Raw genomic sequence first — 144,179 nt, 5'->3', positions numbered from 1 at the left:
GTAAATCAACTATATTTCAATTTAAAAAAAGAAGAAAAAAATAAAAGGATATTTACCTTTTTAAGTTGGTCCTGTCGCCACTATCTGAGCTTGCCACAGACGAAGTATCATAGGAGTGAGAATCAATAGTATCAATATTTAACAATGTAGGATCTTCAAGAACAAAAGAATCATCTTCATCATCAGTCTAAATTAGAAGAACATGGATAAATAAATTCAAAATTCCAAATACTCCATAAGTCAAATAGGCGTTAATGGGTTTCTCCAAAACACTCATATGCTTATTCTGTTTTTCACCCATTTTTCACGCATTGCTGTTGACCAGAGAGGCATAGTACAGAATTAAATTACAACTCTAGTTATCTCTCCCTACAAAGAGTTCACTCCAAAAATTTCTTTCTTGTAGCTGGAAGAAGTAGGAGCAGTTATGCATATTATTGTTAGTTGCCAAATATTTCTTAAAATTCTAACGTGTATAGATGCTTTACTAGTTAACTAACAGCCAATGGCTAATTGAAGAAAATAAATACCACCTGACTATAGATAGTTTACCTTAAGAAATACGACAAGCAGACAGAAGAAAGGCATTCTGGGTTGGAAACAGCATGTGCAAACACAGTGATTTCATAATAGGAATTTTGCCCATGAAAAAGGAAGTAGTCTAAAATGAATGGAGTATTTGAGTAGGAGTTGGAGGTGATCCTAGAAAGATAAGCTGGGATCCAAATTGTAAAAGTCTTATATTCCATTAAGCTAGGTGATAGGAGGGCCCTATTTGTCCACCACTGTAACCCTAGTGCCTAGTACGATGCCTAACACATAATCAGTACTCATTTACTTAATAAATTAATGTACTATATATAGTAGGCAGTGGGAAGGCAACTGAGATCTTTAAAAAATGTACACATGATGGGAACCATGCTTTAGAAAGATAAATGGGGCAGTATGAAGATGGATGAGGGTAGAGGGGGAGACAGGCAGGGAGACTAATAAGAACCAGCAAGATGGCTATTGCAATGTCAAGGAAAGACAGGAGAGTTCAGTCTAGGAATGCAGCAGAAGGGGTCAAGAGAAGGAATAAGGAAAGAGACATTACTGAGGTAAAATCCAAAATTCCTGGTTACCATTTAAACAGTGTGTTTTGAGGGGTTGGGGGGGTTAAGAAAGAAGTCAAAGAAGATTCCAAGGTTTCCAGCTTGAGCAACTAGCAAAAGGTGATACTACTAACTGAGATAAGAAAGCAAAAAGAATAGCAGATAAAGCAGAATGAGTTTAGCTTTGAACAAGCTGATTCTGGGCAACAGACATTAAAGAAAAAAGTTCTGATCTTACCTCCTCTTTCAGCTGGACTACCTTCTGCCTTATCATTTCCATTCATATTCTTAAGAGAGCAGAGCAGTCCATACTCATTACCTCCACTTTCTCCACCCATTACCAGCTACTGACTACTACTCTTGCTGAAGTTACTAGTCAAATCCACCAGCCTATTTTCCGTTAGCATGCTCTTGTCCTGTACGCATCACTTAACACTACTGGCCATGCCCCACTTTTTGAAACTTTCTCTTCCCTTGGTTTCCAATACATCTCTTTGCTACTCCTCCAACTTATGTGGCCTCTTCTATCAGTCATGTTCTCTACTTGTCCTCAGCCCAACCTTTAAGTGGTGTTGTTCCCCAGGATTATATTCTTGTCTCCTCCTACTTCACACACTTCCTACATGAACAAGCTAATCCATACTTATAGTTTCAAGTATGATGTCATGCTAATGACTCCATGCTAATGTCATGCTAATGTATCTTTAGTACCAACATTTCTCTCGCAGTTTAGGCCATATTTCTGACGGTTTTTCAGATATCTCCACACACAAGATTGCTAAGAACAGGATGAGGGTTAGCAAGGAGCTACTGTGTTACTTGAGAGCTGTACAAGAATGGAAGGACTGCCATAAGGAAAGGTAACAGAAACAATTCATAAATAAGAACTGCAGCACCAAGGTCTTAAGCAAGAGAATCAATCAGGATCTTATCTGATTTTCTTAAGCAGCCAGAGACATAATTAAGGAAAACAGATTAGCTAAATTAAGCCAGGGTTGAGGCTTACAGGATAAGCGGGGGGGGGGGGGGGGGGGGGGGGGGGGGGTGGCGGGGAATGAGGAAGAGAATTGAGGGTATCAATAAGGCTGAATTTAAAATTACTAGCTACACAGTAGAGCTATCAATTCTCACAAATTGATGTGCAAAATCTACATAAGCCTACCAAACTTCAGCTGGGGTGTATGTGTGTGTGTGTGTAAACTAGTAAAGTGATTCTCAAACTTACGTGGAAATGAAAAAGACCAAGAATAAGCAAGGCAATCTTGAAGAACAACAACAAAGCTGGAAGATTTGAAACTGTTAGATATCAAGACCTATTATAAAGGTTCAGACATCAGAGTGTGCTATTGGGGCAAGTATAGAAAGACCCATGAAATCACACCAACACATATATGATCACCTGATTTAAAACAGAAGTGACACCGCAGAAAAGAATGGTGCTCAGTAAGTGCTGCTGCCTCATACCGCACCCCATCACACACAAAAATTTCAGATTAATTGCAGATCTAATGTGAAAGGCAGAACAATGAAGATTTTAAAACAAAATAAGATAGCATCATCATGACTTTGGAATCTGCAAAATTTTCTTCAACTGGACGCACCAAAAAACTAATCATAATGGAAAAATTTAATAAGCTGAACTACTACTAAGAACTTCTGCTCATCAAAAGAAACCATTGAGAGTGAAAAAGTAACCCACAGAATGGAAGAAGATATTTGCAATACATATATCTATTAAAAACTTATATCCATCAAATATAAAGAACTCTTATAAATAAGTTTTTAAAAAATCAATTGAATAGAAAAGTGGGCGAAAGACATGAAAAAGCAATTCACAAAAGAGATATCCAAATGGCCAGAACATACGAAGGTACCCAAATTTCATCAGTCTTCAGGGAAATTCAGATTAAAACTATGATGTGATATCACTACACACCTACAAGTATGAATGGCTAAAGTGAAAAAGAGAGAAAAATTCAGAAGTTGATGAGGATATGGTAACCAGAACTTCCATATATCGCTGTAGGAAGTATATATTATCACAACCACTTTGAGGAACCTGTGGCAGTATCAACCAAAGCTGAACATGCCCATACCTGGTGACCTAGCAATTCTACTCTTAGGTACATACCCAGCAGAAATGTGTGTGTGAGTGCGTGTGTATGTATGTGTACACATGTGTGTATGTATCTAAAGATATGAATAAGGATATTCACAGCAGCACTCTTCATAGCAGCCAGAAACCAGATATTATAAAACTGCCCATAAACAGTTGAATGAGTAAATAATGGTATATAACAAAGAATTTTATACAACAATGGGAATGGATGAACAATTGCATGCAGCAAAAATATGAATAAATCTAAAAACACAATATCGAGGGAAGTAAGTCAGATACACAAAAGCACATACTGTATAATTCCATTTATATGAAGTTCAAAGCAGCCAAGGCAGTCAATGCCGGTAGAAGTCAGGATAGTGATTATCCTGGTTGGGTACTGAAGGAGCACAAGAGGAGCTTCTGGGGTGCTAGTAATGTTTCATTTCTTCATCTGGACTCTGGTTACACAGAGCATTCTGTTTGTGAAAATTCACCAAGCAGTACACTTACGACCTGTGCACTTTTTCTATATGTATGTTGTACCTCAATTAAAAGTTCAAAAGAAATTTCTGGCTGCACAATCCAACAGTAGAACTGAAGTGAAGCCAGGGCTACTCTCAGACACTGGGAGACTAAGAAGGATCAAGAGACTTGGTCCTGAAGAGGTCAAAGAGCACGTTTAATGGAGGTAAGAGAACGTGGGGGTAGGGGAAGGATTGTTAGGATTAGAGAACAAAATTTCAAAATTAAAAACCTCAGAAGTAGCATAGTTTCAAAGGATGACAAGGCCTAGTAACATTATTTCATGCCCTAAATTCTGAGATTTAGGATGTCTCAGTCATCTCTTTCTGTAAAATATCTTGGATGTACACTTCTTCCCAGCACCTCGTCAGGTTGCTATTAATGAGCTTCATAGAATATATGCACCCACGTATCCTGAAGTAAGTGCTTATTTATTTACACTTTCTACTTCTGTCTTTTTTTTCTTTCTTAAAATCATTTTCTTTCATACTTCTTCCCCCTTTTTCTCTTCATAACATTCTACAACTTAAATTATTTTTACTTTTACTTATTCCCTTGCCTCGCTCCCTGGTGGTATGAAAGCTGGCCAATTTCCAGTCCTATTTCTCTCTCAAAGTCAGAGACTGTCATGCAGCACTTTATAATCCCAGCATCTAACACTATGACCCAAATACACAAGGCACCCAAATTACTGTTGAGGATGATAACAGTATTATCCTCTCAGTAAACCACTAATGACTATACTTGCTGTTACTAGTAGATAAGTAAATATTGCAAAGACAGTTTTCCTTCATTATGAACTACAGTCTCATTCATGAGCATTATTTTCTTTGCCATTATTATATAAAGATGTACAAATAGGGCTTTGTACACAGTCCTCTAAGATTATTTTTATTCTTCACTTAGTAACTGAAATAATATGTGATTAAGACCATGTTATCAAAACTGACTAAAATTAATCTCTTCATTGCTAAATGAAAGATTTCCTCTATATTAGGAAGCAATAAATAACCATCACTGTAACAGGATATTCTTTCATTGACCAAAGACTTCTTTGTCAAAATTAAAAACGCTTAAGTCTTATTAACACAGATCATACATAACATTTCTGAAGTTAAAATACATTCAAAGAAACAGCGACATCAAGCTGATATTTTTAAAAAAAGAAATAAAAGATACAATTCACTGAGAAGGTAGTTTGCAAGTATAGATAAAGAAGTAATAAAGACCAGGGCCCAACCCACTCAGATGTATGGGGTCAGTGGGCATTTCTATTGAGGAAGCTTTGCATCATTATCTTTTGGAAAACACAACTATGTATCTGAAATAGATTTTAAAAATCTTTCTGAGGGCTTCCCTCGTGGCGCAGTGGTTAAGAGTCCGCCTGCCGATGCAGGGGACACGGGTTCGTGACATGGTCTGGGAAGATCCCACATGCCGCGGAGCGGCTAGACCCGTGAGCCATGGCTGCTGAGCCTGCACGTCCGGAGCCTGTGCTCCGCAACGAGAGAGGCCACAACAGTGAGAGGCCCAGTGAGAGGCCCACGTACTGCAAAAAAAAAAAAAATCTTTCTCAAATTAGAAGCTAAAGCCTCCAATGGGAGTCTTAAGCAAGTTTTTAAAGATCAAGAAGACTGAGCTGAAGAACTGTCAGCAGATGCAGGGTACAAAAAAACTGGCACACTTCACCAACATGTACTTCCACAGAGTTCCTTTATAAAGCCTTTATGATCTGCTAATTCAGAAAGGAACATCATTTCATAACTCTACAAACCTTTTTAATAGAGATGGTATTCACAAGATAAACTATGGAGGCTTCGTTTTCTTTATACAGAACAGTGATGAAGTGCATTACAAGGCTGCAGATGCTCTTTTGTATCAGAGGACGAGCTATTTGAATATCACTGGTAGAGATAACATTATCAAAACATAACACAAATCTCAAAAGTGTCATGAATTTAGTATTTCAACTCACTTACTAAAACATTTCTTTAATCTACCAAGTATGAGGCATTGTACTGGGCACAGAGATGAACAAGACATAGCTTCTGCCCTTGAGAAGCTCACAACCTAGATCAGCATGTCCAACAGAACTTTTTGCAATAATGGAAATATTTTGTATCTATGCTGTTCACTACAGTAGCCACTAGCCACATGTGACAACTGAGCACTTGAAGTGTGCCCTGTATAACTGAGTAAATGAAGTTTTAATTTTTATTTAACTGTAATCAATTTAAATTGTCACATGTGACTATTGGCTCCCATATTCGACAATGCAGGTCTAGAGACATACAGTATAACCCAGAAGTATTCAAATCAATGCCATAAAATGATAGCAATCATTAGTATATACTTACTTCATTTAGTATGCTTTCCAGTGTTGGAGGAGTATCAACTTGAGGAATATCAAACTCCTTATCATCAATCTAAACAGAGAAAAGAAATTAATGCTCACATAATAATGCTTTCCCTCTTATAACTGTGAGGGCGTTTTAATTGATTAGAACCATTATCAATTAAGAGACAAACATACCACCAAATTCTTCACACAGACAGCCAACTCAATAATCTATGATACAAAGGGTCAGGTCAAAAGACTACAGACTATCCGCATATTCAGTGATTATCAAGCACAAATATGCACTGATGCCACCATCCTGACAGCCCTTTCCAGAAAGCTTCTGTTGAAGGGCTTTGGCATCTGCTTTCTTAAACAAAACAGCATTTCTTACGACAAGCCCTAATTTTCTAAGTTTAGACATAAGCCATAAGCAATACACAAAGGACTGACACTGCGTTTCTCAGTATTTCATAAATTATGGTGGTGGATGATTAGGTCAAACAACTTGTCATTAAATAGTCTCATGGCCACAAAAACCTATTAATATCAAATCAATGAGGAAAAAAATCACTGCACAAGAATTCTAAACCTACCACTAGCGCTATGATATTGAGACATCATTCAACATAGCTGCACTTCAGTTTCTTCCCCCACAAAATGGAGTATCAGGCTTGTGAAGCTCAAATGAGAAGATGTATTAAAGTGTTTCATAAACTGTAATGAGCTATACAAATGAAGAGTAATATTACTGCATAAAACTGTATAGAGATGCCTATTAATCTATGCAAAATATGATATATTTAGAGTCTTTGGATCATAAAGTACACTCTAACCAACATTTTGGTTAAACCTCAAACCTGACAAAAGCTGAATTTTTACCAGATCATTTTTGAACTCCAGTTCCTTGTCCAGATCTATGTAGGAGAATTTTGAAAGTGAAGCCTCCAGATTGAGAGACTTATTCAGTTCTTCATCAGTAGTCTTGGCACAGAGGCTCTGTTCCACATTTTCATGGTCTGGTTCATTGTCCATGTTTACTTTTAATAACTGTATTCGGTCAATCCAAGCAAGTTTTTGTTTGTTTTGTTCTGTTTTTTGGGCTTAGATCATGATGAACTGAATGATGATCTCTTTTCAAAAAAGAAAAAATATTTATCATTTAGATTTCCTCAACTGGACATTCCAAAGACTTACTGGGTCAGACTTCTGTGGAAACTGATTCTTCACTCAATCATCTGACTACAGGCAAACAGAAATCAATCCTAGGGTATGGGTTATGATATGCAGGGAGGGTTTCTATGGCAGCACAAAGGAGGAACATCTGACTCAGGAGTCTAGGAAGTGGTCCACCACCCGAAATCCTAAGCCTGGTGATAGTGACAGACTTGGGGCAAGCTCAGCCACTAGACCTGGTACCAACTAGATTTATGTACCTAAGAACAAGAGGGTAACTGGTGCCAAAAGCTGCAATTAACCCCTTCTTCACACTCCCAAACCTGAGCATATCTCCAGTTCTCCTTAAAGATAAGCATATAGTCCAGTTTTGTCACTGTCATCCATACAGGGCCATAGACCTCTAAGGGAACTTAGTGCAGACACAGAGGGCACAGAATGGATAGCTAGCCACTTAACAGGACACTAGCAAATCTAAAGGTTCGGATCTATTAGGGGAGACAACAATGATGCCAGGATAAAATAATTCCACAGGGCTTCCCTGGTGGCGCAGTGGTTGAGAGTCCTCCTGCCAATGCAGGGGACACAGGTTCGTGCCCCGGTCCGGGAAGATCCCACATGCCACGAAGCGGCTGGGCCCGTGAGCCATGGCCGCTGAGCCTGCGTGTCCGGAGCCTGTGCTCCGCAACGGAAGAGGCCACGACAGTGAGAGGCCCGCGTACCGCCAAAAAAAAAATTCCACAGCTGACTAGAGAGTTCTAGAAAGAAGGCTAGTTAAAGACAGACATTTTCAGGGAAAACTGAAATACTAAAGAAATGTATGCAATTTTTTGGTATTTTTCACAGCTCTAAATGGTATAATACCATATCAAAAAGAAACAGATAATCTGGTTTACTTTAAAAGCTGTGTAGAAAACAGCTGTCTGCAAAATTTCTAGAAAACTAAAAATATTTTTGGGGAAAAAAATTATAAGTTTAACAATTACATTTGCCCTTAAATGTTTTTAGTTTGTGTTATAATTAGGCTACAAGTAACCAAACTTTAAAAAGTCCATCACTTAGCTCTTCCTGTTTAGAATAAAGAAGCAAACATATGAAAATAGAAACAATGCCATAGTAATGATGATAATAAAAACAAAGGTCATTTTGTTTTCTAGACTAGGTGTTTTCCACAGTACCCAACAACTAGCAGTAATTCTCAGTAGAAAGCTTTTTCAAACTACATACTGCCCACAGAGGGCATAATCACCACCACCACCAAACTTCCCCACCAAACGAACTTCTCTTACTCTTATTCCTTACTGAAGTGAAGGCAGAAAAAAAGGCTGAGAACCTCCGAGCCACAGAATTAATTTTTTTAAAGGGAGCTGAGAATTAGTTGTTGTTATTGTTCTTTTTAAAATAACATGCCCAGGGACTTCCCTGGTGGCGCAGAGGTTAAGAATCCGCCTGCCAATGCAGGGGACACGGGTTCGAGCCCTGGTCCAGGAAGATCCCACATGCTGCAGAGCAACTAAGCCCATGCACCACAACTACTGAGCCTGTGCTCTAGAGCCCACGAGCCACAACTACTGAGCCCGTGCGCCACAACTGCTGAAGCCCATGAGCTCTGGGCCTGTGCTTCACAACAAGAGAAGCCACCACAATGAGAAGCACGTGCACCGCAATGAAGAGTAGCCCCCGCTCGCCACAACTAGAGAAAGCCCACGTGCAACGAAGGCCCAACACAGCCTAAAATAAATAAATTTATTTAAAAAAAAAAACATGCACTCATGATACAATCTGAGTGTGGGAAGAGTGCCTGCTCACATTTGTATGCTGGTGAGTTTAAGGAACATTTAAAAAAAATAATAATAAGTTAAAAAATAAAATAACATGCCCAAAACTCATTAACAATTTTATCTAGTTATGGTCATTTTTTTAGTACACTTAAAATGAATTTCACTTCCTTCAATATTTCTTTTTATCATATTTTAAAAAATGAATATCTACTATGCATAAGAAAGACATGCAGACTCATGAAGACTGATTTTTCAAGAGCTGAAACCAACTTTTCTAGCTAGTACATTTGGTACATTACCAAACAGACTAATTCCTTTCACATGTTGCAGAAGATAGACTCTAACGCTCTGTCCTACAAACACATGCTATCAACTACATTCCTAGAAGACATAACTGAGGGCACTCTGTAACTGGCAACATTTGAAAGCATCTTTCCAATCTCGGGTACTAAATGTACTTCTCCTTTTGCAATGAGCCAAAGGCAGGAGCAATATTAGCGTTTACAAGCCCTTCTTCAAAGAAGACTGAATTGGCTCATGACAAATTACTTCTTAATAAAGTTCACTCTTATTTGTACCACTTAGCAAAAATGATTTCAATTAGTCAAGGAATGTTTGCAAGCATGCACAAATTCACATTCAGTGTTTCCTGAGTACAGTTAAGTTTTATTCTTACACATTTTTTTAAATAGTGGAAAAGACCACATAACAAGAACAAAAACTTTAAATGATTCAATAACCTAAAATGTTTCATTCTTCACATTTGTGTCCCCAAAATAACTCAGAAAGGAAAACAATTTTTTCCTGGTTCTTTTTAAATCTTCTATCTGGAGTTAATGAAAGGTTCTCAGAACAGCTCAGCATCTGTGAACACCAATACTGCACTGAAGAAGTTTCAAGAAATCAAGCATTCTCTGAAAAAATAACATCATCCTGCCACGCTACCCTACTTCATTTCCAACCTTCACTTCACCGAGCTCCTGTTAGTGTGATGTGGCGGCAAACTGGAAAGAACATAAACCAAAGAGTCCATTAAAACCATATTTGAATCGGGGTTTACCAATTCCTATCTATGACCTTGGTCAATTTGTCTACCCTTTCTGAGCCCCTCTATTTCTACATCTGTAAGATGAAATATTGTGGCCATTTGTGCTGTTTGCCCAGAGCATCACCTCTTGTTCTGGGAAAGCCTCCTTCAAACCATGTGGTTCTTGTAGAGGCTGCCAATCAAAAAGCCCCTGGTAACAGAGATTGCACAATATAGCCAGGGTCCTTCACCAGGATTCACTAAAATGGAACTGGTAAGGAAGAGCCATTTCCACTGTTCTTTAAACAATGCATAATAAGGCTGAGCAATATTCCCCACCCTCCACCCCATCCTGTTCTGCAGAAAAGGAGGTCATTTATTCAACACATATCAACTAAACATCTACTATGCATCTGTCACTGGAGATCTGCCTCTATCAACAGAATTTATACTCTAGGTACAAATTCTCTAGCAAGAATGAAAGCAATCTATAAACAGAAGCGGAGACGAGGAGGAACGAGTGTCCTGCCATCATTCAGGCTCCAGGTTCCAGTGTTTTATGATGTTAGCTCCAGCCACAGCTTTCTGGCATTTTGGCTACATAAGCCAACACACTCTCCCAATTTTTCTTTTTTTCGGCGGGGGGGTGGGGAGGGGAGGTGGGGGTCACTTACAATTGCGAGTCCTGACTCTTAGGAATGCAACTACCTATTTGGCAGAGTTACTGTTAAGAATAAATGATATAATGACTGTAAAGCACTTAGAATAATGCCTGGACACAGTTTAGGTTTTCAAGAAATTTAAAAGTTCCTCAAGATTTCCAAATTCTTCTAAAGTTAAAGACCCTGAAACAAGAATGTGTTAGAATGTGACCTATATTAGGCCAGGTAAATGAGGAACTCTTCCACCAGTTTTTTTAACCTTGGCAGACATTCCCAACTGTTCTCAAGTTCCAGGATCCTATTTATTCACTGACAATCTCTTCCTCCCAAAAGTGTTATATGAGACAGTTTTCAAATTACACTGAAATCAAATCAAGTTTGTCTTTTTTTAAATATACTATATCCCCCAAAAGATATCACAAAATCATGATATGAAAGCAATTTTACACATCAACTTTGTTTCTGGTCCTCCCAATCCAAGTATTTCTCTTCTTCCATTTCTTTGTTTTGTTTTATCTTCTCGTGGTTTGTTTTGTGAAGAAAAATATAATACAGAATTAACTTCTATTTGTTTTCTATTATCTTTCTCTGGTAAATGGACTCTTTTTTAACAGCTCCCCAATGCCTACAGGATAAAATTCCAAATTCTAAGCCATTCCAGGCAGAATAACAGCTCCTTTATGACTAAACTTATTATTTGTATTCAGAGTCCTTCAGGAATAACTTCGAGGACTTCCCTGGTGGCTCAGTGGTTGAGAATCCACCTGCCAATGCAAGGGACACACACAACTACTGAGCCTGCGCTCTAGAACCCGCGTGCCGCAACTACTGAAGCCTGTGCACCTAGAGCCCGTGCTCCGCAAGAGAAGCCACCGTGATGAGAAGCCCACGCACCGCAACCAAGAGCAGCCCCCACTCGCGGCAACTAGAGAAAGCCCGCACGCAGCAACGAAGACACAGCACAGCCCAAAAAAAAGAATAGCTACCACTTTCCCTCCATGTCTGCTCACACTAATTCACCTTCCCTTTCCTTTTCCTTCCATTTATCTAAATCCCTTCTTTCCATCCTTCCTTCTGGGAACCTTCCTTCCCTAAACACCCTCTGAATCCAGAATGCATGTCTTCTTTTGAACAGCAGCTTGGCACTTTCCTTATATTGATTCATTAGTTAACTTACCATGTGACTACTTCTTTTCTCCCCAGCTGCACAACAGAAATGGGGCCAGGTGTTTTTGTATACTCCACATCACTGGGCTCACTGACTTGCATAGCTAGGCAGACATTCAATAAATATCTGCTGATCAACACAAGAATTGGAATGTAAGAATAACACCTGTGTTGCAAATTAAATATACCAGTTTTTTGTTTTTTGGGTTTTTTTGTTGTTGCGGTACGTGGGCCTCTCACTGTTGTGGCCTCTCCCGTTGCGGAGCACAGGCTCCAGACGCGCAGGCTCAGCGGCCATGGCTCACGGGCCCAGCCGCTCCGTGGCATGTGGGATCTTCCCAGACTGAGGCACGAACCCGTGTCCCCTGCATCAGCAGGCGGACTCTCAACCACTGTGCCACCAGGGAAGGCCTAAATATACCAGTTTTATTACCTGTAATTGTTAAGCTTCAGATGATATTATTTGACTTATAGCATGCAGGAATCTATGCCATAATAAACCAAGTTATAATTGAGTTCTACCTTTATGTAATGAGGCCTGTCAACTACAGACGATCATCTTCATCCTTCAGATAGCAGCTAAAACTCTGCTTCCTCAAAAAAGCTTCTTTTTGTCCTGCTCAACTAAACTAGGTTCCTGGTTAATAAGCACCTATAACATTGTTCTCCTTTTATCACACTTACCACATTGCAATCATTTTTCCATGTCTGAACCTCCATTCCCTTCCCTCAACTGGAATGTAGGTTCCAGGAAAATGAAGACCATATCTGCCTTTTTTCATCACTGTATTCCCAGTGCCTAATTACATAGTAGCTATTCACCCCACCAATCCATCCACCTAACCACCTCCCCCCCACCCTCCCTCCCTAGGTAAGCGGCCAAGCAACACTGCATCACTGGCTTCCAGAGCCTTAAACAGCAGTTCTGGTCATTCAAAATAAGATATGGCTAGTCATTCTGCCCACAAAAGCCTCCCACCTTGCAAGTTCCCCTCTTTGCATCTAAGTGAGTTTTTTGTTAATCCCTAACATTGATTTTTTTAAATGATCATTTCGCTCATGTATGACATGACACAAACTCCAGAATTTCAAATATTTTGTTTTTTTACATTAATTCAGCCTATAGGCCAAGATGAAAACAGTGAAAATGTATCATAAGTTCATTCAATTTATAGGAATTCAACCATTATCTACGACAAATGGAAAGAGAAGAAAAGAAATGATTCACACAGAGCCAGGGACTCTGCATACCGCTCCACTCAATAACTACAAGCTTCAGAGTATGCATGGGGGGAGGGGGTGGGTATCCACTGGCTTTTTGGTCAGTCTCACTTCTCGCATGCCTCATACACGGCAATCCGTTTCACCTGTTCCAACATCGAGCAAAAACTGGCCGTGCTGAACTTCCTGAGAGATCAGTCTCTAACATGACTCCTTCCCCGGGTACTCAATCTTCAAGGTACTTTTTGAGGGTGCTCAAGTTTCACCCTTACTCATCGACTTCAGAAACAGACCCATCTTTCCTTTGGAAGACCGCTCCTCCTCCACTTCAACCATGTAATTTTGGTGGTGCTGCCAATCAAATACCCTCTCTGCTTGGCCAGAAGAATAAGCACATGACATTCTTGTATCCAATCTGGCCAACCAGTGTCCTTCCCTGAAACTTATAAATATTGGAGGTAGGAGATTTCTCTCTAGGGTGCTTAAGCCTGGATGACATAACACAAAGGCTGTTATACAGAATGAAGATAATTCACACATTAATTCAAAATTCACTTAAGAATAGAACAGTTTGTTCTTACAAATATATACAGATGACACCCGAAGCTGTAGGTTAAGAGAAGATGTTATCTAAACTCTGTGAAAACTATAAACAAAAGTTAAACATACTTAAGTTCAAAAGGCCTTACTTTTCATTCACATACATAACTGACATTTGGTGTCACAATGGTTGATATGTCTATGAAAGGGTGGGAAAGAGTTGAAAAATCACCAAGAGGTCCCAATATTCTGGAAGACAGAAAACATCCATCTGCCGACGCTGGTCCAGGTACAAAGGAAATGTATAAAGGATAATCAACATACTATTCCCTTGACCTCTGGAAAAAATTTCCTCACATACGTCTCTTTGACATACGAAGCCAATAGTTCAACCAGAATTTTTTCTCCCATTTATCGTTATTCTGCATTCTATGGAACACACCAGCTATTGACAGAGATTTCAATAGCTACTCTTCTTAAATTTAACCATGAGCAAACCCATATCTTACACAAACATATGTAGGGCCTCCATCCCCATTTATATTAGAGGTACTTGAAACACACACCTGATACTTAATTTATCTCCTAATCGCAGACATCTGGAGTAAAGTTGGCACCACAAGTTACCGACCACGTTTGGCTTGTTTGCTGTGGGTCGGGGAGTATGGTAGAGGACACAGCCTTCCTGACCATTCTAGTATCAATCTAACATTAGCAGGGTATGAAGGAGGCATGCCTGTTTGGAGAAGGCTCCCCAGCAGTTCCTGACCACCCGTAGCCATGAAACCTTTCTCACGGATACTATTTCATCCCACCTTTCCTCCTTTGAAACACACCCAAACATTTTAGGCAGCTCTGTTTCCATCTGCCCCACCACTCCTTCCCCAAGTACCACACTTGGAGAACTAACCAGGACACAGGAATGGCCTCGAACATCAGAGACCCACGTGTCCCCTGCTGCCCTCACTCTGGGGCACACGTTGCAAGCAGAGAGAAACTGGACCGAGCCTCACAGGGTGCGCACCAATCCTTAGATGGACACCCCATCTAAGCTTCTGCCTCACACTCGGGAAGCACACTTATCCCAGGCCTCGAGGGATGGAGGAGCCTACACCTGCGCCCCAGACCCCAAAGGCGGGCTACACACCTGTTCCGCTGCGGGAGGGAAGTGATTACCGGCCTCCAAGGCTCACAATCTGGAGAAGCGGGTGCACCTGCACCTCAGCTTCACATTCTTTGGAACCAACAAGTGGAAACTGCCTAACCCAAGTTCCAAGCCAAACACAGGACACTCTCCTCCGCCCCAGAGTCAACCCCGCCCGGACGGTGGGCCCTGGTCCTGTTAGCCCATCAGGGGCCGCTCGGTCAGCCACTCCAAGGCCGCCCCGCTGTCGCGCGGGGGAAAGGGCCGAGGCTCAAGGACCCGGCACGCGTTCTCCTCCCGCCCCGGGTACAGCCCCCCCACCACTGCCCCCACCCCGTTGGCCCGCTCTCCGGAGATTCGTTACCTGAGCTCTCAGCCTTTCCAGCCCAGGATCCCAAGCCCGCGTGACCCGCCCCCTGCTCTAGCCCCACGCACGCGCAGTATCTACCCGGTGGCCATGCTTCCGCTTTCCTCTTCTCACCCGGGTCTCTCCTGGGCGGTCCGCCCCTCTACACCACGCCCCCATTTAAAGGGCCAGAGATACACTGTCTCACCCCAGGGACTTCTGGCGTGATTAACATCGTTAGGAACCGGAGAGTGGAAACGTCAGAGGAGGAGAGTAGACCAATAAATAGTAGTCCGTTAGATGAGAAGAGAAACCCTCCTCCAGCCCTATGTCAGTGAATTTATCTAGCATTTAAGAAAGTGAACCTATCTTCAGCCAGCCCAGAAAGGGTAGTTGATTCCCAACCAGTAATTTTTAATTTTAATCTTTTTAAATACGAATATAGAATTACCAGCTTTTTATTTTGCCAAATAAAGACAATTAGCACACACACACTAGAAATCAACTATTATTTTCTAATTTACCGTCAACATTGCTCCATAAAAATACATCTTAACAGCAAAAGTATAGGAGAGATACGCTCTCAAATAAAGGAGAGATCTTTAAAATGGATAGAACTATGTTTATTTCTCTTATTCCTCCTCAAGAAAGATGAACACTTTCAGGACAGACTGGTTTTTAGAGGCACCACTGTAGATAACGTGGGCCCCAGGACACAGATCTTATGCCTACTGGGGCCTATGGTCAAGAAAATAGAAGGAGGAAGCACACCAGAAAATGTTCCTGGAAGGAGATAGAGAAAATATTCAGTTGGGGAGACATTTATTGAGCATCAATCCGGTTCACTATACTTCTGGGTCTTTGAAGGACCCAAAGGTGGGTAAGACACAGCCCTGCCCTCCAGGTACTCTAAGAACTCAGTGTACAGACAAAAGTACAGTGCAAGGCAGGCTGTTTTGAGTGCTATAAGAAAGGTATGAGATCATCATTTCAGGATCACACATGAGGGAAAATGGGGAACACTTCAGGGAGGATGTGCTGTCTTATTAGGACGCTGAAGGATTTCAGTAGGCAGAGAGCAGGGAGAATTCCTAGCTGAGGGAACAGTGGGATTAAAGGCATTACAAAGCAAGATTGGAGACAAGCTGCTGGCCTGATGTGGCTCTGACATGGGCAGTGGCTTTCAAATTTTTTGATCATCACTCACAGTAAGAAATACATTTCAGCTATGACCTTGTAACCTAGTGTGTGTGTGTGTGTGTGTGTGTGCGCGCGCGCGCGCGCGTGCGCGTGCATGTGTGTACACCCTGTGACATTGTCTTTAGTATGTGCAATGCAACTTGGTATTTTCTATTTTTTTTTTTGATGCTGGTTAAAAAATTGATTTCATGACACTAATACATAGCAACCCATAGCTTGAAAGCACTGGTGTAGAGTGTGTTAGAGGTACAAAAGGCTCAAACCAGATCCAGGAGGGCATTAATGGCAAGCTGGTGGGTCTGATCTTCTGGTAAGAGCCTTTGGAAGTTCTTAAACAGAGGAGTGGCATAACTGTAGCTGTACTTTAGAACTCTGAAGACCTGTCTTTAGTTCTGAATATCACATTGTTAGAGGAAACTTATTAAACAGGAGCCTGTCTGGAGCAAGGTAAGCAGGCTGGTGAAATCGGAGACACTGACAGAGAACAGCTGAAAGTGTTAGGCAGAGAGGAAATTGACAGAAGTGGGGGGAGCTGGGTTATGGAGGTGGGAGGTGGGGAAGGTTGCTAACTGACCTTCTTGAAACATCTCTGCTGTAGTTGTAAACTTACTCTGTGTAACTCTAGAAAGTAGACCTGGGACCTGTGGATAGATGTTGTAGGGAAGCAATTCCAACTCACAGTCAGGAGTGTTTTAGCATGGTCCAACTGACATGCTGTCCTTTATAGGGCTGTTTACATTAATTAAAAAAAATGAAACTGTTGTATACTTATTATTGAAAACTTGAAAGAACCAGGAAATATAAAAAGTAAAGCATAAATTACCCACATTTCAGGAAAAAAGCACTCATGGTTTTGACTTATTTTCGTTGGGTCTTTTACTTTGCATATTTATATTTTTTATATAATAGAACTATATAGAAAATATAGTACTGTACCCTGCTTTTTATTTTTTCCTCAATGTTATATCTTTTTGGTTTTTTTCAAATTTTATAGAAATACAGTTGATTTACAATGTTGTGTTAATTTCTGGTGTACAGCAAAGTGATTCAGTTATATATATATTCTTTTTCATACTCTTTTCCATTATGGTTTATCACAGGATATTGAATATAGTTCCCTGTGCTATACAGCAGGACCTTGTTGTTTATCCATTCTGTATATAGTAGTTTGAGTCTGCTAATCCCAAACTCCCAATCCTTCCCTTCCCCACGGCAACTACAAGTCTGTTCTCTGTGTCTGTGAGTTTGTTTTTGTTTCATAGATATGTTCATTTGTGTCATATTTTAGATTATACATATAAATGATATCATATGGTATTTGTCTTTCCCTTTCTGACTTACTTCGCTTAGTATAATAGTCTCTAGGTCCATACGTGTTGCTGCAAATGGCATTATTTCTCAATGTTAGATCTTGAAAATTATATACTGTTATTCAAATTGTTCACAAATATTTGTAATGCCTACATAATTGTTGATAATATAGTTGATGTCATTATTTTTGGACATTAGGAGGGTTCCTATTTTTCACTGTTAACAGGAACAGGGCCATGAATATCTTTATACAGAAATCTTTGCCCACATTTCAAAATTATTCCCCTAGGATAAAAACCTGTAAGTGAAATTACTGATTCAAATGCTTTGAAAACTCTTAAGTCTGTGAATACCTACTGCCAAATTGCTTTCCAGAAAATTCAGGCCAGTTTTCATTCTCGCCAAAAGTGTTCAAGGGTGCCCATCACACATACCCACCAGCATTTATTTTATCCTTTTAAAAAGCTTTGCCAGTTTGGTAGTGGAAGTGGCTCTAATTTTAATTTGTATTGGATTACTAGTGGGGTGGAATCTCTTTATGAATTTATCAACACTTTATAGTTATTCTGGGAATGCAATTTCACTGCCTCTGTTTGGATTTGTGATTGGCAAATAGCACTAAGTGAATTGTTGCAGACGTATGAGAAAAAAAACACAAAGGGACTTAAAAAACAAATGATGTGGTCACACCAAGTTATAGCCAAATTATATTGTGGTGTACCATACAAAGAAAGGTTAGTGGGAGAACTGAGTCATCACAAAGTACGTGGTTAAACAGGTCTGTGCTATTGCAGTCAGTAAAATATTTATGTTGTGAGGGGAAATTTGGTTTCAGCAAAACACCATTCCTTATATTAAGTCAACATTGTAAATTTTAATTTCCCCATTTGGTAGTTCTGTTTGTATTTACTTTATAAATTTGTTTTGGATTTATAGATGCATAAAATTTATAAAAATGAATCTTTTCCTTAGTTTTGTGTTTACATATATACACATATACATATATGTGTATGCAACATCATAAAAAATAATTTAAGCCAACTCTAGAGATCCATGAGACTCTTTTTCCCTTACAAGGAACCTGAACATTATTTAAGTTTGAGAAACATTGGTATTAGAGTTTTCTTAAAATTTCATTTGTCATTATGTAAATATAGGCATTGGGATTTTAAAAAAAGAAGAAAAAGGTAAAAGTGGTGTCAGCTTATATATTGGATTTTTCTACACAGAATATTGTTATGATTTGCTTGCCTTTGGAAAGAGCACCAAAAGCTATACTATGTTTAGGGTTCAGAGAGTATGTTTTGGCTTAAAATGTACCATTCGTCAAAGTTAACTTTGCACAGGTCATTAAGACCTAGACAGAAGAATTTTGGGCTTTATTAAACTTGTCTTTTTAAGTAAGACAAAGCAATTGAGCAGTTAGCAATTAAAATGGAACCTCTGTGAAGTGGTCTTAAGAGAAATTAAACCCATGAGAAAAAGGCCCCACATGCAATGTAGGAGCCTTGGGGCGTGGGAATCAGTGAGGGTGGGCCGACGGCCAGGAGCTAGAAGGGCAGCACCACTGAAGGAATGCTGCAGAAGGATGATGTCCTGATACCCAACACAACTCTTCCAGCTTTCCCCAAGGCAGGAGGGATGGAGAGCATGGTCCAGACATTGCTATTACATTGTATCCAGAGTAAGCCACATTTATCCTGAAGGAAAAAATGTCTGGGGCCTGAGAATGAGAGAAAGAGACTAGGAGGTGAATAGTTGTGCCATTTCTTTCTTTGTTCACAATCACAAAATAAATTGGCCTCTTTTCCTTTTTAAAAAAGGAACCTGATGTACAGGGTTCTTAGTGGGTCAGAGCACCCAAGACAGCTGGAGAGAAGTGAAATTGGTTATCTGTAAGTTACTCAAGCTGGTCCAGATGTCATTCTCAGGTTCCCTCTGCCTGGAATGCTCTTTCCCCAAGGTAACTACATGGCTCACTCCCTCAGCTTCTTTGGGACTTTGTTCAAATGCCACTGTGTCAGTCAGGGCAACAAATGCAAAGCAGATGGGGGTGAAGTACTCTCCTCCATCCAGGACGCAGGGACCAAGGTTCTTCCCATCTGGTGACACTCTTTGTTGAACTCATGGCCTCTAAGTTCTCTGAGGCAGGAAGATGGGAAAGGCTTACTAGCTCTAAACCACCTTGGCCTGAAAATATGCACCACTTCTGCTCTCAGTCCATTGGCCAACAGCAGCCACCTGGCCCTGCTTTACCACAATGGAAGCCAGGAAGTGTAGGGGAATACTCAGGATATCTGGGAAGCACATGTGACTCTCCCACAGACCACCCCTCTTTCCCCCAGGACTCACTCACCACCCTTTCAGACTTTATTGTCTTCCATAGTACTTACCATCCTCCAAAATGCTGTATATTTTATTTATCTCTTAAGTTTCTGCCTTCCCCACTAGTACATAAGCACCATGAGAGTGGAGATTTTCATCTGTTTCATTTATGTTTTTATCCTTAACATCTAGAACAGTACTTGGCATATGGTAAGAGCTCCATAATTTTTTATTAAATAAATGAATGAATTCTGCAATAACAGTTTATATTTGTGTGTGGTGGGGTATCACATACACTGACCTGAGGATGCTTCCCAAGAAATAAAGAGCCCCCCCTTATGCATACACAAGCATGTATTGAGTGCCTACTATGTGCCAGGCACCATGCTTGGTGCCAGAAACACAGGTATGAGCAATACTCCCTGATCCCTAGCTAGGAAGAAACAATTAAAAATGCAATATTTATTAAGACCCATAATAGAAATAAATTATGAGAGCTCAAAAGGCCAAATTCTTCTGAGCTTTAGTGAGAATCAAATTTTATATCCAAGTATTACTAGAATGGCAATGAAAAAAGAATGAGGGTGGGGGACTGGTAGGGGACTCAGGAATCATAAATTGCTCCCCAAAGTCATCAAGGAAATAAGATCTATATTCTCTACCATTTTGTATTCTTGACAAAAGTTTGCCTTTCACTTTTCATTCACCCATTCATCCTAGTGCCTTCGCACATTCTCTTTCCCTTCAGCCCTAGAGTACAGAGCAGCCCATGTGCACTTGGTTGAGAGAAAGATCTCACTATTTAAAAATATCTTTCTGATAAATTCACGATTCCAGAAATGCCATCATTTGAAATCTACTTAGAGTATTTTGTCTTCCAGCCCCACCCCTGCCACTCCTCCTATACTCCTGCAAGCAAATAAGCACGCATTTATCAGTCTTTTGAAGGGAGAAGTGGCATCATGGGAGCCCTGCCGGAACTTAATAGCAAAAAGAGGGTGGAGAGGGAGGTTGGGGGTTGGGATCTGGCGTATAAAGGGGACACTAAGCAGTCCCTGAAGACTTGGACTGGGTATCAGACAAGGGAAAGAGCAAGAAAAGAGCAGATGGGCTCCCCTGGTGGCGCAATGTTTGAGAGTCCGCCTGCCGATTCAGGGGACACGGGTTCGTGCCCCGGTCCGGGAAGATCCCACATGCCGCGGAGCGGCTGGGCCTGGGAGCCATGGCCGCTGAGCCTGCGGGTCCGGAGCCTGTGCTCCCCAATAGGAGAGGCCACAACAGTGAGAGGCCCGTGTACCGCAAAAAAAAAAAAAAAAAAAAAGCAGAGAAGATGCAGAAACAACGAGGGCATCAAATGCAAATTTCACCTATTTCACCATTTTGCCTGGGGATAGCCTTGCTTACACAAAATGACACATACCTCTGTAACACAGAAAGGGAAGCGTTGGGTTCAGCTGAAAATGAAAGAAAATTCAAAACAATAGTAATGTTCCACTGTGTCAGGCCCCAGACTCCTTCTTTCTCATTTTTCCTCTATGGCGGGGTGGGGGCGGGGGGGGCCTCAATTCCCAAGTCTATCTCCTGGTCCAAGTAGTCTGCTCCAACCATCACATCCACCTTCCAACTAGCAAGGAAGAGAAAAGGAAGGAAGAAGGTATGTAAGCTATTTATTGTTTGTGTAACTACTCCAAAAATTAGAGGCCTAAAACAGCAACATATATTATCTAACAGTTTCAGGAATCCAGGCATGGCTTAGCCAGGCCATTTGGCCCAGGGTCTGTCACAAGTCTGCCACCAAGGTGTTGGCTCAGGCTGTGACATCTCAAGCCTCAAATTGGGAAGGATCTGCTTCCAAGCTCACTCACATGGTTATTGGCAGGATTTGCTTCCCTGCAGGCCGTTGGACCAAGGGCCTTAGTTCCTTGTCACATGGGCTTCTCCAAAAGGCCACCCACAACATGGCAACTTGTTTCATCCGAGCAGGCAAGAAGAGACATCAAGAATGTGAGCAAGACAGAAGTCACGGTCTTTTGTAAGCTGATCTTGGAAGTGACTTCCCATCATTTTTTGCTACAGTCTATTTGTTAGAAGCACTAGCTCCAGCCCACACCGAAGGGGAGAGAATTACACAAGAGTGTGACTTCCAGGAAGTGGGATCACTGGCAGCCACTTTAGAAACTGCCAGCAAAGAAGGTTATGCCCACTCCCTTCAGAGACTCTTTCTTAAAATTGACTACATCAGTTCTGCCCACATCTAGCTGCAAGGGAGGCTGGGTAATGTAGTCTCTATTCTGGGTGACTGTCAGCCCAGCTAAAACTTAGGGACTCAGTTCTGAAGAGGAATTACCGGATTCTGGAGAGTAGAAGACTTGGTTGTTCTGTGTGCCAGCCCCAGGCATTGAGGGCAAGGAGGAGAAATATCTTTGGGTAGAGTTGTAGAATCTGAGTTCAAATCCTACCTTTGCTATACCCTATGCTGAGTGAATTATTTAACTTCACGGAGTATCATTGATACTCAGTATCAGACTAAATGAAATGTGAAGCATCTTGCACTTGGTTCGTTCTCAATAATACCTACTGGAACTGTTTCAGAGGTAGCTTAATATCTCAGAAACTTTTAAACCAGGCTCTGACACCCAACCAGCTTGCCATGACTCCATGCCTTTCACCTAACCTCTTCGCACACCAGTTTCTTGTTGGTAAAAGGGAGTACAAACACCTGCCCTACCTATCTTATCAGGTTGTTATAAAGATAACGTGTATGAGTGTATCAGAGTTTTTTGTTTTTTGTGTTTTAATTCAAAATGCCATGCAAACTTATCTTGGCATTAGTGGCCACCGGGTGGCAGTGGGAAGAATGGGCTTGGGTTATGGCCCACGGCCGCCAGATGGTGCTGGCCTTCAGCAGATAATACCCTGGCTTTGCTGGGAAACTGCAAGAGAGCCAAAAGTCTCTTGGAGATGGCCAGTGCAACCCCTCATCTACAGATGAGAGAAATAAGACCAGGGGAGGGTGTGGGGAGGATGTCACACAGCAGTGAGTGCTGAAGCCCTGCTTTCCTGACTTTAGTGCGATCAGGGCTAAGGATGGCTCTTCTTTCTACACAGAATGATGCTCTCACTTTCTCTCCACACTTGCACTGGAGACCAAAGTTGTTCACTGTCTTCTTGTTCATGGAATTACCAAATTTTAAAAGCCTGAAAAATGTCCACAAATAGCATCTGTCTCTCTGGCTCTGTAGCACAGTGGTTAAAAACATGATTTTAGCATCAAACAGACCTCAATTTATATCTGTATAGCAGGCTCCTTACTGCAAAGTTAAGATAATTTCTACCTGCTAGGGTCAGTGTGAAGTTAAGTGAGATAAAGCACATGAAAATAAGAGGTAACATTAATTAGTGCACACTCATTTAAGCAGTTTATGTGTATTTAATTCATCTAATTCTCACCATAACCTTAGGTAACTTTTATTATGTTCATTTTACAGAGGAAGAAACTGAGCATAGATAGGTTGTAACTTGCCCACACTCAGAGCTGTAGGTGGAGGAGTCTGGATTTAAACCTGTTTTCAGAGCCCATGCCCTTAACCATATGTATTACTAATTGTTTGGCAGAGAGTAAATGTCCAATAAATAACAGATCTAGATCCACAGGGGCTGAGCTGAAGATTCCAGCTTGAGGGACAAGGGTTTGGAATGCATGGCATGACCATGATGCACCTACACTTTCAGAGTGGAGAGAATAGCACACAGTTGGATGAAAAGTGTTAAGTATCCAAGTTAATAAAACAAAAGTAACTAACAAAAACTTTTCTAAAAAATAAGTGAAGCACAGCAACTGGGCTTTAGACTTTAGAGGCAGAGAGGATAGGATTTGACTTCTGATCCTGCCTCTGGCTAGACCTTAGGCAAGTTGTTTAACATCTTTGAGCATCAGTTCCCTCACCTAAAAATTGAAGCTAAAACTCTACCTTGCAGAATGACTGTGAGTATTAAAGCCACTGTGGTTAAAATGCACATTTTTTAAATGTACACAGTAGAGCAGACATTTGATTATTACAATTCTTATTATTCCACAAATATATATTGAGCAGATTGAAAGGGATTTAAGATGTTAAGATATTGTTCTTTCCCTCAAGGAACTTATATAGGGGAGGTGATGGACGTACATACCATTTGGTAGAAGGTCTCTTAGGAGAGCTGAAACATGTCGTGGGAATTAGAGGAGGGCAAGGTATTTTTCTAGCAGTGACAATTGGAGAAGGTTTCATGTATATGATATTTAAGATTAGTCTTCAAGGACACAAAGAAGGTGAGAAGAATATTCCATAAACTTTATTAGCAAAGGTAAAGGGGCCAGAAAGAGCCTGTTTGTTTGGGGAATAGTAGGCGGTCCACATTAGAAATGTGAGTCAGGCTTGAGAGTATGGCAGCAGAACAGGAAGGGAATTTCTGGTTAGACTTGGCACGTTAAACATATGCATTTGACCCTGTTCCTAAAATGACAGTAAAGTAATAACATACAAACCCACGAGGACTCCAGGAACAAGAGAAGAGACAATAGCTGATGGAAGATATCCCCCAAAATTTGGAAGATGGAAAGTAGTTAGATGAGTATTAACTGACTAAGTAAAGACAATAAAGCTGCCTGAAAGGCAGGCATGGGGTGAAGAAGCCTTCAAGAAGGAAGCCAGTTTGGTATGAAAACCAAAACAAACAACAAAACAACAACAAAAACCCACCAAACCTAGAAAAGTTTAGAAAATAGAGGCACCAGGTAACTCTGAAGCTAAAAGGATGGAGTTGGGCTGAAAACACAAGGAAGAGGTGAAAGTCTGATTCTTCTCTCCAGTCCTTGTAGCCAGATGACTTTTCCACCCCACCCAGCAAAATACAGGAGGTTCACTCTCTGGAGAGGCCAAAGGAGAGAGACTGTGGACTTGGGGAAGACACCAGGCAAAGCAAATGGAAGAGGTAAGGCACCATACTGAAAACAGGGGGATTAAGTAAAAGTCTCCATTCTTAACTTTTACCTTAAGTAAAAGTCTCCTCCACCTCTTTCCTTGTTAGGCTCCCACAATGCTGGAAGCCTGGCTTACACTCTAGAGGAAAGAGGTTGGGGAAGTGTCTGCTGGGTAAACCGAGATGTGGTCCACCACTCAACCAGCCCAGTGCACACACAAAGATATTTCAATGAGCTCAGGAGAAACAGTCAATTCAAGGAAAAGAAAAAAATTTTAACAGCATTATTTATATCCTCAGAGGGAAAGGAAACTATTGCACCCATGAAACAAGATTGGGTCTATAGAAAAAAGAACCTTCAGAGATAAGAAAGGGCTTTTGGAAATAAAGATAGTTAATTATTTTATTGTATATGTTTGGAAGAAAATATTTTAGAAAATCTCTCAAAAGTAAAACAATAAAAGATTTTTTTAAAATAATAAGAGAAAAAAGACAAGAGCACTAGAGAATTATTCTAAAAGGCTCAATACTAGAACAGGAGTTCCAGAAAGAGGACACTGAGAAAAGTTTGGAACTGATTGCTAAAGAAATCATTTAAAAATTTTCCAGAAGGGTATAAAAAATTATATTAATACACATCATTGTAATATTTCAGACATCAGAAATAAAAAGCAGATCCATAAAGCTTCTAGAGAGAAAAATTGGGCCCCATATAAAGGATTGGGGTTCAGAATGTAGCAGACTTCTCAAAAACAATGCTGAATGGGCAGGAGGGATTTTACTGGGGTGATGAAAATTTTCTAAAACTGGTTTGTGGTGATGATTTTTCAACTTGGTATATTTAGTGAAAAATCATTAAACTGTACATTTGAAATGGGTGAATTTTATAAATCCAATAATATATCTCAATAATGGGAAATTTTTCATAAAATAAAAAACTGTGGAATTAATATATAAAGCATTTCAAATACAAAAATGTATAAGCATATTACAAAACAGCTAATTATAAAATCCATGTATAAATGTTAATCATATCATTCAAATAAATTAGGAAGCAAAACAAGAACAAATAAAAGCACTGCTGAATGGAAGCTAGAAGATCATCAAGCAATTTCTTTTCCAAATTCTGAAAGAAAATTATTTTATATCTACAATTCTCTAGCCAGTCTAACTGTTAATAAAACATGAACGAAGTTACTTGCAGACATGCCAAGTTTCAAAAAATGCATCTCTGTCGTACCCAGTCTCATAAAGCTACTAAAGGATATTATGAGGAATAAACCAAGAAGGAAGACATGGGACCCAAGGAAAGAGGAGAATCTAATATGGGAGAAAGACAAAGGATTTTCCAGAAGGATGATGAAGCAGGCCCCAGGATGACAGTTGTGCAGCAACCCAGGAGAGCAACCAATCCAGACTAGAGCAGGAAAACCCCATGCCTCAGGCGTGAAGTTTTGAAGAAATTAATGGAATATATGTATGGATAACCTGATTTATTTGAGTATTATAGAGAGAGTTCTAGCCTATAAGAGAGTTTAGGGATGAATTAGCAATAAGTACATAGAAAACTAAGCACAGGGGGAAAAAGAAGTAATTATTAACTTTAGGGGGGAAATGTTATTTTAAAAAAGAAATGTACCAGAATCACACCAAAAAATAAAAATAAATAAAAAAGAAATGTAATCATATATAGTTTATTATGTCAGTCAGCTGTGAGCAATATTTACATAGTCATAATCATGTAAATGCTGAATGTTGATTTAACTAAAAACCCCATGCTTCAACAATATTGAGGGAATGTGGGGCTTTGTGTGTGTGTGTGTGTGTGTGTGTGTGTGTGTGTGTGTGTGTGTTCAGGGAAAGGACCTGTAAGAAAGATGTATCCTCATCTTCCTACAGAAGTTGTCTTAGTTTGGATTTCCCCTGAGGCAGACCCTGAGACAAGGATTTGCCAGCAAGTCATTTATTTGGAAGTGCTGGGGACACTCATAGAGAAGTGGGAAAGTGACATAGGGAAGGGAAAACAAACAATAAAGAATGAGTGATTAGAACTTACTCCCACGAAAACTCTGGGAAATGGGGCAAAACACAGTCTCAGAATTATTCTGTCTGAGGGGCAGGGAGCTGAGGTATTCATACACCAGTTCCTGAAAGTCACTGGTTGACGACCGCTGAAGGAAGGGGGGATGGCATAGTCATTTCCTGGAACGTCAGCCTGTACATGTGAGGGCAGAGCCCCAAAGTCTTCAGGTACAGAGATGCAACCCTGGCAGTTAGAAGGGAGGAACGATGCTTCATGGGAAGGTCTAAGGGGCACAGGTGGGACACCAACAGCATCTGAGATAGAAGTCAATAGATAATGTCTAAAATAGAAATAGAAATGTCTAAAATAGAAAACTCTAAAATTACAACATAAGCATTTATTTCCGTTAGAAAATCGAGGTAAACACTTGAAGAAATAGCAAGAAATGTTGAAAGCAATTAACTCTGAGAAGTAGAAATCAGAGGTGGGGAGACATGAAGCAGAGAGCAATTTGTTTTATACCTAGTAGGACTATTTGGCTTTTTAAACACTGTATTATGTATTAGTTTAATGAAAATGAAAATTATATTTACCCAAAAAAATGAACAGGCAGTGCAAAGGAAGATGAGGTCATGATCTCAGGGTGGGACCACGGCTATGGAAGACCAGACCTGGCCTCAGGCTGGACTTCGGAACTGATCTTCTTTAGGGTTTCTGAGAGCATCAGGTGCTGGCGGAAGGCTGGCCGTCTGTCATGGGGCACTTGTGGGTGGTCTGTGGATGACTTCTGTCTGGTCTAGGGACCTGGGAGAATGGTGCTGCCATTTACAGGCACTGCGAGAGCAGGCTGGGAGGAGAAGGTGGTGAGGTCACTTTGGAGCGTGTGGAGGTGGGGTACCTAGGAGCACACCTGAGGGAGAGGCCCAGTGGCAGCTCAGGAGAGGGATGAGGGTCTCAGGGAATTTCTGGAAATTGTTCCCAGACAAATAATAGGAGAAGAGTTGGGACTCAGTGGAGAGTGTTAGTGAGACAGTCAAGTGAGGGAATTCAGGGGCAGAATCATGACACATGTGAGGGGGAGAGAGAGGAGACAATGAGAAGATAAAAAGACTTGGCGATAGAAGTGTGAAGGGAAGTGTGAGGTCGGGGACCGTATTTCAGGAGCAGCAGTCACCAGTGTTCCAGGCTGCGGTGCTGTCATCATGGAGGGTGAGATGCAGACGAAAGCCCTTGCCTTTAGCCTGCACTCTGAGATAGCAGAGAAATCTCTGCCTGAGAAGTCAGGGGACCTAACTTCTGGACTTCTTTTCACCTCCAACCCTGTGCGAATTACTTACCTCCCTGGACCTCAATTCGCACAACAGCGCAATTGGCCTGACAATCAGTCAGTTGTGTGTACTGGTACAGTTATACATGCTTGAGAAACAGAAATGTTTCCAGACTGCTTGGTAAAAAGCCATTTCCCTGAATCCTTCAAATCTGCCCCCCCACTCCCTCCTTCCTGGTCCCCATTCTGGGACCACTCCCTTCCCCAAACCCTCCTCCACTAAGGGAGGACGCCTCTAGCCCTCTCTCAGCTGTATGGCCTGCACCCATTCCAATCGGTGGGCCCCTAGGATATTGGTTGTTAAAGATTTTGACTATCACCCCTGCTAATAATACCTTCCCTGCCTACCTGACAATGACCTGGTAAGGATCAAATGAAATAACAGATGTGAAAGGCCTTTGCAAATGCTCCAAGTGCTGTCATATATTGGGTAAAATATTGTTTAAACATCAAAATGCAAAAGTAGTGCTGCCGAGAGACGCGGTCACAGAGGGCATGGACACAGATCTGTGATGAATTGCAGGGCTGGAGACGGAGTGAGGGGGAGGGAAAGTGAGAGAGCGGCAGGGCAGAGAAGGGAGAGAAGAAAGGACAGGCTGAAACCAGGCTGATTGCGCAGCCTCCCTCCCTAAGTATGGGGATGCTGTAGACAAGACGCAGGAAACCAGACCCAGCTCAGACCACGTGCTGGGTTTTTGCCCTTGCACCAGACTTCGTGTGTGTGTGTGTGTGTGTGTGTGTGTGTGTGTGTGTGTGTGTGCGCGCGCGCTGGGGATTGGAAAGAGGCAGGTGATATAAGTCCTTATGCATATGTTCTTGCTTATGCAGCTTGATGTGGCCTGACATTGGTAAAAGCCCCAGGATGGCAGAAACCTCAGATACTTCGGGGTTTGTGCCACCTCTAGATGTCTGGCATTCCCAGAACCAAGCCCCACAGGTGGGGTCTTCCTATAAAATCAATCCCAGTAATCCTCTACACCCGCTAGGATCTCTACAGTCTACAAACATGCTCAAACACCTTTCTTCATTTAATGTTCACAACTACTCTGCAAATTAGGTAATGTTATTCCTGGTTGATAGCTGAGGAAACTGAGGCTCAGAGAAGTTAACTGACTTGTCAGAAATATGCAGAGAGCAAATGGCAAAGTCGGGACTTTGACCCAGATTTGTGCTTGTTTCCTTCTTCAGACGGGACTCGCTGGAGATCTTGTCTGAAAGGAGAACCTTCTTTTAAATTTCAGGTCCTCTGGGCTTCCCTGGTGGTGCAGTGGTTAAGAATCTGCCTGCCAATGCAGGGGACACGGGTTCGAGTCCTGGTCCAGGAAGATCCCACATGCCGCCCATATGCAGCAACCAAGGCCTAACGCAGCCAAAAATAATAAAATAAATAAATTTTTTTTAAAAATTTAAAATTCAGGTCCTCTGACTCCAAGTCCTGTGCACATGGCAGTGACCCTCCTGGAACAACTACTGCTTCAGCTGGAGGAAGAACTCTCCAGGACGGTCCATGGGTAATTTTGTGCCTAACAATTTCAACATTGCCTTCATCTCTCTCCCATCGTCCTGTCTTTTGTGCTCATATGATCATGTGCTCCTCTGTTTAATAACCTTCATAGACGCCTGACTGCTTTCAGGATAAAATTTAAAGTCCTGCCATGGCCCTTCAAAACTCAGCCTGAGCATCTAGCTCAAAGGCTGCATACTCAAAAGCCCGTAGGAGCCAGGCAGGTTTGTTAAATAAATGGGAGTCGCAGGCAGGTGCTGGGAGCAAGAGGGAGTGCTAGGGAACACGCGTCCACCCAGAGGAGGAAGCAACTTCTCAGCAAAGTCGGCCACACAGGGGCACAAGCCTAGGGTGACTTCAGCTGACCGTATGGTTTTTCAAGAAAAGCGAGAAGTCCAGAATTTTATGTGAAATCACTCAATTTTTAAAAGTTGGGCCCATTAAAAATACGTTTATATTATAGAGTTTACAAGTACATACTTTACTCGTGTCTTCAGGTTGAATTTGGAGGGTGGACTGCCATTTTGTGATCTCTATTTTGAGAAATCTGGTCCACACATTATTCCCCAAACATGCCATATATTGTTCAAGTCTCAGGACCTTTGCCCAAGCTGGTCCCTCCACCATTTCCTCACTCCCTTAATCTTGTGCCTTGGACAAATTCCTTCTTGTCTTTCAAGACCCGTGTCAACTGTCACCTTCTTTCTGTGACTGTTCATGACTCCCTCTGCCCCCCACCCCAACTCCAGGCAAAATTAACGGCTCACTCATCGGGTTCCCAGCACATTTCGTGCTAATGTCTAACAGTGTGTCTAATGCCCTCAACACGTGGGGGCTTCCGCGGCACGGGAAGGGTGTATGTGTCCTCATTCCTTGATCTCACTTTGGGACAAACTGCCTGCTTTAAATCCTGGCTCCACCCTAGGTCAAGTACTTAACCTTTCAAAGTCTCTATTTTCTCATTGGGTAAAATGGAAATAAAAGTAGTGCCTACCTCATTGGATTATAGTGAGGAGGTGTATGCAAAGTGCCTTCTCTAGTCTTTGCAAAATAGTAAGTGCTTGCTTGTATTTTTAGCCATTAAAAAAAAAAAAATCCCCGAAGACTTGCTGAGTACCTACTGTATTGTGCACTAGGTTTGGGGTGGGGGACAGGGCACCCTCATTTCCGTACTCCTGTGGAAGAAGTACTTTATCTGACAGCAATTTTGGGAGAAAGACCTGAGTATGCCAAGCCCACCCCTTCCTCTCTCTTTTTCTCTCTCTCTCTCTTTTTTTTAATAAACTTATATATTTATTCATTTATTTATTTTTGGCTGCATTGAGTCTTCGTCGCTGTGCGCGGGCTTCTCTAGCTGCAGAGAGCGGGGGCTACTCTTTGTTACAGTGCGCGGGCTTCTCATTGCAGTGGTTTCTCTTGTTGCGGAGCACGGGCTCTAGGCGCACGGGCTTCAGTAGTTGTGGCATGCAGGCTCAGTAGTTGTGGCTCGAGGACTCTAGAGCGCAGGCTCATTGGTTGTGGCACACGGGCTTAGTTGCTCCGCAGCATGTGGGATCTTCCCAGACCAGGGTTCGAATCCGTGTCCCCTGCATTGGCAGGCAGATTCTTAACCACCGCACCACCAGGGCAGGACACCTCCTCCAAGAGAAGGTTGCCGGAAGTGGCCCGCGGCAGCGTCCAAGCTCTGGAGGGTGGGGGGCAACATCAAGAAGCCCACTGTGGCCACCCAGTCAAGCCTCATCTTCCATCCCAAACTTGTCAAAGATAAAGCTGGTTTTTCTATCTGCATGACTCGAGTTGCAAGGAGGAGCATTTTTTACTAGGTCCTCCAACCAAATCCTGACGCTAGGGATACAGAGGTGAAAGAGACACAGCCTTGGCTCTCATGCAGCTCATGGTGTAGTCTCTGTCTGGCCGACAGTGGTGAAGGAATTCTGTGAGATAATGTGGTATGGGGCAAAGAGCATGGGTGTTGGAGTCACACACATCTGTTTGAATCCTAGTTCTGTCACTTATTAGCAGGGCAAGAGTCAAACAAGTTATTCTGGCTCTGGGTTTTGTCTTTGGTAATTTGGGGTCATTGCAAGGGTCAGGGCCTATTACAGGAAGGGTGGTTTTGCACATTCGCATGAGTACTCAAATTAAAATGTTGACATTATGCCCAATCAGGTTGCCTCCCGCAGCTTTCTCTTTCTCAATAAATGGCAATCTATTTTTCCATTGCTCAGGTCAGAAATCTTAGAGTCATTCTTTGCTCCCACCCCATATCCTATCCATCAGCAAATTCTGTTGGCTTTACAGAGTATATCTGGAATCTGACCACTTCTCACCTCCCCTGACACCTCTCCCGCCACCTCTCCCGTCTGAGCTGCCATTGCCTCCCATCGTGGTCATAGTGGTAGCTTCCTCAATGCTCCTCTGCTTCCACTCTTCCCTCCTGTACTGTATTTTTAGCCCAGATGGAGCTCATTAAAAAGTAAGTCAAGTCATGCCCCTCCCCTGCTCAAAATCCTTCAAAGTCTTCCCCTGTCACTCAGAGGGAAAGCCAAAGTCCTTCCAGTGTCTGGCCCCCAGCTGCCTTTCTGATCCATCTCCTACTCTTTTCTATCCTGCACTCCCTGCTCCAGCCACCTCCACGTTCCAGCCATACTGGCCCCTTGGCTGTTCCTGAGATATGCCAGGCAGGCTCCTGTCTCAAGTTTTTGCACCGTCCGTTCCCTCTACCTACGCTTCCCCCAGAGAGCCACGCAGCTTGCTTACTCATCCCTTTCGAGTCTTTGTTCAAATGTCATTTTTTTCACTGAGGCTTTCTTATGTTTTTAATTGCAACACCCCTTCCCCTTCACCACCTTCCTCCCTTATCTTGTTTTATTTTTCTCCGTCGTTCAACCGGCATTCTTTCTAAGGCTGCCGTGAAAGTTGTGTGGGTTGGATGCCTGGCCAAAGGACCAAGCGCAGACCCAGGCTCTGCTCGCCAAGCTGTGTCCCCAGCCACCGGGTAGCCTCCGCCCAGGGGAGTGACCTTCTCCTAACTTGCATGAAGATGCTCTATAAGTAACTTGATACCCAAATATTATGTATTTCATTTCTTTTTTGCTTATCATTTGTCTACCTACCCTCCCTCATCAGAAGGGAAGCTCCACGAGGCAGAGATTTTTTTCTGTTTCCTTCACTGCTATATCCCCAGCTCGTACAAAGGTGCATGACACACAGTAGGTATTTAATAAATGTTGACTCAATGACTATGATGACTGTTCAACAAATTTCATTGGACTGAATTAAAAGTTGACACTAAAAATAAAAGACAGCCGTGCCTTTATTGAACTCTGTCTTCAAATCGCTTCAGGATTCCCCCTGCCTAGAGGAGTGAATGTTCTGAGCACCCATTACCACCTTTTATCCCATCCTCTTTGACCACTTTCTGCTGTGTCTAACAGAGCCTGGGTTTGTTGCCATCCAATACTGACTTCATTTCTTCTGCGTTCATCACACTCAGCCTTGCCAACTCCAGATTCCATTGTCTCATGTTTCCTGTCATTTGCTCCCAGGGAAGAACTATCTGAAGGACAGGGCAGAGAAGATGGAACGGTGGCCAACAGCAATCCAGATCCGTGTATCCAACTGCCCGCTGCTTTCTACGTACCTGGAAGTCCCTCAGGCACCCCCAAAGCAGCAAGTCCAAAATTGAACTCATTGGCTCTCTACCTTCACCCTCCCATAAACCTGCTCTTCCCACTTCAACTGGTGGCCACAGCAGTTCCCATGCCAGAAACCTAGGACTCCCCCTCACTACCTCTCACTCTTTTACCCCCACATGCAATCAATCTTCTAAAAATTTTTTCCAAAAGATACCCCCTTTCAGGACTTCCCTGGTGGTCCAATGGTTAAGACTTCACCTTCCAATGCGAGGGGTGTGGGTTCAGTCCCTGGTTGGGGAGCTAAGATCCCACATGCCCCCCGGCCAAAAAACCGAAACACATAAAACAGAAGCAATATTGTAACAAATTCAATAAAGACAAAAAAAAATGGTCCTCATTAAAAAAAAAAAAAAATACCCCCTTTCACTGCTTTAGTTCAGTTCCTCATTGTCTCACTTGTTCTCTATCACAGCAGCCTCCCAACCCTTTCCTCCACTGCCATCACTCCAGTTCACCCTGCAGCCAGAGTGGTCTTTCTTAAAAGTATATCTGACTCTGTGACTCCCTCTGAGAACCCTTCAAGGGTCCCTCGTGACAAGAGGGTGCTATCTAAGCTTTCAGACCCCGCATGGTCCAGCCCCACCTGCCCCTCCAACCTCAAAGTCCACTCCTTCCTGCTCGTATACTTTTTCCTCCTGTAAACATGATCTACATGTTGTTCCCAGGACATGCTGTGTGATCTCACGCCTCCATGCTCTGTAGATGTGCTTCCCTCTGCCTGTAATGCTTTCCTCCACCATCTCTCCCAGGCAAGCGCCTCTTTCATCTACCATCTTAGAAAGTCATTTGTATGTAGTAGCATCAAATCCTGATTTCTTGCTTATTAGTTATGTAAATTTAGGTCACTTTTAAAAACCCTCTGTGCCTCTGTTTTCTCTCCTGTAAAATGAGAATAATGACAGAGCCTACCTCATTGAGTTTTTCTAGTCATTAAGGGAGTTAATTGATGGAAGGCTCTAGCAATGTGTCTGGAACATGGTAAACAATAAATGTTTGCTGGTTTTTAATTATCTAATCAATCCTCAAATAAATCACCTCTTCTCTCTTCGATGCCATTTCTGCACCTTGTTCAAATGTCTGTCATGCACTTACCTCAGTATGAGATGACTGGTTTACTCATCTGTCCCTCAGACTGGACTCACGGGACTGGGGGCTCTTTGAGGGCCAGTCTCTAAATGAGGGCTCAGTAAATATTGATTCCATTTAATTGACCGAATGAAATAAAGACCAGCCTTCAGGAAGATGTTCAGAAGGGCTACGCCGAGAGGGAATGCTGCAAACTCTTTTCTTCCGGTTCGTGGCTCTGGAGCAGTTTGTGTTCCAAGGTGGCCCGGCAGCCCCTCTGCCTTCATGGTCAATGCCCCTGCTCCGGCTTCCACACTGCCGCTGTCTTGCCCAGGGGAGCCTGGACGGGGGCCACCCTTGCATGCTCATGGTGGACAGGCAACATTCCAGACATCCCAGCTCACCGTCTACTGCTCTCTAGCACTAATAGGGGAGCTATGAGGAACCTGCTTAGGAAGCGGAGGCAGGGCTGCGAGAGGGTCCTAGCGGGCAGCACACAGACAGCTACATGCCCCTGCAGCTTGATGTTCCCTTATCTCCGGGCTTGCCTGCCAGCCTCCCCAAAGACTTCCTTCAGTCATTCTCACTCCCGTGGCACACGCCGCCACTGAACACCAGTCAGGTGCCTCCTGCCTCAGTGGTGAAGATCAGAGTGTTTTCAGGTTTTCACAGCCATTGGGAAATGTGGGCTGCATCTCTCTCTGAGTTCTTATATGAACCACTGCCTTCCTCAACCACATCTGGAATTTCCAAAGTCACTGCTGAATATCCGTAAGAAACTCACTCCTAAACATTTGCTGACAGTTCTTCCCTTTGCAAGAGAAGCTCCCAGCACTGTGGCCCAGCCACTCCCATCTATGTCAGTCCCTCCCTCAGAAGCCGTCCTGGTCAGGGCCACTGTCACGTCTCACTGGGTGTGCTGAATGGGCTGCCCAGGGCACCAAAAGCCCATTTTTGAGACACAAAGAACCCACCACTTTGTTAGCATTTGCAGACCCTAATAGGCCCCATCTGTCTCGTATTTCTAATTAAGCATCAAAAACAACCTCTTCGGCCTGGCTGTTGAAGTGAAGGAGAGGGGCATATCCCAAACAACACTGGGTGGGGAAGGAAGTGAGCAGTTTGAGTTTGCCAAGTACTTTACAGACAGTAATGCAATAAAGAAATCAGAAACTACCCATACGTGTGTGTGTGTGTGCATGTCCTGCTTTATACAGAGAGAAGCAGATTTGGGATTAGAAAAGGTGACAACTCAGTTAAATTACCCTTAGCTGGGTTCATTAGAACAGCTCGGGAAGGAGGCTGCTTCCCATCTTCTTCCTGGAGCTCTTTCTCTGGTTGACGTCTTCCCATGTCCCTCCTTTCTGGCTCCTGTTTCTTTCTGAGAGCCCTAATTCTTTCTCGAAAACTTCATCCTCGGCCCTGGCTGTTCCCTGCCCACCTCACCTTCCACCTTAGCCTGCCTTTCCCCAGGGCTCGTTTCTTTCCTCGGGCTTGATTCTTTCATCCACCACCTCCTGGCTAGCTCTCCCCCTCTTCTTTCTGTGCTCTCTCTCCCCCGTCTCTCAGCGATGCCTTAGTTTGCCCTCCTCTTCCTGTGGTTTCTAGCACTACCCCGCCGGCTTTAAGTTCCACAGATAGCAGAATCTACGAGAGAAATGGTCCCTGCTCAAGAACCTTCTACTCACAGAGCTCTGTGCCCTTTTGGGGAGACTGCCTGAGGACGGTAAAGCAAATCCCCCATTGTTCAGGACAATTAGCTGCCATGGACTAGAGCCATTGAACCACTGCCCATGTGTGGGAAGCTCCTGGCTACAAAAGCCCCATTCATGATAATACATTTTACAGACACCCCAGAGGGCTATGAGAACCTCTACCCAGACATCCCACTCCACAGGAGACAGAATCCCTGTCAGCTCGAAAGAAACAGATTTCATTCCCTCAGATGAACCATAAATTGGGAGTATCTCTTATGCAAATGAGCTTTCTGAGGCCTCTCTAGAACAGATCTCCTTCTTCCGTGAGGGCCAGAAGGGGTAACCTTAGGAAAAGTATGTTCCAGCTTCCTCCTGTGCCTAATTACTGAGCTCTTTTCTTTCTAATCATCTTTATTTTAATGTAAGAGTATGGTAAATGTCAGAATGTCATGAGATGAATGAATGATCAAATTTATTTTTGCAGGGGTAAAAAATGGGACCTGAAATACTTATTTCAGTCAGGTGTTCTGAAAATGATTAAATAAGAGCCATAAGAGGAGGATCTAATGTAAAATACAGCTCAAGAGGCCTAGTGCCACAGATTCAACCTGCTTATTACACTGTATGGTATGAATAATTTATCACGTATTACCCTGCATTAAGTACTGTTGAGGATTCATCTGCGGTGTATCTGCAGACCACATTAACCTCTACCTGCCTCAATCTGTGTTTCCTTGTGGAAAATCTCTGCTGCTCTAGTACACACATTAGCAAGGGCTGGACAGCAGTAACTAGCCTAATTAACTAGCCCTCTCTGGGGAATCTGGGAATATAAAGCACCCATGTCACCTGCTTCTGGGGCGTTTTTCTCCTCCTAACTTTCAAGTCCTCCCACTCGTGGGCTGTCCCCCTCCTACTGTCATGTCCTTTCCATTTCACTTATTATGGACCCTTTCATTCCTATGACATACACACTAGTCCAGTTCCTTGATTCTCGTGCTGGAGCCAAAGCCTCCCTACCGACCTCCCTGGCCAGCCCCACCCTCCAGGCTATCCTACATCTGACCAATGTTCCTAAAATCCGATTTTCACCCCAGCTTTTCTGGGCTTAGAAGCCTTCAGTGGAGAGTCCTGCTCAAGGACACAGACCTGCCTCCTTCACCCAGCACCCAAGGCCTTCTTGGGCCTGGCACCACCATCTTTCCAACCTCATCTCCTTCTTCTCCTTTCCAGACACCCACCTTTTTGACAGACCAACCGTTACATCTCTCAGAGCAGCCAGACTCTCTCCCGCCTCCATCTTTGCCCTGCCCTCCTCCCCAGAGGAGATGCACCCCCTGCATCCAGCCCACCTGAAATCTCTACTGGGCCACAAGCTCATCCCTCACGGCTCCAGACCACTCTAGGCTTCTGCTTTCAGCCAGCCCTCATGCAGGTACCTCATCGAGCACCCTTGGAATGGGGACTCTAGGCTTTCTGCCTGGAGAGACTTGGAAACTGCCATCTGCTTGGAAGCAAGAACTGAGGACTTGTCTCCAAGGTGTGGTGGGCATTCAGCTGTTTCTTTACAGATCAATTAACATAGCAACTTTTCTAAAGGGGCTTGAATTAACACTTTGCAGAAGTTGATTTACATCAACGGCCCATGTCAAAACATGTTATTTTTATTTAGTGTTTTTTGGGGGACCGACTGATAAAGAGAAGAGCAAAATATACCTCTCCAAGCCACACTCCTTGACACTGTACTGCCCTTGAGCTATTAAAGGAAGTGTAAGAGGCAAATCCACAAACAAATCTTTTGTATAGAAAAACACAATTTACAAAGTGTACCTAGTAGGTGTCAGAATTACTCACAAAATGGTATGACCCCAACTTTTGGAACCATTTATTTGCCTCATTTTCTGCCATCTTATTTCATTTTCCAGATGTCTTAGAAGTGTTTCCTGCTCGTTCCCAATGCAGGAACCCTCTGGGACAGGAAGGCAAGCTCACAAGGAACGTACAACCTGTCTGCTCCTTCCATGCCCCCTGATGAGCCTGCTCCAGGGCCTCTAGGGCCTCCACCTCTGTATTCTCCCTACTCAGCTGACTTTACAGGGCCACCCTCCTGTTTGCTTCCTTTACTCCCACTGGAGACAATCGCAGACTTATACTTAAGGATCTCAACAGCATTTTTCCTTTCTTCATTTTCCAGCTGGGTCTCTTATCTCAAATCCCTTACAGAAGGAGATAAGCAGTGAACAACCGGGAGAATGAAGTCCCTTACACATCCTTGCCTGTGTAATAATATCAGTAAGGCCCATTATTAGCCCTTCATGAACCTTGTGTCACATCAGCCCTGAGGTTCAGTGGGTGATGTGACCCACCCAGGTTATGCAGCTGTTGGTGTACCACACTTTCTCCAGGACTTTTAGGTCACCTTGGAGGACCCTGTGTTTCTGACTGAGCCAGGCTCAAAGCTGAAGTTTACATACTCCCACTGTAAGTGACTTTCACCAGTACTGACCTACATACCTGCCTGAAGGACAGAACAGGGACAGGTTTGTGAGCCCAAACAGGATGGGTGGCAGCTTTCCAGTAGTTCCTCTCCATGGTGAGTAGCTCACCTTCTATGCAGGGAATGCATTGGAGAACTGCTTTGCAGTCCTCCCCTCGCACGGAGGCCTCATCACCTTCCTAGTCACACGGGTTACTGCCCCATTCACTTCCTGCCCAGACTCATTGCCAGCTGCAGCCTCAGCCCACAGGCCCAGCAGGCGCCTGGGAAACAGCTGCAGGTGACCCAGATAGTTTGTGTCAAGGCCAGCCCAGCCCAGCCTGCAAGGAGCAATTCATGGAACCCAAAGCTCTCACCAGGAGAAACTGTCCCAGGAGCTCTCACCAGCTGGTCAGGGAGGTAGAGGCATGCGGTCAGCTGCCCTAGGGCCACCCTTTGGGTCTAGGAGACAGTCAGTCCCAGGACTGCAGCAACCAGACAGACCCAGAGACGTGCCATCTCCAGAGTGGTGAATCAATCTGCACTTGGATGGGGCCACTAGTTCACATGCGGCACCCTGGCCTCACTGCTCAGCAACTTAATTCAGCATCTGAACAATCAGAATCATACACAGACTAAGAAGAATTATTCAGCATCAAGGAAGCAAATTGGAGTAATCCAGGAATCTTCATGAATTCTCTGCACTGGAAGAAAGGATTAAAATCTAAGCAAGGTAGAGGACTGCAATAGGAAAAAACCCTCAAGTGTGGCAAGAGAAACTATAATTAAAATAGCAAATTGCAATTTTGAGGTGAGGAGAGGTTAGATGAGTGTAAAGACCAAGGGACACCCACTGAAGCAACTGACAGAAATGATTCCCAGGGATGTTTTGGGGAGAAAAATCCATCTGGAAACAGAGAAAAGGAAATGAAACAAGAATTTGCTGCATTATTTAAAGCTTTCCATGGTGGGGGTAGGGTAGGGGACATTCAGGAGAGAGGAGGTTAAGAGAGAAGAGAATGGAATTGCTCTACCAAAGGGGATTAAAAGAATCACAAGGGCTTTTTAAAATGACTCAAGCAAAAAAAAAAAAAAAAAAAAGGATGCAAATAATTCTAGGCTGTGAAATTAATGGCAGCCAAGATTCTTAGTTCATTCTTTTTTTTTTTTTTTTTTTTTGGCTGCGTTGGGTCATTTTTTTGCTGAGCACAGGCTTTCTCTAGTTGCGGAGAGCGGGAGCCACTCTTCATTGCAGTGCAAGGGCCCCTCATTGCAGTGGCTTCTCTTGTTGCAGAGCACGGGCTCTAGGCTGCATGGGCTTCAGTAGTTGTGGCTCGCGGGCTCTAGAGTGCAGGCTCAGTAGCTGTGGTGCACAGGCTTAGTTGCTCTGCGGCATGTGGGATCTTCCCAGACCAGGGATGGAACCCGTGTCCCCTGCATTGGCAGGCAGATTTTTAGCCACTGCGCCACCAGGGAAGTCCCCTTAGTTCATTCTTTAAATCTGCTTAACAGGAAAAATGAAGGAGAGACATTTGTATGCTTGGTGAGTGATGAAGTCCTTGAAAATGCAGTTCTATAGAGCACTGACAAAACCAAACGCATGACAGAGAATATGTGTCCTGGGATAGGAAAGAGCTGGCAGGGAACTCAGACCCTGTGGCGGGGCAATCTGCTTACGTAAAAATACCTGACATTCCCTCCCTTGAATATTTGGCTTCCCAAATATGTGACTCCTTCATGGAAGTCTCCACATCATATCCAGAAATTGGCAAAGTCTAAAGATAATCTTGTAACATATCACATTGGAATTAGGAGGCCTGGGTTTGAATCTTAGTGCCGTCACTTACCAGCTTTGTGACCTTGGGTCAGTCACTTAACCTCTCTGAGTTTCATCACTTTATAGGACTGTGGTGAGGACTAAATGGGATTAAATACGAGCAAGTACCTGTCATAGTGTTGGGTCCATGGTAGGCTATCAGTGAAGGTTCATTGAATCTAAATCCTCCACCTCTTGTCAATTTCTTTGGTCCAAAGGACCTTCTTCATTGAGTCCTGTCCTTGGAACACACTGCTTCCATTTTAGAGCTCATTAGAAAACACATAGGCCTAGAATCCCGGGGGAGGTACAAGTCACTCCGAGCCCCAGCAAAGTCTTCACATCCTCTCTCATCTAAATGTCGACATGCACAGTAGTCCGCCCTGTTGGTCCAGCAGACCACTGCACGCAGCCCCTCACACTCAAGCCCACCTCTGTGCTTTACCACACTGAGGCTCTCTCTTCAGCCCAGCTCTTTCCCCTCAGTCTTTTCCAGCTCCTTCCCAGAGGCAACCCCCCACCCTCGTGAGATGTCTGTACATCCTGGGGCCCAGACTCACCCTGAGGGAGCCCAGCATGTGGGATTGATGCCCTGGTCCTTCCCTGTGAGAGAGGCTGTGGGGAGAAGAGAGAGGGAGAACAGTTGGGAAACAAACCAGATTTCTAAGCAGAGATGATGGGACTTAGGCCCTGGGGCAGCAGTGGGATTGTTGAGACAGTCTGGGGAGGGGGTCAGCAGGACCCCTGGATGAACTAGCTCTGGGTCAGGAGGATGAGAGGGGAGTCTAAATAGACCCACATACCCCCTTGGCCAGGGACACAAGGTCTCTCTCTCCAGGGCTGGCAGTGGTGGATGATTTCCCAGATACTACCTGGGCTGTGCCCTGCAGCTGTTGGCCACATTACCCGGCCTGTTTTTAAATAGCTGCACCGGATTTTTCATTCTTCTTTAACGAGGACCTGAGACCTTCAGCTCGTGCTTGGCTGTGGAAGACGAGGCTCCTCCTGGGGCTGTGCTCCCCACCCTGAGGCTGGCCTACCTTGCCGTGGCTCTAAGGATCACGTCCAGAGGGCCTTTTAGTGCTCACTCTGTGCTCCCGAGCTCGAAGCTAACTACATTCCTGGGGGCAGCAAAGAGGAAATTAAACATCCCCTGTTTTCATCACTTCCCAAAGTGTGATGAGAATGGGATATAGTCACCAGGCCCAGGACTCTCCAGTTTGCATTTGCCCCATGAGGCCCACCCAGCAACACTGTGCAGCTCTGGAAGAAGAGAAGTCTGCTCCCTGGGGGATGGGAGAGAATTGTTCAAACTTGTACCTTACCAACCCTTTGGTGGCAGAGGTGGACACCACCCATCACCGGTAACCCTTGCCTGATATACCCACCTCCCCCTGGCTGTCTGGTCCAGATGGAGTAGTTTGGAAACTGCACAAATCAAATGAGTCAATTACAAGACTGTGACTTGGAGCAAATCACTGATCATCTCTGAGCCTCAGTGTCTTCGTCTGTAAAATAAGGACAATTATACATACCTCATGAGGCTGTCGGTAGGATAAACGAGAATATGCAAGTGCAACCTTTTGGTAAACTGTAAACCCCAAGTAAGAGGACCTTAATAATTGAGTGCTGGTCTGGCTTTCAAAAATGCTTTGTCAAAACCCTTTGGGAAGCCCACGACTTTTTAGGGCATGAGCCACCCACCTCCTTGCAAGGTCGGCAATAAACCTTTTTCTATTCCAAAATAATAATAATAATAATAATTGAGTACTTCCGCATAGCCCAGGAAGCATGTCAGCCCATACCCCTTCTGCAGTCTTTCTTAGGCTCCTTGCCTAAGCCTACTTTGTACCCTAAGCTTACCTCTCCAATAGGCACTAACCAACCTGTATTATAATTCTTGCTTCGCATATCAATCTCCTACAGTCTACTGACCACTCAGTTTCCTGGCCCACAGCAGGGGGCTCAGTACAAATTTGCTGAAGGAATAGGCTGAGGCCCTGGAAAGTGGGGCGTGAAGGTATGGCCAGATACGGCCACCAGGGGGCAATCAAGTCCTTCCCAAGCAGGTCAACTTAAGTCATTGTGGAGGCCCTTCTCAGAGGAAGAGAGAGAGCTCTTTAAGAATTGCTCTCTTACGGGTAAAGGCCAGGGCCTAGCGCCTGGGCTACGAATTCTCTTTGTGTCTGACATCAGCTCTGTACAAAGACAGGACCATATATCTACCATGGTGTTCAGAGTCCCTGTGTCTGTCCAGAGCCTGAGTGTCCAGGATGACCCTGAAGGAACCAGACTCTGCTGCGGGTGCGGGAACTGATGAGCTCTGCTGACAGGGTCCGAGGGCCAGTGTATGCGTTGCGTGCATGCATACATGCTAGTCCCTGAATGATGTGTTTATGAGAGCTCTTGGCCCCTCCGTGGAGATCTGGCCACCCACCTACCCTCATAAGCAGCGTTGCAGAAAAGGACCAGACAGCACCGAGACCTGGGATGTAGGTCTGGTCCACCAACTGACCCACCCTCTGTGTGGCCTGAGCGAGTAGCTTCTCCTCACTGGGCCTCAGTTTCCTCACCTGAGAAATGACAGCACCAGGCTAGGTGGCTAAGGGCCTTTCTAGCTCTGACCTTCATTCCCTGCATCTCTGAGGTGAGGGCTGGTTCAAGTTCAAGGGCTCCAGGTAACCTTGAGGATTCTCAGACTGGTTTAGAACCTGAATCCTCAGGATGGGCCTCTGCTACCTCTGGCTTCCTATCAGGAAAATACCCAGACTCACTTCAGTGGTCACATACTGAATGCTGCCCTGGGCTCAAGAGAGGAAGTCTTTCAAATACCTGTGGGGATGCTGTCACTTGCCTTTCTGTCTGTGGAGGTTTCCCAGGTGGGACACTGGCAGCAGGCAGAGCCTAGGGCCTCAGTCTCTTGGGGCCTCTTCTCTCTGGGACCCCACCCTCGCCCCCTCCTTTCACCTTCAGGCAGAACAGGCCAGACAGATGAGAATCTACCCAAGCACAGGCTGCTGTTGAAATAAAGGCAGAGATGTTTCTTTATAATTTTCCCCTTGAAATAAACCCAGACTTAAGAACAACAGAAACACGCAAAATGTGTTTTTAGTGGAACCCAGATGGAGGGCTGGAAGCCCAGCGGGCTGTCTCCGTTGAGGGTTCTTGCCTCTGGAATTCTATCCTCTCCCCCCATCCCCCCTCAGGAACACCCCCACCCCACCCCCAGCCCTCGTCCTGGGGCTCTCCAGCCTGGGGCCCGCTCCCTCAGGCCATCTCCTTGAGGCTGTTTCCAGGTGGGCAGAGGGCTCCTGCCATCCACCATCACCCTCTGGACAGAAGGCTGAGTCTGGCATCTAGAAAGATCTGTGGTTTTAGAGATTTGGGGGAGGGGAGTGGGGACCAGGACCAACTCAATCCAAACACCTGGATCTGCCGAAATACAACAAAGAGAGTGAGTTAAGACATCTGAAAAAAATACTCTGAGGAATTCCGCTCACCCACATGGCCCACTGCTTCTCATTAACTAGCTCCAGTTCTCCATATTAACATATGCAAATCCAGCCCTGGGCTGGGGGACTGAGGATACAAAGGCAAGTCCTGACAACCCCCTTCCACCCCCAAATTGGTCAAAGAGTCCCCTGTGGGATGAAGAAATCTTACCAGTTCCATGTTGGTTTCGCTGAAGCAACAGTCTTGAGAGTTGTAGCCACAGGATGGTCATTCCTTGAGGGGAAACAGATGAGAGGAGTTACAAGGGAAAATTAGGGAAATTGATCCTGTGGAAGCTGCCTCTTTTATGAAGTGGTACTGGTCATTTTTCAACAAATATTCCTGGATGCCCACCATCTACCATGGACTGTACTGGGCTCTGGGGACATAGATATAAACCTATGTCAGGGGGTGGGAGTGGTCCCTGACCCTCAAAAGTGAAGTTTGGGCGAGAAATACAGACTTCAGAGTTATCCACGTAGATGTGGTAGATGAGTTTCCTGGGGAGAGGAGTGGAGGACTGAGACCCATTTTGTAGGAAGGGGGGAACTTTGGGCTTTCCTGTTTCACTACCTCTTACGGGCACACCTGGCTACACTCTTCCTCGAGCAACCTTCTTTCTCTTACGGCCCCCTCTTTCCCTGTCTGTTTTTTCTGTAGGGTGATTAGAATTGAATAGAAGTAGTGAGGGTGGCATGAGGACTGGGACAGTGACCCCCTAGTGCCCCAGCTCCTAGCTCCCTACCCAGCGCACCGTGGGCCCTCAGTAGGGAGGCCCTCGGTAGAGTTTGTTGCCTGAATAAAGGAAGGAAGGAAGGAGGAAGCAGGCTAGGGTTCCATTTGTCGGCTGGCTTCAGGCCTGTGCTGGGCCTCACTCCTGCTTTGAAAGGGGAGGGAGCGCAGGAGAATGAACGGGGGCCCTGCCAAGGCCCAGGGCCTGCGGGAAGGCTGGAGCCCTGCCTGAGCTTCGCCTCCCATTTCCAGCCGTGACTCTTGGACCGAGTGAGACCGTGTGCTCTCCCTGGGGACCTTCAGACCTGAGCCCTGCTCCATATGCATTGCGGAGCAGGCCAAGAGTGGAAGGAAGTGCCCAGACAGAGGGAGACAGAGTATTAAAATTCCACCGACAATACCACGGGAGGGAGTTTAGAGTTCCTAACTGACCGTAAGCCCTTTCTCCTGGCAGGTCTTGGAATACATCACTCTGGGCTCTCCCAGAGCAGCTGACACATCGCAGTAACGCTCTTCCAGAGGTCAGGGTCTGCTGATTGCAGCGGGGTCGGGAAGGCACGCTGGGAGCAACTGAAATGGCCCCTGTCTCCTCTGACTTTGGAGACCCAGGGCAGGCGGCCGGCTCGGTGGAGGCCCATCGACAGTCTGTCAAGGGCAGCGCTGTGACTCCCAGCCGAGCCCTGAGCCCAGAAGGTGGTTTGTTAACTGTCGGCCTCTGGGTGGAATTCTGTTCACCTGGTGAATAGAATAGACCTCGTTTTCTGTCACCTGAAAGCTCTGAGTGGCATGTTGCATGTGTGTCTTATTAACAAAAAGGAGAAAATGGAGTCATTATTACTGCATAATTGCAGTTCGTTTGCTAGGTCTAATCTTTCATGTCCAGGTATGGGGGGTGGGGCAGGGGGAGAAAATAAAAGGGGACCTTGATCTGAACCTCTCGGGAACCACCTGTGTAGGTGGCACCTCGGGAAAGACCGAACGGTACCTTAGGAGCCCCAGAGCAGCAAGTGTGGGCAGCAAAATGCACACCTCTTTGCCTACCAGACTGCACCACAGCCCTGGCGCCAGCTCCAGAAATCAGGTGACCGTAAGCAAGGCCCTTCCCTCCTGGAGCTCTGTTTCTTTCTTTTTTTTTTTTTTTTTTTTTTTTCAGGAAATCACTGCTCATATTCCTGCCCTGCTTGTCTCATAAGGTTGTCCTGAGAATTAAATGACAAATGACCTCCATCATGGATTCTTCCCTTCATTCACTCAGTCAACAGTCCTCTGCCCAGGTATGTTTTGGGACAGACACTGTGCTGGGTAATGAGATGCAGAAAGGAATAAAATGCACACGCTGCCTTCAAGGAGCCCACAGTCTAGTGGGGGCCACACAGAGAAGAAGATGAGACGTGGTATAATATGGGGGACCCTAGATGCATGTGGTGCTTTGGAAAGCTAGAGGAAGGGCATGCCACTCGCCTGGTATAGAGAAATCTTTGGAACGGTGATGCTTACCTGTAAAAAGGCGAGCAGGGAAATTGGAAATAGATCACACTATTTCCAAAATGGACATGCTCATGGTGTGTGTGACCTTGAAGGCAGACCTTGATGCTCCAGTCTGAATATAATGATTGATGTGCATTTTATGACCACGATTGCCCAGGGAGGCTGTAAAAAAAGGAGGACATGGGGTCACGGGGACTTTTTGCCGGGCTGCTTTACCCCATGTGGAGGACAGCACCCCTAATTGTCTCCTTGAGTCATTTACACGCCCCCCAGGCTGCTACGGATAAAACCCTCTTCTCAGACCAGGACCTCCACATGAGTAGGAGGCCCCAGGTGGGCCGTTAAAATGTGATCTCTTAGGCTTGTCAGAGAGGAGATTAAAAGGGGAGATTGACCAGTTTTAAGATGGCGGACCCCACATGGACACAGGCAGGAAGCCAGGCCAAGTGTATATAAATTGTTTCAGTCCTTAAAGATAAGAGCAGACCTAAGAACAGCACTAAGGCAGAAGACACCCATACTTAGGAAGGATGCCCGTCCTTATGCTATTGACATTTTCTGTAATTATTTTCTTTTTGGTCTCCTTTAATAGTAAATAAGGTTATTTTTTATTTTTATTGAGGTATAATAGACATATAACAATATATTCATTCCAGATGTACAACATAATGATTCAATATTTGTATATACTGTGAAATGATCACAATAAGTCTAGTTAACATCCATCACCTCATGGTTACAATTTTTTTTCTTGTGATGAGAACTTTTAAGGTCTACTCTTAGCAAATTTCAAATATACAATACAGCATTGTTAACTATAGTCACCATGCCGTATATTACATCCCATGACTTATTTATTTTATAACTGAAAGTTTGTACCTTTTGATTCCCTTCACCCAGTTCAGTTTGATTTTGTTTTATTCTTTGTTCACTTGTTTTTAGACTGTACATATATGTGAGATCATATAGTATTTATCTTTCTCTGTCTGACTTCACTTAGCATAATATCCTTACTTTTTCTTTTGGTGGCTGAATAATATTCCACAGTATATACGTACACCACATTTTCTTTTTTTTTTTAACAAATGTATTTATTTATTCATCTTTATTTTTGGCTGTGTTGGGTCTTCGTTGCTGCGCATGGGCTTTCTCTAGTTGAGATGAGCAGGGGCTACTCTTCCTTGTGGTGCGCGGGCTTCTTACTGCGGTGGCTTCTCTTGTTGTGTAGCACGGGCTCTAGGCGCGCTGGCTTCAGTAGTCGTGGCATGCAGGCTCAGTAGTTGTGGCTCACGGGCTTAGTTGTTCAGCGGCATGTGGAATCTTCCTGCACCAGGGCTCGAACCCGTGTCCCCTGCATTGGCAGGTGGATTCTTAACCACTGTGCCACCAGGGAAGTCCCCACCACATTTTCTTTATCCATTCATCTATCAATGGACACTTAGGTTGTTTCTGTGTCTTGGCTATTATAAATAATGTTGCTATGAACATGGGGGTGCATTTATCCTTTTGAGTTAGTGTTTTTGTTTCCTTTGGGTAAATACCCAGAAGTGGAATTGCTGGATCATATGGTAGTTCTATTTTTAATTTTTTGAGAAACCTCCATACCGTTTTCAAAGTAAGGTTATTTTTTTAAGATGCCAGCCTGTCTCAGCTCTAAACTTGAAAGGAGTCATCTTGTGCTCTTGGAAGCCAGAATGGTGGTGATAACAAAAATCAGAGGGAGAAACCCCTCATTCTATGCCAAGAAAGATGGTACTCAGGAGATCCAAGTTCACCCCACATTGTCAGCCACCCTCCCGGCTGGAGTTTCTACTTCCAGGATTCTTCTGGGTCAAACTTTGGGCGGTTTCTGTGTTTCTTTTCACAGAAAAGACATTGCACTTATAACGCCTGTAAGAAAATAGGACAAGACTAAACACTGAGAGCTTCCCTCCTCCAACAGGAGGGAGAAGTCCCAGGAAAATGGGTGAGGACTCATGGCGGTACTTTCATAACTTGCCGCTCTGTGGATGCTGGGTCCTATTTATTGTCTGTCTTCCAGCACTGCCAGGGGTTCCCACACCAGCTGCTTATGCTGCCAGGGGTCTGCTGGAGAGCTGGGTGGGCGGGCAGGAGGAGACTCAGACAAGATGAGATCAGTTTCCCAGCTGAACTGGGGAGAAACGTTTATCCCTCACCTCTGGGCTTCTAATGAATTCCGATTCAAGCCACACAGGCCTAGGAATCGATAGTTTTAATCATTTCAAAAACTAGCCCCACTCTGGGTAAAATTACAATGCACAAGCAGCTCAATGGAGCTTAAAGGCCACAACCTCATTATCATTTCATTAGACTCACATTTCAGCAAGATGGAAGGAAACGTTCTCCCACACCACCCCTCCCGTGGCTCCCCTCACCTCCCCGGGTCCTGTGGAATAGCTCGGGAGGACAGCGATGGTTTACAACAGCTGTCAGCTACGAGGGCCACTGGCCACTCCCATCATGCACTCTGCCCACGGAGGAAGCTCGGCACAGTCGCTGGAGACCTCGGCGCAAATGCCTCCCAAATCAAGTTTGCGATCCTGGGAAGTTTAGTAAAAACAACCCTGCTGTCAGTTTGGCTTCTCACAGCTGGAGGGGTCAAGTCATCAACACAATATAAACCCAGGCCAGCAGAACCTTGTCCTGCCCAGGACCCCAGACACCCTCTGGGAAGCAAAGGATTTGAAAATGTCTTAATGTTTTCCACGTTGTTTATTTTCCAGTGTTTAATGATATTGTCCATGCAAGGAGCAAAAACTCAGTTCCTGCTAACAATTAAAGAGGGTTTCTAATTTAGGAGAAAATGTGATTTTAAGAGAGAGAGAGAAAGAACTTGCACAGGAAGTAAGAGCACATAACTCACATTGTGAACATGCACGCAGAAAAGCCTTGCGTTGAGAAGACCCTGACTGGATGTGAGCACACGGGGGAAAGCTGTTGGGGGGACTGATCCAGCCAGGGGGCCATTTCAGAGCAGGTCACAAACGTCTGCTCCTCTGCTTCACATCTGTCGTACCTTATCACGCTGCCACCACCACCGGACAGTTTCAAGACTGTGGCTTGTATTTGTGACTCGAGGGTCCCCAGACCTCACCATCCCACAAGTCCACGTGGGTTCCCCTCAATGAAATGACCAGATTTCACTGCTGCTTGCTCTTGTCTGCCATAGGCTCACTCTGTGATTGAGGGACCCCTTGGGAGTGTCCCACATGTGCTCGTGAGCAGGACTGTTACGGGGAGTGGACGCCATGTCTCACCAAAGCTTCTCTCTGCCGACCCTGTTTGCTCTCTGATGCCGTGCAGACCACAGTCACCCCAGGGTGGGCCTTGCTGCCACCATGCCTACCTGGTGTCCTCTGTGCCCTGGAGCCTCATAGTGTCCTTTGCCCCTCCCCCATGCTGTCACAACCTGTCACCTAGACCCCAAACAGGACTGATCTCCCTGAGCCTCATAGGACCCTTTATGAAAATAGCCCCTTCGGCTTCCTTTGAGGCCTATCCTCCCACAGGACTCAGTGCTAGGTTATCGGGGCAGGGGTGGTGATGTGTACTTCCCTCCACTTCCCTTTATGTCCCCCATTGCTAAGAGAAACCTGTGCCCCACGCCTCCCCAAATCCAGCAGACACATCTGAATCCCACGGCTAGAAACGGTTTTAGCTGAGGTTGGGAGCCCTACTCCGTATCCTCAGACCAGTTGTTCTCAACCTTGGCTGAATATTAAAATCACCTGGGGAGCTTTTTCAAATCCTATCGTCAAGGCCACACCCTAAAGCAAGAAATCAGAATCTCTGGGCATCAGTAATTTTTAAGTCTCCCTAGGTGATTCCAACATGCAGTCAAGATTGAGAACAACTGCCTTGGAGGAAGAAAGAAATGGAGGAAGGGAGGGAGGGATTGTGGGAGGGAGGGCAAGGCCAAAACTGGGACCCCTCTCCCTATGAGGGAAGGGAGCTGAAGCAAGCAGACCTAGTGCCACGCCCCAGGACACACACCGAGAAAACCCAGTGATTCTTTCACCAAACCTGCCAGTGACTCGTGCTGCTGTTGTCAGTATCTCTTTCAGCTGAGTCAACGTATTAGGAAAGTCAAAGACAAGTGCAGCCCGGACCTGGTGGCATCCGAGGTATCTGCAGGGAGGAGGCCTTATCCATGGCCGTGGTGGAGACAGACTCCCGCAATTGACAGGACATTGGGAAAGCCCTGTGTCAATTACCAAACTTCCCAGGATGGCTGGCCATCAGCTCCAAGAATGGTGTGGCCAGGGACTGGCCTATGTTAGCTAGGTACACAAAGAGTTCATTCACTCATGCATTGGTTCACTCATTCATTCGTTCATTTGTCCATCTGCTCACTCACATCCACACATGTCAGAGCTGTGTGTAAGGGACCTCAGATATCATATGCAGCCCGGTGGTTCCCAGGCTTTGTTTTTAGCTGAGGAATGCTGGTTTAAGTGAAACCGTATGGAAGCATAAACAAATACAAGAGGAGTTGCTCTGGGTAAAGTAGGATAGGAGGCCCTGGACCGGCCCACTCATCTCCCTTCTCCTAAGGGGGCTTCACCAGATTCTCCCGTTTCAAGGAGAAACAGGGTTTGGAAACCTCTCATCTTATAAACTAGGACACTGAGGCACAGAGCAGGGTGGGGTCTTGCCCAGGGTCATACAGATTTCATGGAACAAACTTTACTGTGCCAGGTTTGGGGAAATACAGAGCTGAGTAAGACACTGTCCTTGCAAAAGGAGAAGCTTACAGCATAGATCACTAACCCCAGATGCTGAAGCAAATGGCCAATTTAATCAAATGACCTGCCTCTGTCAGCTTTGTTTTCTGAAGAAAGCCCTTCCCAGGTTCTTTCCCAGCACATGGCTCTTGGGGAGAGCTGCAGTCTTGTCCTCCGGAGAGCACCAGGTGTAATTCATGTTCAGCTGGGATGCATACTGCCAGCCCTCTGACTGTCCTGGGTGTTTTCCTGGTTGTGAAATATTTTGGATATCACACTGGTATTCCACCATCAAAGTTCCCAAAGTGTAAGGATCGGAAAACATCAGCAATACCTGCCTTCTCACTGCTATTATTTGACGCCAGATCTACTGAGGTCTTCCAAAAAGTGGAGACCATTCTCTTCATGGGGTGACTTCCGTGGGGGAAGTTCTGGGCACGGTCTTCCTGAAGGTGCCTTTTGGGTTCAGGGTGGCCAGGCTGGATTCTGAGATGGATTGAAAGCCACACGGTGCCTCAGAGCAAAGCACAGGCCTGAGTTCAATCCCTAATCCTCCCACTCGCTAGCAGTGCTGTGTGTGTGCAGGACAGGCATTTCTCAAGTCCAAAGTTGTACCTGCAGTGAGTGCTGTCCCTCCCCAGGAAATGCCCTCAGCTGCAGGGAGCGGCCTTGCCTAAGTTATGCCCCTTCCCAGGGGTGCAATGACCCAGCCCCACTCCCTGGATGCGGGAACATCTCTGAAGCATCGTCTAAGCTTCAGTGTGCCCCATGGGAGCGACTGAGACCTCGTGGCAACTCCAATGCCATTCACCCTCTCCCTTCGCCCAGTCCTGTTTCCTTACAGGCCTTGCTCTGTGAACAGTCCCCAATTAACCTCCTGCACACAGTCTTCCTCTCAGAGTCTATTTCCTGAAGACCCTGGCCCTCAATGGCACATATCCACAAAATGAGGGCAATAACCCCTACCTCTAAAAGCTGTTGTGAGCCTTAAGTGAGCTCGTTGTTCACGAGAAGTTTCCTCTCTAACCCGGTGCCTGGAATATAGAGTGATCGGCACATACTGTTCACTTTCTCCCCCTCTCTGTTCTTTCTTCCTCCAAGTGTTTACAGATTTTATAGTGAGTGTTCTCTCTCCTCTGAGGGATACATCTGGCTCTCTGTTCATTGGCCGAGCAGAAGTGATTGACACATTCCAAACCCAGTAAATGTCCAATCCCTTCTTGTGTTGAGGTATTCTACATAGCTGTGCTCACCTCTTATAAACACACCACACACACACACACACACACACACACACACACACACACACGGTATTAAAGAATTCTGCAATCTCTGAAGTTTTACAAACATCCAAGGCTTTATACCATTGCCACAACACACAAAGAATTGCTTGTGTAGAGACCCGCATGCCAAGTGAGACATCCCAGGAGGGAGGGATCATTTCCTGGTGGTATGATCAAGGAGGTCCTCATGAAGGAGATCACATTCATCATAGGTTTTGAAGGATGGATAGAAATTCAGCAGAGAGGGTGGGAGTGGCTTTCCAGACCAAGGGAATAATATCGCAGTCAACAGTGGAGTTGGGAAAACAAAGCATGTCTAGACAAGCCCTACAGTGTTGGCCGAAGACAGGGTTTTGTAGAGGAGGACGAGGCGGAGGATCCAAAGCTGGGGAGACAGTTTGGGACCTGACTGGGTGGGTCTTGAAGGCCAAGCTGAGGCTGGAAGCAATGGGACTCCACTGACAATGTTTGAGAACGAGGGAGAGCTTTAGGAAGCTCCGCCATGGAGAGGATTGAATGGAATGGTATTAGAGGTCAGGAAACCAGTGTCGACGCTCTGGTAACCGACTAGGGCTAGCGAAGACCCTTCACCTGACTGGGGCACTACTGGGCCGGGAGGGCTGGACTCCCAGGGCAAGAGCACTGGCCACTTTTTCAGAACACCACAACTATCAAACCCTTCAGGGGCGACTGTGCAAGCACCCTTCTGTGCAAGTACCCCTGTGCAAGTACCCTTCAAGGCACCTCATCTGAGGATAAACAACAAGTGAGCTCACTCCCCAACAATTGTTTGGAGAAGTGAAAGAGGAAACTGACCTCAATATAAGGGAGCCTGACTCACTGTTTCTCAGTGACCTTGTGCAGGAAAATTCTCTGAGCCTGCTGCCAGTCACCTCCTCTGTCCACACCTTGCCTCATAGGAATGTGGACACCAAAAGGGAGTCCCACGAATAAAACACCTAGAGAAACGTCTAGAAACAGGACAGACTCAGCCCTACTTCCCCACTCCCTTGCTGTAAGGCCTTGGGCACATCACTTAACACCTTTCCAGGCCTCAGTTTCCTCATCTATAAAATGGTCATAATAACTATCACCACCCATCTGTGGGACTTTTATAAGATCAAGTAGCCTAATAAACCTGAAGGTGTTTAAAGCTCTTTGGAAGCAGTGCTAAAGCAATGCAGGGTGTCGTGGTGATGCTGTTATGTAATTGTGTATTGCTATTGCAGCCGCCCCTGTAGCCTGTGCATCTCTTTTCTCTGAAGAGCCCAAATGCTGCTCATGGTGTCCTTTTTTCACAAATATTTCTCAAATGCTCGCTCTTGTTTAGATGTGGGCCTGAGACCAGAAGTCTCCACAGATACTGCCTACCTGAAACGGACCTTGAGTCAGATCCTACGAGAGCCTGGCTGAGAGCAACTTGGAGCTGATTCACCACCACTCAGCAGGAAGCTGATGGTGTCATGGTCAGGGAAAAGCAGGTGACTCAAGGTGGAACTTCGTGAACACAGAGGAACTGTGATCAGTCACCTCTCCAATTCCATCTCCTTGGTTGCATTGATCCAGATCCCAGCCCCTCCCCTCCCAGACTACCTTCTGATCCCACTGCCTAGAAATATAACAGTGGGGCCAGCATGATTCACCAACCATGTGACCTCATTTTCTTCATCTGTAAAATGGGTCTAATAATCTCTGAGCTGCCTGCCTTATAGGGCTGACATGAGGAGGGTCCCACGGGCCAAGGATGCAAGAATGCTTGGTGACTCTAAGGTGTCGCACCAAGGTAAAGGGCTGTTTGAGAGGACCCTTCAAAGGTATGTTTCAAGATGGTTTCCTGCCCAGTGAAGGGGAGGGAGAGAATGGCTGGCGGCCGATCTGCCGTGGCTATAAGAGAAGTCATAGGGGAATCCCAGGATGCCGGTTCCCTCCAGACCCGAAGTTCCAAAGCTGGATAGAAAGCATTTCTTGAACATGGGTATTCGAGAGAACAGCTCTGAGTGTTCTGATACAAAGCATCCCCCTTCAAAAAGATCTAACAGCCCCCAAAACCACAAGACCAGGACAGTGGGGGAGTCATCATCTTCCCTCAGCCCATGGCTTGGCTGTTGCCCTCTTCCTAAGGGTCTCTGGATTCTCTGGACAGAGGCATGGGCTGGGCTGGGACAGTGACACCCACCCAGACCACAAAGGAACATGGCTGGAGAAGGCAGAAGGTTAGAGAGGTTAGAGCTGAGATACCAGGAGACTGCAAGTCCCCTTCCCAGGGGTCCTGGCCTGAATGGAAGGAAGAAAAAGGCCCCGTCCCCCAGGGCAGCAGGCATCCAGCAGGAAAAAGGTCAAGGCCAGGGGTGGGCCCACTTGCCACGTCTGGCTTGACTCCCCTGCTTACAGGTTGGGTGCGTAGAGAGGAAATAGAGTTCTCCAGGAGAAGTAGCAAGGGGGGACAGCTAAGGATGGGGGCAAGGAAGGCTTCCTGGGGGAGGTGACATCTAAGACTTGAAGGACAAGTAGGAATTGGCTAAACAAAGGAGGGATGGAAGATCTGTCCAGGTTGAGGGAAACAGTGCAAGGTCTGGGAGGAGTTAGACCAGGTGGAAGGCTCTACCGGTAGTTCTAGATGGTTGGATGCATATGCACGAGGCTCTGAGCTTCTAGCAAGCTCTCCTTTGCTCCTCTGTCTCCCTGCAACATCCTTTCTCCAGTCAGACCCCTCAGTCCCAGCTCCAGGGCTGCCTCACCCCAGAGGCTTCAGCGCCTCTGCTGTCTGCCCTAGCTCGGGAGCCACGTGGCTCGGGCTCTTCCTAAGGGCCGGGGAAGCTGTGGAAGGAGAACGGGGAGGTGGGTGCTTAGGCTGAGCTGGAAAAAGGAAAGAATTCCCCCACCCCTGGCTCCCCACGCAAGGACACTGAGTGATGGCCAGAGTTGGCCTTGGTTGTGGTCAGTCTGTGGTAACAGCTGCTAGATATCAGGAAAGAACCTGCTTCCTCAGCTTAAGCCTCCCCACGCCCAGGTCCTCGGCTTCTGCCAAATCAGTGCCCGCTAATTTGGTCAAGGTGAAGTTCTCCTCCCCTTCCTGGTGTTTTGCCGCCCAGCCAGCAGGCGGCAGGGACGCCCAGCGCACCCCATAACCACTAGGGCACAGGCATGCGGCCAGCACGCTGATTCCCACACCTGCACACTCACACACACGTACACGTGAACTCACAGTACCCACGCTCACACACGGACTCTCACAATACGTACTTACACATCTGCTCATCCACACACACGCTCGCATGCCCTCGCACACCCGAAGGGCCTGGCTTGCCTCTGTTCCGTAAGTTCCCTTTGAACAGGATCAGCCCCTTGGAAGGTTCTGGGCCTCCAGCCCAGGGATGTGAAGCCCTGGGCCAGAGAACCCCAGTATCTCTCACTGAGAGGGTACCAAAGGGTTAAGAGAGAACATTTCCAGGGAGTTTGCCTCTTAATCAACACAGTTAATTCTTTTCCTTTTACAAACATAAATTCTTGGCAGTCAGTAACCAAGAAAGAAACGGGTAAGAAAAAAATCTTAACCCAACATTAGTCAAATCTTTGCCTCTTCCTTTTTTTTATTTTTCCCCCCCTCAAGATAAAACCCAGGGGAATTCAAAGCAATGAGAGAAATCCCAGCCCGGATGGAATGTTTTTGCTAATATATGTCTGCAAGTTATTTAAATGTATGTTTAAGTGTGCATGTATGTGAGTGTGTGTGTGTGTGTGTGTGTGAGAGAGAGAGAGAGAGGGAGGGAGGGAATATGAGAGCAAGCAAGGATGGCTGATGGGGTGTGTGTGTGTTTGTGTGTGTGACTAGAGCAGACAGCAGAACAGAGGAGTCACCAGAGGCTCTGCCTGAGTCCCAGCTGTCCTCCAGTCCCGACTCTCCCATCTAGACCTGATGCAGGACAAGGCCATTTCCTAGGACAGTCCTTGTCCTTCAACCTAGGGTCTCCTGGGACCATAGCCCCTGTCCCTGCCCCTCAGCCCCAGGATGCCCTGGGTGACACTTTCTGCCAGGGGTAGATAACCCATCCACCATACACTCTTGTCCCGTTTTGCTGCTTAGCCAGAGATTTGGGGCTGGAGTTTCCAGGCCTGGAGGAGAGGGACAGTTAAGAGGACCAAGCCTTGCCCCCATCACAAGAGCACCCCATACACATGCTGTGGTCCTGCCTGGACTGGAAATCTGGGCTGAGGCTCTGTTCCTGGCCTCTTGCTGTCTCCTCTCAGAGCTCTCCCATGATCTTCAGAACCCCCTGGTAGCTCCTCTCTGCTTTGACACTCACCTCCTCAGAATTCCCCTGGATGACAGGCCTGACCCTCGCCCACAGACTCCGCCTCAGCAAGGCTCCCCACCTCCACCCCCAGAAGCAGTCCCAGCCAGGCTCAGGGTGCAGGGGCTTTGCGGACAACCCCTCACCGCCCACCCCCGACCTGCCCTCTCTCCTCTGCTCCCTCCTGAGCTGACTTTAATTCTTTTCATCTTTCCTCTGAAATCACTCCTCTCGCCCCGTATTCAGCTGTCTGGGTTCCAACTTCCTGATTTCCAGGGGGAGATTAAACAGCTTTCTCCATCTAAAGGCACTTTGGATGCCTGGGCCACCCCATGGGCTGGCCAGACCTCTCTCTGGCGAGGGGCCTGCTCTCACTCTTCTGAGCCCTGGCCCACCCTGAGTCCTAGGCCTTCCACAAGGAACTTCCCATGCCCCTAGCCTGCCCTGGCCCCCAGAGATTCCAGCCCTCCCATCGCTTCCCCTTCACACAGAGGCCCCTCAGCTTCTCCAGCCAGGCCCAGAGCCCAGAGTCCACAACCTCCTCTATCACCAGCTTTTGGAAAAGGAGAGGTGGGGGTAGGGACGGGGCAGTGCTCAGGGTCTGGAATCTGCAGAGAGAGCCCTCACTCTGCTTACCCACCCCTCCCTTTCTCCTCTGGCTTCTCTGTTCTTCCCACCCACTCTTGCCCTCAGAAGCCCTTTTTCTGAGAACATGGACACCCGTGGTCTCCCCTAGCTGACAAAGGGACAAGACTGACCAGCTTTCAACTCCCTGAGAGTGTGTCCCCTACCCTGTTCGTCTTCTGGAGCCACCCTAGGGTCTGGTGCTCAGCTGAGCCCTGGCTTGAGACAGAGCACAACGGGGTTAGGGGCACGGCTGAGTGGGAGGGGCTGCTGGAGAGGAGGACAGAAAGAGAGTCCGAGGGAAAGTAAAATGGAGTTGTGAATTACGTACCATTTGAGCCTGCCTGATACGTAGCTAGGGCATAGTGGTGAAGCTTAGATCTGACTTTTCAGCAAGGAAGAAATAGTTGCCTAGAAAGGAATCCCTGAGACGGAAAGAGGGAAAGAAGACATTCCATGGGAAGCATCCAGGGATGCCACCTGGTCAGAGCTTCAGTTTTCTTCTGAAATGATCTGGGGCCTTGGGACCCTCACTTCCTAAGGCCTGAGATGCCAGGAGGACTCTTGGGTCCATATTGGTCTGTGGGCTTCAGAGAGTCCACAAATCCCCTGACATCATATGAAAAGTCTCGTGGGCATGAACAGTACCATGAGGGGAGAACCTCCACGGCCTTAATCATGTCCTCAAAAGGGTATCTCACCCCCAAGAAGTTAACAACCACTGGATTAGAGGTTAACACGAAGGTGATACTTGAAGCCGGACAGACTGACACAAAAGACAGGGCCAGCGTGGAGCTAGATGACCTCTGGCTGAACCAAGCGGAGAGTCAGGCCCAGGCAGTAACGTGAGTCTCAGGAGCTGACCTGCACTTCTAGATGTGTGTGTAGGGGCAGGGAGGGGTTCCAGAGATGACCCGGGTGCCTGGAGACCCCATCTTAAAGCAGATCTCTGCCAGGTGAAATCCTAGGCTCACATGACTCCTTCGCTGGACTCAGCTGTTTGCAGGCTTTATCTGCTGGGAACTGGCAAGTACTAGCTAGTGAGATGGTACAGGTGACCCAAAGAGTCCTAGGTCTCCATGGGAGCACCAGTGAAAAGTGCACAGAAGCATCTGAGCCCATAAGTTCCACAATGTGTACCAAGTTCATCTGTCTCAGAGTAAAACTAGAGTCCACTCTTCAAGGGGCTGTGTGTGTATCCAGCACCAAGTCAGAAGAATCAGAAAAAGAGAGGGGAAGGGCGTCAATGCCAAGGAGACAATTTGGAGGTAACAACAGTTGTTTAGCGAAAACGTCCATTAGCCCAACCCCACGCTAGCCGGACTATGCACTAACCGAGCTGCTGGACCTCTCTGGGTCACGGGTCCCTCTTCTGTGAAATGATGAGGTTGGGCTGGAGGGTCTCTGAGGGTACCTTCAGTGCCGCCACCTCAGGTTTTAAGAAATGCCTCCTCTGTCCCCTCCCTGGAAGTCTCATTGGGGGGAGCTGGAGATTGTCCAAAAGCCAAGGGAGTTTTCCCACCCTGCCCCTGCCTGCTCTCCAAGATCACCCACCCAGGGCCTACGCATGGCGCCCTCCTCCCACAGTGTCACTTTCCCTACAAATGAGGCTGTGGGAACAAGAGGGGGTCCCTCTTTGGTTTTTATTTCCTTGCCTGCTTGCCTTCTTGCTCAGATCGAGTGCATTTGGAGGACAGGAAGTGGGGAGGCTGGCTGGGACAGGTGAGCAAGGAACATCCTGGACCTGGGGTGTCAGCTGCTCTCCAGCCGGAAGGTGGGGGTGGCAGGCTGTGAACTCTCCCTGGGCCCTGGGAGGACAGACACACTGCCAGTGCCGCACTAGACAACCCCTCAAGCTCCCTTTCTAGAGCCTCATAGCTCTAGAATGCTTTGTTCTACCCAAGGCATGTCTGTGTGGTTCGTAAGTGTGTGTCTATAGCTGCGTGTGTAAACATAGCTAGACGGATACAAATCAGGCTTTATGAGGTGGTGGCACTGCGTCTGCCTGTGGCAGCCAAGCCGCTGCCAGGGCTTCCAAGAGGGCAGCTCCCCTGTCTCTCCCCACAGGTCTCCCCCGTCACATCCGCCTGTGACTCCTTTTCCCCCGACTCCCCAGCATCAAGCTGTCATTGCCAACTCCTCCCTCATTTTTCCTCCCCACAGCCAGGCTGTTGCTATATCCTCACTTCTTCCTCCACAGCAACTCTGAGATCTGTTTCTTTCTTGGTGTCCGCCCCCTCCCTCAGCATCCCCCTCTTGTGTCCCCGACTCTCCTGCTTGATGTTTTTTTTTTTTTTTGCTTCTCACCCTCTCTGACTTTGTGCTTTGCCTGTGCTTTGTCCATCTGTCTATCCCTCTCCGTCCATGCTTGTTTTGTGTGCAGCCCTGTCTCCCCTGTCTGAATCCCTGCCTGCCTCTCTCTCAGTTGGCCTCGTACCCTCTGGTTGGTTGTGTGTGTTTGTCTCTTTACCTCTCCACTCTGTCTCTCAACAAGTCACAGCCAGAAACTCCTTGGGAAGCAGTGTCTTGAGCCTCCTTCTTCTTTCTAACCTCACTGTCAAGTTGACTCCTTACCTGGCCTGGCCTCTGAGCAGAGCAGAGGCAACACAGTGCAGGGACGGACCTCCTCGGCCTGCGAGAGCCAGTGGGCCATGGGAAGAGCAGCTGGGCTGGAGGAGCCAGTGATGCAGTCCTGCCTGTTACTAAAACAAGTGGCAGTCCTGGCTCATTTGCATGTCAGGTCTCTTTTACATAAATCTGCATGTCAAGCTGGAGGCCCGGGAGCCAGGTAATGCAAAATGATGCAAAATAAATTAATCAGTGTGCCCTTCTGCAGGTGCAAGCCAGCCCTATCTTCCAACTGACAGAGCAAACCCAGAAGGGCTCGTGTCCTTACAGGGTAGGGGGAAGGGTGGGGGGGGCAGGAGCAGGGCTCTGGCCTGGAGCTGGCAAGCAGCCACTCCAGCTCAGGCTGTGGAAGCCTCAAGGGGCAGCTTGCCCTCTAGCCTGGCTCCACGGTGGCCCTGAGAGACAGGATGGGCCCCCATGGCTGGAGAGAGCTGGGAAGCCAGTCAGCCTGGACCACAGCCTCATCCAGGCTCTGGAGACTCAGACTCCGGGGCTGGGAGAGGGGGGATTTAGGGATCTCCTCATCCAGTGGGGAAACTGAGGTACAGGGAGTAGGGGAGGGACCTTTCCAAGGTTACCCAGCTCTCTATGGCAGGGCCCAGCACAGAAGTCTGGCATTTGGAAGCACTGCCCCTGTGCTAACCTCCTTGGGGTGCTCTAATCACCTTGGGGTGCCCTCCAGAGCTCCCTGACCCAGACCTGGGTCCTATTCCCCCTCCAGGAAAAGGCGGCGTGGGAAAGAGATAGTAGCCATTCTCCCTCTACAATCTCTAGCCTCTGCAAAGTGTGACGTCTCGGCTCCCCTCTGGATTGGGAAGTGGTTCCTGAAGCCCCAAGGATTCTGAGAGGCCCCTTCATGTGAGAGGGGAATGGGGAGGAGGGTCCCCAGCATCAGACCCTGCCCCAGGCCCAGCTCTGTGTCCCCTCTGACAGGCAAAGGCAAACTAGCTGTGGGACCCCAAACACTCCCAAAGATCTCACACCCTCTCCAAACACAACTCACAGTTTGTTTAAAGGGACCCACAGCAAATCACGTCTGTGCCAACTAGGACTGCTCTAGTTCTCCTCTGCTGCAGGAAGCTGGCCAACCCAGCTCCATCCCGCTCCGGAGAGTGCGGGCTAACGGTGGGGGTGGCGTCTCAGGGGGCAGGGCACCCGGTGGTTAGGAACAATGAGCCACATCTCTGCTTGGGTGGTCATGCTACCACTTACCAGCTGTGTGACCCAGGGCAAGACACCTGGCCTCTCTGACCAGAGCTCTCTCGTCTACAAAATATGGGTGGTGAGCATTCCTACCCAGCGGGGTTACTGTGAGGCTTAAATGAGACAAAGCCCGCACAGCACCCGGCACAGGGCCTGGCACAGAGGAAGCATCTATAAATGGTAGCCATTATTATTACTCTTGCAAATATGGGTACCACAACCAGGCCAGCCTAGGTCAGAAGAAGGGGATGGGAAGCAGAAATAAGTCCAGGTGGGGTCTCTCTCGCACTGCCCTTTCTCCTCCCATCACCTTCTTCTGTCCCTCGCCCTCCAATCTAGTCTCCACATTTGCACCAGAGGGGAAGTACTAAGACACACATATCGTCATGCCACTTCCTTGCTTTAACTCCTTTCTGGCTCCCTATTGCTCTTAGGATAAAGCCCACGCTCCTTGACATGGTCTTACAAGACCTTTTGTAATCTGGCTCCTGCTTATCTCTGAGCCTCATCTCTCAGCCTCTTGTAACCTAAGCTTCGGGACCACAGTGACTCAGACACACATGTTGGCGCTCACCTCCAGGCGTCTGCATGGGCTGCTTCCAGACCCCAGCTACTCACCCCTCTATAGTTAGCTTAGAAGTTGCTTCCTCCAGAACACTCCCCCACTCCTGGCTGAGGATGGATAGAAAAGGGCTTACAGAGATCCTCGTCCCAGGAGATTTTTCTGAGAGGTCCCAGAAGTAGGGATGTCTAAGATCACCTAGTCCAGCTTCTCCTTTGGCAGAAGAGAAACTCGGGCCCCAGAGGGAGGAGGCTTCCTCCAGGTTCCCCCCACCCCCTTTCCACACTAGCACAAGAGGAAACCAGTGACCCCTCCTCTGACACCAAGCGTGACCTCTCATTCTAATTCCTTTGCATTTAATCATTTAATCACCTCTCCCAGGGATAATGAATTCCAAGCCCCAGGAGAGCCCATAAGGCTGTGTGTATTTTGGGGCCAGGGCTGTTTTAGAGCACCCCTCAACCATTCCCATGGTGTCACTATCTCCTCTTCCCTCTTTATCAGATTCTGGCCTGCCTCCTCTGCCAGGTGAACAGAGCTTGTGACCAGGGGACAGAGGGGCAAAGGGGGCTTGCTGGGGAGCTGTCAATTCAAAGGGTAGCCAAGTGAGAACAGGTCAAGGCCACCACTGGAGCGTGGAAAGCAAACAGGTTCTGGAATCAGGAAACCTGAGTTCAAGTCCCACTTGCTAGCCGTGTGAAAGGGCAATTAGTTAACCTCTCTGTACCTCAGTCTCTTCAACTGTAAAATGGGGGTAACAATAGCTCTCTCACCAGGCTGTCGTGAGGGTCAAGTGAGGTGACATATGGGAAAGTACCTCCTAAACAGTTCAACACTCAACATGCCTTCTTCTTAACGAGCCAAACGAACGAGCGCAGGAAGGTTCTGACCAGGAGCCAGGCTCCCATGCCCAGAGCTGACTGCTAACTCAGCCCCCTGCTCCTGCCCCCATTCTGTACCTAATCTATTATGGACTGAAAGGTGTTGGCCTTATAAGTATGTGTTCCTCATGGCCAGACTTTCCTGAGTGTTATCAGCCTGGCTGATAAGATAATCTTGCCCTGTAGGGCAAGCTCCGGCACCTGGCGTTCTGCATTGCAGGTGACCTCACAGACTTAACTTTTTAATACCTAGCAAGTCAAGACAGAGGCTCTCAGCTTACAGGCTGGAAGGGGAGGGGCCGGCTAAGGGGGCCTCCGAAATTAATTCTCTTTGTTCCTGAGTCTGATGTCTGGAATTGACCGAAGACTCCAAGTTAACACCTTTCATGCCAGATGGTGACTGGGTCTCTACTGGCTCCACTGAGCTCAGAACCAAAATGGTTTCGAAAAGACTTGAAGTGAGCGCCCTTCTCCTTTAGTTAAGTGCAAAATCTCCGTATCTATTTCAGCCTTTGAGAAGTGAAACCCGGGAAGGCAGCTTCCCCAGGCAGAGGAGAGAGGTGTGCAGAATTAATAATCCATCTCGATTTTTCCTGTGTAATTTAATAAGTTGACCAAGCTTATCAGGGGGGACCTGGGCTGCCTTTAGCCACTGTGCGAGCCGGGCTCACGCTGTTGCCTCACTTTTCCACATTAGAGCGGTTGACCAGCCAGGTGAGGTGAGTCAGGGTTAAGGTGAAGAGCTGGGACCCATCTCACCTTGTTTGGGCATCCGTTACCATTTGGCGACACATCCCTCCTCGCTCAAACGTTCTAGCCGGGTCCTCAGAGTCCTAGATGTAAGCCTGAACCACATCTGCCCTCCTGGGCTCTGAGCCTTGGGCCCCACAAGGCCCCCGCTGCCTCCCACCTCTCCCAGCCTCAGGGCGGATGCACCTGAGCAAGGTATTGTGACTGGCTGGTATTTAAAGAAGAAGGAGGAGGGAGGAGGGGAAGGGGAGGGGCTTTTCTGGGACGGCCCCAGCCCTGTACCTCCCAGAAGAAAGGCAACTGCCTGGACTAGCTGCATCCGACCCCCAGCAGACCCTTCTCCCCACCCTCCCTTCCACCCCATTTCTCTCCCTCCTCTGCCGACCAGAGGGCCACCCCAGGGCTGCTTCTCCAGAATCCCTGGAAAGAATGCCTTGGAACCCAGTGTGGGAAGCACTACTCTGGACGGTCATCTCGTTTTGGAGCTGCCACTCGTCTCCACAAGAAGCACTCGGGAAGGGGAGGACACCCGTATAGAATATTTTTCCAAATAAGCAGGAGGGGATTCAGAGATCAATGAGTCCATCCCCTCTTTTCCACAGATGGATAGACTGAGGCTCAAGGAGGGAAAGTGGTCTGTCCAATGAGCTCTCACCACTGAGGCAGGGCCAGTGGGCCTTCGCTGGGGTCTTGCTAGTGGGGGGCATGTATCACAGTCTAGGGGCTCTGGAGTCAGAGGGACCTGAGTTCAAATTTCGACTCAACTGTGAGACTTGGCCACATCATTTGTAGAATGGGATAACAGTAACCACCTCCCAGGGTCTATAAATGAGATAACAGATGTTACAGGCCCAATATGTATTACTCTACAACTTAAGCTCCTTGAAGGCAGGGGTTGGTTTCATTTACTGCTGTATCCTCAGAGCCTAAAACATGCCCTGCCCGGAGTAGCACTGAGTAAATGCATGTTGAATGAATGAATGCAGCATATGGTTCTTATTATCACTCTTATCCTCACTATTATTGCCCAGAGTATTTTCTTGTTCACTTCAGTCACCTTTTCTTTTCTTCTCCTGGACTCCTTTCTCTGTTTGCTCCTTGTACCGGTGTGTACAGGGTCACTCCTGCGCACACGCACCTTCACACCTGCACGTCCCCAGGCTGTGCTGTCTCTCTGCCTCTTCTAACCTGCAGTGGGAGAGGGAGAACCGTGAGGCTGAATCCAAAACCTCGCTTTCCTACCCAACCCACCCCCCACTCAGTGTTCAAATTGCTGCTCCCCTTCATATATCTGAAATCTTGGCCACCCTCCTCTAAGATACTTAGTGCTGCTTAATAAGTCAGGGGTGGTGAAAAAAAAAAAATCCCACCAGTATTTTTTCCTTTCCAAGGAAGGCTGCCCACTCGTTTTTGTTTTGTCTGATTCAAAACTGACTGATGCAATTCCCTTCTGCTCTGACAAATAGGGACCCTCAGCAAAGAAGGAAACAGAGCCAAAGTGAAAAGAGAAAGGGTCAGAGGCTTTCTGGAGATTTATGAAGTTCCCATTCGAGCACAGGCAGCTGGACAGTGCTCTCCTAGGTTCAGGCCTTGAGTTTCAGGAAAACAGAAAGACTCTGAGACGCGCCTTCATTTGAGTCATTTGGGTGGAGTTGATGTTTTTATCTTTGTTATCTTCCTATTTCCCTCTCCTGTGAGCTGAGAGCTGTGCTCAGCGAGTGGGAATGCCTGCTTTCTTCTGCCTTTGGGGTCCAGGACACTGGGGCAAAATACCAAGAGGTGATCCTTCCATTCTTCTCAAATCCCATCTCACTCCTTTTATCCCACTCCTGAGTTTAGTTTTAATTCATTTCGAATCTGTGATCGTCTTGAGAGGAAAACGTGTAGGAAATCGATAGACTAGACTAGATTGTAATATGACATAAATAACTCAACCCTACAAATTAACACAGGCCCACAAGCCTACACCTGAAAGAATCAGACCACAAGCAAATAAAAATTTGCCTAATAATAGAAAATAATCACAATAAGTAAGCCCTATGGCCTTTAACTGGATTGGCGTGACTGAAAGATAAATTGTGAGTGAAATACTCAATCCAGACCAACTCTGTAGGGGTTGGTTTGTTTATGTACTCCCTTAATGTATATGACTTAAAAAACAGATTCCATTTACTTTCATCTTCTTTTTAGTGACTTAACTGAACAAGGGTCTCAGTTACTAAAGTAATGGAAATGTTGGCTCTGTACAGATAAGTGGTTTCCATCCTTTTGAGGGGGGCCATCCCCGTTTGTCTGAGCTCCGCTCTTACTGGGCACAGGGCCCGATGCTGCGTGAGTGTCCAACTCCCTGCAACCTGGCCAAGCAGGGAGCCCAGGTGGGGTTGTCCACCTAATGGGGCTCCAATGAGCTGAGGCAGGTAACAGGAGTGTCTCTTGCATTGATTACAGGCCCTTTGAGTGGAAAGGAGGTACCTCCTGAGTTGAGAGTGGGCCTTGTGCATCAAGTCCAGTAGACGGACAAATCAGGTCTGTTATAGACTGGAGGTTCATGTAAGCCGAAATGTGATGGTATCAGGAGGTGGGGTCTTTAGGAGGTGATTGGGTCACAAGGATGGAGCCTCATGAGTGGGATTCGTGCCCTTCTAAAAGAGACCCACTGGAAAAAAAAAAAGAGACCCAGAGGGCTCTCTCACCCCTTCTGCCAGGTGGGGACACAGTAAGACAATGATGGTCTATGAATTAGGAAATGGGATTTCACCAGATGCCGAATCAGTTGGCACTTTGATCTTGGACTTTCCAGCCTCCAGAAGTATGAGAAATAAATGTTTGCTGTTGAAGCCACACAGTCTATGGTATTTTTGTTATAGCAGCCTGAATGGACTAAGCAGTGCATTGTGGAAGCAAGAAAGAGTCTGAGGTGGGCATCAGGGCTGGAGTGTGGAGCAGGGAGGCATAGGGCTGAGGACGTTCTTGCCTAGCCTGGGCCCTTAGCCCCAAGAAGCATGCCTCTGCCTTGGCCACCGAAGACACATGAAAAACCCTGGCTGCCCATCAGTTCAGCGTCTACTGCTCTGTCTGCCCCAGGCATTGGCTCCCACTTGGTCCCAGTTCAGCTTTACTGGCTTGTCCTAAGTGGACTTGGCAACCTGGTTCCATTTCTCCTTCATAACTGTCTTGGAAGTCCCATAATTCTCAGCCACCAATAATTACCCCCCAGGCACCAAAATCGACCTCCTCCCTGCATCTGCATCCAACCCAGGTGTCTGGGCCACCACAGCGCACCACACTCCTGAGCGGGGCGGGGCGCAGCATGTGGAGAAGAGGTGGGGACTAGAGAAACTGTGTCAAAATGGGCAAGGAGAAGAACAATTTGGGTGAATATTAGAAAGAGCTAAAAATATACTCCTGTGGTGCGGGGTGTGAGTGGGCTGGGGAGCAAGACTGCGACATTAAATTGATTTCCAACACCCTTTGGCATAATCAGAGACCCCCCTTCTGTGAACCCCAATGAGGTGGCCTCAGTTTGATTCTTTTGGCTTTTAGGTGTGACCTCTAAGGAATGACAGAAGAGAATGGCTGTTCAAGCTGAGAAAAATTTATTCAAACTCCAGGCAGGGTGCTAAAGCTCTTTTTTTTTTTTTTTTTTTGTTAGCTCTGTCTTTGCTCCAAGAATGTCTTCTTTTTTACTTCTGGAGCTCTTAATGCTTACAGCAACCTCCTGGCTTTTTGTGGTCTGGGAGTCCTGTTTGTCTCCTCACAGTGGTCCTTGCTTCTATTTCACAACATCCTCCCTTTCAACGCTCAGTACTGGTCGGCAGAGGGTATATAGGAAACAATCAGATCTATGAACCAAGCTATCAATATCTGCCTTCCTGCCTCATCATGGGTCACAGGCTCTGATGCAGCAATGATGCTGGATGAGTCTTTACCCAATTACCCAGATACTCACACTCCCAGAAAGTGTACAACACTAGTCACCCCTATTGATCCAAAACCAAAATGTATTTTTGGAATCACTCTAGCTTTACCTCATCTTCCTCCACAAACCTAACCTTGGAAATTTTCCTAGTTGGCTTTAAAAAAGTTAATGACCGCCTGAATGGGAACACAGATAGATAGCATATTTATCAAAATTTCAGATGATACAAAATCAGGTAGGGAATCACTAAATGGGTAAAAGAGTAAGGTTCCAAGTCAACCTTGACAGGTTGGACAAGGAACTGAATTTAACAAGATGAAATTTACTACCCTTGGGCTCAAAACAAAACCAAACAAAAACCCAGCATGGCAGTACAATTTCAGAATTTGGAAGATGGAGCTGAAAGAGTCACACGTTGGTTGCAGGATCAGTATGAGTCAAGGGTATAATGTGACTCTCAAAGCACCTAAGGCGAGTTTAGGCTGCATCACTAGAAGGGTAGAGTGCAAAAGAAAGAGATGGAGGAAGTGGTCCTGCTCTTCTCAGAGCTCCTGGACCACACCTGACGTGTGTTTCCTTCTGACACCACTCTAGGATGAACACTGACAAACGATTATGCATCTGAGGGGTGGAAACAGGAAGACAGAGAATCTGGAAATTATAACTAATGAGGACTACATAAGAACTAAGGAAGTTTAACCCCAAAGAGGAAAAAAGATTTAAGGGGGCATGAAAGCTGTTTTCAAGTACTTTAAGGCCTATCTCCTATACAAAAAGGAGACATCTTTTTCTTTTTTTTCTTCCCCAGTTCTAGAAGACTAAGGTAGCTTCATACGAATAAGTTACAGGGAGCTAAATTTCAGTCCAGCCCGAGGAAGAACTTCCTTTTTTAAAAAAATATTTATTTATTTATTTGGTTGCACCAGGTCTTAGTTGCGGCAGGTGGGCTCCTTTAGTTGCGGCTCAAGAGTTCCCTAGTTGCGGCTCACCAGCTCTTTAGTTGCGGCATGTGAACTCTTAGTTGCAGCATGCGTGTGGGATCTAGTTCCCTGACCAGGGATTGAAACCGGGCCCCCTGCATTAGGAGCACAGAGTCTTAATCACTGCGCCACCAGGGAAGTCCCAGTACTTTCTTTTGTAACAGTGAGAACTGTGCAAACCTAGAAAGATCTGCCTAATGAGGTAATGAGTTCCTTGTCACTAGAGATATTCAGGAAAAAGCTTGAGGATCACATATGAGGGATGTTGCAGAGAGAATTCTTGTATTCTTCAGAGGATTAGATCAGATGACCTTTAAGGATGCTTTCAACTCACAGATATTCCGATTTTCAGGATTGCTATTATAATTTATTATACTATTACTTATATGAAAATATCTAATTCCCTTTGGTAAAGTAATAAAGGTGCTGAATTTTAGAAATATTTCCCAGTTCTTTTCACACTCAGTTTCAATTTCAGATAAAGAGCACAGTGGAGACAACTGCCTAGGTTCAAACCTGGCTCTGTTACTTATTAGCTGTGTGACCTTGGGCAAGTCACTTAACCTCTCTGGGCCTCAATTTCCTCATCTATGAAATAGGAATAATAATAGTACCTGCTTCATAGGGATGTTATGAGGATTAAATAAATTAGTATTTGAGAAGAACTCAGAACACTGCCAGCATATAGTAAGTATTATAAATGTGTTTGTTAAATTAAAAATAATGTAAAATTGCTGAAAATAAAGAACAGGAATGGTCACAAATTTAACAAATGGTCAAGGATGTCCTCCTCCTTTACCAACTCATCACTAGCAACTCATCACTACCAACTCATCTTGGCTGTGAAATAGCCAAGAACCCAGAGGAGGCAAAAAAAAAAAAAGAATGCAAAAATCACCCAGGCTCCCTAAGCTCTCAAGGGGGAAGCAAAAGCTTCCTGCTATTGGTTTACCATAACCTCTGAAAAGGGTTATGTGTTTAATGACACCAGCTTATCCCTACCCACCCCCCCGGCCCCCACCCCTCCTCTCTCTTCTTGGAGTTGCTAGGAGGCCAGGGGTGTGCTGCATTGTAATAAAGCAGTGTCGGGGGAGGGCAGGGGCCAGAGCATGTTAGATATATAGGGCCTGTCCACGGGAGCTTAATATCCTCTTACTGGAATAACTATTGTCCCAGCTTCTCAACAAATACCAACCATCATTAATAAAAGGACTAATAAAAGCATTTATTGAGCTCAGGCAATAGCCTCTCTTTTTCTAGCTCCAGGGCCTTGGCACACGGTAGCTGCTGAGGATAAGGGCTGGAAAAGTAAGACTCCCACTGCAACCCAGAGATCAGTCCCTGCCCCAGCCCCGATCCAGTACCCTCCCCAAGGGCTGGGCAGCCAGAGCAGTGGGAGACTGGGGCATCACTGAGGCATCAGACCCCAGGGTGCTTTTTAATCATAAATAAGAAAAGATTGTCTTATTATGATGTTTTTTCAAGAAGCTTAAAGCACTTCACCTTGCAAGATGATTATTTCCATTTTACTGAGGGGAAAATGAAGACACAGAGGGATTTAGGGGCTCACTCAGCCATATGATGTCTGGCATCCTGGCCAGAACTAAGCCTAGAACCTGGTGTTCCTGACTCCCAAATCCAGGACCATTTTGGAATTTTAAAAAGGGCGAGGCTATATCTATCTCTGTCCAGCCTCTGATAGGGGATCAGTGAACGCTGTGATCATCATGATTGCTTCTCTAAATTATTATAGTTGTTATTATAATAACTAGTGGGTAGAGTTGAGTGGGTGGTAGATACCAGATAATTACGACCCCAGAATTAAAGTGTTGAATCTTTACTTTTCCACGGCTGCTCAGAGATGAAAATGAAAGCTGGCTTCCAGGGAACCCTGGGAAGAGCCCTAATCTTGAGATAGAGTGAATCCAGGAGGGGAAGGCAATAGAGAAAGGCCAGAAAAGGCCTAGGAAGCCAGCCTTGGAGATCCTGGGATTCCTGACTGTGGATGGCATAGCTGTGCAGGAAGCTGTGAAGGCACAGTCAATCTACCACGGTCAATCCACCAGGTTCAGATCCTGGCTCTGCCACTCCTTTGTTGTGTGACCATGAAAAAGTGACCTAACCTGTCTGAACTTTAGGTTCCTCATCTGTAAAATGGAGCTAATAATCATCCCTGCCCCCTAAGGCTGCTGTAAGTAAGGATTAGAGGAGAGGCTGTGAGAACTCAAAAAAAAAAAAAAAAACCTGAGCCTAGAGCTTGCCAGTAAGGAGGACCAATAATTGTGGGCCTGCGTGACTCTCCTGACATCAGGATGACATTGGGAAACAAAGTCTTCTTCTCAGGACTACCCGGGTTCAGCAGAGAATAACTTTGGCCTCAGTTTCCCCCCATTTAAGACAGGACAACAAAATCTCCGCCCTCAGCAACTCCCTGCCCCTGAGGGTTGTTAGATAGATGGAGGAGAGACACGATCCTGGGAGGAAAGGTGGGCATTAATAACAGCATCCTGGAGCTTCCCTGGTGGCGTAGTGGTTGAGAGTCCGCCTGCCGATGCAGGGGACACGGGTTCGTGCCCCGGTCCGGGAAGATCCCACATGCCGCGGAGCGGCTGGGCCCGTGAGCCATGGCCGCTGAGCCTGCGCGTCTGGAGCCTGTGCTCCGCAATGGGAGAGACCACAACAGTGAGAGGCCCGCATACCGCAAAAATTATAATAATAATAAATAAATAAATAAAACAGCACCCTGGATCTCTATTATTATTGTCATTATCCTGGCTCTGTCCAGTAAGCAGCGGGGACCTATGTGATTCACCGTCTGCCTGCCACAGTCCTGGTCCACCTGTTGGGACTTGCCCATCTGCCAGGATTCTTCCACCTAAGAGGCCTCCGCCTCTTTTCCAGCTCCTATTGGCAGCTTAGGGTCCTCCGTCACTGGATGCGATGGGGGCTTGAGGAGGGCATTTGGGAACAGAGTGCCCAGCTCAGAGGGGCTGGGACTCCTGCACCATTGGCTGCAGCCCTGCCTCACATCAGCAGCCACAGAGTAAGCCTAGGGTATGGGGGTGATGGAGCTAGGGCCCCTGGAGGTTATGAGGTTCAGACCAACCACTCCTAGAGAGATGACCCAGTTCCTTCAGAGGAGCCCTGGGAGTGACAGGGACCAGGGAGAGAGGGGTTCAGGCCTGGGTCTGTCCCTGTGGCAGTCCTGCTGGGTGGGATGGGGTGGAGAAAACGGTGTGAGGGGCAAGTCCCTATCCACCTCTAGGTGGTCTGCTCTGAATGGCAGAGGCCTGGCATAAGGAACTGCCTGGAAGCTGGGTAGCATCAGAGGATGGTTCTTAAACTCTGTAACCCAAATGCCTGGGTCCTAAGGACTCAACAACTGCTGGGGCTAGGGAAAGGGAACTGGGGTGCTTCTGACAGCCACGAAGCACCCCCACACACACACCCAGCGCCTTGCAAGCACTCTATAAATGTGATCTGAACATCTGTGACTCACCCGCACACAGCCCTGCAGTTTCGTGGTGAGGACACAGCTAATCATAGCTGGTGTTTGCGGAGGAAGAAGGATTTTGCCACAAGCTCCATGACAGACTCTCTCCCTCCTTCTCCAGGATGGCACAGCAGGTATGACTGGCAGCCAGTTTGGCAAGGAAGAGTTTCTGCCTCCCTGAGGATTGGTCCTGCCTGTGGGAAAAACACACCCCCAGAAGAACCATTTAGGTCGGGGTTGGTTCCCTGGTTTCTGATCAGGGGTCACGCCAGGAAGATCATAGCGGGAATCCCTAAGATCTATCAGTGATGTTTGTTTTGGTTTTGTTTTGGCTTGTTTACATTAGAGCTAGAAGGGACCCAATTATAGGACATATGGCTGTATCTGTCACTATAGATGAGGAAACTGAGGTCTAGAGAGGCTGATGTGACTTATCCAAAGTTCTTTGGAGCCTTAGACGCAGAGCTGCAGCCCCGACTCCAGATTCAGTGTTCTTTCTATGGACTCTTCTAGGTCTATTTTGAGTCCCTGAGAAACAACAGCAACAACATCAGCTACCATTCTTCGAGCGTTTAATATGTGCCAGTTACTAGATTAGGTGGTATGTACATTACATCAGGCTGGAAATGTAGACGAGGTGGGACCACATCAGAGAGATGGTTCACTTAGATCAACTGTATGTTTTCTTTCAGGTCTGAGGCACAATGATTCCGTGGCAAACGTTTTCAAATTCTCAGCGGTTCAGGCTGTGCTGCTTTATCAATTGACTGAGCTCTCCACTGGGTCCTGGGAATCCAGAGATAAAATAGGACAGAGTTCCTCATGGTACATAAGAATTAATGATTTACTAGAGTTACAGAAAAGGGGTCAGGAACATAGTTAAAAAAGAAAAAGTATCCTGGGAAGATGGAGAAGGCTTCCTGATACATTTAGGCAGGGTTTTGAAGGGTGAGTAGGAGTTTGTTAGTGAGGCTATAAATGGGAGAGATGAAGTACATGCAGAGAAAATAGCATGTGCAAGAGCTGTAGAGTAAGTGTTATGTGTGTTTGGAAACAACAAATAGTTTGAGACAGAAAATGGAGGGATGAAGGGCAAGGTGGGAGATGATACTACAGAGGTGAGTTGAGGCCAGCCTGAGGAAGAAGGTCTAATGCCAGGGTAAGGAGGGCACCACTCCGGATTTCTGGCTTTGGAGGTCTACTTTGGAAGGACTCTGAGATTCTCATTCCTAGCTCATATATATATATATATATATATATATATATATATATATATATATATGTATTCTATCTCTGATTTGGCCTGTCTCCCCCCCCACCTCCCTGTTGGCCTGGGCACCTGTGAGTGTGTTTGTCTACCTGGAGCGCTAATGAGGCCCTCTAGAGACTCCGACACCAACCGCCAGCTGTGATCACAACCGCCAGCTCTTCGCTTCTGCACAGGAACTTTCTCGGCGCTCCTCTGGTGTTCCCCCCATTACTGGGTGTTAGTGGAGTCTTTACCACATGGCATTCTGCTTGGTCAGATGGTCCATTCAGCGGGGCATGTGAGGAATCCCTAGCTGGGCCATGGAACCACAACAACCCCTTCCCTGTCCCTATTCTGGTCCCAGCTCCTGGCCCACCTCCAACGAGACTCTGCCCACATCAGAACTACCTGCCCCCCAGCTCCCACCCCAGGTGTTTTCAGCCTTCCTTTCAGAACAGCATGCCTTCCCTGCTTCATCCTGGCTGGCTTTTCAGCCCATCCTGCCTGGAATACAGTGGCATTCTTAGTTCTTCCAAAGTTGAGAAAAAGAGATCCTCACCTCCATATGTATATTTATTTTTAAACTCAGATAATCATCCTGAAAGAGGTTTCCTGACAGAGGAAAGAAGATGCATTTTGGAGACTGACAGGCTCGAACCCTGCCTGTGTGAGCTTCACTTCTGTGAGCTCCAGTTCCCTCATCTGTAAAATGGGGACATCAGCCCTCATTGCGCAGAGATTAAAAGAGCTAACATGCAGGATGCCAATCAAGGAAGGACTGAGTTCAGCTGAGAGACACAACAGGAAAGGACACATTCCTCTGCTTCCTCTTAGAACAAGCACCCTTAGCTTCTAGGACCTAAAAAAACATAAACCAAATGGAGTGTATTCAATCAGGGCTTCGAGCTGTTGCAGGTGACTCAGTAGTGACATGGGATAGAGCCCATCCTCCAAAAGGCCCCCCAGGCCTCTGCCAACCAGGGGAAGATGTGTCCTTCCTGTTCCAGAGGGAATGAAAGGCTCAAGCCAAAGCCGTCCTCCAAGGCCCTCAGACAAGTAGCTCCCAGGCCCACCTCTGACTGGCCCATAAGCTCCACAGTTTCATTGTTCCGCCCGGGCTGTGGGCTGCGGGGCTGGTTGGTGGAGTTGGCTTAGAGAAGGATATTTCGTATTTGGCTTTTGGAATGACTAATGAATGAGCTGTCTCCACGGCAGGAGAATTATGCCACTTAAGCAAAACGCAGCCGAGCTGGTCGGCTCAGAGATAGCTAATAGGAAATGCCTGTCAGAACACTGATGCTTCAAAGCCAAATATATTCTCACTGTGTTCTCTGTTTGCTAAGTTTACTTTATGCAAAATATAACTCAGCTGAAAATATGTAGATGGCTCACTCCTTCCCTCTGGAAGAAATGGAGACAACGAGGAGGAGGGCAGCTCCCAGCTAACCCAGCTTGTCCTGCCAAGCCTAGGAAGAGCCAGGCCCTTGCTTGGCCAAAGAGCACAGACTCAGTAGGAAGTCTGTGCCACTAATGGGCCCATAGCAACCACAGTGCTCAAAATAGAGGCAACTGCCCTCCCACCAAGCTTCCAGACAATGGGAACAGAGGGAGCGTGGGCAACAGTGAGCACAAGTGGCCCAGCCTGCCATTTTGTGAAGTTGCAGGGGCCACAAAGGGCCCAGGTAGGCACCTGTGATTTTTGTCCTGTGGTGGTCTTACCCACCCATCCCCCCTCCTCCCAGGTGAGACACAAAGTCCTCCAACCAAGAAGCAACCAAGAAGTCAGTGACCTCCAGAACCCCAGACTGGGCGGGAGCACCTTGGTAATGGAGTTGATGCTGCAGCAATGTATCCTGTGGGAAGAGCACTGGGTGAAGAGTCCGGACGTTTCGAAATGCCTCTTCTCACCTGCGACTTTGCAGGAAACACTCCTCTCCCTGAGTCTTGGCTTTGTCATTTATAAATGGAGAGATTGGACCAGCTCAGCAATCTCTGGGGTCACAATGACCTAACACTGTCTGTTATACATGATAGGATGGAGGCAGGAGTGTGGAAATGGGACCCACTTCTCAATTCCCTGGCCCTCTCCTCTCTCAAGGATTACCAGGGGTTGCCAGGAGGAGCTGGATAAAAAGATGGGATCATCTTTCAAGAGATACCTGCGATTTCTCAATACTTGAAGTGGGAAAGATCCCTGAGGCCATGATCAGGGACGTTAGTGTGAGCAGATGCCCTGCGGAGGACAAGCAAAGAGACAGGGACTCCGACAGTGTTTGTCTTGGAAACGCCTCACTACCATACGGCCATGGTCACCAAGCCACTTGGCCACAGCTCAGCCCCTCTTCCCAAACACACTGCCCAGATATGGGGTCTGGCCTTCCTCAAGAAAGGCATTTGGGTTTATTCCTTCAGGATCGCAGCAAGAGCTGGGTCTAAGAATCCTGGGGCTTCCTAGAAGGACCTGGAGAATAGGCAGCACCTACAGTGTGCCAGGCAGGATGGGATGCAGACAGGAACTAGACCCAGCTCTGCACTCAAAGAGCTCCCGTTTCATTGCAAGATGGGCACATAGGGAGGAAAAAAAGAATGCGGGAGGGTTCATCCCAGGCTGACTTTAAGCACATTGGAAGCTAGAGAGGCAAAGCCCTCGGGCAAGCTGCTGAATGCCTCTGAGCTTCAGTCCTCATCTGTAAAATGGGGATAATGATTACCTGCCTTAGAGGACCAGCCAGACGGATGCATCTAAATGCCTAACACACCACCTGGCATGTTTTAATCATTTGATAAAAGGCAGCTATTACTGTTTATTGCCATGGCTCAATGGAGAGCTGCTCAGCAGAATGGGTTCCAGGTGAACAGAGACTCATCCACCCCTTTAGCGCTTGGGGCCAAGCCTGGGGTGTCTGGACCTCCTGGCAGGCTCTTCCTTGGCCGCCAGCCATCACTCCATTTACCCCAGTTTGCCTTTTCTTTGTGTGCAATGAACATAGGAAAGCCCTGGCTTACAGTCCTCAGCGTTGGCTTCAGAGCATGGGAGGCCTTCGGTGAGATGGGAAGAGGGGAGGGGCCGGATGTCTTAGGAGGAATCAAGTGGAACAGCAAAACCAGGGACGAAGGGCGTGGGTGTGGGACAGTGGGTCTGGGAGCAGGGGCAGCTGGGACGTCTCAGTGCCCCCCACTATGTCTTACACATGGGCCCCCGCCTTTTATTCTTAGTTGATTGATTTTGCTCTAAGTGGAGCAGAGTCCGAGTTGGGAGACGCTGGGAAATAAAGGCTGGATAATGTCTCATCAAATGGGGTGAGAGGGGTGACTGGGCCAGGTTGCAAGACAGGACCTAGGGCTTGTGGGGAGCATGCGCTCTTTGGGGGTCAGAGGGAGACAAGGGGTAGGAGTCAGTTCAGATAGACTCAGGCGGCCATCAAATGGCAGAACAGGGCAGAACCATTTAAGCGGGTCAGCAGGGAGCAGGCAGCCGGCAAAAAGCCTCAGCTACAGTGCCAAGGAGGCCCTGAGGCAGGCTCGGTCAGTCACAGGGACTGGCCCCAGAACGTGAGGGTCCCAGGGCCACAGAGAAGAGGTGATCACTGGTGGGTAGAAGCAGGGAAGCTACGTGATGCCCAGGAAGCCAGGCAGAGGAGCTGAGACTCACTTGGGCCACCTTAGAAAGCCATGTAGCTGTAAGAGCGGAGTGCCATAGCCCGTCGAGCTCGCAGGGGGATGGCGGGCAGTGAGAATCACACAGGGACTTTCATGCACAGGGAAGAGCAGGGGTTGGGCTGTGGAGGAAGCTAGGACAAAGGAACTGACTTGGCGGCTAGGTGGCCAGACATGCTAAGCACAGCAACCAAAGGGGTAAGCGAATGTGGCTCAGTTCAGGTCAACCCGGAAGGTTGGTCCCTCAGGCAGGTGGGGTAGGGCAGCAGGAGGCCAGAGGCCGGAAGGCAGAGGCAACCAGGTTCTTGGTGGCTGGACCTCTGCTAGAAGTGGGGTGCAGCAGGGGAGTAGAGGGCTGTCAGGGTCTCATTCCCAGTCAGATGGCTTTGGCAAGAGTAATAAAGACTATGAGCGTTGGACTCAGACACACTTGCTTTGAATCCTAGCTTCCTCCCCCGAGTAGCTACTGGACATTGGAGGTGACACTTAATCTCTCAGTTTTCTTAGCTATAGAGATAATCATAGCACCTGCTTCTTAGGAGTAGAGATTAAATAAGGTCATTTGTGGAGCTTCTGGCATATATAGATGCTCACAGAATTGCACCTGTTCTTACTATGATTATTAGCCCCTGAGATTGTCAGGTTCCCCGAAAATGAGGAGGGATTTCTAGGTTTGATGGGTAGAACATGGAAGAAGCCTGGCCCCTGTGAGGAAGGGCAGTCAAGGAAAAAATCACAAAGTCTCCAACTGCAGATAAGCCCCTGCTCAAATCCCTCTTCCACCAGTGTCTATCTGAGACCTTTAGCAAGTGACTTAGTCTCTTCAAGCCTCAGTTTCCTCATCTGTAAAAGGGAGACACCAATATCTGCCTTTTGAGGTTGCTGTGATAGTTAAACGAGACAATGTACATGGAATGCCCAACCCAGTAGGTGCTTTGTTAATAGCTACTCTATAGATGAGGCTGATATGTGAGGGAGCGGAGGAAAGATGGGACCCAGGGGGCTTTTGGGGGCCCAGGAATCACCCCCAGATCTTGGGTCTACTGCAGCAGAAATACTTTCTCCCTGCAGAAGCTGAAGCAGCCAGAGATACAGGAGCTCCACAGGCATGTACCCTATAACCACACAAGCATACTCTGATTGGATTCTACCTGCCTGTACAGGACTGGCTCAGGAGGTAGGTAAGCCATGTCTGATGGTGGAGGCCAGCAGTGGCTCCAGCTTGGAGGGACCCAAGAAGAGGGAATAAGGGAGGGGCTGGTGGAGGAAAGAGAACTTTTCATTGATTCAGTAAGTAAATAAGTAAGCACTGATAGTGTACTTTCTATGGGCTGAGTCCTACAGACACCACGGTGAACAACACAGCCGTGTCTCTGTACCCCCAAAACTGAGCCTACTGGGGGAGCTATGAAAGGGAAACTCTGGGAAGATCATTCAGTGGCTACGTTCGGGAAATAAAGTGCAGAGCCTGTGCAGGAGTGCTTGCCGAGGTCTAGTAAGAGAGGATGAAAGCTAGGTGGTGGTCGAGGCTCCAACTGTGTCCTGGAGGGAAGGGCAGCAGACAGACCCGGCTCTGCCCCTGACCAGCTCCTTGGCTCTGGACAAGTTAGTTTTGGGGTCTTCAGTTCCCTCCTCTGTAAGATGCAAAGAATGGTACCTGCCTCACAGGGTTTGGGTGACTATTAAATTAGGTGACACATAGAAATCTTGGCTCTCAGTAATGCTCAATAAGTGGGGACTGGTGGGCTTCCCTGGTGGTGCAGTGGTTAAGAATCCGCCTGCCAATGCAGGGGACGCAGGTTCAAGCCCTGGTCCGGGAAGATCCCACATGCCACGGAGCAACTAAGCCCGTGCACCACAACTACTGAGCCTATGCTCTAGAGCCCGCGAGCCACAACTACTGAAGCCTGCGTGCCTAGAGCCCTTGCTCCGCAACAAGAGAAGCCACCGCAATGAGAAGCCCGCGCACCGCAACAAAGAGTGGCCCCCGCGCGCCGCAACTAGAGAAAGCCCGCATGCTACAACGAAGACCCAAATCAGCCAAAAATAAATAAATAAAATAAATTTATTTTAAAAAATAATAAGTGGGGGCTATTGTTAATAAGAACATTAATAACTAGGTGAGGGACTTCCCTGGTGGTACAGTGGTTAAGACTCCGCACTCCCAGTGCAGAGGGCCCAGGTTCGATCCCTGGTCTGGGAACTAGATCTCACATTCATGTCGCAACTAAGGAGCCCGACTGCCGCAACTAAGACCCAACACAACCAAATAAATAAATATTTTTTTTAAATTACTAGGTGAATCTAGAAGTCTCGTTGAAGGAATAAATGACAAGACTTGGTGACTGAGTGTGGGAAATATTTTAATTGAAACCCCGGGCAATTGTAAGGTGATTGAGTATCATTTGTAGGTCTGAGTTGGAATTTCCTGCTGGGAAAGAAGGTATGGACTGGGGTGGAGTGGGGAGGCTGGTCCCAGCTGAAGGAGAATTCTAAAGTCACGTCAAGCGAGGATTTACAGTTCAGTTTAGGGAAAAAAAAGACTTAAGTTCAGCCTCTGGGTTAAACACTTCCACATTTATTTTCTCCTAGATTCCCACAGACAGCAGGTGGAAGACATCCCCCAGAGCCAGAGTCAGCACTGGACGCCCCTAGCCCTTGGCCCAGGTCAAAATGGGAGAAGGATCCTGGACCAAAAGCAGAGTGTGGAGTGAAATGGCTGCTCAGCTAACATCTTTCCTTCCACAGACTGAACAAAACCTCAATAAGCACACCTTTTTTTTTTTTTCCTTTCAAGTGGCAGGTCCTATTGTAAGTAAGGGGCTTACAGGACAAGGCCCCGGAGAGAACAAAGGAAACACTCCCACCAACTCTCTTGCCAGGAATGAGCTGAAATTTTCGGAGAAGTGCACGAGCCAAAATTCTCAGGGAGAAATCCCAGAAGACTGTCCATCAGGTGAGAAAATGTAGGCAAAACGTAAAGTGTAAAATGATGAACCAGAAAATCCTCCAGCAAGCCTGCGCCCAGCTATGTCTTAATGAGGCAAACTCCAAAGCAGCTTTTCCTTTAATCAGGCATTTGAAACAAAATGCTGCTAAGAAGCCCCCCCACCCCACCCCCACCACCCCTCCCACCCTTATGTGTTGCCATGACGACCCAAGTTCTTAGGACTTGAAAGAACTACCTCAGCATTTCCCTCTAAAACAAAAGAAAATTATTCCAGGTTTCAGGGCAGAGAACTCCAAGGAGTGGGACCTGTTACTGGATAGCAGGTTCCTCAGAGTTGCGAGTGATGAAATATGAGCCTATGGGGACCTGTGCCTTCAGAAAAGCTGGGGAAGGAAACCGGGGATGACAGGACCCCAGCGCTCGCCCCAGCTTGCTGAGCCCGTGCTCTGCCTCATTGCTGGCTCTCTCCCCTCAGCTGGGCCTCATTTGCCCCTGCAGTGAAGCACGTTAAAAGAAAACACATCCTCTCTCCATATGGAAAGGGGCAGGGGTTGGAGGGGAGCAGGTTCTGGCTCAGGAGATCCCAGGGGGGAGAGCAGAAGATGCCTCTCCTTCTCTCTAGTTTGATTTGCTCATGGAACAGCCAAGATGGGGCCAACCTGCTGCATGACTAAGAAGCCCCTCCAAAGCCCCCTTGAAAGCTTAAGGTCCCGCTAACGAGGGCCAATCTATGTCTTCTGAATCCAGAAAGCAAAACCCGGGAGGCAACGGCCGGAAGACCAACTTGCTCCCGTGAAGTTCCCTCCCCTGTCCGAGCTTCAAGCCAAAAACCAGGGCCTTGACACCTCCCTATCCAATCCTGGATCACATTTTGAGTCTATGTCCTAAAAATTCCTCAAATCCATCCACTTCTTTCTCCACAGCCACTGTCTTGATTCAGGCCTCATTATCTCTAGTCTGAAATGGTACTTCCAGGTCATCTGCACACCAGGGCTAGAGGGGCCATTTAAAAACACAAATCTAACCATGTCACCTCCTGACTAAAATCCTTTAGTGTTGTCCCTGCCTTCAGGACAAATTTTCAAATTCCTCAGAAAGACATGCATGGCCTTTCATAATGGACGGATCTCAGGCCAGTTTACTCCACACTCCAGCCATAAAGTATACGTTTCCCCAGTTTACATGCTCTCCCCCACCTCCAGGCCTTCCCTAACCCAGTGTGCTGGATAGACCTGCTGGATCCTCCAGACCCACTCTCTGCCCTGCTCTGTGCCCCAGAGGCTGCCCCGTATGGATCACATAAACGAACTCTAGAGCCCTATGGCTTCCGGTTGGATTTAGCCAATGGGGAAAATCAGGAGCAATGGGAGGATAAGAGAAAGTGAAGCCAGCGTAATTATTCCCTCCCTGTCGAGTCTATCAGGCTGCCTGCTCCCAGATGGAGGGTCGCTCCTTCTATCAAGGCAGCCTGTTCTACAGGACTTTCTCTCCTTCCAGAGTACAGTAGCCCCCCTCCTGGCCTAGGGCCTGCTGCTAGCCTGGGTTTCTGTGATATCTCATAACATTCCCCCACCCCCTACCCACACCTTTGCAAATAACCCCTTTGTACATAAACCCTCCTCAAATCATCCTAACTTAGTGTGTCATCATTCTCTGTTGCGACCCTGACTAACAGAGTCATCCTTTGCCTTTGCTAAATCATAAGCTTTCCTTTGGATTAAGCTCAGGCAACACCTCCTCCAGGAAGGCTTCCCTCCTCTTCCCAGTCTGGGTCAGCTGCCCCGCTCCTTGGGCTCCCAGAGCCTCTGTATATTCCACTGTCACAGCTCTTTCCATACTTTATTGCAAAAGTCAGTCCTCTGTCCTAAATCTGAGTCTCTGGAGGGTAGGGACCATGTGTTATTGCTTATCCCTGCACCCCAGTATCTGGCACAAAGCAAGCCCTCAGAAAACATTTGCTGAATGAAGGAAAGAAGCAGGAGCTCAGAATGAGACCTGCCAAAGACACACAGGAAACACAGTGCAGCATCTCTTTGTGGTACCCACTATAGGAGCTGGCATCTCCCAGGCCAGCATCAGTTAGATCACAGGCAAGGGTCTGAAGAAAGGCTATTATTTAAAGAATACCTCACATCCAGGGCCTGAGGCCCACATCAGTGAGCATGGCGAAAGAATGAGGGAGATGTGCTGGTTCCTGTTTCAACAGCAGTGCTTCCTGGGAAAAAAGAATGGCCAGCTTTTCTCAGCCCCAGGGAGACAATGGAAGTCTCCATCCTTGAGGTAGGAGACCTGTGAACCTGGTGTCAATGGCTGGGAAACTCACATCAACTTATTGAAATAAATTATTAAAAATCTAGGGGCTGGGCTTCCCTGGTGGCGCAGTGGTTAAGAATCCCCCTGGGGCTTCCCTGGTGGCGCAGTGGTTGAGAGTCCGCCTGCCGATGCAGGGGACTTGGGTTCGTGGACTGGTCCGGGAAGATCCCACATGCCGCGAAGCGGCTGGGCCCGTGAGCCATGGCCGCTGGGCCTGCGTGTCCGGAGCCTGTGCTCCGCAGCGGGAGGGGCCACAGCAGTGAGAGGCCCGCGTACAGCAAAAAAAAAAAAGAATCCCCCTGCCAATGTAGGGGACACGAGTTCGAGCCCTGGTACGGGAATATCCCACATGCCGCGGAGCAACTAAGCCCGTGAGCCACAACTACTAAGCCTGCGCTCTAGAGCCCCCGTGCCACAACTACTGAGCCCACGCACCTAGAGCCCATGCTCCACAACAAGAGAAGCCACCGCAATGAGAAGCCCGTGCACCGCAACGAAGAGTAGCCCCCGCTCACCACAGCTAGAGAAAAGCCCGCGTGCAGCAACGAAGACCCAACACAGCCAAAGCTAAAATAAATAAATGTTTTAAATGCTATAAAAAAAAAATCTAAGGGCTGTTCCAAAGGACCCAGTACCACTCTACCAAATCATTCATTCAGCAAAGTTTATTGGGGATCTGCTCTATGCAAAGCATTTCCCTTTGATTTACTCTATTGAAATGTTATCCAAAAGGGAAAAGTAATTTTTCTTCCAGTCTGAGTCCCTGCTGGGCCCTGTAAAAGGCCTAACAAGGCCAGAGGATGGGCTTCTGGTAGACACCTGGGCCAATCACGGGAGATGGGCCAAACGTGATGGGTGGAAGGCAGAATAGTGACCTGGTATTGTGAAAGTCCTCTAGGATCCTGGCTCCCCTTTTCCAGATATGTGACCTTGGGCAAAGTACCGCATGTCTCTGTGACTCAGTTTCCTCTGGTGCAAAATGGCAGTCATAATAGGACCTAGCTCATACAGCTGTTGTGAAAATTAGATAACACATCCTCCAGGAGGTTACCGAAACTCTATCAGATCCAATGCTCCCTTTTTATAGCAAGTATTTTGTAAGACCACTTTTACTATTCTGAAATGAAATTTATAGATAGTATGACCCACCTACGCAGGTAATTTTGTAAAGAATCAACATATAGCCCTAACTATAAGATAAAGAACTAAAAGGAAATAATTTAGAATAAAATAATATGCATTTAAATTTATAAATGCTTGAGCATAACTACATAAGAAGATATAAGACAATTAGACCTACTTATAATGAGTAAGTTTGAATTTAAGAGCAGTAAAACATTATTGACTTCAACATTACGGGTACTTCTTTATATTTGATGTTCTGAAACAAGATTAAACAAGTACTGTATATTCATACAGATATGAACGAATGCAGATGAATAGAGGTGTGTTATTTTTGCAATTCAAATATGGCAAGGATTCTGCTATTCGTATTGTGGTTGTCTGAAATGGTGAACAACTTCTGGTAAAGATAAAATACAGTATTCTCTTGATTTATATGATAGTAGCATTCATGAAAAATTCAGTGTATATTAAAACTATGCAAAAAGTACTTTGTGGGACTTCCCTGGTGGTGCAGTGGTTAAGAATCCGCCTGCTAATGCAGAGGACACGGGTTCGAGCCCTGGCCCGGGAAGATCCCACATGCCGCAGAGCAACTAAGCTCGTGCACCACAACTACTGAGCCCGCGAGCCACAACTACTGAAGCCTGCGCACCTAGACCCGTTCTCCACAACAAGAGAAGCCACCGCAATGAGAAGCTCGCGCACCGCAGTGAGTAGCCCCCACTCGCTGCAACTAGAGAAAAGCCCGCGCACAGCAGCAAAGACCCAACACAGCTAAATATAAATAATTTTTTTTTAAAAAAGTACTTTGTGTTTATATACAAAATGGAATTAGGTTCTAAGCTCAGACCAATATAGAGATTTTCTACCTATATATGAATGTTGGGTGGGGCATTCAAATGTCACATGAAGTGCAGGACAAATCGTTGGATAAAACTGCATCACCTAAGGCAAGGAGTCTGGCCCCCTCAATCTCCCCTAAGTAGTGCCTCAGCAACCAATGCAACGAACATAAATACACTACATATTCCTAAAATGCCTCTAGGGGGCAGCACTGCCTCCATTGAAGATCAGTGGGCCACAGTTTATGGGGTTACTCAACCCATAAGGAATGCAGGATGATGGCCATACAATCTCCAGGAACACAGACCAGACAGACAGCATTAGGGAAATCTATCAGCATTTCGCACTCAGACCCCATTGATTTGCTGTGTCTTGCTACATTCTTGTTTGGCTGGGGCCATAGGGTAAGGCCATTCCCCCATGAATAGGGAATGAGGCCTGTCTTGATGAGTATGAAGAAGAAACCACCATGTTAGGCAGAGCTATGTCACATAGACTTCCAGGTAGAGCAAAAGTCTCAGCAGACTGATTGATAGACCCTTGCATTTTTCTCCCCCTGGACAACTATTGGGACCTCTTTGAAAAGCACATCAACAGCAGTCTATAAATAACCCTCAGTTTGCTCACCTATGGCTCCGTCATGAATCAACACTAGAGGATTTCACAACGTTGTGTGTCTCTCAACTGAACGTATCTAAAGAAAAAACATTGTCGAAAAAAAGAAAAACCATTGTCTTGTGGATATAAACTGTACCTCTGGCAAAACCAGTCAAGTCATTGAGGTGAGCTGGTGTGTGCCCACCCCCTTTCTTGCTGTATGAGCCTTAATGAGCATCAAACCCTTACGTGAATCTGAGTTCTATTTCCCATAAAAAAGAGCCATCATTTAAATCATCCCAGGAAAAGGCAGATCCTCAGACAAGTAACTGGAACGCAGATGGTGGCACCAGACAGAAGGGGAACTCTCGTCTCCTTCTTGGCTTCATTATTTTGGTGGATCCACCTGAACTTTCAAGAAAGCATCTGTCCAGGCTTCCCCGGGCTGCTGGGATGGTTCTGACTACACAGAGGCAGCCCTGCACTAGGATAAGTGGGCCCTGAGCCCTCCTGATCAAGTCATATCTTGCAAATGACAAGTCATGACTTATATGAAGTCATGTTATTCTTCTCTGTGTATTTCTCTTGTTATCCCCAACGTGTAGTAAAGGCTGGTCTGAAGGATCCAGCCTTGTCTCAGCTGCCCAGTGTATGTGTGTGTGTTGGAGGGTAGAGCCACTGACTAGTGTCGGTGATGAGTGAGAAATCCCAAGGGAAAATTCCAGTCACCTCTCTCCACAGAGATTCTCCCTTCATCAGTAAGCTTGGAGGAGTTTTCATTCATTAGTAAAGGCGATAACTTTTCCCCACAGAGTCTGGTGGAACCAGAGGTGCCCTAGTCCTAGATAAACCAGGTGAGACACCTGGAAGGGGGCTTGAGTGCATGGGCTACGCCCACAGTCAGTTTATCAAAACTTGAGAATAAGAAGAAGGCTGATCTTGTAGCAAAGAGACTTGATGTTGGGACTCATCCTGTGGGCTTTATCTATTTTTCCAGGTGACAAAGTGAGTCCAGTTGTTGGCGGAGGTGAGCCTGACTTTGGGAGAGAGCAGCTCCACCACAGATAGGACGGATTCACCAAAGCTGGGGACCAAGCGTGGCTTGACATGTATCACCTACATGTGTTCTGGGGGACAGAGAAGGGGCCGAGAGAACAAGAGAATACACAAATAGACGAGATAGAAATAACTAAAGCTATTTTCTCAATGTTTGTTTCTCATCACCTCTCACACTCCTCAGGAGAGCCCCCAGAGGCGGGAGGAACTGCATGAGGGAGACTAGGATGGCTCTATTTTTCTGAAAAGAAACTGCCAACGCCATTTCCAGATTCCAGAGGTATGTGACCTCCAGGGTGACAGAGGCCTGAGAGCTGGCGCTGCCCTCTCCAGCAAGCGCACGGCCTCCAGAAAATCCCTGACATCTCTGCCATCTGGCCTTCTGTTCTGTAGGGCGACCCTCACAACTTGGGGCACATTTTAGAAGGGAACCAGAGGGGGAGACCACTGACTGTAAATACTGATCTCACAAAGCCAGGGCACTCAACCAATGGTTCCCCACCCCGCATGCATATTAGAATCACCTGCAGAGGGCTTCCCTGGTGGCGCAGTGGTTGAGAGTCCGCCTGCCGATGCAGGGCACACGGGTTCGTGCCCCGGTCCGGGAGGATCCCACATGCCCCGGAGCGGCTGGGCCCGTGAGCCATGGCCGCTGAGCCTGCGCGTCCGGAGCCTGCGCTCCGCAACGGGAGAGGCCACAATAGTGAGAGGCCCGCGTACTGCAAAAAAAAAAAAAAACAGGAATAGAATCACCTGCAGAGCTTCATCACACACCCAGGCCTGGGGCCAACCACCAGAGATTCTGATTTAATTGGCCTGGGGTAGGACCCAGGCGTGGATATGCTTTAAAATCTCCCCAGGTGATTCTAATGTGCAGCCAGGGTTGAGAACCACTACATTACACAACAGGAGAGGCCCTCAAGCCCTCACTCAGATCCCAGTTACTCTTAATTTATATACACTTCTAACAATCCAGTTGTCTGGTTTCCTAGCTGGTATATGATTAAAAACCACATATTCAGACGGGAGAGAAAAGCTGCTAATGAAAAGACACTAAAACCAGCAAGACGTAACAAATGAGAGTCTGAGCACAAGTGTAAAGATGGAAAGCCTATAAAAAGCAAACACAGCACTCAACCCCTCCCCTCTCCAGCATATCCTATTTACAGTCAGGGCCTGAGGCGATCACTAGATGGCGGAGCCAGGAGGGAGGGCTTCAGTCCGAAGGGAATGTACCCCATTTTACAGATGAAAAAAACAAGACTCAAGGAGAATCATGGATGGTCTCCCTCAAAGTTGCACCAGCACTGAGCTGCAATGCTGGGATTTGAATATCAAATGTCAGTCGGTCCTTAAAAGCCCATGTATGCTGGAAAGTGTCACGTCTGCCTGTTTAGTATGACTGATGTTTCTAATGATGACCCAGAGTGTAGAACTCAATTACCCTCAGTATCCAGCTATTCAAGATGTTCATTCTAGAAAGAGTCACACACACACACACACACACACACACACACACACACACAAATATATGCTTTTTAACAGTGATGAAAGAACGGGTTATCCATTTGGGAAATAAATAAATAAATAATACAAGTTCTTTCCCAGCTCACACCATTCATCAAAATGAATACCAGATGGATAAAGATGGAAATGAAACCATAAAGGTACTAGAAGAAAATATAAGTGGATATTTTATAATCTTACGATGGGAGGGACTTTCTAAACATGTCAACAAAAGCAGAAACCATAGAGGAAAAGATTGATAGATTTGACTACATTAAAAATTAAAAACTTCTGTACATCAAAAACCACCATAAATTGAAAAAATGTTCAACCTCACTAGCATTCAAAGAAAGGCAAATTAAAACAGCAATGAGAGGCCCTTTTTTTTTCCTGATCAGATTGGCAATGATTAAAAAGAATGATAATACTGAGAGTTGGTGTGGGTGAGGGGAAATCAGCGCTCATACACTGTTGGAGGGAGTGTAACTGGTACAATCTTTCTGGAAGGCATTTTGGCAATATGTATGAAAAAAGCCTAAGAAGGCACGTAACTTTTGACCCAGTAATTCCATGTATAAAAATTTATCCAAGGGAAAAAATGGATCTGCTACACACACATGCACACATAAAACGTATATAAGGATTTTATTCACTGAGGCACTCTTTGGAAGGTTGAAAAATTGGAAGCAACCTAGATTTTTAACAAAAATGAATTAGTCAAATAAATTATGTTATATACATAAGAAGCAATATTATGTAGCTACCAAAAATGATGCTGTATAGACATACAGGCCAATGGAATAGAATAAAGCCCAGAAACAGATCCAAATATATATGAGAATTTGGTATAAGATAAATACCAAATCGGTGAGGCAAAGACAGGATTTTTTTTAATAAATTTATTTATTTTTGGCTGTGTTGGGTCTTCGTTGCTGTGCACGGGCTTTTCTCTAGTTGTGGCGAGCAGGGGCTACTCTTTTTTTGGGGGGGGCTACTCTTCGTTGCAGTGCGCGGGCTTCTCATTGCGGTGGCTTCTCTTGTTGCGGAGCACGGGCTCTAGGCACGCAGGCTCCAGTAGTTGCGGAGCACGGGCTCTAGAATGCAGGCTCAGTAGTTGTGACGCACGGGCTTAGTTGCTCTGCGGCATATGGGATCTTCCCGGACCAGGGCTCAAACCCATGTCCCCTGCATTGGCAGGCGGATTCTCAACCACTGTGCCACCAGGGAAGCCCCAGACTTTTTAATAAATGGTGTTTGACTATGTGGAAAAAGATAGATGCTAGACCAGTATTTCACACAGTACACCACGATAAGCATCAACTGGATCAAAGATTTAAATGCACAAAATAAAACCATAAAATTACCAGAAGAATAACAGAACTCCTTTAAATCTTGAAGTAATGACAGTCTTTCTAACTGATTCAAAAATCCAGAAGTCATGAAATAAGACATAAAAGTCATAAAATAAAAGATAAATACATCTATATAAAAATCTTAAAACTCCTGCATGGCAAAGGCACCATAAGCAAAACAAACAAAAGACTAACTGGAAAAAAAACTGCAACTCACTTCACAAAGGGTCAAGCACTCTAATACATAATTTGTTTCTATAAATCAAGGAGACCAATAACCCAATAGAAAAAAATGCCCTTTTTCAGAAAAAAGTAATACAGATGGCTTTTTAGCGTATAAAAGAACGTTCGACTTCATTAGTAATAATGAGTACAAATTATAGTTGCAATGATATATCCATTTTTTACCCATCAGATTTTTACATATCCAAAATACACTTGATGGGGGAAGTTGTAGGGAAATAGGCACCCTCACACATTGCTGGTAGGAACAGAAAATGATACACACCTATGAAGGGCAATATGGCATTTTCTATTAATGTTACTAATGTATTTACCTATTGGCTCATCAATCCCACTCTCTGAATTTTTTGGGCAAATATATTTGCACACATACAGAAATGATATATGTCTGTATTATAACATTGCTTTTAATAGTAAAAGATTGGAAATAACCCAAATGTCCAATTATATGGAATTGGTTAGATATTATTGTCCATCCAAACCATAATATGCCAGGAAGCTATGTGCTGCTATGCAAAAGTCTCCACTACATACTATTAAGTTTTTTTGTTTTAAGCACAGTGCCTAGTAATGAACATAGTGTGCTGACTTCTTTGTAAGAAGGGGCAAGGTATATATAATTGCATTTGCTTATATTTTCAAAAAGGGGCACTGTAACTATTAAAAGCAGTGACCTATGGGAGGGGAAATCAGGAAACCAGGTAAAGAGGGACATGGGTGCAAGCAAAAATTCTCAATTTTATGAAATTGAGAATTTCATAAAAAATTTTATAAAATTTTATAAAAAATTCTTTTTTATGTCGTTTTGATTTTTGAACTACATGAAAGTACTATTTTTTAAATGAATACATAATTGTGCAGATTCACTTTTGTAGACATGAAAGATTTTCAAAATGGATTTAGTGTATAAATTAGGTCATAGAGATAAATATAGAATAATCCCAATTTTGTCTTTCAAAAAATCACATATCTATATGGTCATATTCTTATATAATAATTTCCATAATGGGAAATAGGAAAGATTTAGCCACAAACAAGTTTATCACATTGTATTTAATAATGAAAATCTGAAAACATCCTAAATATACAATAGGCATTAAAGGTGACATGGGGTCTGTGGAATATTTTCAATCACAAATAATTACATTATAGAAAAATATTAGTGTGAGAGATTCACAGTATGTGAATATATATATACATATATATAGTGTATATAAAGCAGAGTATACAAGATAACTCTGTTAAAAAAACAAAGTACATGCTGGGGCTTCCCTGGTTGCACAGTGGTTAAGAATCCGCCTGCCAATGCAGGGGACACGGGTTTGAGCCCTGGTCCAGGAAGATCCCACATGCTGCAGAGAAACTAAGCCCATGCGCCACAACAACTGAGCCTACATGCCATAACTACTGAAGCCCTCGCGTCTAGAGCCTGTGCTCCGCAGCAAGAGAAGCCACTGCAGTGAGAAGCCTGCACACGCAACAAGGAGTAGCCCCCTCTCGCCACAACTAGAGAAAGCCCGCGCGCAGCAATGAAGACCCAACGCAGCCTAAATCAATCAAGCAATCAATCAATCAATAAAAGTAAATGCTTAGAAAAATTGGGGGAGGATACACACCAGGGTATTTGTTAACTGTGGTTTCCCCTGGGTAGTGGAATTATAGGTGCTTTTTGGTTTTTTCTTTAAAATGGTCGGGATTTTCTCATTGCTGTACAACAAACAATCTCTTCTAAAATGAGAAAAAAATAAAGCACTAAGGAATTTTTTTAATGCTTTTTTAAAAATGATGCTTCAAAGTTCATTTCTAAGCTACCTACAAAAGTCACCCACCTGAAAGGAGAGTCTGGCTAAGTAAGGTGGGCTATCTCCATCTACTGATGATAAGGAGAAGTAGAGTGAGGTCTTGGTCCTAAGCTGAGATGTCTTATTCCCTCCTTCCTCCTTTGAGTCTTTCTTGACCACAGGGTGTTGGCCACCATGCTGGGTCCAATGGCTCTGCCCACCAGTATAGGACATCAGACACTGCAACAAGACAGGACCTGCTCTCACCACCACTGCAGAGAATCCACTGGTCCAACCACTTGCCTTCTGGTACCTTCCAGCAGGTGAGCTAATAAAGCTGCTGGGCTGGAAAGTGGTCGGTAGGCAACATGGTGGGTGAGGTGGCCGGGGCACAAAGGTTCTCTGGGAGGACCAGTTCCTGGCCCAGGCCCAGGCTCTCCCTTAACTGCTTCTGCTTCAGCCTCCCTGGCCAGCCATCCCAGTCTAATCGCTGAGCCCCTTAAAAGGAAGGAGTGGTTTCGGGGTGGGGCATCTCTTAGGCAGGCCGCCTCCAAAAAGGCTCGGGTGAAGAGGTGGGGTCCGAGGCCCAGGCAGCCCCCTAGACCCTTCATGTCTCCTAAGAGTTTATTGTAACCATCTCTTATCTGGACTCCTGCTCTTGGTCCCTGCCCTGTCCCACCTGTCTTCCAAGCCCCTGCCATCCTTCTTGAAATACACCTAATTATTTTATTCCTGGGATCAAAACATTTTCTCCAAAATCAGTCTTTCTCAAACTTTCCCGCTAAAGGACACCAACTTCAGACAAAAGAAACGCCTCCAGTTCCCCCAGGGGACCCCTCAGCCTGAAGTTCCTGCCGGCACACCCAAGCTCTCTTTGAAGTCTTCTGTTTTCTCTTAAAGATTCATGAGAATTCTGCATTCTATTGCATGATCTATCTGAATTTCTTTTAATAGGAAGATGTCTAAAATTATTCACCTCAAGGAAAACTGATGCTCCTGAAAGAAATAATGTGTTTATCCAGAGGCTCAAATATCCTCACTGGAACAGTACCTACAGCGTGAAATCCAAACTCCTGTCAGGCAAGGATCTACAAAATTTGGCCCCCACAAACCTTACTGCCTTCCTCCTGCTACTGCTCGCTCTCCAGCCGCTGGGCCACCGGGACTCCTGTCATGTCCTGATTTAGGTTCTTCCCAGCACTTCTGCTCAGGCTCTTCCTTCCTGACCCCACTCTACCTGCTGATGACCCACCACCCCGAAAGGCCTCAAGGGAGCTCAAATGCCAACTTCCACATCACACCCCCTCTGTTGGCCCTGACAGACGCAACGTGAGAGGCAGCAGGCTCCTGCGGAAACAGCCTGTGCTTTGGGATCAGAGGCCGGCGTTCAAGTCCTGACTCTCAGCTCTGGACACTGGACAAATTATCTAACTTGTTTACTTCTCGCTTGTAAAATGGGGAATAACTGTGCTTCCCTCACAGGGCTGTTACAGGGATTAAAGAAGACTCAGGCAACAGTGTAGTGCCCAGCACATGCTCCCCTCCACTCCTCCAAACTCCTATAGCAGTCTTTATACCACTCGTGTAAAGAGCAGGTGTTCACATAGCCGTGCTTTTTTAGAATGGCTTATTTCACCCCAATAGATCAGTGGTTCCCAACGTCCCAAGGAAGCTTCTTGTATTACCCCCATGATCCCATGGCTTGAAAGATTTTGGTGATTAAATCAAACACATTGATTGAAGTGTATCCCGCTTTTCTAAGTTCTCTGTCCCATGAAGCTTTCTGAACACTGAGAGCTGTTCCCAGCCTCCCCTCTCCTGCGTCACTTGAGGGACTCAGAACAGGCAGCCACCCACGGAGACTGTAAACACCTCGAGACTGCAGCTCCGTCTCCACACTTCCCACAGCACCTTACTCAGCGCCTGCTCTAAGAACACACCTAGACACTGCTCGCGCATAAACAAAAAGTTCCACCCAGATGACACTGGGGGAACAGCCCTGCCTAAATCAGCCAGTCAGTGTAGAGAAAGGGGGCATTCTTACGGGAGGCAGGCAGTGCTGGAGACCAGCCCTTCTCCTCCCCCCCCACCCCCCCCCCCCCCCCGCCCCGAGCGGCACCCCCAGGCCTACCAGCTGGCCTCCGACTTCAGTGTGTGAGCCGATTAAAAAGCACCCTCTCTTCAGTGTCTGGAAACTCCTGCAAGGAAAGTTTGCTCCCAAAGTTGGCTTTTGACTAGAGTCTTAATAAGAGGCCTCAGCAGGCTGTGGCTGGAGAGACAATGTCACTTAGAGAAGCAGCTTGAAGCGGCAGTTAGGAGAAGAATTATTTTAATGAATACATTTCCTTTCAATTGTATGGGAATATCAAGATCCCATTAGAATAGGGAAGCAATTAGAACTAATAAAGATGAATGCGCAGTGCTCGGTATGTGCAGAATAACAAGCTGCCAACAAAGGGGCTCCGGAGAGCCTGCTCTAATCCAAGGGAACTGGCGGCCAGCACAGGGGAAACAGCTCTGTTCAGCGGCTCAAAGGCCAGCGTCCCGTGCATTCTGGTCACGGCCAGCAAATGGTGCGAGCGGGGCCTCGAAGGTGGGGGTAGATGGGCCCCCGCCCTGGCCCTGGCCCGGCCTCTGGGGGATAGAGATGGGCCGTTGGCAGCCCCTTGGCGACGGCCATTCAGACCAGGGCCCTGGCTCCCCGCCAGCCTTGCGCCTGCCCCTCGCACTGGGCCTCATTGTGTCCAGGTGGCAAATGCCTTCTCGCCAACTTTCCTTCAAGGTTTACAGAGCGGGTGGGACAGTGGAGGAGGGAGGGAGAAGGGGGCCCTGTGCCCCCTGCATCTCTCCCCTCCCCTGCCGGCCAGGGTCTGTTCCTCCTCTGGGTCGGGTGTTATGTTACAGACAGTGGTGGGTCACAGGCAGCCAAACACAGGAGTACTGTTGCTTACACAATTGCTCTTCAAACAGTAACAAACAATTTTCATTACCCAAGTCAGATCGAATCATCCGCCTGGCCATCCTGCTTCAATACCAGCCACACATACAGAACCCAGGGCTTCACACTCTGCCCATTCTGCTGTGACAAAACTGGGCTCCATTTTGCCCCTGGCCCAGGGACGTGGGACAAAGCTCTTCCTCTGATCCCTTCTTTGAGCCGGATCAGCTGCACGGCTATCAAAACTGTCAGGAGAAACAGAGAAGACACAAGCACCTATGCAGTTTGGGGCTCACTCAGATCTGGAGTGAGACGTTACTCAGCATCTGTGTGAAGAAGGCATCAGGAGCTTGGAGGAATCCATTGACAAATTTAGAAGGAATCCAGCAAGATAACTCTGGCTTCCCACCAAAGCATTCACTAGCCTTAGATGGAGTGTCAGGACATGACATTTCTTTATTTAATCTTTTTTGGCCAGACAGTTTTTTCAACCAGGAATGTGTAAGCTCATTCCAAAATGTCTGCATGAGAGGCCAGTGACATTCATTACTGAGATTTTTCTACCAGGTCTCTTAGAGAAAAACAAACAAAAAAAATCTGTAACATTTTATAATTGTTTCTCAATGGTAGAGCATTTTAAAAGTGTGTTTACATTTATAATCCTACTTGAATCTCAAAACAGCTATGGGGACTGGCAAAGCTAAGGTTGTCAGCCTAAAGATGAGGAAACAGTGGCCCAGAGAGGTTAAGTATGCCGTGCAAGGTCACAGAATGAATGAAGGGGTTGGGACACCAGAACTCAGGTCTTCTGACCTGGTTCAGTGCTTTGTTCTAGGATGCACCTTTTCTACATCCACAGGGTGCCAGACATTTCCAGGATAATTCATCCTGCAGTTCTGCTTTTCCAGTGTAACTCCCTCATCCTTTTCCTCATACTAAACTGTGGTAAGCACTGTAGGTTTTTAAACACTGTAGTCTAGGCTACAAAGGAGCATCCTTCAGAAAGGTTTCCATCGAATAGTCATCAAATTTTGTTTTGCTGCCACCCCGCACCCCCTACCAAAGAGATATACATTTCCTCCCTTTTAACAGCTTAGGTAAGGATTGTTTTAAAAGTCTGCCTGTCCAGTGTGAGGTCGGCACAATCAAAACTGGCAAATGGTTGTCTAGGTCCCTTTCAGTACAAAACATTGTAGCATCCAGGGGTTGGCAAGTGGCAAAGCAAAGTCATTCACCCTTCATACCCTCATCACCTCCTATACCTAAAGGCCTATTCATTTAATTTTTGGAAACTTTTCTACATGGTGACTATAGTTAATTATATTGTATTGCATGTTTGAAAGCTGCTAAGAGAATAGATCTTAACAGTTCTCATCACAAGAAAAAAAAATCTAGTAACTATGTATGGTGACAGATATTCACTAGACTTATTGTGGCGATCATTTCACAATATATATGAATATCAAATCACTGTGTTGTACACCTGAAACTAATGTTATCTGTCAATTATACCTCAATTTTAAAACTTTTTTATTTTTATAATTTTTAAGGTATTTATATACCATGAGATACACAGATATTAAGGGTACAGTTTGACAAATGTATATCTACACCCAAACCAAGATACATAACATTGCCATCCCCCCCAGAAAGTTCATGCATAACCCTTTCCAGTCAACCCCACTCCAGGCCTCCACTGTTCTCATTTCTGTCACCACAGATTAGCTAAACCTGTCTTGGACATCAGATTAACTGGAATCATATTGTATATAATCTTTTGTATCTTTCTTCTTTCACTCAACATAATGTCAGCCGGACTCATCCATGTTGTATCAGTAGTTTGTTCCTTTTTTTTTTTGATGAGTAGCATTACATTATTGATTCAGTTTTCAAAATCCAGTCATATTACTGCTAATTTGCCCCTCAAAATTCTTTCCATTCAATGTATCTCCTGCATGCTCCTTTCCATGCATCTATCTCCTCTGTCTCTCCTCAGCAATACTTGAACTGAGAAACATATGTAAGTAGACTATTTTACCTCCAGTGATGCCCTTTTAGGTAGGAGTGGTTCTACCTTCAGGAGAAACTGACAACGAGGCAGTGCAGCATGGTGGTCATGAGTACAGTTTTCAGAATAGACAGATCTAGGTCCTCATTTCCAGTCTAGCACTTAACAGATGGGTGGTTGGGGACAGGTGGTTTAACCTCTCAGGGACTATTTTCCCATTTGTAAAATGAGAATAATAATACCTTCCTAATAGGGATTTGTGAGGACTAAATTATATTGTACATAAAATGTTTCTGTTTATATTCTACACAATAGAAACCAATAACAGCCTCAAGTTAAACTATAATAAACATCCTCCTGCTTCATTCACACACTTTCAGCTTCTCTAAGTCATAAAGTATAAATGGGTACATATTTTCAGAAGTTTTTAAAAATGAAGAGTTCACGATTACATCTAGAAAAGTCTAGGGACTTCCCTGGTGATCCAGTGGTTAAGACTCCTAGCTTCCACTGCAGGGGGCACGGGTTCTATCTCCGGTCAGGGAACTAAAGATCCCACGTGCCGTGGCCAAAAAAAAAAGTCTAACTGTCATATATTTACTTAACATAAATGCTATTTCCTCTGGAAAAAAGTAAAGCCTTTCATCATTTGTTCAGTGACAATTACATACTGAGTGCTGATGCTGAGGGGCTCTTCAAAAGAGTTAAGGACATAGCCCTAGCTTTTAGGATGTTTGGTTTTGGAGGGTTATAAGCACAAAAATAACTATTATACAGAGTATGGTCAATAATAATGACAATAATTAACATCTATTAATATAGTGGTTAAGAGCATGGTCTCTGGAGTCATACTATATGATTGAAATAGTGGCTCAGTCATGTGATGCTGGGGAAGTTACTTACCCTCTTTTTGTGTTATTTCACTTGTAAAATGGGGATAATAATACCACTTATCTAGCAGAGCTGTTATGAGTAGATGAGTACATACATGTAAAAAATTAGTACATTATCAGCACATTAAAAGTATGCAATAAATAATAGCTAACAATTACTGAACACCACGTGCCAAGCACTGTGTTAAATGGTTTACATGAATTACTTCACATGATCTCCACAATGTTCTCTCTACTATTACGCCCATTTCACTCATAAGGCAACCAAGGGAAGGAGAGTTCAGGTAACTTGCCCAAGATTACATAGCTAGTAAATAGCAAATTCCATAGGAAAGACACATCTGTAAAATGGGGATAGTGATAATAGTACTTACCTTAATGAGAATTAAACAAATTAATATTTGAACAACAGAACAGAGCCTAGTGCACAATAAGGTCTATACAAGTGGGTGTTAAACAAATACAAATTGCTATGGTGATTCAGAAATGGCAGTAAATAACTTCCATGCATGGAGACTAAGGCTTTGGAAAGGTGACATTTAAGCTGAGCCTTGAAAGGAGGGAGAGAAGAGGAGAGAAGTGGAGAGGAGGGAAGAGGGAGAGGGGAGGGGGAGAAGGGAGGGGGAGAGGGGAGGAGAGGAGAGAAAAGGGAGGGGGAGAGGAGAGAGGAGGAAAGGAGACGGGAGGGGAGGGGAGGGGAGGAGGAAGTAGAGGAAGAAGAGGGAGGAGGAGGAGAAAGAGGAGGAGGAGTTGGAGAGGGAGGGAGAGAGGGAGAGAGACAGACTGGTAGTGGGAGAAAGCTCAGAGTAGAGTAAGCAAAAAGTAATGGGACTAGTTAAGTTTGATTAGATAAAAAGAAAAACAAAACTCCCCTTTCCTCCAATCAGTTACTATTTCTGCCAGCTGTATCTCAGTATATCTTTTATCATCTTCTTTGACCCCCACCCCCCAGAATCTGCTATCCTTACCCTCTCGTCATCCATTTTACAATATTTATGGAGTGCCTCTATGTGCCAGGCACTGTTCTGGGCACTGAGGATATAACAATGAACAAGACAGGCCGAGTTTCAGTTCCTATTCTGCACTATAATAATACCAATACTCCAAGCTGGATTCCCAGCTTTTGGTCAGCCCTACTCCAATCCATCCTCCACACTGCCACCAGAGAGACTGGAAAGATACAGATCTGGTCCGGACACTCCCTTGCTTAAATCCCCCTGTAGTATGAATTCCCATCGTGTTCAGAATAGATTTCAATCTCCGTAGCATCCTGTTCAAGGCCCGTCACTAACTGTCCCGCACAGCCTTATATCTCAGCCTTCACCTGCATGCACTCCGCACTAAGCTACAGTAAATTACTCAAAATCTTAGATACACACATAGAAATAAGCACCTGCTGAAAGTACGTGGCTGGAACTCCATCCCTATTTCATCCTTGTACACTGAAACCTCAGAAAAGCCCTGGTTACCCCCCTCCAGCCTTCAAGTCTAAAGAACAGCGCTGGCGACACACTCCTCCACAGCCCTGGCATCCTGCGAAGGCTGCGCTCACTCCCACCCCAGCGGGAGCAGTAAAAGGAGGGGCTTCGCGGGGCCTCGGGGCCGCCATCTTGGCTGAGTTGGCCGGAAGTGGTCCGGCAAATCGGCTTGCCGGCGCGCACTGAGGCTGCGCGGTGGCCTCGCCGCGCTTCTTTGGCGCCGGCGGCGTTGCGGCCGTCCCGAACCCTCTGCGGTGCAGCCCGGAAGCCACTAAGTCCCCTCTGTCATCTCTCCTAGTCCTATTCCAGCCGTCCCAGCCGCTGTCCAACCCCTCCGCCGGGGTTTGTGCAGCGGCTTGCACTCCCCTCGGCCAGTGTATGCGCTTTGCACCTGCCTGCCCGAAAACATGTTGTAGAAACCAGAGAGCGGGGGTCTGTCTCCCTATCCCTCGGGCGGAGGGGGAGATGGATGGTGGCCACGACAGTGAGACCCAGGCCCTGACCGCCTCGCAGGAGGTGGCCCCGAGCCCCCTCCTGCAAGAGAGCCTCGAGGAGGACCTTGGTGCTGTAAGGGAGGAGGAGGCTGCGGAGCCCTCCATCACCCTGAAAGGTGCGAGGGCTTTGGCAGCCAAAACCTTGGCCCGGCGCGGGGCCCGTCTCCGTCTGGATCGGACGGTGGCCGAGTTGGTGCAGTTTCTGCTGGTGAAGGACAGGAAGAAGAGTCCTATCACCCTCTCCGAGATGGTGAAATACATTATCAGAGACTTAAAGGATCTGTTCCCTGAGATCATCGCAAGGGCCGCAGAGCATCTGCCGTATGTCTTTGGTTTCAAGCTGAAACAGCTTGACCGCAAGCACCACACTTACGTCCTGACCAACAAACTAAAACCTCTTGAGGAGGAGGAGGAGGAGATGGCCCCAGACTGGGTCTTTTAATGATGATGTTGGGCTTTATCTACATGAAAGGTAATAGCGCCAGGGAGGCACAGGTCTGGGAGATGCTGTGTCGGTTGGAGGTGCGTCCCTCAAAGTATCACCCCCTCTTTGGGTGCCCGAGGAGGCTTATTATGGAAGATTTCGTGCAGCTGAGATACCTCAATTACCGGCTTGTTTCTCACACCAATCCACCGGCATGTGAATTCTCTTGGGATCCCCGAAGCGACCTGGAAACCAGCAAGATGAAAGTCCTGGGGTTCGTGGCCAAGCTCCATAAGAAAGAACCCCAACACTGGCCAGTGCAGTACCGTGAGGCCCTGGCAGACGAGGCTGACAGGGGCAGTGTGAGGGCTAGGGCCAGGGCTAATGCTAATGCTGGGGCCGGCATCCACCCCTGGTGAGGGACAGCCAGAGGTGGGGCGGGGGGAAGTTGGGTATAAAAGCTACTGTCTGAGTCATAAGTAGACCAGGTGGGGAGAAGGTCGTTATTTCTATAGCAGTTGTATTTGTGTAACTAGGATTTAGGTTTTGTATCTTGGTAAGTTTTGTTACGTTTAATACACTTAAATTCATGTTTATAAATGAGATTGGTCTACTTTTTCCTGTAGGATTTTGTTGTAGAGTTTTGCTGCTTTTGTAAAATTAATTGAAAAACTTTACATTTTATTCTGTGATCTTGAACAAATTATGCAGCACTGAATGCTATACTTAAATGGTTTGAAGGAACTCACCAGTATGATGATCTGGTACCAGGGAAAAATATAGCTGATTGGTATCTAGCTTTCCAACAGTTTTTGTCTACTGTGCAAAGAAAAAAGACTGACATTTAACTCTGTTTGCTTAGTTATTGTAGTAGCTGGGGCGGGGGGGGAAATGCAATAAATTAGAAGTATAACCTGGTACACTTAATAAACATTTGTTAAGCATCTTTTGTGTGATGCACTGTTGGGGGTATTTGGGGATTAAATGCTGAACAAGATAAAGGTCCTACTTTTCAGAACTGGACAGTAAGTAAATAAACCAGAAATTACAGTGCGGTGAGTTGAAGGCTACAGAGGGACACCCAACCCAGCTGGGGTGATTGGGTGAGGCTTGCCTGAGGTTACCTTTAGTCGGACTTCAGGGTAGGGAGGGAGAAACAATGGGGTGGGTGGAGAAGAGGGGAAGGAAAAAAGGAAGAAGAGTTGTGGGTGGGAGATGGTATTAAAAATTACTTAAGATCATAGATGCTCCTCAGTAAGATGGGAAGACATGATACATGGCAGATCTGGAAAACATCCAACCTTTGCCAGTGCCCTTGTCCAGGGCAGTTTATTACAGTGCACACGTAATGATGGTGACTGTTAGCATTTTGGTCTTCTCCATTTCCCTTCTCTCAATCTCTACAAGCTTTCCTCATCTACTAAAGCCCTCAGAGACCAAATACTTTTTTTTTTTTTTTGGCGGTACGCGGGCCTCTCACTGTTGTGGCCTCTCCCGCTCCGGACGCACAGGCTCAGCGGCCATGGCTCACGGGCCCAGCCGCTCCGCGGCATGTGGGATCTTCCCGGACCGGGGCACGAACCCATGTCCCCTGCATTGGCAGGCGGACTCTCAACCACTGCGCCACCAGGGAAGCCCAGAGACCAAATACTTTAACAATTCTGGAACGGTATGTAGTGTGGAGGGCACGTGTGATGTTCTCTGCTGCCAAGAAGTCTTCAAGGGCTCTCCCTTGGCACCAGGAAGCCCCGCACTCTCATCCGTGTTTCTGCTTGCCACTTGCCACCTGCCATCTCCCATTAGGAGGAGAACTGTAAGGCATCTTTCACATTCTTAACTACCCATGAAGAGTCATCTTCGAAAGCAGCTTGAGCCTCTGCAGTGGCTACCACCTTCACTCTGGGGATGAATTCTGTAGAATGGGTACATAGAGGAATAAGGAATCTAGAGGAGTGGTAACCAAACCAGAACTGGGTGTAGGATTATGAAACCGTCCCCTTACAGCTTCCATATACAGAAGAGCTGCTTTCTTCTCTCTTTACTGCTGGTTTTGTGTGTGTGTGTGCTTTCAGTTGCGTCTGAATAACATGTCTGAGTATGTTAAGGTTAGCATGGAATACAAATACTTTGGGACACAGGCCCAGGGATCCAACCAATCGCAGTGAGACCAAAGGTTATAAGCTTATGGGTAAAAAAGTTCACTGATGATTAAAAATATGATTTCTGGGCAATTTATAATTCATTAAACAGAAGTATTGAGTACCCACTATATGCCAAGGACTTTGCTGGGTTCCAAAGATTAAAAAGGGAAAACTGTCTTTACCCTCAAGGAGCAATAGTGATAATTTCTCACATTTGCATTTTCTCACAGCTGCTGAGAGGTCAGCAGTGTGTGCACCTGAAGGTCTGATTACTTGGCGATTTGCTTACAGTCACTTGGCAAAAGACAGCACTAAGACTAGAACCCAAGTCCCTTGCCTCCCAATGTGTTTCATTCTAGTACATTGTTCCCTGTGTCTGGCTTCCAATATATTGTATGTGATTTTATTTATCACAACTCCAAAAATCAAGTGAGGCATGTGTGATTATTGCCAGTTGCCACTGCAGTCCTTATGGGAGTGAGTAGAGTAGAAATACTTCCCATTTCACTGTCAGCAGAGGTGACTTTGCTGAAAGTCAGACATATATTTCACAGCAAGACAGGACTAACAACTACCATTTATTAAACATCTGCTATAGGCCAAAAGCATTTCCCCCCTACTTTTCACAACTGTATTGCAAAGTGGGTATTACAAAATACCTCCATTTTACAGATATTAATACTTGCCATTTATTCAATACGTAATATAAGCCAGCTTTTCAATGCTTTACATATGTTTTAATGATTTTTATAACAATCTAACAGGATAGATATTATCTGTACCATCTTGAACTATGCACACTGAAACTCAGAGAAGCTGTAAAATTCTCATAGATGGTATATGATATAACAAGGATTGGAACTGAAGTCTGACTTAGTCAAAACTCCACACTTTTGGGGCTTCCCTGGTGTCGCAGTGGTTGGGAGTCTGCCTGCCGATGCAGGGGACGCGGGTTCGTGCCCCAGTCCGGGAGGATCCCACATGCCGCGGAGCGGCTGGGCCCGTGAGCCATGGCCGCTGGGCCTGCGCGTCCAGAGCCTGTGCTCCGCAACGGGAGAGGCCACAGCAGTGAGAGACCTGCATACCACAAAAACAAAAACAAAAACAAAAAAAAAACTCCACACTTTTCACTCTCTTACATTTCCTTCTTCTTGGGACTCCTTTCAGGCTTGGGGACTCGTGTTCTTTCTTCCAAACATGGCTGTCTCTCTGGAGATGCAAACAAGGGTTGTATAAGCAAGGTAATTATGACAAGACCCTGGCCTGTGGGAGGGTAAAATAAAGTTGGAGAATTATCTGTGAACATTGGTCCCAGCTCTGCCTACCCCCAGTGTTGTCAGAGTGCTGACTACGTGTAGAATGTGTATTTTTACTCAAACTCAGCACTTTTTGCCCTTGTGGGCCATGTTTCCTAAATCTTCTTTAGTCTGCTCTCTCCACTAAGCCTCAAATTAAGTCTTTCATGCCATGGAACAATCAAATAACATTTCTGGACCTGCAAATATGATTCCCAGCATTGTTTCCAGATGGTACAAAGGGCTGGCAGAACTTGTACCCTTGCCTCAGGATAAAAGACCTCCCATTTCATAGATGCCATCATCAACTTCTCAGAAGTACTGAAAGTGTGGCCTCTGGGCCCATGTGTAGAGCAGACATTGGCCATGGTGAGGGCAAGAGATGAATTCTCCTGTTGCTTATGGTCATTCACATGACAGAAAAGGAAGGTCTGGATCCCTGGTCTCCTTCCCCTTCAGGCACAATCAGAACTAGATCTTCCTGGGTGAAACCATGTGGGTGGGAGAGCAAGGAGATGTCGGGGGACTGATGGCAGATGGATTACTCCAAATCATACGTACTATACCACAACTAGATAGCAAAGCCAGTAAAGGGAATTCCCTTGAAAACTATAAATGAAGCCTTAGACAATGGGAAGGTCTCACTCAGTTCAGCCACAGACTCTGCAGGGATTTTTCTTTTTCTTTTTTTGGCTGCATTGGGTCTTCGTAGCTGCGCACAGGCTTTCTCTAGTTGTGGCGAGCCGGGGCTACTCTTCGTTGCGGTGCGTGGGCTTCTCATTGAGGTGGCTTCTCATTGCGGAGCACGGGCTCTAGGCGCACGGGCTTCAGTAGTTGTGGTTCGTGGGCTCTAGAGCGCAGGCTCAGTAGTTGTCGCACAAGGGCTTAGTTGCTCTGAGGCATGTGGGATCTTCCCGACCAGGGCTCAAACCTGTGTCCCCTGCATTGGCAGACGGATTCTTAACCACTGCACCACCAGGGAAGTCCCTCTGCGCCACCAGGGAAGTCCCTCTGCAGGGATCTTGACGTTCACCAGAGTCGGGACTTTTGACCCACTGGAACTTGGAGAATGGGTGTTTGCAAACAGGCTCCGGTGAATTACAGCCCCAGCATCTAGCAGGCACATAGCGCTCTGGAGGTGGTAGCTCATTTGTAGCCCCTGCAAACCAGGCCTCAGTGCACAGACTCGATCACAGCTTCCACCTGAGATAATTATGCCTCATGCCTTGGTCTTGGTGGTAACTGATGCTTGTGCAAATCATTCCTCAAATTGTGTAACCCAGCAGAGATGGCAACAATTACCTCCCAGCAGAAATATAGTGTACTGACTAAAGAGGTGAGGTATTCTGAAAAGCGTCCCAATCAAGGCCTTATAAAAGTCATGACTATGTGACCTTGAACAAGGAATTCTAAACTCTGAGGACTGAAGCTCTAGGAAAGTTTAGATTGGAGGGTGATTGGAGTTAGTGGTTAGCTACAATCCACACCCACAACACATCCTACCAGCTGACTGCAAACCCTGCCAGTTCCCGGGCCACTCATGACTGATGACAAGATCAGCCAACAATTATTAAGCCTTATCTGTCAGGCACGGTGCTAAGTATGATAATCAAATTGGCTCATGCATCTACACAACATCCCCATGAGACAGATTCTCCATTTGCCATCATCACAGTACTGTAGGCAAACCACAAAGAAAGAAGAATTCCTTTCATTGTGTCAATGCACAAGTTAAAAGACTTGCCCAAAGTCATGGCATAGCTAGTGAGCCGCAGATCCTGAGCATGGACCCGAATCTCCTGGGTTCTTGCTGTAATTCCACCTTGCCGGTCTGCAGAAGGTTCTCAGGGAGCAACCAACCTCCCTTTGGGAGAATGGGGCTGCAGGAGAAAGAAAGAAAACCTGTGGGCCTGCTCATTTATACCATAACCTAGAGCGCCCACAGTAGAGGCAGTGAGGCAGGGAAGGAACCATTTGGCTTCTCTGATTGCAGGGTTTGGGTCACCAGAAGGGATGCAAACTGGGAGAGGAGCCCACTTGGAGCAATGCTGGCTCAGGGCACCAGCACTGTGGTTCCTGCAGTGGGGGAAATAAATGGTGCCCAAGACGCAGAGGGGTGTCAGCACAGTGAGAGACCACCATGAGGACAAAGGAGTCTCCTACAGTGGAAAGCTCCTGGCCCCTGGAGCAGCCAGATCTGCGTTCCACACCACCCTGCCATGGGAGAGTGTGTGCCTCCACCTGAGTTCGCTAACCCTCTGAGCTTTGGTTTCCTCGTCTTTCCAACAGAGGTATTGCTGTGTACCTCAAAACACTGTGAAGACGACGGAATGAGGGAATTACTAAGCACCTAGCACAGGATCTGGTACACAGTAACTAGTGTTATTATAAACTGTATTCACTCATTCAACAAACACTTATCTTCTGTACATACCAGGCATACATCCCGGTGGTGAGCTTACAGCAGAGAACAATACAGACAAAAATCCTTGTCGTCTAGAGCTTACAGATCGGTGCGAGGAGACATAATAAAGAAGCACATTACATAGCATGTCAGATGGAGATCCATGCTGGAGGGAGAAATGAAGCAGGAGAGGGGGAAAGAGTGCTGGGAGGGTGTGCAATTTTAAATGGCCTGCTCGTTGAGACATTTGAGTCAAAACTGAAGGTGAGAAGCAGGAAGCCCACAAGCTGTCTGGGGGGGACCAGGGAGGAGGGGGTGCCGGCAGATGGAACAGTGAGTATGAAGGCCAAGGGTGGAAGCAGGCCAGGCAGGTTCTGAGAAGTAGCTCCTGCAAGCAGAGTGAGTGTTGGGGGAGGGTTGAGTAGAAGGAGACGTGTTCCTTCTCCTGAAGGAGCTTGCAGAGCTGGCACAAGTACCTAAAACAAGGAATAAGGACGGATCTGCACCCAAGAGTCACTGCCTGGGTTCAGCAGGGAAGAAACCACACAGCCTTAGGCAGCAGAGGCTTCCACTGGGCCGGAAGGGGAAGGAAAGAGATATTCCTTATTCATAGCTTTTGTTTTTCTAATTACAAATGCTTGTAGTGGAAAATGTGGAGAGTTCCATAAAAATATAAAGAAAAGGAATTCTCTAGAATACTGGCACCCAGAGGCAACCATGGTTAACAGTGTAGTATGGTTTTATGTCTCTCTCTAGTGTATTTAGTTTTCACCTGCCAAGGGTATAAATGATTTGTTGCTACTTTAACAGTGAGTTACAATGACACTGAGCCGCACTCCATGCAATATTTCCCTCAAATACTTCTGGGAGCTCCCAGTGGGGCATCTCAAATGATGTCACAAATCCATCTATCCACAGCAGTCACCGCGCGGGGCTTACGGAGGCCCATGAAAGGAGAGCTTCTGCTGGAGATGGTCCTTGTGGAGTCCTCAAGCATCCGTGGCTGCTGCCTCCTCGGATGCCCCCAGTGTTCTAGAGGGATGCTGCAGACACGGATAGAGTGTGCTTCTCCCCAGCTCTGTGTCAAGAAGTGTCACCTGGGTCCCACAGCAGCAGTGCCAGGGACTCTCCAGCCTCCTCAGGAAGCCTGCTAGTCTCTGCTTGCCATCTCTTGCAAGCGACTCTCCAAACTTCAGCTGAAAATAGTCACCCCCACAGGGACCAGTCCACAACTTCCTCCACAACTCTTTTCCTCAAACCTTAGGAAAAAAAGGAGAGAAAAGGGAGTCCCTGTCTCCCAAGGCACGGCTATTTACATTGCTGAACCAGAACAGTGAACATATGCATTCGCGCTGACAGTGATAACACAGTTTTAGATTGGTGTTGATTTTCCCGAAACAAAGCAAAAGTCTGCCCCAAAGGTGAACTAAATCCTCCATCTCTAGCAAACTGCTAGCAACTTAGCTCCCTTCCCCCACTTTTCCCACCTTCTCATCATGTTTGTTTTCTTTTTTTAATTTTTAAAATTTATTTATTTATTTTTGGCTGCGTTGGGTCTTCGGTGCTGCTCGTGGGCTTTCTCTAGTTGTGGTGAGCGGGGGCTTCTCATCGCGGTGGCTTCTCTTGTTGCAGAGCACGGGCTCTAGGCGCCCGTGCCTTATAACATCTCAGCCAGGGATTTTATATACCGTGAGAGATGGCTAGAATTTAGGTAAAAGCTTGGAATGGAGAAAAGGATTCTAGGCAAGGGAAACCACTTCAGCCAAGGTCAGGTAGCAGGAAGGTGCAGTGTCCTGGGAACCACAAGGGGACCAGTTAGGTTGGAACAGAGTTTGTGGAGGAGAGGAGAGGGTGCTGTGGATGGAGAGAGCAGCTGGGGGCAGCAGCTGAGGGACAGCAATGAGCACAAGGACGGTGGCCTGGCTGGTCATGAAGGGGGAGGCCAGAGGCAGGGAGGCCACTCCAAATTGGAGTAGATGGCAGCCTGACCAGGGGAGGGGTGCAGCAGGAATGCGGGTGGGAAAGGACTGGTTGGGGGAATAACTTGGAACCACTGGATAACTGATCAGCTGTGGGAAATGCAACAGAGGGACATGTGAGGTATGACTCAGCAGCGTCAAGCTGGCATGTCTGGAAGAATGCTGGAGCCATTCACTAGAACAGCTGGGTGCCCAGAGGGAGCTGGTTCGTGGTCAAGAAGATGGATATGTCATCAGTCACACTGAGTCTCAGTTGCTCAGATGAATATCTGATGGACACTTGGAGATGGAGCAGAGGATGGACACCGGGGCTGAAGGTAGACACTCTGAGTCAGCCTCTTAGAAGACATAGCCCAAACCGCGGACTCTCTGCTTGGGAAAGAGTGTAGAGGGAGGAGGGCAGGAACCTGACCCATCTCTCTTCTTGCTCAAAGCAAAGGTCTTGGCAGTCCCAAGCAGATTACACAGAAATGCAATCCTGCCTCCACAGTTGCCTTCTGGGTCCATCTTCTGGATATACTTCTACAAATGATCTGGGGGCTAAGAAGAAGGTCTCAGAGGGAGCAGCATGGCCAGGGAGTCATGGAACTAGGAAAAGAGAAGCTGCAAGTTGTTGTAGGTGGGTGTCAGCTAAGGGGTGCCAAGATTCTTAGTGTGCACTAAAAACAGCATTGCAGGGCTTCCCTGGTGGCGCAGTGGTTGAGAGTCTGCCTGCCGATGCAGGGGACATGGGTTTGTGCCCCGGTCCGGGAAGATCCCACATGCCGCGGAGCGGCTGGGCCCGTGAGCCATGGCCGCTGAGCCTGTGCGTCCGGAGCCTGTGCTCTGCAACGGGAGAGGCCACAACAGTGAGAGGCCCGCATACAGCAAAACAAACAAACAAAAAAAAACAGCATTGCAAAACACACAGTCCCACTGCTGCTGGAAGGATCCAGGACAGACCTAACCAAGGCTGAAATGGGCCAACTCATGGGATTCCAGACTTAGCAGCCTGTCTCTCCCCGCTTTATAATGGACCTTCTGTCTTGGAATGGAACTTTCCAGGCAACACCATCACCTTTGATCAGACCTGAGATATCTCCACAGTGCAGGATACATCCCAAGGGAGGGAGGTTCTCATTCAGGGAGAACCCTCACGTTCAGCCTCTTAGATACACAAGGCATGTTGCCCAGATGCAAATGCACGCTTGGTATACACACGTAGAAATAGCTCCTCCAAATCCACAGGAGACATGAAGAAAAAAGTATCATTTGGCAACTATCATATATCAGGTACTTTGCCTGGAGCTTTCCAAGTATTTTTACATTTAGTCTCACAACAGTTGTGAAAGAAAGGGATCATTTTCCCATTTTGTAAAACCCCAAGCCTCAGAAACGTTAAATATTTTGCCCAGGATCACATGCCTAGAAAATGGCAGATGGTTCTTGACCCAGGTCTGCCTGTGCACCCACATGTTGTTATTCTTCTTTCTCCACACATGTGTGTACAACAGACTCATACACACAAACACATATCCATCCCTCTATACACACAACATCCCATAGAAAGTAAGCTCCTTGAGGGCAAGGATGTCATCTTGTTCACTGATGGATCCCAGATATCTAGAACAGTGTCTGGCACAGAGTACACACTCAATAAATATTTTGTGGTTGTCGTTAAATGAATTGAATGAATACACGTGCATGCAACCCTCACCTGTGTACATGTACATCTACGCACACACATGCACGCACGCACATACGGGCACACTCACTCACCTTCACATACACTTAATTAACACATCAAATCCACTGCCTGAAAGTAGCTCCAGGGTGAAGCTCCAGCTCTCAGAGCTGCCCCTGCAGGTCTGCTCCTGAAGGAGTGACCTCCCCATCTCCCCAGCCTCAGTACATCCCACCTCCTTCTTTTCTTAGCTCAGTCAAAATAAAGAATTTTTCTAAAAGATCTTTACTAAGAGAAAAATAATCAAGAAACTACAAGCTCTTGAGCGGATGAGCTGACAGATTCGGATTCTTACCCTAAGCCAGGCCCTCCAGTCCGGCCACAGCCCGGCTCAGCGGGTGAGGCGGTCAGCTCGTGGAGCCTAGGCCGTGCTTGGCTGCTCTGCCAGTGGCTCAGATGCCCAGCCTGAGGGAGCAGGGAGTTGGCACGGCTGCTCAATCTGGGCCATTCTCTCTTCCTCCAGATACTGCTGCTGCTTCTATATGGGCACAGACACTTCTGCCGCTCTGGCCTTGAGCTAACTGCAATTTTACACCCTCCTTGCCATCTGCTGTGCCCTGGGCTTGTAAACCAGACTGGTCCAACCCAAATCACTCAGTAGGACTGTGTCTATCCCATGCCTAAAACTCCAACAACCTTAATTCCTTCCTAGAGCCTCAAGGCTCTGCCTGAGATGGCTCCTGTCCATCCCCAACCTCATCCCACACCACCCCTTTATCTGGTCTCCAGTTACATTTGCAAAGCAGTTCTGATGGATGTACCAGAGCCCAGGATCCCAAGGATCTGTTCACCAGACACCTCACACAACTCCAGATCAGACCCTGGACCGGTGCATCAGCAGCACCAGGGTCTCTGGATTAAAAAGTAAATTCCTGAACCCACCTAAGACCTGCTGGATCAGAATCTCTGCAAGTGAGGCCCAGAAGCCAGCACTTTTAACAGGCTTCCCAGGTGACTGTCACACTCCAAAGTCCAAGAAGCACCACCCCAAATCTATTAAACTCCATACATACCCCCATGCATATATAGTAATGGTAGCTAAAATACTTATTGAGCACTTCCTATGTGCAAGGAAGTATTTTCATGTGTTAACTCAGTTCACCCTCACAACAACGTTGGAGGGAGGCATGTTATCATGCCCACTTCGCGGTGGCTTGCCCAGATTCATACAGCCTTTGGTGGGAAGTCAGGGATCGAACCCCGGCCCTGTGACTTCCAAGCCTGCACGCAACCGGCACACACTCTCTAGCGCGCTTGACTGCGCCTACAGAGATCACACACACACAGGACCCCCACCCCTTCAGAACCGCTGACCAAAGAGGTTCTGACAAAAGAGATGGAGGGCCAGGGCGTTTTCCAAGGCTCCTGGTTTCTCTCTCACCCCAAGTCTGGCATACACAGATTTGAGCCTAGAGAGCCAACAGTCACAGCCAGCAGGGCCGGGGAGCTGGTGAGCTGTGGCCCCAGGACTTAGGCAGCACCCCCAGGCCCTGAGGCTCAGCCCTGCCTGCTGCAGGGAGCGTGCCCACCACGGGCCTCCACTGCCAGGGCCCCTGAACCCTGCCCCCCAGCCTCTGCTGCCCAGCGTGTCCTGGCTCCCCGAGAGCCGAGCCCCTGACAGGGCCCTCCTGGAATGCTGTAGCCAGAGAGCAGATGTGCTTGCAGCTCTTTCCAAAAGCTAGTCTTCTCAGGAATCCTGCCATGGGGGAAAGGCAGGGGGATGGGGGGAAGGAGTGGAAAAACAACCGAAATACCATAACACAGAAAAGTGATCCAAATAAAAAGCAGCAACTGCGTATCTGGAAGGAATAAACTGAGGAGGAGAGGCGCAGAGCTGTGCAGCAAGGCCGTGAGGCTGCCAACCTTGTCAGCCTGGGGATGGGGGCTGGGTGGCCACCGTCAACTGGCCACAGGGTTGCTCTGGCCAGGGGCTGGGGTGGGGGGAGAGTCTGGGCTGCCGCAGGGGCACGAGGAGTGGATCTCAGCCAGCAGTCTCCTCCTTCCCAGGGCTCCAGGCACTGTGTTCCTCATCCCCCAAGACCTATCCGGAGAGGCCTTCTCACTGTTCTCCACTTGAAGGGTCTGCTTGGGACCGTGGAAAGAGCCAGAATGATGTCTGAACTCACAGACATTCTGATCATGGGGAGAGAAGGCTTTCTCAGAATAGGGCTGGGTCCCTTGACAGTGGAGGGGAGAGATGGGAAGGATTTATTTTGAGGCCATAGAATGCAGAATCAAGTGGTTCTCACCCAGCTCCCTCCTGGTGAGCAGTGCGACCTAGGGAAACTCGCTTATTTGCACTGAGCCCAAGTCCCCTCACTGTAAAATGGGCTAACTCAGGCTTTCTCTGTGCATCTCAGGGTCAAAAAAGACCCATAGATTGGACAACCTATCAAAGCTGGGGCTTGAGCACAGAAAGCGAGATGGTGGTGTGTCACAGGATGTGGAGTTGAAGGATTGGGTTTGAGACCTCCTAACTAGCCATGTGACCTTGGAGTAGACACTTAACCTCTCTGTGCTCAAGAGGGCCAAAGCCTAGATACATGAGGAGCTCTTGAAAAACTTTTATAAGTAGTAGATGATGTCAGCTCCCACTTCCTCAGCCATGTACCAGGTACAGATTGTGTGTGTATTTTTGTGAGGTAGGTATTACTATTCCCATTTTACAGATGGGAAAATAAGGCTCAGTGAAGTTAAGGAACTTCTGAAAACTGACAGGTGCTGAAGTTGAACCAGGTCTGTCTGATTTTGGAGCCCATGGCCTCTCTCCTATTGCAGCCCAGGGGGCAGGGATGGGCAGTGCCCCTGTTGGTGAGCTGAGGGAAGAGGTGAAGTCCTAGCAGAGGAGCCTGGCTGGGGATATCTGGCAGCAGGGGCAGGGACTCTGTTTGGCCTTGGTTTGTGCAGGAGGCTTGGTGGAGTGAGGTGTACCTTGACCTGGAGGAACTGAAGCCCCCAGTGCCTCATGATAACCTGGAAGCCAGCTGCCCAAGGGTGCAAAGGTGCTATAATCCACGAGAACGATTGCCAGGCAGAACCTGGGGAACAAAGCAGGAAGTACGAGAGCTGCCAAGTAGGTCAGCAGAGCATCAGACTGTTGAGCAAGACAGGTGCAGAGCTGGGAACAAGCTGGATTGTTAACAGGATAACGACAGGTAAAAGAGGCCCAGACGTGTCATCAGGATGGCTCAGGAATCAACTCCGTGGCTGAGGCCTCCTCTTACATCAGATGCTCTGTGAGGCCACAGGGGCTTTTGGACGGACAGGTCATCAAGGCCTGGGCTCAAGCACAGAGAGAGAGCTGGTGCTAGGTCACAGGATATGGCGTTGAAGAATCAGCTTTGAGACCTACTCATTAGCCATGTGACCCTGGAGTAGACACTTAACCTCTTTGCGCTCAAGAGAGACAAAGCCTAGATAAGAGCAGAGCAAAGACAGTTTCCCTCCATGTCTGCTCTCCAGTCCCTGCCCCCATCACCCGCTCTGTGAAGCCTGCCATCCTGGCAGTAAGTGAGCCACTCCCTTCCTAGAACCCTGTAGCCCCTGTACGTGCCCCACATGTGCCCTTCGTTTTGACAGTTTTGACCACTCCAATGTAAGGCCCAGTGTGTGTCACCCCATTAGGACTGTGGGCTTCTCAAGCGTATCCCATCATGGTGCCTGAGACAGGGACTAGTGTTTGAGAGATGAAGGAGGAACTAAGTAAACAGAAATTCATCTGGAGGCTTCCTAAAAGCAGGCAGTGGTCCATTTGGGTCTTAAAAGAATTGGTGTATTTGAATATTACTCTTCAAAGAAATCAAAGGTCTTCTTGGCTCCTAATACTTGAGTTAGCCATACCAGTCCCTAAATGCTAAAAGAATTCTCTCGACAATGTTTGTTCATTCATTCCACAAACATTTGCGGAGCTTAAACTATGTGTCAGGCTGGAAGACAAAAGCTAAGAAGTTAGGGTCCCTCTTCTCAAAGGTGCAACTGTGAAGTGGCTGGAAATGGGGTGCAGATAAGCACCTGGATAATCATATTCTTCAACCATCTAGACGATTCTATGGGAGCCCATTAGAGATATAACCAATCCATCCATGAGGGAGCAAGGAAAGGGTTGCTATATGTGGCTGTGTAGGTCGTGTACCGCAGAAGGCAGGGTGTGCCCTGGAGTTGTGCAATGCAAGGGCCCAATCCTTCCAGGCCCCCAGCATCTGAAGCCCTGTTGCCCCCTCATCCCAATCCCCAAATCCTAGTCCATCAGCCTGGTCCCAGTGGGTCTTTCTCCTCCTCTGGCTCCTCTACTGAGAATTTCTTTGTCTAGTCCTCCAGAGAAGTTTGCTTCTGGAAAACTCCCCAGGAGTCCCTGTTATCTCCTTTCTCCTGCCAGCTCTATAAAGCAAACCGGCTCCTCTCAGAGAATTACAGTTTAGGGGAAGTGTGATTCATGGGGAAAGAACTCTTTCCACGGCTTTCTAACCTTTGATGTGACCCCAAAAAACCTGTGGCTAATACAGAGTGCTCTAAATCTCACAAAACTCATAAACACAAGAGCCGCACTGCACTGGGCCGTGAACAAGGCCTCTGGCCAGCCAGCTCCTGCCACCAGCTGGAGAAGTGCTCCCCTTTCCCACCCTACACCGACAGCCCTCCCACAAACCCTCCACTCTCCTGGCAGCTCCTGCAGGGGCAGCGTTCCAGGGCCCCCGTGGCTGGGAGGGGAGGCTTGCCAAGGCCCCTGATGGCCCACCAGTCCATAGCTGGACCCAGAACCTCTGCCCCTCCAACTCTGATAGGAAAGGCCTCAGTTGTTGAGCAAGGGAGGGAAAGGCTGGAGAAACAGACTCTAAAATACAGCCTCCCTGAAGGGAAGAACTGCTGGGACCAGGAAGATACTAGTGAATTTTAGGTGACATGTCTGCAGAAGTAGTGCCCACTGAGGTTTCTGGAGGTTTTCCTGCAAAGCAAAGCAATATAAATGAAGTCTATTTTCCCCACGAAAACAATGTGGGGTTTTGTTTGTTTGTTTGTTTTAAGAGAAGAATCTATCAGCCACAAGTTTAATGAACAAGAAGCAATATACCTGTTTTCTACATAGCAGACCTCTTTCTAAAGCAGGGTATAGAACAAGCAGGACCAAGTGGGAACGTGTAAGATAACGTAAATGGAACGCCTTGCATGAAGCCTAGCCTATGGTAGGTGATCAATAAATGGTCACCGTTATTACAGTGCCTTATTATCTGAGCAATCCCTGGCGAAGGCACCGAGCAGAGCAGGGAGAAGGACCATAAAGTTTCCAGGAACTAGTCTGAGGCCCTGCTTGCCCGCCGCCTGGTGGAGGGGCCCCGAGTCCTCCAGGTGGGGAAGCTGGCTGACTGCAGGGAGGACGTTTGTGCTCTGCCGCTCATGCTGAAAATAGTACCACCACACAGCTGGCCGCAAAGGCAGAGGGACAGACAGTGGCCAAACTAAACCGACAGCTGGCTTCAGGACAATTGGTGGGGACTTCCCTTCCTCCTACCTACCCCATAGCACATGGTGGCAATTTGGAAGTCAAAAGCTCTATTTTTTTCTTTCCAAAGGCTCTTTTCCTCCACAGTTGCTGTTACTGGGTTTGGGCCTCACAGGTGCCTAGGAGGTGGGGTCCTGGGCCACCTCTGTCTCTGGGGATGGGGAAAGGGAGACTGGGCGGGCTGCCAGCAGCTCCCTGCTAGTCTTGGCAAGCCTGCCCCCGTGCCTCTCTGTAGTAGCAGGTAGGTGACATGGCACTTGACCCAGCCCCAAGACAAGTGCCCCTCTCAGCACTCTGTGTTGGCAGGGGCAGGGAAGGAGTGTGGCGGGTGTGGGGGGTTCTTGCTCCCTGGAAAACCTTTCCAGAGATTTCTCTTCCCCAGCAGGGCAGGGGTGCACCACAAAGATGAACCTTGTTCTCTTCTCCAAGGCTGTGGCTGGGCTGTGGGAAGGACTGAACTGTGTCCTAGCGGAGGCCACCTAACAGGCACCTAGTGTGGAGCCGGCTAACCTTCCTACACTCAAAACACCACCCATAGCACGGAGGCATCTGCTCATTAAGTCCACACCCAGAACCTGGGGAAAATCACCTTCCCTCCCCTCTGTTTTCCCCACCTCCATTTTAATCAGATTCTCCCTTTCTTTACTGAACAGAGAACAGAAAGGACCTCCTTCTGGTGTGTGCAGGCACTCAGAGCAAAGGGAGAAGCCCCCAGGGGTCTTGCTATTGAGCCAATGTGTACCATGCTTACTCTCTAGGATTTGTGGTCAGAAGAGATCACTTATTACTTACCTACGGTCATCATTTACTCATCGGGCCTCAATGGCCTCATTTCTGAAATGGAGATAATAACAATACCACCTCGCGAGGTTGTTTGTTGAGAGGAGTAAATGAGATGGGGTATGAGAAAGCTTTGCAAACTGCGCAGTGCCACACATAATAATTACGATGATTCATATTACTATTACACTGCTGCAAGCACTATAAAAACAGCCATTGTCCCTCAGAAATGCCCTCCAAGCCTGTGGATGTTTTCAGGGGAACACCACGAGAGCCTTCCAGACTGGAGTCTCTGTCTCCTGACCGATCCTGCCATGGGGCACGGCCAGGGCAGGAGGGCCAGGGTGAGGTTAGCCCTCTCACCCTCATCATCCAGCCTCCAGCAACAGGACAGTGATTATACCCCAAGGAGGAGCGAGGGTCTCTCCCAGGGATTACCTCACCCCTCCAGAGCTGAGCAGATGTAAAGAAAGGGAGGAGTAGGGACGGCTAAGGGGGCAGCCTGAAGTCACGTGACTTTCCCAAAGCCAGCCCCGCAGGCAGGGCCAGAGAGCAAAGCACTAAAAGGGGCTGATCCTTCGAGGCAAATCTAGGGCTCCACGCCCCGCCCCCACTATCCCCCCGCCTCAGCCCTGAGAGCCCAGCTCAGGAGGGGCCTGGGACACAGAAGCTCCCTGGCTCCAACAATAACTGCTGCTGTCTGTTGAGCCTGTGCTAGGTGCTTTCTGTCCATTGGACCCTAATCACAGCCCTGCCACCCAGGGGTTATTAGGCCTCTTTTCAGATGAGGCTCTGACCGGATGTAATTCTCCCAAGGTTGCTCGTCAAGTTAGTGGCAAAGCTGGACAAGATTTGAACCAGGTTCTGTTTAGGTCCAAAGACCTACCCATCGCCTGCTTGTCCCGTCAGCCCAAAATGGCAGGCTGGGCGAGGCTGGGCTAGCTTCTGGGTAGGGTCCCCAGCCACCAGGGAGAGAAGAGAGCCTAAGAGGAAAAGGGAAATTGTTTACCCTCAGTAACTGCACTTCTGAACCACTGCCAAGCCTGCACACACCAGACTAAGCCACAGGGCTGCCCTGCCCTGGTGCCTAGGCACGGGTGTCCAAAGTGACCTGCTCCAGCGCTCGGCTCCAAACCTGGGGGAGGCACCGGGGAGCCCCCGAAGAGCAGCAGGGGCCTGATTATGGAGGCCAAGGACCCCGCTCCTGGAGCGGGTCGGGCTGAGGAGAGGCAGCCCTCCAGTCCTCCACTCCCAGACTGGCTGTGGGGAAACATGTCGGAGTACTCACCCCAGGGCAGGGCCTGGCTGGCTTCCCCCATCTTTTCTCGTCATCTCCCAGGAAGGAGTGAGGGTGAGGTGGCCTGGACTGAGGCAGAGAACGACGGAGTGCAGATCAAATCCTATGGTTTTTGTTGGGATAGATCACCCCCAAATAATTTTTCTTTCCACTTATTGTAAAAGTCACATAGACATACTACAGAAGATTTGACAAATAGAAGAAAAAGAATTAACTGTAATTTTACCACCATAACACAATCACTGGTAACACTCTCATGTAGTTTCTTCCCAGCTCTCTAACCTCTTTTTTATTAAAATTTTTTTAAAATAATTGTTATTACGGCATTTTCAGAATGTGGATGGATTTTCCCATCGCTTCTCATGACATAAAATCATCTTCCCATGTTGCTGTGCAGTTGGCCTGTCCTCCTTTTGGACCACTGTAGAGGAGTCCACTGTGTGAGTCAAGGCAAAGGCTTCTACCCCCTGATTTAAGAATGTTTGAAGTCTTGATTTAAGTATCTGAAGTCTTACAAAAGTAGAAATAGAGACATAGATGTAGAGAACAAACGTATGGACACCAAGGGGGGAAAGTGGCGGGGGGTGGTGGTGGTGACGGGATGAATTGGGAGATTGGGACTGACATATGTACACCAATATGTATAAAATAGATAACTAATAAGAACCTGCTGTATAAAAAAAATAAATAAAATTAAATTTAAAAAAAATAAATGTTTTTAAAAAGTAGAAAACTTGAATCACATTTACTCAACCTTTAATAAATCTCCTATTGTGAAAAGAATAAAATTATATGAACTCAGAGTTGGTCCAGAAAATCCAAGTAGCCCTTGGTTGCAGCTGAGTGGGGAGGGGGCCTGTGGGGCGGGGAGGCACTGCTGGGGTGAGGCTGGGGCACCTGCCACCAGCTCAGACCCACACAGATCAGGCCCCTTGCCTTCTTGGTCCTGCAGAACCTGGGTTCTCAACATTGCTTCTGGGCCAGAGAGTTGCCAGGAGAGACTGATTGTAGAAGAATGTTAGACTGGAAACCAAGGAGCCTCTGTCAGACGCCTGCTGTCCTTTCCAGAGCCTTCCTGCACTTGTTAGGGGTCTGCCTGCGGAAGGCAGCCCTGAGAGCCCCCGCTCCACTGCTGGAGAGCAGCACAGACACCAATCCTTCCTCATCCCCAGCTAGGCCCCCAGCCCGTCAGCCTGCTCAAGGATGCTCTCAAACAGATACTCTTGAGGGTTATTAGGTATATATCAAGGGGCTACTGAATGCATTGTTTGAGTCCTGCTGCAAACAAGAAGAAACCATCCCTGCCCCTGGAAGCTTACAGTCTAGTTACTGCAGAATTTAAAACAAAGACAGTGTAGTCTCATGGTCAATAGCTTGCACTCTGGAGTTAGACTTAGCTGAGTCGAGCGCTTCCCCCTGCCTCCCCTCCACTTATTGAACAAGTAAGTTACTTTAACCTTTCTAAGCCCCAGATTCCTCATCTGCAGAATGGGGTTTTTACTCGCGGAGTAAAATCTAATTTACTCGCAGAGTTGTGGGAAGGATTAGAGACAATATATGAAAAGTGCCAGTCATTTGGTAGGCTTTCAGAAACATTGGTTATCATTAAAGTAGCACAAAACACATGTAAAATGCTATAGGGACACTATGTAAAGGAAGGGGGTCAGAGCATTGAGGGGTGAAGGAGCAAACAGCTCTGGAGCGGGGGTTTTCAACCCTGGCTAGGCATGAGAATCACCTGGGGAGCTTTGAAATTATGCTGATGCCCAGGCCTCATGGACCAATTAAGCCAGAATGGGACCCAGGCCTGGGCACATTTTATTAAAAAAACTGCCCAGGTGAGGGCTTCCCTGGTGGTACAGTGGTTAAGAATCTGCCTGCCAATGCAGGGGACATGGGTTCGAGCTCTGGTCTGGGAAGATCCCACATGCCTCAGAGCAACTAAGCCCTTGTGCCACAACTACTGAGCCTGTGTGCCCCAACTACTGAAGCCCGCGTGCCTAGAGCCTGTGCTCCGCAACAAGAGAAGACACTGCAATGAGAAGCCCGCGTGCCGCAAGGAAGAGTAGCCCCCGCTTGCCACACTAGAGAAAGCCTGCGCACAGCAACGGAGACCCAGTGCAGCCAAAAATAAACAAATAAAAATAAATAAATAAATTTATTAAAAAAAAAATAAAGAAACTGTCCAGGTGAATCTGGGTGCATCCCAGATGGAGACCCACTGCTCTAGGAGGTGTTTCAAAACATGATTTGGAAAGGAAACCAACATGTATTATGTTAACTTGTACACACTAGGCACTCTCACAACTCGTAACTCATCTGAGTTCTTGCAACGATCACCTGAAGCAGGTACTTTTAATCCTGTTTCAATAAAGGGAAGCAGAAGGTCAGGAAGGTCACTGAAATCTGCCTACCCCCCAGCCCAGGCATTTCTGTACTACCTGATGCTCTAGAGCAGCACCGTCCAGTAGAAGCATAATGTGAGCCACGAATGGGAGCCAGAGATGCAATTTCAGATTTTCTAGTAGCCACATTAAAAAGTTAAAAAGAAATAGGTGAAATTAATTTTTTTAATATATGTGATTTAATGCAATATATCTATAATATTACTATTGCAATGTGTTATCGATATAAAAATTATAATGAGATATTTCACATTACGTTTTTCATCCTGAGTCTTCAAAATCTGGTATATATTTTACACTAAGAGCACAATTCGGACTGGCCACAAGTGCTCAGTTCAGACTAGTCACATGTGACTAGGGGCTATGGTATTAGACTGGCTAAAGGGACAGTTGACCTGGAATCCCACTGAGCAGGTAATAAGAGGAGGTGGGAAAGACCCATAGGTGTGGGCTGAAGAGTTTCAGAATTAGCCAAGAGATTCTTAAATGAGAGAGTGACCTGGAGCCCAGTCGGCACTCTGATGGCTGGGGAAACTGGAGGCCACCACAAGCCAGGATAAGAAGTCCAACTGGACAGCCACATGCAAAAGAATGAAACTGGACCCCTATCTATCCCAGACACAAAAATCAATTCAAAATGGATTCAAGAGTTAAACATAAGACCTGAGTCCTTAAAACTCCTAGAAGAAATATAGAGGAAAAGCTCCTTGATATTGGCAAATATTGGCAATTATTCTTTGGACTTGACACCAAAAGCCCAGGCAACAAAAGCAAAAATAAAGTGGGACTACACCAAACTAAAAAGTTTCTGCACAGCAAAAGAAACAATGAACAGAATGAAAAGGCAACATGTGGATTAGGAGAGAATATTCGCAAACCATGTATCCAAAAATGATTTAATATCCAAAACACATAGGAACTCTTACAACTCAATAGTAAATAATAATAACTCTATTTAAAAATGGGCAAAGGACCTGAATATACATTTTTCCAAAGACATACAAATGGCCAACAGATATATGCAAAAGTACCCAACATCATTAATTATCAGGGAAATGCAAACCAAAACCACAGTGACTTATCATCCCACAGCTGTTAAGATGTCTATTATCAAAAATATAAGAGATAGGGCTTCCCTGGTGGTGCACTCGTTGAGAATCTGCCTGCTAATGCAGGGGACACGGGTTCGAGCCCTGGTCTGGGAGGATACCACATGCCGCGGAGCAACTAGGCCCGTGAGCCACAACTACTGAGCCTGCGCGTCTGGAGCCTGTGCTCCACAACAAGAGAGGCCGCGATAGTGAGAGGCACGTGCACTGCGATGAAGAGAGGCCCCCGCTTGCCACAACTAGAGAAAGCCTTCGCACAGAAACGAAGACCCAACACAGCAAAAATAAATAAATTAATAAACTCCTACCCCCAATATCTTCTTTAAAAAAAAACAATATAAGAGATAACAGGTGTTGGTGAGGATGAGGAGGAAAGGGAACCCTCTTGCACTGCTGGTGGGAATGTAAATTGGTGCAGCCACTATGGAAAACAGTATGGCGGTTTCTCAAAAAACTAGAAATAGAACATTTGATCCAGCAATCCCACTCTGGGCATATATTCAAAGGAAATGAAATCACTATGTCAAAGAGATATCTGCACTCCCATGTTCATTGCCGCATTATTCACAAAGCCAAGATATGGAAACAACCTAAATGTCTGTCGACAAATGAATGGATAAAGAAGATGTGATATATTTACACGGTGGCCTTAAAAAAAGAAGGAAATCCTACCATTTGCAACAGCATGAATGAAATTGGAGGGCATTTATGCTAAGAGAAATAATTCAGACAGAGAAAGACAAATATTTTATGGTAAAACCTACAGGTGGAATCTAAAGAAAAAAAGTCCAACTCATAGAAACAGAGTAGAATGGTAGTTGCCAAGGGCTGGGAGATGAGGGGAAATGGGAGATGTTGGTCAAAGCGTAAGACTTTCCGTCATAAGATGAATAAGTTCTGAGGACCTGATGTACAGCCTAGTGACTATAGTGAATAACACTGTATTGTATACTTGAAATTTGCTAAGAGATCTTAAGTATTATCACCAAAAAAAGGTACCTATGTGAGCTGATAGATATGTTACTTAGCTGTGGTAATCATTTCACAATGTATATCAGATCATCACATTGTAAACTTTAAATATAGATAATGTTATTTGTCAATTATACCTCAGTAAAGTTGGGGGGGTGGTCCAAAGACCATGAGGGGCCAGTGAGAGGTTGAAGAAGGAAACCCCAGCAGGCAACCAGCCACAGAAGTAGGACTGGGAACCTTGGCACCTGCCCTCACCTGGGCTGGAGGAGGCCCCCGGCCAGGCGCTGAAAGTGTGAATTTATTGGGTTGAGAGAAGGCTGCTTTACGGTTCTCGGAAGCAGACTTGCACCAGATCCCTCCCCTCCCTCTCCCCCTACCACCCCTGCAGCCCATAAAGGGTAATGGAGCTGAAGTGAAATTAAAATAGTCCCATGAAATCCACATCATTTGAAAAGGGTACCTGCTTTAAAGGCCAAATTTCCTGAGCCCAGGTTTATACATTAAGCTACAGAAAGACCTAATTAATTCAGAGCAACCCCACTAACTCTGAATTGGGGATACATTCTGCCTCAGACAGTTCTGAAGTCTTTCCTTTTACACTATCTATGAAGAAACAGTTTGCTAAGCAAATAAATAGCGCAGGCCAGATTACAGAGACAGGTCTGGTTTACCTAAAACCGTTCTTAAGAACTTTAAAAATCACTTGAGCAGCCTCATTTGCAGGAAGTTAATGAGATCATTACAGCTGGTCCTTATCTATTTATTTCAACATTTCAGTTTTCCAAGCACCTTCATACACACTATTGGATGTGACCCTTCGGGTGGAGATGCTGTTATTCTTTAGTCTCCAGCAACTAAATGACTGACACGTAATAGGTACTTAATGGTCGCTAAATGAATGGAGGCAGGCATGGCAGTAATAGTCCCACATTACAGGTGAGAAAAATGAGGCTCAGAGCTGTTTATAACGTATCTCAGGGGATCCCTCCAGCTGAACCAGCCCCATGGCTAGTAAGTGGTGAAATTGGGGTTCAAACCGTTCCTGGCTTTACGGGATCTTTCCACTCTATTCTACTGTTACCAGGACTGCTGCTTGACAACCGTTTATTAGCTGAGTTTGAGGAACAGTCTGTTCTTAGGAGCAATAAAAGCCCTTTTTTCTTTTTGGTAAATAGGCTTTTCCCCAGATAAAGGAATTAGTGACTGTTCTGGAACCTGAGCCTCCCCACTACCCAGCCACAATCCCCTTCTCTGCAGAGCACGGGAGGCCTTTCTGAGCAGGCCTGACTCTGACACAGGGTCGCTCACCATGCATGGCCACTGGGATGTCAGGGCGAGCCTAACTGAGTTTCCTCCCTGGGAGGAAAGGGCTGGAAGAATTGGGGACTGACTGCTCCAAACTGATCTGGGCCTGGATCCTCCAGGGGTTGCTTCCCAAGGCACGGGCCTCCCCAGGAGTGATGGTCTCTGTCCTCTGGGTCTCCCCTTCCCTGGATTGGTCGGGGTTCGGGGCAGGGGGGAGATGGTCGCTGTCTCTCCCTGCCCATTGTTCCGGAGGCTCTGCCGGCTTGGAACACTATGCAGAGAAAATTTCCTGACCGTGAGATCTGCAGGCTGCAGGGTCCCCGGGGAAGGCCGGGCCTGGGGCTCTCTCGTGCTGCAGCTGGAAAGCGGGGTTGGGTTTCAGTGAGCCGGGCTGGGGGACGGCAGCCTGCCTTCCCGGTGGTGAGGGAGCCGGCCCTGCAGGCCAGCAGTGCCGACAGCTTCCTGTCGAGAGCCGTGGGCCCATGTGACCGCTCCCCACTTGGAGGATTAGGGGGTGAAAGGCCCAAGGCGTGTGGGAGAGCAGGAGGGGTACCCAGGCACTATCTGGTCTGGCCGGGGGAGTGGGAGACAGAGCACCAAATCTTTTTTTGCTAAATGAATTCTGCTGGCTCCTTGTCACACGGTCCAGCGAGCCGCGTCTGTCTGGGGGTGCGGGGGGTGGCATGCGGTGAGCCTTGGCACTGACTGGGACCAGGGCTGTTTGTTTAAAGTCCCCTCCCCCCAACCTGGCCACACACACATCCCCTCAGTGCCTGACAGGGAGGGAATGCAGTAGCCACAGACCTGCTTGGTGAGGAGGAGATAGGCTCCGGCTGTGACAGGCAACACACCGGGTGGCTGGATTGAGGGCGGTGCCACGGCTCTGACTCCCAGGCCTCCTCCCCAGCTGGTCCCCCAAGGCCAAGTGCAGCTGCGGCCAGGGGACCAGGCCACCCACTAAAGCCATCAGCCCTGAAGAGGTGCCAAATATCAGGCCTCGTCTAGAGATACCCTGTTCTGTTCAACGAGGATTTATTGAGCACCTACTGTATTTGGAAGTGGGCACAGAGGCAGGTAGGTGACAGACTTGAGATAAGGTTTGAGGGTGACAGGGTAGAGTGAGGCACAGAGGAGGGTACCCAGGTCAGCCCTGGGGCTCAGAGGAGGGAGAGGCCAGAAGGGAGGGCAGGTCAGTTTAGAAGAAGCTCCCTGAGGACACAGTTTACCCGTGGGTTTCTGGGAGCAGTTTCAGATACCACCTAGTTTGCGAATCCCCTCTTCCTCTCACCTCTGCCCTGCCACCACAGCCCAAGGGGTGGCCTTGAACCCATAGGCCTGTGGGACGTGGAGAGGACAAGTAAGCTGGCTTCCCAGCTGGCACAGGCCTCCTCGGTCAGGTTTTCCAGGTCAGTTGGGCTCGCTCCCCCTCCCCCTGTGCACGCTCCCTGTGAAGGAGGCATTGGGTGGTGGAGAGAGAGAAGGGACCACCACCCTCCAACAGAAGATCAACAGCCCCGGGCCAAAACCCCATGCCACCTGACACCACACCAGCATCTGAGTGTGAGTACTGTTAAACACCACCTTGGAACATTGGCGTCTCAGCCACCTTCTCTTTGGAATTTCTGGTACAGCTCTGTCTGCCCTGCAGGTGGTTTTTGTTCCAAGCTCCATGTCTATTGTTTACACAGCTCAGAGCTCCTTGGAGTTAGAACAACATGCTTTCCTTTCCACTGAAGGTGCTATGAAAAACACCCGGTCTGAGGGGCGGGCAGAAAGGCCATGTGGACTGTCAGGCACCTCATTCTGACGAGCTCCTCCAGACAGGAGGCTCTCCCCAGAGCTGGCTCAGTCCGGAGACCCTGCGAGTTCCTGGAAGTGGCCTGGGACTCTGAGGGAGCCTGGGTTCTAGAACTCTCGCTGGGAATTCTGGCTCTAAGAATGGAACTGTCCCTGCACGGAGTCCCACAGGCCTGGAATACCTCCCAAAGAGGCGATGACAGAAATGCACCCCTCTCCAACCCAGTTACCAGCTGCCACCTTAGCTAAGGACCCCAGGAGGAGGAGGGAAGCTGGTGCTTGGATGTCCAGCAGGCAGGATGATGGAAGAGGATGGGTGGGGGGATGGAGCGGATGGGAGAGGAGGAAAAGGCTGTCCAGTCACCTTGAGGAGGGTCTGAAAACTCCTCCCTGTTTGTAACCAGCATGTTCTGCCTCTCAGGATTCTCTCCAGCACGTTTTTTTGTTTGTTTTTTTGGTTTTTTGGGGTTTTGGGTTTTTTTGCGGTACGCGGGCCTCTCACTGTTGCGGCCTCTCCCATTGCGGATGGAGCACAGGCTGCGGACGGAGCACAGGCTGCGGACACACAGGCTCAGCGGCCACGGCTCACGGACCCGGCCGCTCCGCGGCATGTGGGATCTTCCCGGACCGGGGCACGAACCCGTGTCCCCTGCATCGGCAGGCGGACTCTCAACCACTGCGCCACCAGGGAAGCCCTCCAGCACGTTTTTTCCCCTCTCTACTGGAAAGATTTCTCTGCTTCTCTCTTGTTTATTTTAAGAACTGTCTAGATATAGTGGGCAGTGGTCTGGATGCTTGAGGATTCTGATGATTATTCCTCAGGGTCTCCTCCTGGATATCCCCTAAGAGCCTGGTTCAAAGCTCCCACACTCCAACAAAACTCACTCCTGCCTCTTTCCTTGTTTTCCCTTCTCTCGTGGTCGGATGGTCTGAAGAGTCCCTACAAGCCCTTCCACCCTAAGATCCAAAGCACGTACCTGGTACCTGGGCAGGTGTTATTAAAAAAAAAAAAAAAAGACTGCCCAATATGTGCTCTGAGCCCCCGACACCTCCATCCCAGGCCAGCCGAGGGCTGGGGAGCAATCCCTTCAGATTCAAGAGACCACAGGTCAGATGACAGGATGGGACACAGCCAAATGGGGACACACTGGTGGAAAGGGGACAGCAGGGGAGTGAGATGAACCTTCCACTCTACCCTCTCCCTTGACTAGTTCAAATACTCGAGCTATGAAAAATTCCCAAATGGTTCTGAGCCAAGAATCCCCCAAAGGAGTGGCTTAGTGTCTGGGGTTACAGAGACTTTGTTACTGCAGCAAAGCATGCTACAGGCCATTTGCTGGTTTAATTTAATTATTTATGATAACACTTCATAGTAAAAACTACACTTGTCAAAATAAAGGGGACTTTGTGCTGCAATGACCCAAATTTTATTGTTGCATTACTTAATGCACCGAAACCTGGTAATCGGCACCAGATCTCCCCGCAACATGGGCAAATCAGCACCGCGTGCAGAGGACTGAAATGGATTATTGCTTCCTGGGGGAGTTATTGTAAAGGATTCTAACAAAAAGGCATTTCAAATCCATCCTCCCACCCTAGTCATATCTCCTTCTTTTCCCCCAAAGGACCGTTACCAGACGCATTTGACTGTTGCCCATTTCCCGGGCGCCCTCAGCCCACCTCCCTTCCTTAGCGCGTGCAGTACCCTCTGCCCAAGATGCCTTCCCACCAGCCGCTAGCCATGCCCTAAACCCGTCTGCACAACAGAATCCGCTAACGAATCTTAAAAAGATTTCAGACTCCTCGACCATGCTGGAGAACACCCCACTGAGCTGAAATGTGACCTCCTCTGAGTCGACATCCAGACCCTTTCAGCACATCCTCCTCTGTGGACCACTTTGCTCTTCTCCTGACAGCTTCTACTCATCCACTGTAAATTCCTTGAGGGCAGGGTCTTTATCTTTTGGTGAGAGTTATACAGACCCAGTCCAGGCACTAACTCCTGTCCTCATCAAGCATGGAGCCCCTCTCCCTCCCACCCTCCCCCATGCCTGCAGGCCCACATCCTTCCTTTGGCAAAATTGGCCTTTTGAGGACAAGACCTTTGAGAAAATGAACTTCCTGGCTACACCGTGATAGGCGTTGGGAGATGTGAATTTACAGCAGAGTATAATGGGCATGTAATCTGGCCTTGCCTGCCATTCACAGCAAGTCTGTCCAGACCAGCTTTGGGTCCTTACTTCTTATTAATGGCCCTCCCCTGAGTCCCAAGGCCACCAGGTTCTTTCAGGGCATCCCTCAACCCCTTCCCCTCCATTATTCACAGCAGTGACAATGGTGATGGAGTCCAGGTGACCTGTAGCCAACTCTAGCAGTGGGTGCCCATCCATTCATCCTATCCATTCACCCACAAAGTCATTTATTGCCAAGTCAGGAGGAGGATACCAAGAAAGGGGGGGAGACTTGGTCACGGCTCTTAAGGGGCTTATAATCTAGTTGGGAAGACAGAGAGTAATTATAATTCCAGTGCTCCAATCTTGCTCTCCATCCTCAATTATTCCACCTATAATAAGAGTAGTTTCCCACCTTGTGGATGTTTACAGTAACAAAACACTTTCCCCGTGGGCTGGGGTTCCTCACGTGGAGAAGAGGACTCCTCAGTTTGCCATCTCTGAAACTGATTTGGACCAGATGCATTCTGAGGTCCCTTCCTGCTCCAGTCCAGGTGGGTTTGCTCAGGAGGAACTCTGAGTAGAGGAACATTGGGGCCCACATTCTGTAAATTAATGGCTTCCTGGAGGTGTTTGCTAAGGAACCAGGAATTTTCAGAGAAGACCTAATAAGCCATAGAGTCAGACCTTGGGAACCACCCAAACCAACGGTTCTCAACCTTAGCTGCACATTAGAATCACGGGAGGGCTTCTGGGGAAAACTGGCAGTTCCTAAAATTCAATTGAATCAGATCTCTGGGAATGGGGTCTGGGCACTAGGATTTCTTCAGTGCTCCTCAGATGACCCCAGTGTGCAGCCAGTGTTGAGAGCCATTCATCTAACAAACTGGCCTAGTCTATGTTCGAGGGACCCGAGGCCAAGAGAAGTATAACCTGAGCAGAGACACAGGTAGGGAGAGGCAGAGAACAGTTGCTGAGCTTCTGAAGACCCTGTTTTCCCGTGATGCCTCCACTTCTCCGCGGAGACTTATTCTCTCTCTCTCTCAGTTCCCCTCCGAAGATGTCCAGGCCCTGCTGTCCTTGGAGACCCCACTCTGTCCCCACTCTGAGGACAGCACCTAGAGCTGCCTGGCCCCCTGATGGGTCTTTTCCCAATGCCCAGAGGCAGAGGGGCAGGCAGTGGCAGGCGAGGCTGGGACCTTCCATCCAGGGGCTTTCACCAGAGTTGACTGGGATTGTTTGTCTTAAGAAAACAGGTCTTGTTCCAGGAAGGCGTTTGTCTGCATGGGGCAGCAGCATCATTCATCATGGTGGCACCGGTGCTGGGGGCAAGGAGTCAGCCTTCCAGGGCCCTGACCCACAGGGAGGGGCTCCGGGGCTGCTCCCCCAGGACCAGCCCCGAGAAGATGTCAGGAAAGCTAACGAGCGACCAGACAGCTGCAGCTTGTTAAAGAGTGCCTGGGGCCCGTTGTAACTGAGACCTTTAAATATACATTGTAGTCAAATAAACAGCATCCTCCCACCCAACAGCCGGCCCCTCCAGTGCCCCGCTGGTCAAGCCCAGCCCACCCAGTTCCTCCCTCTCCTTCTATGCCTCCCTCCTTCCCTGACTGGAAATGCCTAGCTTACAACTGGGAGAGCTGGGTGCAGGCAGGTTTTCTGACCGCCTCCCTCCCCCACCTCCCTCTAAACAGAAACAGCTGTAGCCCCATCATAGCTCCTTTTATCCTGTCAAAGTCCCCGTGGGTTTCAGACAATCGGGGTGCGACTGCAAGTCCCTGGAGATCCTCTGCAGAACACATATACCTCCAGTCAGAACCTTTTGGAGCTACTGAGAGCTAGCCTGGAATACCTGGTCCCTGGATCTCTCCTCTTTTTCGTCTTCAAAACCCACCTCAGAAGGCACCACCTCTGGGAAGCCTTACCAGACCTACCTAGGGAGAGCTAGCTGCCTGCTTTCTGCCCTGACTGAATGTATGGTTCATGTCTCTGGAGTGCTCTAAGCCCAGGTGAAGCTAGGAGTCTATGTCCTCTGCCGTGCTGAGCTCCTTGAGAGTGGTGACCAGTTTTTATTCAGGTCTGAATCGCCAAAGATTCAGTGCATGACACCTGGGAGACTTCAGTAAGTGCGTGCAGATTTGACCCCCGTGAACCTCTTGTCCCCCGTTAATGGGCTCACCCATCCACCAGGTCATATTAGGTACCCAGCGCGATACTGGTAAGTGGGCTCTGCACCAAGTGAACTACTGCCCTGCAGCAAGGGATGCTGGCAGAGGAGAGCCCAGGTAGGGGGTCACTGGGCTCTTCTCAAGATAGCGTCTGTTGGAGAGTTCCCAGTGTCTACTCCACCCCATCACAGGGTACCACACAGTGCACTACATCATACGTCACCACAAATACCACAGAAATGCAGTGTCTGGCACCGAAGCTCCATAAGGCCCTGCGCAGTCAGCAGAGGCAACCCTGTTTCTAACCCACTGGATGTGGGGGAGGAACCAGGAGGGAGAAGAGACGCCTGGAACCAAGCAAAGAGAATGGGTCTCTGAATGCCCACAGGGAGAAGCTTGGGCCAACCCAACTGTAGCAACCCCATTGACACGGGCCAGGTAGCAAACCTTACTAATATAGATATTCTAAACAAGTGTGTGTGTGTGTGTGTGTGTGTGTGTGTGTGTGTGTGTGTGTGTGTGTGTGTGAAGTGACATCTACTGAACATCCATGGGTTTTTACAGGCGTTGTAATAGGTGCTTTATATATATTAACCCATTCAGTCTTTATAAAGTCCTTGGGGGTGGGTGGTCTAATTGAATTTATTTTACAGAGAAAGAAACTTGAGAGGTATCCAGGGCCACATAGTTTATAAATTGTAGAGTTAAGAGCTGGGATTTGAACTCTGGTCTTCCCAGCCCCAAATTGTTACCTTAAGTCACATATCGGCCCAAGATAACGATCTTGTGCTGACAGTGAAGAAGGTAGCACATACTAGATGCACTGGGCAGGTCAGATAACCTCTAGATAAAATCAGTTGTCGGCATCCTGCCCTAGGGGTGATCCAGAAGCAGTCAGTGCTGACCGCAGAGCTCTGTGTCCTGGGTTAGGACAGAGAGGGATCACTGCCTGAGGGCACCGGGTATTACCAGCCAGTTCCTCCAGGCCTTGAGCTGACTAAGCACCTAACGCATGTTTGCTTTTCTCAGGTGCCTTCCTCCCCAGCCAAGCCAGGCTCCCCCTCCAGCCTGGCCCCTAGGCCAGCCACTTTACTGTGGTCCTCCCCATGCCCCGTCCCCTTGCCCTGCATTGGGTCTGCAGTGCCAATGCCCACCACAATCACTCCTGCCACCTCTTCATCCCTGCTTCCTGGAAGTAGAGTCCTGCAGAAGCAAAGTACACAGAGTTCAGGTTCCTGCTGCCCATCTGATTGCCTCTCCTCTCTTCCCTCTGCTCCCTCAACCCTGGCAGCACTGGATACTGCAAGGCATGGGGTGGGTCTTCTAAAGCTCAGGAAACTCTACAGGGTCTGGCACGGTGCCTGGTGCAAAGAGTCAATAGGTACATTCGGGTATGTTGTTTACAATTCAGAGGCACTCAGCCCAGTGAGGGGTGGGACCCCCACTCCCACAGAGGTGCTATCCATTTACTCAGCCTGTGCCCCTGAGGCTGTGTCTGCCTGGGAAGCAGGGAGATGCTTTTTCTCTACTTGGCACGAAGGTACTGTGTATATGCTGGTGGTCCTGCTGGTGCTGAAGTCCTACCTTGTGGAACAAACGAACGAATGAAAAATTCCAACCTGCTCTCCAAATCTTAGCCATAGCAGATGGGAGAAGACTCTCCTTCTGGGTGCCTGACCTGACCCGATCCCCTACTCCATCATGCTTCTGTCTCTCTATCTCCCCTTCCACTCACTCTGTGCTCTGAATAGGAAGTGTTCTTTCCACTTTTCCAAAACTATCCCCCTTGGGACACGCAGGCCTCCCCAGTTCTGCCTCCCCGGAGTCCTCGCTTTCCCACTTCTTACCTAATTCTCACCTCCTTCTCCTCCTCCTTTCTTAGTTCTTTTTATATATTTATTTCTAATTTTTTTAAAACTGTGGTAAAATATACGTAACATTTTCCATTTTAACCATTTTATGGGTATATTTCAGTGGCACAAAATACATCCGCATTGTTTCGCAACCATCGCCACCATCCATCTCCAGAACATTTTTCTCTTTCCCAAACTGAAACTCTAACCCTATAGCCGTTAAACAATAACACCACCGTCCTACTTCTTGTCTCCACGGGTCTGACTACTCCAGGTACCTCACATGAGTGGATTCACATAGTTGTGCTCCTCTGTGAATGGCATATTTCACTCAACATAACGTCTTCAAGGTTCATCCATGTTGTAACATGTGTCAGAACTTCCTTGCTTTGTAAGGCCAAATAATACTCCACTGTGCGTATATACAACATTTTTTCTGTCCATTCATCGTCAGGGGACTCTTGGGTTGCTTCCAGCTTTTGTCTATTGTGAATGACGCTGCTGTGAACATAGGTGTCCCTACTTCTCAGCATTCTCTTTATCTTCCCCTTCATTTGCTCATCCCCTCTGATTGGAAGCCCACACAATATTCAGCAGCCACAAAGCTTGGATTTTCCAGGACAATCCCAGTTTCATACGATTTTTTTTCCTATTGTCCCCCAAAGCCACAGAAAAGTCCCAAAAATTCCAATAAATTTTCTCCTTCTGTCTCTTAGACCCAGAAGAGACGCAAAAGTTCTTTCTAAGATCTTGATTTTTCAACTCAGGAAATGTCATTACTTTTAAAACTCCCTCCCCCATTAAATAAAAAACAAACAACTTTGCTCGGCCTCACGGCCTCCAGGTACCATCACCGTCCTTCCATTTCCTGCCAAACCTCCCTGAGCATTGCGCGCACTTCTTCCGCCTCCTCGCCCTCTGCCACATTTTTAATGCCCTGCAATCTGGCTTGGCCGTACCACTCTACCGAACCCGCTCTTGCCAAGGTCACCAATGCCTTCTTTTCTAAGCAAGTTTCAATTGTTCCATTTTTTTCGTTACTGAATAAATGCTTCACTGTAGGAAAATTGGCAAGTGCAGAGCAGTGTGCAGGAGCAGAAAAACAACCCGTACATAATCGCACAACTCCAAGGCGACCACTGTGAGCATTTTGGAGTATTTCCTTCCAGTCTTTTTTCCTTATTCCAGTAATTTTTGTACTTTTCACCACCCTCATCTCTCCCCATCCCTGCAGCACTTAATGATATTGAATATTTATCTCTTGAAGCTCCCTCCTCTGGCCTGCTTCTCTGGTTTCTGCTCCAGTCATTCCACCTACTCCCTTTGTGAGCTGCTCTCCCACTGAATCTTGTCAGGATTTACATGGTGGCTGAGTTGAGGTTTCCCTAGTGGCGCTAGGACTCTCCCTCTCTGAAAGCCAAGGCACATTCTTATCAGAAATCAGGAATAGAGGTCAGGTAAACCCCAAAGTGGGGTACCTCCCCCCCACTTCTCTGCCCGACAGACTCCCGTCATCCTTCAAATCCTTATTCAGATGTCACCTCCTCTGTGAGGACTCCCCTGACTCCCCCTGGCAGGCTTAGTCACTGTATCCTCTGATCTTCCCTGTTTCCCCTCAGTGCACTGTCCATCCTTCTATTGCAGAAATAACCACCTTGACTTATAATGATCTGTTTACCTGACTGTATCCCTCTCCAGATTGGGAGCTCCTTGAGAGCAGGGGCCCTCTATTATTGATCCTTGTATTTCCTGAATCCAGTGGAAAGCCCACTGGCCAGTTCTGAGACCCAGAGAGGGGAGCTGACTTGCCCAAGGTCGCACAGGCACACACAGACCAAGGCCACGAAAACCCCAAGCCTGTGGGACCCCTGGTCCTGAGTTCTTTCTACAACACCATGTTGGAACCATGATTATGCAGCTTTAAGAAGAAGGGCTGGACTTCCCTGGTGGCACAGTGGCCAAGAATCCACCTGCCAATGAAAGGGACACGGGTTTGAGCCCTGGTCCGGAAAGAGTCCCAGATGCCACGGAGCAACAACTACTGAAGCCCGTGTGCCTAGAGCCCGTGCTCCGCAACAAGAGAAGCCACCGCAATGAGAAGCCCACACACTGCAAAGAAGAGTAGCCCCCGCTGGCTGCAACTAGAGAAAGCCCGTGCGCAGCAACAAAGACCCAACACAGCCAAAAATAAATAAATAAATTCATTTAAAAAAAGAAAAAAAGAGAAAGGGCTGTGGTGTGCTTGCCAGGAAACCCCAGACTTCCCAATGTGAAAGAGCAATGCAGGACCAGCGCCGCATGTGACGGGGGTGGGCCTCGCTGCCTCATCACCCAATTCACCAAGAGAAACCGTTCTCCATGACTCACTCACGCTTCCCAAATTGGAGCTCCGTAATCCCCACTCTGAAATTTCAGCCAGGAAACCCTTCCTTAAGCATAAATCAATCTCCCTCCTCCAACCACTGAGCCAAACAAACAGGAAAGGCCCAGAGTCCTACCTGCTACACAAGAAGCAGAGAGAGAGTTCAGAGAGGAGAGCACACTGTGATTAGCAGATCCAAGAGGAGTAGTGGAAGGAGAGCCACCCAAGCTCAGGCCTAACGGATGAGTAGGATTTGACCGGCAAGAAAAAGGTTTTCATGCAGAAAGGAAATAGCACAAGCCAGTGCATGGAGGCAAGCTAGTGTGGGACCCTGGAAAACAGCTAATCAGCCAGCAGCCTCCTGGGGTCACCCCCCAAACATCCTTCCCATAGAGAAAGCAGTTCCAGGAACCATAAGGTGGGTGCTATACGAGGCATGGGGTGATGGAAGGGCTGTGTGCTTTGAAAACAGAACAATCCAAGCTTGAAATCCTGCTTCTGTGAACATGAGCAAGTCAGGTAAAGTCTCTGAGTCTCAGTTTCCTCACCTGTAAAGTGAGGATTGTAATATCTACCTCGGGAAGCTTTTGGAAGGATTACATGCAGTAAGCTTGAGCACGTAGTAGCTGCTCAATAAGTGCATGTAGCATCTATCACATCATTGTTACTATTTTAAGAACTCTCATTTCGCACATAAACAGCCCTGGGGAAACAACCCCCTCATTAGAGAGGTTCGGTCAGATTTCTCTTCCCATCTCTTTGCTGTGATGAGGTAGAATCAGAAGAACTGGGTCCTCGTTCCACTTGGTCACTTCAACTCAGTATCTCCACCTGTAAAATGGGGCTAGTAACTCTCACCCTATAGGCTGGTCAGGAGGATTCATGATGTTGTGTGTTAATGCCCCTGCCAGCACACCCCAGGTCCCCGGTCAAGGTTCTGGAAATCCTTGCCTTCCCTGCCAGCCTCCTGGAGCCCAGAGTGGGGCCCAGGGCCAGGCTGTGGGTGTCAGAGTTGCTGGGTGGTGGGGGGAGGGGGGAGGCCGGGCCCAGAGCTAAATGCATAAATAACCAGCCACCCCGGTCGTCTCGCTTCAAAAGTCCTGGTCTCCAAGCCTTTAATCACGGAACTGCTCTTCCCTGGCCACCCTCCAGGGCCGGCCCGCCCACTTCCCATGCAGAGGAGCGCTGGAGGGAGCCCTGGATCCCTGCAGCCTGCCTGTTTTGCATGGCATGCTCGCTAATAAATCCCAGCTACCCAGGGGGCTGCCTCTCAGCTGGCTCACCCCATGCCCCCGGCATCCCCCCACCCCACCTCAGAGGCTTGGCTCTGGGCTCCCGCTCTGACCAGGCCTACCCTGCAGCCCTGCCGGTTTGGAAAATGGGTTTGACAGGACAGCATCCTCCTCTCCGTGGTCACCACATTGTTCTAACTAAGGCATCAGTCCCCAAAGCCTGATAGTTCCAAGTATCCTCACGGGACAACGGAAACCTAATATTAGACAGTGAGCAGTCTCAGAAGATCCAGGACATGTGTTTGCCATGCTGATCACCAGCCCCCCTCACTGCAGGCGAACCTCTCTTCAGGCAAGGCGGAGTACTCCTTTGGGATCAGGAGTGAGAAGTCTGTTGGGTCTGGGAGTAGGGAGAGGGGATTGCATATGAAATCACATTTGGCAACTTGAGTTGTATTTTTAATGCACTAATGGAGTTGGCTTCTTGAAGAAAAGAATCAGTGATTCTTTTTCTATGGGAATGAATTCATATGGGAAAGAGTTCCAATGGAAGGGGCTATTTTTAGATTTGGGTATATTGGATCTGCTTAAATGGAGGCGCACGGGGATTCAGTTTGTAACCCTTTTGTCTGAGGCTTCCCTCTCTGAGTATCCCAGCTGTTGGAATTCACCTGCCAGCGCTGCCATTTGCACCCTCCCACCATGGGGAGGTGCAGGGTGGCATGGTGGAGGGACAGCCCCTGGCACCACCTGGGCCTGGTTTTCAACCTCTGCTCTACCACTTCCCAGCCAGGTAACTTACACACCTTATGGGCTGCTTTTGCCTCTGATCTGGGACAGAGGGGAAGGCAATGTTCTGCCCCGATAGATCAGGTGGGAGGATTAAATCAGGTCACGTTCATAAGTCACTGAGCATTTGCTGGGGCGCAGGAGAGACAGTGCCAGGAGAGTCCCTCCCCGCCAGGACTGTGCCTTCAGAAGTTCTTAAAAAATAACATCTGCCAGCTTAGGGAGCACATCTGCCGGCTCCCCAGCAACCATCAGGCCCTGCTAACCTGAGCACATCCTGCTTTTGTAAATCATCTTAACCAGGGCTCCTCTTACCCCACATGAGCCCCCCTCCTGAGTTCTGAGCTCTGGCAGACGATGAAGCTGCAAGACTAGGGCAGACAAAGGCACCTTCATGAGGACCCCCACTGATCACTGCCTTCCTGAACCCAGGCACAGCTAGCCCATGGCACTCTCAGAAGTCACAGAATCCTGGAATCCTAGGGCTGGGAGGGTCCTTGGAGGCCTTATGCCTCTACCTCCCTGTGGTACAAATGGGGAAACGGAGGACAGGCGCTGCCTCACTTACTCAAGGTCACACAGCTGCTTAGTGGCAGAACCAGCACAAGAGCTGGACTCCTAGGAGAAACAGATTGTCCCTGCTCTCCCACTTCCCCCAGAGGGTGCAGGTCTGGCCGCCCTGGGAGCCTGCATTCCACCCGGGCAAGGACTGTATCCCTCATTCATCCCTGCCCAGAGCTCTAAGTAAGTGGTGTTGGCTGATGGCTGACAAAATTCTTCATGAAAAAGATTTAAGAAGAGTGCAGGGGGTGCTTCCCTGGTGGCACAGTGGTTAAGAATCCACCTGTCAATGCAGGGGACACGGGTTCGAGCCCTGGTCCGGGAAGATTCCTACATGCCATGGAGCAACTAAGCCCACGCACCACAACTAATAAGCCTGTGCTCTAGAGTCCGTGAGTCACAACTACTGAGCCTACGTGCCACGACTTCTGAAGCCCACGTGCCTAGAGCCCACGCTCCACAACAAGAGAAGCCACCGCAATGAGAAGCCCGCCCACTGCAATGAAGACTAGCCTCCGCTTGCCGCAACTAGAGAAAGCCCGCGAGCAGCAACGAAGACCCAACACAGCCAAAAATAACTAAATAAATAAATTTATTTATTAAAGAAAAAAAAACATAAAGTGACCCGCACAGTGCTGGGCTCATGGCAGGTGCTAGAAAATGGAGGCCATTATGTGGAATATTAGTCCTGATTCTGCTGCTGTGTGACCTTGGGCAAGTCAACAAACCTCTCAGAACCTCGGTTTTCCAGAAAATAGGAACAATAACATCATGTTCCCACCGTACCTGCCAGGGAACTCAGTTCTCTCAGGCACGTCACAGGCCTTCACAGAGGAGGTGACACTTGAGACACGAGATGAGCTTCCTACAAGTTCAAGGATAAGACAGTAATTCCAGGTTGAGGGACCCACAAGACAACAGTAATTCAAGGAGGAAACTATGGGATGGAGAAAGAGGGTCCTTCGCGTGGCCACTAAAACTGACGGCCTGAAGCTCCTGTGTACACACGGACAACCCTCACTCCCCCACTGTCTCCTAAGGACTGGGGGCCCCCGAGGGGAGCCAACCTTAACAGCCCTGGTAGGGTTTACATTATTCCTGCAGATGTCAGTCGATTGCCTCAAGGTCATGCAGGTTGAGAGCAGAGGGGCTGGGATTAAGCCCCAACATGTCCGGTGCCTGGCACATCTCTCTGTGAGTCACAGGCCCAAACTTCTAGGGAGGGCTGTGCCTCAGTTTGGAACCTCCAGGCTCCACAACTCCCTGCAGGGCCCAGTCCACTGTCCCTCAGCCCTGACTCAGTGGAGAGCTGAGGCCTTCCTAGCCCCGGCCCTGCAGCAGAGGGCAGGGGGAAGGCCCCAACTCCTTCAGGCTTTAGGGAGCTCGGATCCCATCCTGACAGACTCAACACCCAAATGCAGGTTGTTTCTTTCTGCTCCATCCTCCATGGAGACAGAGTTCGGGGCAGGGAGAGGCTGGTACACCCCTGCAGGTCCAATATGGTGGAATGGGAATGAAGGGGCAGACTGGGATTTGGGCCTCTGGAGGCATCCAGGGTGGGATGTGTTGCAGGATGAGCAGCTGGCCCCGGGCTGTGGGTGCTGACAGAGCAGAGAGGAGCTGCCTCCTCCCCCTCGGGTTTGGGCAGATGAGGAGTGAGTGACAGCAGCAGGTCCAAGCCAAGTGGCCTGATGGGGCTCTCAGGCCTCTTCAGCCACCATGGAGGCCCCGGAAATACCAGGGCTGGGAGGGGCCACAGGGGGACAGAAGCCTAACCTCCTATCACTTGGGTCTCTGCCAGGCCGTCCTTCAGGCCCCGGCCACACTGGCTGCCTCTCCCGGGCACCCTTTGCTGCCATCAGACTCCTGCCTCTCCCCAACCAGGCCCCAAGCTTCCTCTCCTATCAGGCTCCAACACCACACTCAGAAAGACCTTGTATGTTTTTCAAATTAATGCAATTAAGAGCATTAAAGTTTGCGAATGATAGAGTTTTTCATTTTCCTTTTATTTGATTAGAGAAATTCCCACCGCACAGTTCCTCCAAATGAAACCCAGACCCGAGGCCCATTGTTCCGGGGGCTTCCATGAGAATGTGTTACCTTTCAATCTCACACACTAATGTGTTTAGCGTTACAGTCCCCCCTGGGCGGCTGCAGGAAGGATCTGGAGCCTTGATTAAAGCAGCCTTTGCCGGGCAGGAATGTGGGCTCCCCCGCCCGGGAGTCACAGAAGGGCTGGGTGTTCGCTTACAGAGCCTCTGCTCACATGGCCGGCCAGCCAAGGACTGGGCTTGCAGGCACTTGTGCCTGGCTGTAATTAGGCATTTTTCCCTCTCTCTCGCCTTTCCTCTCAGACCTCCTGCACCACCACCTCTAGCCACAGCACACTCACATGCGACAACACACACGCGCACGTGCATTCACACCCATCTGTCTCTCCTCTCCTCTTTCCCGTCTTTGGTCCCTTGGGGGCTGCTGGGCTTCCCGGCAGCCTGTCTGTGGTCAGCTCTGTTCAGAGGCAGCATTCAAGAAATCACAGTGATCACACTGCTTCTCCCTCGGTCAGGACCCAAGCTCCAAGGTGAAGAGCAGAATTAGAGCCAAAAGGGAAAAACTGATTAGAGGAATATGTAAGGAAGGCCTGGGAGAGGGAGGAGGGAGGGTCATAACCCCTGTTAAAAAATTCTACTAGTGCCAAATTTAAACAGGATGTTAAGTCTATACCCCTCCTATCCCAAATCACCAAAGGCTCAGCGCTGGGAGGCCCAGGTTCCTTCCCCTTCCAACTGGGGCAGCTGGTCCAGGCCCCAGAGCAGCCTGGCTAGGCTGTCTGTGCTCTGCCAGTGCCCTGGGTCAGGAAGCTGGTGGGACTTCCCTGCCCCAGCGGCTCATGTCCCACAGACCTTCAACAGCCAAAGCCAGGGTTCTAGGAGACTGCCAGGACCTGGCCCAAATTCGGCAAAACCGAAAAACAATCAGGCTTGTGAGCTAGAATCTGAACTAAAAATAAGCCAGCCAACTCTCAGAGGCCCAGCTCCTGCCACTCCTGGGTCCCAAGGAGCTGGGGAAGGGCTTGGGAGAGAAACATGATCCATCTTCACCCCCCTCCAAAGCTGCATTCCCAGATGCCTCAGAGTCATTCCATAAACCTCCATGGAGGCCCACGCCTCGCAGAACAGAGCAGACACGCGGGGCGGGGGAGGGCTTCAGAGAGGAGCACCCTCCTCCCCCGGGGTGGTTAAAGAAGTCAGGGGGTTTAAGTACCTATGACTGTCCTGGTGATAACATTCTCTATGGGAGATGAGTCCCCCCAGACCCCGACCTGGACCAGCAGGGACCCACACATACTTGCAGATAGAAAACCCCCTGAACCCTGTGAAGCTAAGAGCTCAGGCCTAACCCATACTGGGCCTTTGCTTGCATCTCCCTTCCAGGCCTCTGCAGAGCTCCACACCTGGTTGTCCGTGTGTGTAAACCCTGAGCCATTCACATACTCAGAGTTGCTTTGTAAAAAGGCTGCTCTGCGGTGAGTGGAGGCTGGGAGGCTGATGCCTACTGGGGGCAAGAGAAGATGGAGGCTGAATTAAAGCTATGGGCAGGAGGTGTGGGGTGGGACTGGAGGGATGACTCAATCAGTTCACAACAAGCTCCCCTGCCTCCCACCTGGGCTGCTGCCTCATTTATTCTACTCAGTCTCAAGGGAGGAAAATACCTCCACCTGGGCTGGGAAAGTGGGGAGACTGATTTGCAAGGCTAAGTGAGGGGAATTCACTGTCCTTTTGTTCATGCAGACGTTCACTCAGGCAATACTTGGCCGATGAGATAAATCCACCTACACCTTTAAGCTGTACCTCCACACACAGGGCCCAGAAGGTGTGACCCTTGGATGGGTCCCAGGGCTCTGCCACAAACACTTGCCCGGGCCAACAGCCCCCGGGGGAGCAGATATATAATGTGAGCTGCATTTGGATGAAGGAGGAGTTGGAGAAGGCAGCATGAGGAAATCTGGATTGCAGTGGAAACTGCTTAGGAATTTGGCTTCATGTCTAAGTTGATTCTTCCTAGACAATCACCTTAATGTAGGTATCTCTTGGTTACCCATGCTGTGGGGAAGGATGGGGAGGGGGGTGGGAGATACTAAAGGTGAAAAATCCAGAGACTATTTCTGATTATTCCTGTTGGACTTTGCCAGTTAGCTTTTCTTCCCCCTGCTAGGAAACTTGCTTCCCTAAGCAGGATTTTTTTCTTTTCACCATTTTTCAAATTTTGCTCATGATTTCCAACCACGAACAGTGCTTCCCCAAGATGACCAGGCTTGGCTTTATCCTGAGCTCCATTCAAACCACAAAGACAGAAAGCAGGGGGTAGGGATGGGGATTAACTGAGATGGTACCGGGGGCAAGGCACCCTTACTGAGGGGTCAGAGTTTGCTGTGGACAAGCCCCAGGATGAGGAAATTGCCGGAGGAGATTCCAGGCTGTGCGACCAGTGCCTCCTACCCCATCCCTGCCCATTCTCCACGGTAAGACCCTGAAAGGACATGGCCACAGAACATGCTAAGGCCTTAATTGGTAAGAAGAGGAAAGAACTCAAATTACATGGGATTGAGGAGAGGGGTAGTGGCTCCGGTGAAAGCCTGGCTCCCAAGGAAGGTGGGGAGCAGTAGCCAGATTACAATTTCCAAGGAGTTATGGAAACTTCAGTGTAACCTAAGCCAGCACCCACATTCCTGTAGTGCTGCAAGCACAAAGGCTCAGACCATACAGAACCACTCAGGAGCTGTGCCCACATCCTGGGGTCCCGTGTGGCACCAGGAGAGGGTGGGGACAGGCACAGCTTTTCTGTCCTGGGCGTACAGCTCCCCCTTTCCCATTTAACTCACAGTCCAAAAGGCAAGGATTCTTTTCTGAGTTTAAATTTTCATGGAAATGAACCAATTTATCTCAGAACACGGGGAGGTGGGGGGAGAAGGAGGATGAATTCCCTTTCCTTAATGCAGATGGACTCAATCCCCTTCGCTTCTCACTGAGAAAAAAAAGACATCCAAAAGCTGCTGCCTTTTGCACTGTTGGATGCCAGCTGATAACTCCGAAAGCCGCTGATAAATCCCGAGGCTAGTTTGCTTGCAGCTTCTCAGCCTGGGCCCCGGTAAAGCTGCCTCAGCCACCCCTTGTGGTTGCCAAGGGGCTCGGGAAGGAGCAGGGCTGGGGGGGAGCCTAACTTCCAGGAAAGTGATCACCATCAGCTGGAGGCCTGGAACTATTTGAGCCAAAAGCCGGTGTCCTCAGGAAGGATTTCACAAATACCATCTGACTAGCTTGTTGCTAAAGTTGCAGCCCAGCCTGATATGGTCAACGTCGGCCCACGGATGGGTCAGCCGTGCGCTCTGCTTGCAAACCCTTAGCCTAGTGTTCAGCAAGAACCTTAGCGTTGACTGCCTGAGCACTTACCCAGGAGTGCCAGGAGTTGACCTGCACTCGCTCACGAGCAATCCTGAGAGGAGGTATGAGCATTAGCCCCATTTTGCAGATTGTGGAACTGAGGCTCTGAGAGTTTAAGTAACCTCTTTTAGGTTACACAGCCCATAAGCGACAGAAACAGGTTTGAACCCACATATCCGATCTCTGAGCTTGTGTTCTTCATTTCTAAGTTAGGCCAAGCCTGATTTGGGTTCTGGTCCACCTCACCAGGCTTCTCTGCTCTGCTCTATATATGGACATAACAGTTCAGCCCCATAAATGTACCTTATTTTTTCTGTCTCCTCTACCTGGCATGTCCCTCACCCTGACCCCCAACTGTGACTTTCCACACTGACTCAGTGTATCGAAAAAGACTTTCCCCTCGGCACTTGTTTACCTTAGTGGTTCTCCAAGTGTATCTCCAGACCAGCAACATCAGCATATGATCCCTCCTCATACCTGCTGAATCAAAAACTCTGGGCATGGGGCCCAGCAATCTGTTTTAAAAAGCCCCCCAGGTGATTCTGCTGCACACTCAAGTCTGAGAACCATTGGGCTACCTCTTGCTTCTTCAGATCCCATCAGTCTTGATGACTATTAAGGGTAAGGTTAGCTCTTGTGTGGTCGTTGACACCTGAGTCCACCTCATCAGGTATATTATAAAGGAATCCTGAGCAGCTAATAATGAAGTGGGCGAAGCTCTTTTTGGCCTCCATTGGTGCTCTCCACTCCACTACTTGGCATCCTGTTCCAGAACAGCCAACAAAAATAACCATTTCCACCTGGGCATTATCACCACTACCTTCAGAACCAGCTTCAACACCCTCAACCACTACCTCCCCACCTCAGGGGAGGTCCAAGCTCTAGGCTGTCCACAAACATCACCTGGGGCCATGAGTGTGCCAACCTTGAAGAATCTCTCCAGGTTTTGTTGCTGAACAGCTGCTTGGCTCCCTCCTGGCTTCTTCCTTGAGGTGTCTCACCACAGGCCACAGACTACAGCCCAGCACTGGTTCAGGGGATGGCCTCCCAAGCGCATTTGTCCTGGAGGTGAAATCAGACAACTCCACCCTCACTGATGAACTTTCCATCTTTGATTATATTTCTCCTATTTCTCCCCTTAATTCTGTCCATTTTTGCTTCATGTGTTTGAAGCACTGTTATACCTTGCATACATGGTTATGAGTGTCTTCCCTTCCTGATGAATTGACCCTTCTACCATTATAAAATGTCCCTCTTTATCTCTGGTAATACACTTTGCCTTGAAGTCTATTTTATCTGATAATATATAGTCTCTCCAGCTTTGAATGTCTGTAATTTTTTATCCATTTTTAAAAACTTATCTGTGACTTTATATTTAAAGTATTTCTCTTGCAGACTGCAAATAGTCTTTTTTTAAAAATCTATTCTGACAATCTCTGCCTTTTAATTGCAATGTTTAGCCCATTAACATTTAATGTAATTATTGACATGGTTGAATTTAGTTTCATTTGCCCGCTCTGTTTTCCATTTCTCTGTTCCTCCTTCCCTGACTTCTTTTGGATTTTTAAAATTCCATTTAAATTTATCTATTGGATTTGTAGCTATACTTCTTTGCATTAATTTTTTAATGACTGCCCCAGGGATTACAACATACATCCTTAACTTTTCACAATCCACTTAGAGTTACTATTTCAAGTAAAATGTAGAAACCTCGCAACCACAGAGGTTCATTACTTCCTACCCCCATTCTTTATGCTACAGTTATCATATGTATTTCATCTACATATATTATAAAACCCACAAGAAAATGTTATAATTTTGCTTCAAACAGTCATGTGAATTTTAGTGCAATTAAGAGAGTTTATTGCCAAAGGGAACCCCCAAATTAGGGGAAGCCTTTCTTAGGAAGCTGATTTAACTCATTGTTAGAGAAGGGAACCTGGATCTTTCAACAGTCCTTTACTCTCTTCTAGCTAAAGGTGAATTTTGGGTTCACAGGGCAGAACCACAGCTGCTTCATTCTTTTTTTTTTAAAGAATCAATTTTATTTATCTTTGGTTGCGTTGGGTCATCGTTGCTGCACGCAGGCTTTCCCTAGTGGCGGCAAGGAGGGACTACTCCTCATTGTGGTGCGGTGGCTTCTCCTGTTGTGGAGCACAGGCTCTAGGTGCGTGGGCTTCAGTAGTTGTGGCACACGGGCTCAGTAGTTGTGGCACACGGGCTTAGTTGCTCCATGGCATGTGGGATCTTCCAGGACCAGGGTTCAAACCCGTGTGCCCTGCATTGGCAGGTGGATTCTTAACCACTGCGCCACCAGGGAAATCCCTGCTTCATTCTTTATCTTGTCTTTAAGAGTCTTCACTGAGTCTCCTGAGACCTGATCATCAGACCCAAAAGTCCTTTACACTGTTTCCATGCGGTCCTTGTCATTCAGACTTGATAACCCAGAATTCCCAGAGTGAATATGCAGATTAAGCCTCACCAGTGTCCTGCCTTCCTCTACCTCTCTCATAAGAGGCACTTTCTCTCTTGTAATTACCAGTTGTATTCTTTTTCTCACCTCTCCTTCTAGGTTATAAATCCTGAGGGTAAAGAATCTGGTCTTACGCATAGTAGGTACTCAGACAACTGTGCTGAATGAGCAAATAAAACCCAAACACATTTCCTGACACCTCTGGAGACAGTTGGGCACAGAAGGGAACGTGTGCCAGGAAGAAAAGGAGGTCCACGTGTGTCTGCCTATGGAGTGGTGGGAAGTCATTTCCAGGGGCAGGGGGTATAGCCAAAAACATCACTGCGGATTGATGGAGGGATTGCAGAGAGCCTGAGGTTGACTCTGATGAAATGTAAACGAGGGAGTTGAGAATATGAAGGCTGCAAAGTGGAACAGGGGGAAGTTACCAGGCCAGGATGTGTGGGTGGGACCAGGATTTTTAGCACGCTCACGTGTACCTGGAGGAAGTGTGTGCTGGGCCACCCAGAGCTGCTGACACTGAAGCCTGGAGGGCTGAAGCTTTTTGGAGAAGCCATTAGTCTAGTGACAGGGAGCAGAATGAAAAAGCCGCCAGGACCAGGGTAAGCACAGGGCTTGTCCGCAGGGCTGCGGGCCACACCATCAGGGAGGCAAGTGGAGGTCATTCATCTGGGTACTTCTAGGAGACACGGGCAAGTCAGGGTTCAAGGGGGTGGAACTGAAGCTGGTGGGGAAAGCTTTGTCCTGCTAAGGGGCCTGAGAGTGTGGTTTAACCAAAGCCTCAGCAGAAAGAAGGGTATCCTAGCAAGACAGGGTCTCCCAGGGGTCAGGATAAAGGAGGAGCCATGACTGGAAGGTGGTGAAACTGGGAGTGCCTCTGAGTCATGCCCTCAGCCTGAGCCAAGCTAATTGAATAACATGAGACCTGCAATACCTAATTTCATATGAAATGTGATAATCGAGTAATGGGGCAGATTTTTGCATGTGGCTTGTAGAAAAGCTAAGAAGGAGGAGAGATGGAGCAGGAACAAGCCGCAGCACGTTTCAGCCCATAAAAGCCTGTTAGCCAGTCTGCCAGGCGCTGCCAGCTGGGGTGAATGAAATGCCTGTTGTTTCAAGGCAGGGGGAAAACGAGCGACCGTTATTTAGATTAAGGACTTTATATCCAACGTGGTGTGAGGTTAAACAAATTGGCGAGTGAGACTTAACCTGTTATAATAACCTTAAGTGCTTGGGGACCTACCCCAGGAGGGGAGGGGAGGGCACGAGTGCTCATGAGAACCTACTGTGGGCCCAGCCCCATGGCAAGCCGGCCACCGGTGGATGGTGACACTAGAACTCGCTGAAAGACTCAGGGCATTGTGAGATTTTTAGGTTGCTGGAATTTTCCTATTTTACAGCCCAGAATGGCTGACTCTTTAATGCATTCAACTTCCTTCTAACACCACGTGGTGAGCATGATTACAAAAAGACAGTGTGAGGCCTTCCGTTAGGTTTCTGGGGATTCAAGCCAAGAAGAGTATAAGCCCCAACCCTAGACCCCTCCCCCAAAAGGAAATGTCTGAGTATTTGAAAATGCACTTCTATTTCTAGTCCAGGCTAACTGCAGCTTCCATTGCTTGCATCCAAGATGACTACCATTTCTAGTTGATTAAGGGCGCAGACAAACTGGATCTTGGAAGAATTCAAAACAGATTCAACAACTCCCAAAGTCCTCCTCCAGCGGGGAATTGGAGGCCACTGCCCCAAACCTTTCTCTCCCATGATTATCTCCTAGCCCATCAACAGACATGGTGAGTTCTTTCTTGGCTGGGCAACTAGCCAATTCTATGAGGTGACCCTGCTTCTCTGCCCAGTCCGGGAGGCAGCAAGGCTTATCCCATGTCTTTATAAATTGGGTTTCTCACCCCTGTGGGGGAA

General features: G+C 47.5%; 2 protein-coding genes and 3 long non-coding RNA genes across 7 annotated transcripts in view; 2 read left to right on the top strand and 3 right to left on the bottom strand.

Moving 5' to 3' along the window:
- Positions 1-15,235, bottom strand: part of VPS8 (VPS8 subunit of CORVET complex) — a 304,464-nt gene extending 289,229 nt beyond the window's left edge. For all 3 annotated transcript variants that reach the window (XM_073803975.1, XM_019946111.3, XM_073803976.1), the window contains exons 1-4: positions 15,138-15,235; positions 6,938-7,188; positions 6,075-6,143; positions 57-187 (exon numbers count right to left, since the gene is read on the bottom strand). In XM_073803975.1, the coding sequence (XP_073660076.1) occupies positions 57-187; positions 6,075-6,143; positions 6,938-7,090 (353 nt within the window). In that variant the 5' untranslated portion in view covers positions 7,091-7,188; positions 15,138-15,235. The remainder of the gene's footprint in view (positions 1-56; positions 188-6,074; positions 6,144-6,937; positions 7,189-15,137) is intronic.
- Positions 15,236-39,641: 24,406 nt separating this feature from the next.
- LOC109551877 (uncharacterized) lies at positions 39,642-42,062 on the bottom strand. The gene is made up of 4 exons (XR_002178562.2): positions 41,912-42,062; positions 41,084-41,138; positions 40,653-40,813; positions 39,642-40,208 (listed from the first exon to the last, which is right to left on the bottom strand). It is a non-coding gene; the product is annotated as an uncharacterized lncRNA (long non-coding RNA).
- A 1,698-nt stretch (positions 42,063-43,760) lies between these two features.
- On the bottom strand, positions 43,761-97,682 carry LOC141278561 (uncharacterized). Its single transcript, XR_012331410.1, has 7 exons — positions 97,500-97,682; positions 85,910-86,104; positions 71,602-71,789; positions 64,261-64,391; positions 46,245-46,397; positions 44,187-44,249; positions 43,761-43,955 (listed from the first exon to the last, which is right to left on the bottom strand). It is a non-coding gene; the product is annotated as an uncharacterized lncRNA (long non-coding RNA).
- Positions 72,159-83,653, top strand: LOC109551926 (uncharacterized). Its single transcript, XR_004526340.2, has 3 exons — positions 72,159-72,420; positions 77,573-77,678; positions 79,094-83,653. It is a non-coding gene; the product is annotated as an uncharacterized lncRNA (long non-coding RNA).
- Positions 97,683-97,798: 116 nt separating the features above from the next.
- MAGEF1 (MAGE family member F1) lies at positions 97,799-99,380 on the top strand. The gene is given in 2 exon segments (XM_019946054.3): positions 97,799-98,485; positions 98,488-99,380. Coding segments are annotated over 2 exon segments (957 nt in total). The 5' UTR covers positions 97,799-97,962; the 3' UTR covers positions 98,922-99,380.
- The last annotated feature ends 44,799 nt before the right edge of the window (positions 99,381-144,179 follow it).

The sequence above is a fragment of the Tursiops truncatus genome, chromosome 4 (assembly GCF_011762595.2).
Source record: "Tursiops truncatus isolate mTurTru1 chromosome 4, mTurTru1.mat.Y, whole genome shotgun sequence".
NCBI lineage: Eukaryota > Metazoa > Chordata > Mammalia > Artiodactyla > Delphinidae > Tursiops > Tursiops truncatus.
The sequence above is the reverse complement of the archived record's forward strand: the minus strand, read 5'-3'. Positions and strand labels throughout refer to the sequence as shown.